General features: G+C 39.1%; 2 protein-coding genes across 3 annotated transcripts in view; both read left to right on the top strand.

Moving 5' to 3' along the window:
- The window catches only part of ELOC (elongin C), a 20,981-nt gene extending 5,751 nt beyond the window's left edge, over positions 1-15,230 (top strand). For both annotated transcript variants that reach the window (XM_068983605.1, XM_068983603.1), the window contains exons 2-4: positions 4,664-4,717; positions 6,767-6,910; positions 13,181-15,230. In XM_068983605.1, the coding sequence (XP_068839706.1) occupies positions 4,714-4,717; positions 6,767-6,910; positions 13,181-13,371 (339 nt within the window). In that variant the 5' untranslated portion in view covers positions 4,664-4,713 and the 3' untranslated portion in view covers positions 13,372-15,230. The remainder of the gene's footprint in view (positions 1-4,663; positions 4,718-6,766; positions 6,911-13,180) is intronic.
- A 30,987-nt stretch (positions 15,231-46,217) lies between these two features.
- Positions 46,218-112,746, top strand: UBE2W (ubiquitin conjugating enzyme E2 W). Its single transcript, XM_068983288.1, has 6 exons — positions 46,218-46,319; positions 78,098-78,189; positions 85,838-85,940; positions 97,091-97,246; positions 100,511-100,586; positions 108,663-112,746. Exons 1-6 carry the CDS (start codon positions 46,218-46,220, stop codon positions 108,674-108,676), a joined length of 543 nt encoding a protein of 180 aa, XP_068839389.1. The 3' UTR covers positions 108,677-112,746.
- The last annotated feature ends 31,433 nt before the right edge of the window (positions 112,747-144,179 follow it).

The raw sequence follows: 144,179 nt of genomic DNA, 5'->3' as shown, positions 1-144,179 counted from the left end.
TGCTAAGTCGCTTCAGTCGTGTCCAACTCTGTGCGACCCCATAGACGGCAGCCCACCAGGCTCCGCCATCCCTGGGATTCTCCAGGCAAGAACACTGGAGTGGGTTGCCATTTCCTTCTCCATGCATGAAGGTGAAAAGTGAAAGTGAAATCACTGAGTGGTGTCCAACTCTCAGCGACCCCATAGACTACAGCACACCAGGCTCCTCCGTCCATGGGATTTTCCAGGCAAGAGTACTGGAGTGGGGTGCCATTGCCTTCTGAGAGCCATTCTGACAGGTCTCAAATGGTATCTTCTTATGGTTTCAATTTGCATTTCCCTGGTGATTTTTGATGTTGAGCATCTTTTCATGTATTTTTTGGCTATCTGTGTGTCTTCATTGGGAAAATGTCTATTCTGGTTCTCTTCCATTTTTCAGTTTGGTTGGTTGGGGGTTTTTGATTTTGAGTTGTATGAATTCTTTAAGTATTGGGTTGACCAAAAAGTTCATTCTGGTTTTTCCATACGATGTTAACAAACTTTTTTGTTGTTGTTCAGTCCTACTCTTTTCGACCTCAAGGACTACAGCACATCAGGCTTCCCTGTCCTTCACTATCTCCCAGAATTTGCTCAAACTCATGTCCATTGAGTTGATGATGCCATCCAATCGTCTCATCCTCTGTCACCCTCTTCTCCTGCTCCAGCCTTTCCCAGCATCTGGGTCTTTTCCAGGGAGTTGACTCTTCGCGTCAGGTGGCCCAAGTATTGGAGCTTCAGCTTTGGCCAACCCCATAGTTGGGGTATTAACCCCTTATCAGACATACTGTTTGCAAACTTTTAATTATGTTGACAGTTTCATTTGTTTTGCACAAGCTTTTTCTTTAATGAGATATAGTCCCATTTGTTTACTTTTGCTTTGTTTTCCTTGCCTGAGGAGACATATCCCCCAAAATACTGCTACGACCAGTGTCAAGGAATGTACTGCCTATGTTTTTTTCTAGGAGTTTTATGATTCAGATCTTACGTTTAAGTATTTAATACACTTTAGAGTTTATTTTTGTATATGGTGTGAGAAAGTTCAGTTTTGTTTCTTTTGCATATAAGCTGCCCAGTTTTCCCAGCATCATTTATTGAAGAGGCTGTCTTTTTCTCATTGAATATTTTTGCTTCTTTTAACTTAGATGAATTGATCATGTGACTATGGTCTCATTTCTGGGCTTTCTGTTCTGCCATTAGTCTATGAGACTGTTTTTATATACTGTTGGGATTACTGTAGTTTGTAGTATGGAGAAGGAAATGGCAGCCCACTTCAGTATTCTTGCCTGAGGAAGCCCATGGACAGAAGAGCCTGACGGGCTCCAGTCCATGGGGTCACAAAGAGTCAGACACAAGTGAGCAACTAGGCATAGCGTAGCATGCCTTCTGCATCATACAGGTAGGACTCCATTTATCACTGAGTGACTGAACAGCAGCACAGCAGCTTGTAGTGTAGTTTAAAATTAGGGAACATGTTACCTCTGACTCTGTTCTTCTTTCTCAGAATTGTTCTGGCTATTCAGGGCCATTTTTATATATTTTCCTGCAGAAAACATGAGTTTAATAGGTGAGAAATCATTTATTTTGCATAAATGACATAAAACTCTACCTATCATTCTTATCTGCTTTTAAAAAAATTAAGTTTTATCTTAGTGGTATTTCCATGTTATTACATACATGTATTTAACTTAATCCTTTTCACCGCCCCAGAATATTTCATAAGTTTATACTGTTTTTGTTTATATTACCCATTTCCCCTCCCATTCAAATCATGGTTCTTAGCAAGTTTTAATGTTTTAGTTTTCATGTTGCCTTTGGAACCAAACATTTTTATAGGGGTCTGTGAGCTATTTGTATTTTTTCCTTCTGATATGTTTCTAGAGTTCAGTGGGTGTTTAACATTTGGTTCTTTAATCGCTATTGTATTCTTGTGAGTAATGACTTAGACATCTACGGAGCTGTAGATTTGCAGCTGTTGCTCTCATCTAGTTAGCTGATCCAAGCAAGTCAGCTGAAAAACTGTTAGAACTAGTAAGAGTTCGGTGAAGATGATGGAATACAAGATCAACTTACCAAATTTAAAAGGTTTTCTTTAAAACACCAGCAATAGCCTTTCAGAAGTATAGTATAAAACAGATCTCATTCATAATGGGAAAGTACTAAAAGGAGACCTAGCAAGAAGGTAGACAAAAGTAGACCTAACACATTCTGAGTGTGTAATCACAAATGGGGACCTGCCCAGCTCTTTAGCAAAAGCATGTTTATCACACTATTGTAATTAAAACAGTGGGGATATTTGTCAGGTATAAACAAGATTGATGGAACAGAATACAATCTAGAAATCTGTGTAATATAGTGTATGATAGTAATATAGTAGTAATACAGTGTATGTAGTAATACAGTGTATGATAAAGGTAACGTTTCAAATAAGGGATGGGCTGTTAAAAGATCTTTTTGGTGTTCAGTGACACTAGGCTGAAAACTGACTTCAGTATAGGCATTAGGCTCACCAGAATTTCTGTTTTTTACCAAAACATTAAAAAAAAATGCAAAGAGTAATTTTATATATGACACTCTAAAAGCACAATGGCATCAAGCCTTTGTTCCTGTCTTCTGCCTAGAACTGTTCTCAACCTGCTGTTCAACCACTTCCTTTTACCTACCTAATTCCTGTTTTGAAAACTTGCTCAGTTACAGAGCAAATGTTCACACTGAGCTTTTGTAACCCCAAACTTACATTTATATTGATTATCTGTGGGTTAAGTCCAAATTGAATCATTTCAATTATTTTAACTTCTTAGGTATCAGAGTCTACTCTTGTTGATGTTGATTTACTCTTTGTTAGTCATGGGGAGCTCCCTTTCCCACTCAACCTTTAACCCTTGTATAAATTATGTAATTTATTTACTATATTAAGAAGTCCATAGAAAAACTGTTGCTACCCAGAAGGCTTCTAAGGTGTGACTTTTCATGGTTGCTTAGCTACTGCTAGTTAAATAAACATCCTGAAGGTTTTACCCTGGAGATTTTTTAAAGAAAAGTTAGCACTTGAAATTCTACCTTTTCTAGCATTTTTTCCTATTTTGTGTGTGTGTGTGTGTGTGTGTGTGTTTTAGGACGAGTACAAACCAGTATGAACAGAAGAAACTAATAGTGACTGAAAAATTCTTTAAATTGCTTACCGTTATTACCATAAAATGACATAGTACTGGTTTTAAATTTTTAATAACTATCTAAGGATTTATATCAGCACCTCTCAGCAGTAGTCGAAAAGAAGTTTTAACAGAAGCCAGAATTTATTACCATGGCTTTATGGAGTAATGGAAGGGAATGTGGGCTCTAAAGCAAACCTATCTAGCTTCAAATTCTCATGTTGCCACTTAAGCTGTGGAAGCCTTTTAGTGTTTCCTAGTCTCTACAATGGCAATGACAGTTTTCCTGTGGAAGTATTATTTTAAAATAAGATAATGTATGCAAGGCATTTAATGCAGTATTTATACTCATTAAACCCTCAACTTGGTAATGATGTTATATTGCCTGCTTTAGACATGGCCCTTTAAATATCTCCCTCCATTCTTGGAGAGGGTTCTAGACTAACATTTAATTTTTACTCCTACTCTGTCACTACCTGGAACGAATCATTAAGCCTCGCTATACATCAATGGTATCATTTTTTAAGGTGAGGGATTACATAGGTTTAGGGCTTCCCTGGTGGCTCAGATGATAAAGAATCTGCTTGCAATGCAGGAGCCCCAGGTTTGATCCCTGGATTGGGAAGATACCCTGGAGAAGGGAATGGCTATCCACTCAAGTATTCTTGCCAGGAGAATTCCATGGACAGAGTAGCCTGGAAGGCTACAGTCCATGGGGTTGCTAAGAGTCAGACACAACTGAACAACTAACACTTTAACTTGACATAGGTTTATTGGTCAGGAATTTCTTAGAGAACAGGGTAATTAGGATATGCTGTTTTCCTCGCAATGACATGAAAATAATGTTGGGACGAATAAAATCCTCCTTTGAAGAAATGCTGTTAAAATACAAATTGCTGAAAATATGAGCTCTTTTCCTTTAGCAGTCATTTCTTTTGTAAAATTTAAGATTCTCAAAAATTAATTTTTTCCTTCATTGTTAAATCTCAGAACTTTAGTATCCTCTGTGCAGAATGGATGGAACATGTATTATAGCTGTGCACACTTACCTAAGAAGAGGGCATGCCTTATCTTTTTTATTCTCATGAAAGTCACATCCTTGGGTTGATCATGTTGTCATTCATTTAGCAAATACTTGCTTTAGTGTCTACCAGTGTCTAGCAGATATAATATACAAAGATGATTAAAGCCAAGAGTCTCTTTGAAGTTCAGTTCAGCTCCTAATGAACAACATCTGTATTTTTAAACTGTTGTCAGAGTAGTTACCTTAAAAGGGTAGGAGACAAATCTGTATTTAGAATTCCCTGTCCTGCAGGTGATCTTCTCTCAGATGTTCAGAAACTTGATTCTCTTCCCTCTTGTGGTGACTGGGAAACTTACCTAGCTGAGAGAAACTGAGTCCTTGCGCTTGTAACACTAAAGGATGTATTAAATAATAATGGGCGAAAACATGTTATTCTGGCATTGATCTCAATATAGCATTGTTATATTTTCAGGAAACTACTAAAGTTCCTGTGGACGCAAAGTAGAATTTCATAAGAGCATAATGGGTAAGTTATATAAAAGTAATTTTGTCATTCAATTAGTTGAAGCTTTCTTCTCAAAGATAGACCTTCAGAGTTGGTGAATGCAAATAAGAAAATAGAGTGGATTGAAAATTAGTTGTTTATATCAACAGCTATGTTTACTACATATTTCTGAAAGGCAGATCAGTAACATTATTGTGCCAGATTTAATTTGTGATTGCTAGTGAGTAATTGTTACTTAAGAAATTAGAAACTCTCCTAACAGACATTGAAAATGGTTTGTTTCATTTCCCAAAAAAAAAAACCCAAAACCACTAAATATATAAATTTAAATACTTGATAATTATTTTATTTTTGTCCTCAGAGGTTGGCAAAAACTGCTAAAAATCTGTATGCTTGAGGAGTCGAAGATTTAGAAGTTACTTGCATTTTTGAGTCCCCCAGCTTTTTACTATGAAAAATTGTAGAATAATACACTGTGGCCTTTACCAAGTAATGTTTTCCCATATTTGCTTTTCCTGTGTGTGTGTTTATATGCCCATATATACATGCAAAAAAACACATAAGCCTTTTTGCCTGTATTATTTATTTAGTTGTACATGTAATACTCAAGGAGCCTCCCAGGTGGTTTAGTGGTAAAGAATCTGCCTGCCAGTGCAGGAGCTACAGGAGACTCTGGTTCAATTCCTGGGTTGGGAAGATCCTCTGAAGTAGGAAATGACAACCCTCTGTAGTATCCTTGCCTGGAGAATTTCACGGACAGAGGAGCCTAGTGGGCTGCAGTCGATGGGGTCACAGAGTTGGCCACAACTGAGCATGCAGCACGTAAAACTCTATATTAAATACTTAAGCATGCATCTCCTAATTCAGTCCATACTCAAAATTTCAGTTTCTTCAGTAGTGTTCTTCACAGTGGGTTTATTGTTTTTAAATCGAGGGTCCAGTCAAGGATTACTTCCTGTATTTATTTTTATCTCTTTGTCTCCTTTAAATAACTTCCCTACTTTAGAGATGGGGTGAGGAGTGAAGTCTTTCCTGGCACATTAAAATTTAGATTTGTCTGAATGGTTCCTCCCAATTAGATTCAGATTAAACAATTTTGGCAATGGTAAAACATAATTTTGATATTTATTAATCTCAGTTTTAGGAATTTGTATTAACAGATGAATGAGTGAATGTATGTTTGTAATTAAACAGTGCTTCAGCTTCTGTACTTCTCACTAAGGCTTCCTAAGTTTTTAGAATAAGCCTTAAGATGTTTTCTTTCAAATATTGGTAATCATAAAAATTAAAATTCTGTGAATACAAACTTGTAAAGTTATGTATGTGAGAAAAAATTATAAATAGAAGTATAAAAGTACATACTCCCTCAAAAAGTTACATTGCACAAACTCCTCTGGCTAAAGACAGCATGGCAGCAGTGGAGGTAGCTGCTAACTACCTCACCTGTGCTTTGAAGTTTTAAAGATGATACTTGTCTATATTCATTACTTAAGTATTCATGCAATAATTTAAACTGAGCAGTAAAACGTCTTGATCATTTTTTATGCATCAAGAGTAAAATGCTAAGTAAAGAAAGCCCTAATTTTGAGAATACGGGCTTGTCAGAAGTTGTACTCACACTGCATACAAACATCTATTCCAAAACACAGTTTGCATTTTATTTTTAAAATGAGTATTTCAAGTGACAGGTTTAAAGTTTTACTATTTGAATGTTTTCTTTTAGTCTTAAATTTGAATGTGCTGCTATGTTCACAAATTGTTACTATTCCCTTGAAAATACAGGTACATTTTCATCTAAAGTAAACATTCTTAGGAGTTCCTTGGTGGTCCAGTGGTTAGGACTCAACACTTTTTGCTGCCATGGCCCAGGTTCAATCCCTGGTTGGGGGACTGAGATCCCACAAACTGTGCAGCCAGAATATTTAGAGACTAGTTATACAAGAAGTTAAAAACTTTAAAATCTTGGGAAATGGTCAAGGTCTGAGTTATTCAAATACTAACTTTGGTAAACCTGTTTGTTTTTAATCCATTTTGTGAGTCAGAAATCATTTTACTACTTACTTACTTTAGATGGAGAAGAGAAAACCTATGGTGGCTGTGAGGGCCCTGATGCCATGTATGTCAAATTGATATCTTCAGATGGTCATGAGTTTATTGTAAAGAGAGAACACGCGCTAACATCAGGAACAATAAAAGCCATGTTGAGTGGCCCAGGTAGGTACATTTCTTTATTTCCTCTTAATATATTGTATTCATTTTCAGTGTTTGATGAATGTGATTTAAGTAGAATTAAATAGCCCATAACATTAAAAGAGAGAACAGTTCTAACATTAAAAGTTAGAACAGTAACTGTTCTAACATTAATTATTGCATGGTTATATTGCATCCCCTGGTGGCTCAGATGGTAAAGCATCTGCCTGCATTGCAGAAGTCCCGGGTTGGATCCTTGGGTGGGGAGGATCCCCTGGAGAAGGGAATGGCAACCCACTCCAGTATTCTTGCCTAGAGAATTCCATGGACAGAGGAGTCTGGCAGGCTATAGTCCATGGGGTTGCAAAGAGTCGAGCATGATTGAGCAGCTAACACTTCCATTGTGTTGCATTGCGGAAAAAATGGCATCTGCTGTTTCCTGTTTTCAGTTATTTACTGCAGTTTTAGTAAGTCCAAATTGATTATTTTGTAACAGGAAGGATCATTTCCCTATGTTAGTTTTCTGTGGTGAGTTCACCACAGAAAGACTATGGTGATTTGTGCTCCTGGTTCCATGTGAAGTTTATATAAGTTACTGCCTCCCAAATACCTATTCTTAACATTTTACCTCAAGAAAGTTTTTCTTGAGGATTGGAATTTCTGGAGCATACAGTAATTCTGTGCTTAACTCTTAGAGGAAATGCTGAACTGTTTGCACTGTGGCTAAACCATTTTACATTCCTACCAGCAGTGTATGAGGGTTCTACTTTCTCCACATCCTCTCTGACATTGATTATTTTCTATTTTTCTGATTCTAGCCATCTTAGTGAGTGTGAAGTGGTATCTCTTTAGATTGTCATTTGGATTAGCAATTCCTTAATGACTAATGATGTCAAACATACAGTTATGTGCTTTTTGGTCATTTGTATATCTTCTTTTGAGAAACATCTGTTCAATTCTGTTGCCCATTTTTTAATTGACTTGTATTTGTGAGTTGTTAAGGGTTCTCTATAAATTCTGGGGGCTTCCCTGGTAGCTTAGCTAATGAAGGATCAGCCTGCAATGCAGGAGACCTCAGTTCGATTCCTGAGTCAGGAAGATCCCCTCGAGAAGGGATAGGCTACCCACTCCAGTATTCTTGGGCTTCCCTGGTGGCTTAGCTGGTAAAGAGTCGGGCTGCAATGCGGGAGACCTGGGTTCAATCCCTGGGTTGGGAAGATCCCCTGGAGGAGGGCATGGCAACCTACTCCAGTATTCTTGCCTGGAGAAGCCCCATGGACAGAGGAGCCTGGTGGGCTACAGTCCGTGGGATCCCAAAGAGTTGGACACGACTGAGCAACTAAATGGAGAAGGCAATGGCACCCCACTCCAGTACTCTTGCCTGGAAAATCCTATGGATGGAGGAGCCTGGTAGGCTGCAGTCCATGGGGTTGCGAAGAGTGGGACACGACTGAGCGACTTCACTTTCACTTTTTACTTTCATGCATTGGAGAAGGAAATGGCAACCCACTCCAGCGTTCTTTCCTGGAGAATCCCAGGGACGGGGGAGCCTTGTGGGCTGCCATCTATGGGGTCACACAGAGTCGGACATGACTGAAGCGACTTAGCAGCAGCAGCAGCAGCAGAGCAACTAAACACAGCACATAAATTCTGGACACTAGACCCTTACCAGATACATAATTTGCAAATATTTTCTGTATTCTGTAGGCTGTGTTTTTTCTTGATAGTATCTTTTTTTGAGAGGATTGCTGCATTGGATCTTTTTGCAGCACATGGAATCTTCATTGCGTCATGTGAGATCTTTTGTTGTAGCACAGACTCTCTAGTTGTGGCATGTGGACTTAGTAGACTCGGTCTTTGTAGCGCTTGGGCTGTGAGATCTTAGTTCCCCAATCAGGAAATGAACCCTCATCCCCTGCATTGCAAGGCAGACTCTTTTTTTTTTTCTCTCTCTCTCTTTCTTTTAAACTTACAATTTGTATTGGTGTATACCCAGTTAACAATGTTGTGATCATTTCAGGTGAACAGCAAAGGAACTCAGTCATACATTTGCATGTATACATTCTCCCCTAAACTTCCTTCTCATCCAAGTTGGCAAGGCAGAGTCTTACCCACTGGACCACCAGGACAGTCCTTTGATAGTGTCTTTTGATGTACTAAACCTTCTTTATTTTGATGAAGTCCAATTTATTTTCTCTCTTGTTGTTTGTGATTTATGAGTCCTGTCTAAAAATCCATTGCCAAATTCAGTGTCATGAAGATTTACCCTTATGTTTTCTTATGAGTTCTATAGTTTAAGCTCTAACATTTAGGTCCTTGATATTGTTAATATTTTATATAGTGTGAATCAGCTTCATTCTTTTGCTTGTGGACATCCCAATACTATTTGTTGAAGAGACCATACTTTACTCCGCTGAATGGTCTTGGTGTCCTTGTTGATATCAGTTGACTGCAAGCGTGTAGGTTTATTTCTGGACTCTCAATTCTTTCCTGTTGGTATATGTATCTGTCCTTATACTGGTGTAGCACTGTTTTTATTTCTGCAGCTTCGTAGTAAGTTTTGAAATTAGGAAGTGTTAGGCCCCTAACTTTTTCTTTTTCAAAATTGTTTTGGCTATTTGGGATCCTTTGCGATCCCTTTTTTATATTTTTTACTACGGAAATTTTAAAACATAACCCAGATGTAGAGAAAATAGCATAACATACCTTTCTGTACCCATCAACCAGCTTTGGTAGTTATCAGTATTTTGCCAATCTCGTTTCATCTATTCTTTTTTTTAAGAGTATTTCAAGCAAACTCCTGACAATGCCATTTCACTTGCAGAAATCTGATTGTTCTCCTGCAAACTTTTTTTTTTCTTTCCTTGTCTTACTAGAGACAAGGTTATTTGTATAATGTCAACATCCAGATTAGACTTAAGTCATGTTTCATCTTGAAAACTCAAAATTAGAACTCTGGAGGCTTGATTAAAATCCAGTTGATCTCTCTAACAAGAGTACTTTATAGGTAGAACTCTTGTATTCCTGTTGTAGTGTGTCTTTTAGCAATGCCAAGACTGGTTAGTGGGTTCCAGAGTTATCAAGCTGATTGGTCCATGAGCAGTTCCCCAGTCAGTCTTTCATATAATAGTTTCAGCATTCACTGGGGCTATTGCTGAAATTTACTTCATTCAGAATTATAACAGGGATTTTCTAATTCTGTCATTTCTTCTGCATTTATTACTTAGAATTCTCCAATAAAGAACTCTTTGGTTACCCTGAAATACAATCTGTCCAGGAGGTGGGGGGTGGGGGCGGAGGATAAACACTTGATTTTTTTTTCCCTTGTAATTTTTCAGAGTAGCGAATTGGTTCTCCAGCATCTTCCAATAGTAAAGAATGTTTGTTTCGTTTGCATGTATACATATATATTGGATATTTTTCAGTCCTGTGGAGTCATTTTCGCTGATGTTCAGATTGCTCCATTTGCTCCATTTTTACGCCAGAGGGGGCACATCAAGTTGGTTTCTGCATCCTTATGGCGTGGCTTTATTAGTCTTGGATATCTACTGCTTTCTGTAATAACAAAAGTTCTCAGGTTCATTTTGTATGTTATTTCTCAATCCTGAAAACAACTTTTTCTAAAGAGCCTGGATTTTTTTGTTTTTGGTTGGTTCGGGTTTTTTTTTTTTTTCCAGTGAAAAATGGTACTTAGAGACCCCTCTCTGGGTGCTAGCAGCACTCGTTGCTCCTGAGTTGAATTGCTTTAGACTTTTCTACTAGACAGAACTAGGATGTACTTGAGGGGGGAAATTCATGAATGCCAACAAAATCTTAGTTAAAACTTAAGATTAGAGAATTTTGGCTTCTTTTATAGGCCTGTCTCCTTTAACTCAAAACCAACTTTCGTGTAAACATTAGTTTATGTGAAAAGGAATGTAATACTGATACATGCACCTAAAAAACACTATACTAAGTGAAAGAAGCCAGACATGAAAGATCAAAAGTTGTATAATTCCACTTGTATGAAATAGCCAGGATAGATGATTTCATAGAGACATAAAGTGAACCGGTGTTTTCCAGAGACTGGGGGTCGGGGGGTGGGAAATAATTGCTTACAGGGTGTGTGCATGTGTGCTCACTTGCTCAGTCGTGTCCTACTCTTTGTACCCCATAGATCATAGCCCAGCAGGCTTCTCTGTCCATGGGGTTTTTCAGGCAAGAATACTGTAATGGGTTGCCATTCCTACACCAGGGGATCTTCCCAACCCAGGGATTGAACCTGGGACTCACACACTGGCTGGAGAATTTACTGCCACCTGGGAACCCCTGCTTAAAGGGATGGTACAAGGTTTTCTCTGGGGCGACAAAAATGGTTTGGAACCAGATAGGAGTGGATGGCTGCTCAGCACTGTGAATGTACACTGAATTACACATCTTAGATGGGGACTTTTATGTTATGTGCATTTCACCTCAAAAAAAAGCACTAATGTTGATCTAGTGTCAAAGGCTTAACAACTGCCTGTTGGTAATATTTCATGCATATGTTCAAGCAGGAGAGTTGTAGTTATTGGGAAACAAAAGCTAACTTCATTGCTATGAATTATTTGTTGACTCCTCTCCTTTTTCCTCATCCCAGCCTACCGCTAACCAATAGACATTAATAGAAAACTTTAAAATACTCTTTTCTCAGAAAGTACATTTTTCTCTCTTTTTTTATTCAGTGCACAGTGCTAATGCTAGACGGTCAAGAAAATATTTTATCTCAGTAGTAAAAGCTAAATTATCTTAAGTTTGTATAGCTAAAGAAATTTCTAGAGATCACTAAAAAGAGTTTATGAGCTGTTATTAAAGAGAAATATAATGGCTTATGAGATCTCATTAACATGATCATGTTTTTAAAAACTAAAGAGGAAAACAGTGGATTTACTTCCTTGAAAAGATTTTTCTTAATTAGTGTTTCACTTATTGTTTATATTTACATGGCAACATAGCACAGAGCTCCTGATTATCCATAAATACTCGATTCCCTAGACTAGTGGTCCCCAACCTTTTTGTCACCAGGGACCAGTTTTGTGAAAGACAATTTTTCCACAAACTTGGGGTCTGGGGTGGGGGAGTGGTTTGGGTATGATTTGTGCATTACATTTAATATGCTCTTTATTTCTATTATTATTGCATCAGTTCCCCCTCAGGTCATCAGGCATCAGCTCCTGGAGGTTGGGGACTCTTGACCTAGACTAAATCCTCTTAATATTTAAGTTTTTTTTATGTTTCTGCTGAGAAATCAGAGCTAGCTACTTCATTTGATGCAAGTTGGGTTTATTCTTTTCTGCATTGTATTAGTCTGCCATAGCAAAATATCAGTGACTGGACGATTTAAACAGAAATTTAGTTTCCCCCAGTTCCAAAGGATGGGAATAAAGATTTGGCAGGGTTGGTTTCTTCTGGGGCCTCCCTCCTTGCCTTATAGACAGCTGTCTTCTCCCTGTCTTGACGTTGTTGTCTAACCTCTGTGTGTCTGCAACCTAACCTCCTGTTCTGATAAGTGAAAGTTGCTCAGTCTTGTCTGACTCTTTGGGACCCCATGGACTGTAGCTTGCCAGGCTCCTCTGTCCATGGAATTCTCCAGGCAAGAATACTGGAGTGGGTAGCCATTCCCTTCTCCAGGGGATCTTCCCAACCCAGGGGTTGAACCCAGGTCTCCCGCATTGCAGGTGGATTCTTTGGGCTATAAGTATATATTTTACTTTATAAGATAGTGTCGTACTGGTTTCCGAAGAGGTTGTACTGTTTTACATTCTATCTGGCAATGTCTGTAGAGTTTAAGTTTCTTGCCATATTTTATTTTGGGGAATTTTAATTTACTTTATCTCTTTCTCCGTATGTGTACGTGTGCATGCTCAGTCATCTCTGACTCTTTGCAACCCTATGGACTGTAGCCTGCCAGGCTGCCCTGTCCATAGTGTTTTCCAGGCAAGAATATTAGAGTGGGTTGCTATTTCTTACTCCATTCTCCAAATGACTGGAGGTTTCTTGGTTTGTTTTATTGGATTAGCACTTTGATGATAAAGTTATGAATTTTCAAAGAGGCAAAATTCTCTTTGCAGATGAACAAGGTGGAAGTCTCAAGTCAAAACATGACATGAAAAGTTCTGATAAGGATACCAGTGAAGTTGGTCCAGGGCCTTAAATACTTATCTCCAGATATAGTCCCATTTGGAAGTATTGGGAGTTAGGAATTTTGGAGGAACATAGGAATTTGGAGGAAAACACAGTTCACCTCATATATCATAAATTCCTTTTTTTTTCCAGGTCAGTTTGCTGAGAATGAAACTAATGAAGTCAATTTTAGAGAGATCCCTTCACATGTGCTATCGAAAGTATGCATGTATTTTACCTACAAGGTTCGCTACACTAACAGCTCCACGGAGATTCCCGAATTCCCAATTGCACCTGAAATTGCACTGGAACTGCTGATGGCTGCAAACTTCCTAGATTGTTAAATAAAATAAATTATAATAAACTGTTAACTCTTTTCAGTATTTAATACCTGTAGTTCAGTTAGTAATTTTTTCATATATAGCATGTTGCCTGTGTGCAGTTGAACTTTAAAGTTCATTGCAAAGCAGATTATCTTCTGTTCTTTTGCATAGCGATCGGAGTTGAAGTTTGTTTGCTATATCAACAAATTAAGGACATTTTCACAAATTGAGAAATAAAGAAATATACCAATTCGTAGGTGGTTTTGCCTTATCCTTTGGATGTGATTTTTTTAAATTAGAGAAGTGATGATACAGTAAATGCTGAAATTTAGGCATAAATTGAACACGTTCTACAGGTAAATAATGGGGCTTCGTATTTTTATGTTTTTAGTGTTTTTTTAAAAAAATCCTGTTCTGATCTTATAGCTGTCATTAGCATTACTAGAGTTATGCAATTGCATATAATTGCATTATAAACATGTTTATAACTTAGCCAAAATATTGATTTTTATAACTATCAAAGACATGAGAGTTGAAATTTCTTATGTGTCTTTTGATAAACTGCAGTATTGTTTTAAGTGTATCTTGTCTTTTTGTTTATTGCTACAATTTAAGAACTTTATTTAAAATCAGTTTTGAAAGAATACTAGGTACAGCTTTTGGAGCAGGGACGTTTTGAACTGTAGCCACATGGTCAACAAGTAAATTACACGTGCATTTGGTTTCATGTACATTGTGCATTTCGGCCAATCCAAAGTACTGTACTTCCATTGACTATAAAGTTTCCTTTGCAATAGTCGTTCTTACATAGTCCCTTGTAGGTACACTTCTCATTATTTAAATAAGAACAAGACTTCTCTGAACTATTTTAGTCTTCCTCGACTCAGCTGAAATGCTTTAAAATACTAAAACCTGAAGAGATGCAGTGCAGATCTTATAATGCACTTTGATATAGTTTATCATCTTCTGTTAACGCATTTCCCAGTAGACAGGATGTCATAGTCTGGGTCTCCTGCTGAAGTCAAACTTTAAAAAGAAGCCTTTCAGCTTCTATACTAAGACAACAAAAATTTTTTTTAAGAACTATAAGAGTGTCTCTGCTTAGTCATGGGGAAAGAAGCACTAGAGTTGGATTTACTATACTCTTTATCTTAGTAGCAAAACAAAGCTGTTACTACAGGGTCTATAAATTAAAATCTCAGCTTCTTTGAGACTGGTTTAATATGGACCAGTTTTTCTAGAACCTGCAAAGACCATAAACAACCAAGATCTAGAAAAGTAATTTTTCCACTTAGAAGACCTAACGTACTTTCCAGCTTATTGAAAGCAATTAAATATAAATGTTAATTGCATATATTTTAGTAACTTGTGAAGACATACTGGTACATATTTTAGTATAGAAGATTATCAAGTACAAGAATTATATTCTGCTTGGTGACGAATAATGCCAATTATAAACCTAAGTGATGATCTTAAAGGTCAAGGTAATAGCTAGAATAAAGTTTAACTTTGACCCACTTTAGTCGTTACTTTGTATGTTAGATCCAGAAGTAACCTCAAGTTTAAAATATTGAAAAAGAACTGAAAGATTAGGAAAACTGTATCTTGTGGCAAATGATACTTGCATGTTAATAAAGATTATTGACTGAAAGGTTTAATGAACACTTGGTGTTTGATCTTTTTAGCCTTAATTTTCTGTTTTTCTGAGGATGTATGAAACTGCTTCAGTACATCTGTCACATGACTGAATAGTAGGAATTTTTATTTGGTTAAATTTAACATGATTTTTTATAGTATTGAAACCTTAATGGTTTTCTGACCTTGGTAATTAGTTTACTCTTCGAATTATGTGCAAATCTCCCCGATATTTTTTTCTGCACAGAGAATAGCACCACAAAATCCTTTTGTTTTATTCAGTTAGTATTTCATTTTGTATTGTCTAGATTATTTATGCTTTTTAGATTGCTTATCTTTCTTACAATTATTATTGGCAGATAACAGTCTCCTCTTGAAGACCTGTTAATATTGAGAGATACAGTTTAAGCAGTAAATTTAGCTCATGTTAAAATAGAAATACATTTAGAGATATCTTGCTATGCATGGAGCTGTCATCTTAGCTCTGAATCATTTTGCTAAATTTATTAATTCTTTCAAAATAGTACAGATATTCTGAGAAATACTGTAAAATTGCTGTTAAAGATTGAAGAGTGTTTAACCCTCATAATTCCTACCTATGTAGAGGAAAATTCGTACAAATTAACAAAGCTGGGATATATTTAGACTTAGCAGTGCTAAGTTGGGCCTCTATTTAGTTTTATTGAATTTTGGTAAAACAAGACTGGAAATCAATAGATACCATCAATTTTATATATGGTGTTTTATTTGCAATTTTTAATCTGGTTTAATTCCAGGCTAGTCATTTGTGCTAAGATTTTGTATTCCTATTAGATTAAACTCTTTAAGTATTATACCCAGTGGTTTGTTGATTTAAACAAATTATTGGTCTAAACGATTCTGGTAGATCATAGCACCAAACTAAGTTAAAAAGTCTAACGCCTTGTGCTAATAAGCCATGTGATCTTGAGCAAGTGACTGAGTCTTAATTTCACATCTAGGAAATTAGGAGACCGCACATTGATAGAGTGACATTGGCCACATTTTTTAATGAACAGACAAGATTGTGTGTGTTGATGTTGCTTAAATCTAAAATTGCAACGTTGCAGATGATCAGAAGAATTGTAAATGAGAAAAAAACTTTCTTGCTGTATTTTCTAAGTAGCAGTCTATAAATTTCCATTTTTGCTGCTTTTGATTAGGCATTAAATATTACACATCAGTACTAAATAAGTTAACTAGATTAATTGAGAATCCTTGTTTTCTATTGCCTGCTATATAAGGAAAATTCCATTTTAGGTATGGTCATCATTAACTTTGTGATACAAAGGGAAATTTATATGCTATTTCCCTACCAGTAATATGCAATGCCAGGTCAATCCAAAATGCAATTTTCATTTATGCTCGTTTATTAATTTATCCTGAATTAGATACATACATAATTTTTTTTACTTGCAACATGTTTCTTTAGCTAAAACAAGACTGTTTCAAAATGCCTTGTAGAATACTCCATTTCCTTTCTCCACATTTCCTCCCCCTGCACACACACATTTTTTTTAATTTGGAAAAATTTTAAATTGCTTTGAGGTAGAACTGGTCTTAATCTAGGACACAACTGTATCAGTATTTGGAGTTTTCCCCTCTAGATGCTTACGTTTTTAATAAAAAAGTTACATTTATCTAGATATATATATGCTAAGACCTTTATTTGTGACAGCATCTGTTGTTTATTTATAGAAGTATGCATAAGATGATAGCTTGTGATAAGAAAAATTCAAATTTCATGACTTTTTAACTCAACCAGAATTGTCTATAATTTTTCCATTTGAACCCTTTATATCATGAAGTAAAGCTTATGATTAAATCTACCTATGCATACCAACTGGCCCAGGTCCAGTGTTATGATTGTTTTTTTAATACATCAGAATTTTAGGCATATGAAATCTTGATGCAAATTTACAAATGTATTTTTCTTTTGAATTAGTGTATACTGTATCATTTCTGCCCTTGAAAACTTCAAGAGTCTGTGCATCCATCTCAAGTATAATTTTGAATTGTAAAATACATTTTCTTCAGACCATTAAAGACCTTTTTTTTTTTTTCATAATTTCATCAGCTGTTTTTGAAAATGCATGTTTCTTTCTTTTCCAATAGCCACTATTTGGATCAGCCAATATATTCCTTTTTGATTTTTGTTTTAATGAGGATTAGTTAGGTTAGTCCAAGGTTACAGGCTAATTTACAGTGATTCTAGACCCAGATTATAGTTCAAATTAGAACAAACATGGTGCTTAGATTCCAGAAACGTCCTATGAATGCTACGTTCAGAAAAAGAAGTCATGTTGAGTATTGAAATAATATACAGAATATTGAAATGGTGGAATTAGGGTAGGGAGTTAATGTATGAGATGTGCTTATAAAATAATAAATGCTTTTTAAAGTTTATGACATTTCTATCCAAATGAACATCATCCTTCACTTAGTAGGGCTATTGTTGCTCAAAACTGTTTCTGGAACTGACTTCAGAACTTATAATAAATGTTCTTTTGAATAGCCTCAGTGGTGGGAGATGCTTTTCTTTCCTTTTTAGATTCTTTTCTTAAATGTTTTGCAACAGTCAGTGTTTTTTGATCTAAACCTACTGAATAAAGATGAGTGGCCAGGCAGAAGATACATAATTAAAGGAATTAGAGTAGCTTTCTCATGCAACCAGTTACCATGCCAGCAGCATGGCATGTCACAAAGCCAAGTTTAAGAAAGTGGCTGCGTCAAAGTTGTGATTAAAATGTGTTTTTATAATTGTTATCTCACAGTGTAAGACATCATCTATGTTATTTTGTTCAATGCAGCAGTTTCCTACAACATCATACTAACAGTTTCTCTCTTATGGGCAAGAGTATGATCTATCTGATAAGTACTATTTCATCCTTAAATACTGAATGAAAACCTGCATACCTAAAGAGTGGAGTCCATGAAGTTCCATTGACTGGTGGAGTGACAATACAAGAGTCATAAAAAGCCAAGAGCTCCTTAAAACTGATGAAATCACAATTTATGTGATTATCCTTATGTGTAACTATGTTTTTGTGCTTTTCCTAGTGGCAATTTTTGCTTTATGTGTATCAGCTAAAAACTAGGATATAAAGCAACAAGGAGGGCATTTTGTATTTTGTGGGGATGTTATCACTTCCAGTGCTTAGCAGGCTGATTTAAACATGGTAGATGTTCAATGTGTGAGTGCTAAGTCACTTCAGCCATTTCCTTCTCCAGGGGATCTTCCTAACCCAGGGATCAAACCCGAAGCTTAAGTCTTCTGCATTGGCATGCAGGTTCTTTACCACTAGTGCCATATGTGGTTATTTATACCAAATTTTAAAGTTGTGATGGCATGATTTTGTAAGGAATATATAAATTGTGAAAATTAAACCAAGACAAAATCTGAATAACCATGAAAGGAAAATGAAGTAGTTGTCAAGATATTTCTCCCAAAGAACATAACATTCTATTATCTTACAGTTAAGTATTTTTAAAAAATCTTCAAGGAGCCTGATTCACACAGTCAACTGTTCTAACATACAATAAAAAACAGCAAATATACAAGCCTCTGTTAAAAAGCTAGTATAATCCTGATAGCAAATTCTGAGATAACATAGACCCCCACCTTAAAAAAATCCTATAGCCTATAACACAGGTATATAGAGACAACAATCCTGAATAAAATACTAGCAAATCAAATCCGGACTGTCATCAGAGAATACCCCACTGTAATTGTGTAAGAAAGCAAAGATGGTTTAAGATCATTTATACACATTTACTGAAGGAAAGATGGAGGAGCATTTCAAAAGAGGTTTAAAAGTAATTTAGCAAAGCATCATGTCCACGCCTGATTTAAAACTAATTAGGAATAGACTATTACATTTTTTATTTTATTTTTCAGCTGCATTGCATAGCAAGCAGGATCTTGGTTCCCCTACCAGGGATCGAACCCATGCCCCCTGCTTTGGGAGCACAGGGCCTTAACCACTGGACCACTGGGTGAGTCCCTCATTTATTATTTTAAAACAACCTCAAGCTAAAGTTATCACAAAAAACATTCATCAGAGACACTCATTAGAAATGAGGACCAATGAACAAGTGTGGCTGAGGATGTGGAGAAAAGAGACTCCTCATGCACTCTTGGTGGGAATGTAAAATTGAATAGTCACTAAGGAAGATGTGGAGGTTCATCAAAAAAACTAAAAATACAACTAGTGTATGATCTGGCATTTCCACTCCTGAGTATCCAAAAAACAGTAACTCAAAAAGATACATGCATTTATAATAGCCAAGATAGGAAAACCTGTGTCCACTAAAGGAATGGATAAAGAAACTGTGGTATATAAATACAACAGAATATTATTCAGCTTTTAAAAAAAGAAAATCTTGCCATTTGCAACATTATGGATAGATCTAGCGCATTATGCTAAATGACATAAGGCAAAGACAAATAAATGATCTCACTTATATGTAAAAACAAAACCCAAGCTTACAGAGAGAAGACTGGTAGTTGGTAGAGGTAAGGAGTGGGGAGTGAGCAAAATGGGTGAAGGGAGTCAAGAGATAAAAACTTCCCATTATAAAATGTCATGGGAATGTAATGTACAGCATGTATGTAGTTGGTAATATTATATTGTTAAGAGAGTTCATCTTAAAAATCCTCAAATGAAAAAAGATTTTCTGTGTATGGTGAGAGATAGTAACTAGATTTAATGTAGATATGATATTGCAACATATACAAAGTAACTAGATTTAATGTAGATATGATATTGCAACATATACAAATACTGAATCATTGTGTTTTACACCTGAAAGTAATGTTACATGTCAATTGTACATCAAAATAAAACAGGAATACTTGCTATCAGTACACTCTAGCATTTCTTGGAAATATCCAGACAATGTTGTATTTTTTTTTTTAAGTTAGGCATAAATCAGTTCAGTTCAATCACTCGGTCATGTCCGACTCTTGTGACCCCATGGACTGCAGCCTACCAGGCTTCCCTGTCCAACACTAACTCCTAGAGCTTACTCAAACTCATGTCCATTGAGTTGGTGATGCCATCCAACCATCTCATCCTCTGTCGTCCCCTTCTCCTCCTACCTTCAATCTTTCCTAGCATCAGGGTCTTTTCCAGTGAGTCAGTTCTTCGCATCAGGCGGCCAAAGTATTGCAACTTCAGCTTCAGCATCAATCCTTCCAATGAACACCCAGGACTGATTTCCTTTAAGATTGACTGGTTTGATCTACTTGCAGTCCAAGGGATTCTCAAGAGTCTTCTCCAACACCACAATTCAAAAGCATCAATTCTTCAGTGCTCACCTTTCTTTATGGTCCAACTCTCACATCCATACATGACTACTGGAAAAACCATATCTTTGACTACGTGGACCTTTGTTGGCAAAGTAATGTCTCTGCTTTTTAATATGCTGTCTAAGTTGGTTATAGCTTTTCTTCCAAGGAGCAAGCGTCTTTTAATTTCAAGGCCGCAGTCACCACCATCTGCAGTGATTTTGGAGCCCCCAGAAATAAAGTCTCTTACTGTTTCCATTGTTTCCCCATCTATTTGCCATGAAGTGATGGGACTGGATGCCATGATCTTCATTTTCTGAATGTTGAGCTTTAGACAACTTTTTCACTCTCCTCTTTCACTTTCATCAAGTGGTTCTTTAGTTCCTCTTCGCTTTCTGCCATAAGGGTAGTGTCATCTGCATATCTGAGGTTATTGATATTTCTCCCAGCAATCTTGATTCCAGCTTGTGCTTCTTCCAGCCCAGCATTTCTCATGATGTACTCTGCATGTAAGTTAAATAAGCAGGGTGACAATATATAGCCTTGACATACTCCTTTCCCAATTTGAAACCAGTCTGTTGTTCCATGTCCAGTTCTAACTTGCTTCTTTATCTACATATAGATTTCTGAAGAGGCAGGTCAGTTGGTCTGGTATTCCCATCTCTTGAAGAATTTTCCACAGTTTGCTGTGATCCACACAGTCAAAGGCTTTGGCGTAGTCAAGAAAGCAGAAGTAAATGTTTTTCTGGAACTCTTACTTTTTCTATGATCCAGCAGATGTTGGCAATTTGATCTCTGGTTCATCTGCCTTTTTTAAATCCAGTTTGAATATTTGGAAGTTCATGGGTCCTTTTCATTATAGGGGACTGGAATGCAAAAGTAGGAAGTCAAGAGATACCTGGAGTAACAGGCAAATTTGTCCTTGGAGTAAAGAATGAAGCAGGGCAAAGGCTAATAGAGTTTTGCCAAGAGAATGACTGGTCATAGCAAACACCCTTTTCCAACAACACAAGAGAAGACTCTACACATGGATGTCACCAGATGGTCAATACCAAAATCAGATTGATTATATTGTTTGCAGCCAAAGATGGAGAAGTTCTGTACAGTCAGCAAAAACAAGACTGGGCGCTGACTATGGCCCAGATCCTGAACTTATTGCCAAATTCAGACTTAAATTGAAGAAAATAGGCATAAATACTGGAAAAGAGTAGGAAAAAATATCTGCAGGCAATATAGAATCTCATAGAAAAATTCCAGAAATGTGAACTGAAAAATTCTGAAATCTAAAAGAGAGAAGTAGAAAATGTAGTGGGCATTGTGGAATGTTTTGTTTTGTTTTGGCTGTACAGCATAGAAATCCCCACCCTGGGTTTAGGAAACACCCATTATCTACATCCAGGTGAAAATGGCGCCCCCACATACTGCTACAGAAATCGAAAAAGTGACTTCTTCCCTGCCTCCTGCCTGCCAGGGCATAGGAACATGACCAAGGAACCCTCCACATCCTTCCAATAATTGCCTTTTCTACTTAGGCTTTCAGCTAAGAACTACAACTCTTACAGAAATTGATACTGACGGTAGATTGCAGGCAACAAATCCTCCAGAAAATGGGGGATCTAATTTTGATTATCTTGCTCAGGTAGAGCCAAAGGTGGGAACAATTCCACGGTATTCACAAATGAGAATCTGAAAGCCAAGAGCTCGGACGGGTTAAATAGCTATTTGAGTTACTTCTTTTCTATTGAGAAGAGGGATTTGCGAGCATTCAATGCACCTATCAAAGAATAGAATAGAAGACAACAGGTTTTTATTTTTATTTCTTGGCCAAGTGGCATGCGGCATCTCAGTTCCCTGACCAGAGATCAAACCCATGCTCCGTGCAGTGGAAACTCAAAGCCCTAACTGCTGGACCCCCAGGGAATTACCCCAACATCGAAAATCAATGGTGTGAATTTATATAGCCTGAGAAGTGGAATGGCTGCTTTTAATGATACCGGATATCTTAAAGAAAGAGTATAACCTCAAATGCCTCAGATTTCATTTCAGGGCACAGCAGGATCCTAGGAAATATCTAGTATTCTGTTCTTTAACCCCAGAGAGCTTTTCGATCATTGTAAAACCAAATTTAAGATTGGCCCAATAAATTGCTAAGTTAAATGTAGTTTAGTTAGTACTTTGGCCACCTGATACAAAGAGCCAACTCACTGGAAAGTATCCTGATGCTGGGAAAGATTGAAGGCAAAAGGAGAAGAAGGTGGCAGAGAATGAGATGGTTAGAGAGCATCGCTGACTCAATGAACATGAGTTTGATCAATCTTTGTGAGATAGTGAAGGACAGGGAAGCCTGGTATGCTACACTCCATGGGGTCAGAAAGAGTCAGACATGACTTAGTTGAACTGAACTGAACTCAGTACCATGTAAAATTTAGGATACTGATTGAGATAAGGTGCTACCCTAAGAAACTGAGCAGGGGGTCATTTTGAAACCCTCATGATCCTCCTGGACAGTTAAATCAATATGCCACCATCTTTTGGAAAGAAGCAGGGTCTCCGTTATACCAGAAGATACCCTCTGGGGACAGGTAGTTCTCATCTCACCTGTCATTGTTTCAGACTAAGACTACAAATGGATCCCTGGGGACTCCTAGAATTCAGCATCGAAGTTATCAGAAGATTACTGCCAGCTCCTTGAAAACAAGACCACTTGGAGCTCAGATCCCTCAGAAATAAAAGTTCAAGTCATCCCTCTGGGTAAAACTCCACCCAGAAGGTTTGCTGCCTGAAGGCAAAGGGAACATGGTAATGGAAGAGGGAGATCACGAAGCTCTGCTTCAGCCTTACTGTGAAAGTTGTTCAGTCGTGTCCAGCTCTTTGCAACCCCATCTGCTATACAGTGCATGGATCTCCAGGCCAGAATACTGGCGTGGGTAGCTGTTCTCTTCTCCAGATCTTCCCAACCCAGGGATCGAACCCAGGTCTCCTGCATCGCAGGCAGATTCTTTACCAGTTGAGCCACGAGGGAAGCCCTCAGCCTTACTACTCATTCTACTACTCATTTACTCTCCTCATGTAGAAATGACGATTACAAACTCTCCTTTATATTCTTCTCTGCTATGTCCTGTGTATGTTTATATGTGAAACCATTTGGGTCTCGTTAAGGGGTTTCCAAAGGTCTCCAGCACCAGAGTCCTTTGTATCTCAGAGCAAAAAAGAATTCAGCCAAAGGCAAAGTGAGAGATAAGAAGTGATTAATTAGAATAGGACACGTGTGAGGTTTACAAGCAGGCAGGCAAGGGGGTTGCGGCACTCTAGGAACCACAGTTCTGGGCTACAGTTTTATAATCAAAGGAAAAGTGAGGAAGGAGAGAAGAACTTCTCTGTCTTTCTCGAGCAGGTTGGGCAAGAAAGTTTTCTTGTCCCTACATCATTAAGCTAGGTCCACAAATTATAATTTTTTTAATGTGTGCAGAGAGTGTGTCCTAGGGACCATTAGCTTACTGAGCTCACTGGGCAGGACGTGGGGCTCATGCCATCATTGTTTTATTGTTTGGGAGCATGTCTCCTGCTTCCGTTGCATGGTTTTGTTAACTTAAGCAAACCTGCTTTCTTGAGTAATCATTAGCTTACAGGGGTCTCCCATCTTTTTTTCTACTCACAGTCTCCTAGTGGGATTCACTATTTAATCACCTACTTTGTCCCTTTACTCTGTCTCTATCATATGTGTTAACTAATTCCCTTCTTTTCTTCCCCCGGCTGCTGCTGCTAAGTCGTTTCAGTCGTGTCTGACTCTGTGCGACCCCGTAGACGGCAGCCCACCAGGCTCCCCTGTCCCTGGGATTCTCTAGGCAAGAACACTGGAGTGGGTTGCCATTTCCTTCTCCAATGCATGAAAGTGAAAAGTGAAAGTGAAGTCATGTCTGTCTCTTAGCGACCCCAAGGACTGCAGCCTACCAGCGTCCTCTGTCCATGGGAGTTTCCAAGCAAGAGTACTGGAGTGGGTTGCCATTTCCTTCTCCAGGGAATCTTCCCAACCAGAAAGATCAAACCTACATCTCCTGCATTCTTTACTGTCTGACTCACCAGGGAAGCCCACAATTAAGGCCTTACAGAAGTCCTTGATGGGATCACAAGAGTACTAGACAAGAAACTGAGATCATTTAGAGATCTCAGATTTTTTTTAACTCAATACTTGGCAAGGTAGTTGCTCCTCTTCAGGAAAGGAAGGGTTATTGCTTATTTTTCCCAGTTTTGTTGAGATATAATTGACATACAGCACAGTATAAGTTTATTTATTCATTCCACTGTTGATGGACATTTAAGTTGTCTCCAATTTGGGGCTGTTACAAACAATACTGCTGTGAAATTTTTTGTACATGGCTTTTAGGGCTCATATATACACATTTTGTATAAAACCCAGAAGTAAAGTTGCAGATTCATAGAGAATGCAGATGTTTGACTTTGCATGCTTTTGGCTAACGGTTTCCTAAGTTGTCCCAATTTATGCTTTCACCCAGCAGTGTATGAAAATTCTGGGTACTCTACATTCTTACCAACCAACACTCAGTATTGACATTTTTATTTTAGCCACCCTCCTGGAGGTGTAGTTGTATTGCATTTATTTGGTTATTCTCACCCATGCACCTGTTAAGTTGTTTCAGTCGTGTCTGACTCTTTTGCAGTCCCATGGATGGTAGCCCACCAGGCTTCTCTGCCTATGAGATTCTCCAGGCAAGAACACTGGAGTGGGTTGCCATGCCCTCCTCCAGGGGATCTTCCCAACCCAGGGATCAAACCTGAGTCTCTTTAAGTCTCCTGCATTGGCAGGTGGGTTCTTTACCACTAGCGCCACCTAGGATGCCACACCCGTGCATCTGTGGTCAATTAATTAATGACAAAGGAGGCAAGACTAAGCAATGGAGAAAAGACAGTCTCTTCAATAAATGGTACTGGGGAAACGGGACAGCTGCAGACCAAAACAAAAAAAGAACATAGAACATTTTTTAACACCATACACAAAAATAAACTCAAAATGGATTAAAGAGCTAAATGTAAGACCGGATATTATAAAACTCTTAGAGGAAAAGGTCGGCACAACACTGACATAAATCACAGCAATATCTCTTTTGATATGTCTCCTAGAGTAATGGAAACAAAAACAAAAATTATTATTTTTTGCCACACTGCTGGCATGTGAGATCTTACTTCCCTGACCATGGACCAAACCTGGGAACCCTAGAACAGGAGCACACAGTCCTAACCACTGGCAGCCAGAGCATTCCCTGACTGGAGGTCAAACTGCTCACCACAGAGATACACAGAAAAAGGGCCTCAACCTCAGCTGAGTCTCCGTTCTCAGGATTTCCTAGTGATTTCGATTGAGGTAGATTTTACAACTTTCATTTTTTAAAGGCATGACAGATGACCTGTGGGAAACTAAATCCTCAACTATATGCAAAATGGAACGATTCTTTCTTTCCCTTCTATTTTCATTTCTTCTGTCTCTACCAACTCCCCTGTTTTCAAATCAGAAACCTGGGATTCAACTCCTTCCTTGTCCCACACCTGCCACAAATCTCAGTCCTGTCTGTTCCCCTTCCTAAATATATTAAGGAATTAATATCCTTTCCCTACATGCCCTAGTCCAAGCTCTCATCTTCCACCTGTCAGGCCCTTACAAATAGCCTTCTTTTCTGATCTTACCTGACCAAATCTGTTCAGCCACCAGAGCAACCATTTCAAAATACAAATCTGGCCTCACCATATCCACTTGAAGATAACTCGTATTTGCCAAATGGTTTCTCAGATAAAGCCCAGGCTCGCCAGCCAACAAAGCCTTCCATAACCAGATCTTGCCTGCCTCTTGTCTCCCACCTCCTTCCATCAGTTTCTACTGGGTGACACCAAAGTGTTTGTCATCCACTGTAGACACCATTTACATGGTTCATGTTCCCTCTGCCCGGCACACCTCTCTTCTTTTCAGCTCTGGTCAGGCCTTAACTCTTGCAGGCAGTCATCTTCAGCTCCTAGGCAAGCTCAGGTGCCCCTCAGTTATAGTCCCAACATAGCCAGGAAGTAGCCTTTTCCATATTCTTTCAAAATCCCCCCTTTCATCTGTTTCCCTGTTTGCAAGTGATGTAAATAAGGTGACTATCTTTATCATCTTGCATCCCCAATGCCTGGTATTCAATATATGCTTTGGGGACAAAATTGCCACATTTTTAAAAATTTTGTTAAATGTCTGAAAATTCACCAATTAGATCTATTTAGGGGCATCAGATAGTCTTAGCACAACGTAAAGTCTACCCTCCCTATTAGGTTTCATAGTTTAAAATGAATCAATTTGATTAGAGTTATTTTCATTTTAAAACCTCCCTGGTATGGGTCATTAAGAGAATGGATTTGGAAGGACAATAGGTGTACTAGTTAAAGAACTCAATCTGTAATGTAATAGAGTTAGTTTTCAAGGTAAAGTTCTGACTCTTCTTTTCAGAAGCTGGGTGACTCTGGCAAATTACCTAGCCTCACTAAGCCTGTTTCCTCTCCTATAAAATGGGAATTGTTTTATGTCCCCCACAGTGTTGTGTTAAAGATTAACTCACACGGGAAATATAAGTGCCTCTCATGTGCCTGTGTGGCACATATAAATATTCAACCCCAGGCAGCTGTCCTTGTTATTCTCATTAATAAGGGCAGGTCTGGGAGGATGCCATGTGGAGAAGCACACTGAGTAAGGCAGAGAGAGACAAGATTTCAACCTGAATGTTTCTCTATGGCAAGTTCAGTTCAGAGCACTTTGTCTAGCCTCTTCCATGTTCACAAAGTGGTATGAAATTTGGGAGTCTTGGTATGGGTATTTCTCAGTCACTGTCATATACCCCATTTTTCATCTCTACCCAAATCTCATCTGTTCACTGCACAAAGAACAGAGTAATTCAGAAGAAAAGCTAGGCATTGGACTTCCCTGCTGGTGCAATGGATAGGAATCTGCCTGTCAAGGCAGGGTTTGCTCCCTGGTCAGGGAAGATTTCACATGCCATGGAGCAATGAAGTCCACGCGGCAAACTTCTGAGTCCACGCTCTAGAGCCTTTGAGCCGCAACTACTGAGCCTGTGTGCTGCAACTACTGAAGCACTCGTGCCTAGTGCCTGTGCTGTGCAACAAGAGAAGACACCACAATGAGAAGCTCATGCACCACGACAAAGAGTAACCTTCATTCGCTGCAACTAGAGAAAGCCTGTGCACAGCAAGGAAGACCCAGTTCAACTTTCCCACCACTGAGAAAAAAAAAACAGGCTGATGCTGAAGCTGAAGCTCCAATACTTGGCCACCTGATGCAAAGAGCTGACTCACTGGAAAAGACCCTGATATTGGGAAAGATTGAGGGCAGGCAGAGAAGGGGATGACAGAGGATGTGATGGTTGGAAGGCACCATTGACTCAACAGACATGAGTTTGAGCAAACTCTGGGAGATATTGAAGGATGGGGAAGCCTAGCATGCTACAGTCCATGGGGTCACAAAGAGTCGGACACGGCTTAGCAACTGAACAATGAACAACAGGCTTCGCCTCTTATCAGTGGGTACTGTATAGTTCACCAAGCTCCATCACATCCATGATCATGTCTGGACTTCAACACATGTTGGCATTTTTATCCCCATTTTGCAGATGATGAAACTAAGGTTCAGAGAAATTTAAGTGACCACCTGCAAGTCACAGAACTAAGAGGGAGTTGAGTTAGGATTCACAATCTAGCTCTTCGGAGGTCAAGTCTAGTGCCTTTTTGAATAGGTGTTAAATGGTGATCAGGCAAAAAGGGGCAGAGAAAAAGGGGGGTGAAATCATGAGGAAAGGAGGCAGGAGGCAAAGTCATAAGATAAGAAAGAACTGCCAGGCAGGGACAGAATCACCAAGACTGCTGTCCCTCCTAAGCAGCCACATGTGTCTGTGCTAAGTCACTGAGTTGCGTTCGATTCTTTGTGACCCCATGGACTATAGCCCACCAGGCTTCTCTGTCCATGGGATTCTCCAGGCAAGAATACTGGAGTGGGTTGCATGCCCTCCTCCTGGGGATCTTCCTGATCCGGGAATTGAACTCGAGCCCCTTACCTCTCCTGCATTGGCAAGTGAATTCTTTACCACCAGTACCACCTGGGAAGCCCCCTAAAGCAGTAGAGGAAGGATATATATGTGTTTGGGCCATGACAGCTTAATAAGCAAGTGAAAAAGGACAATATGAAATATGATGAGTCTTGAGAACAAGATGGCAGAGGAGTAGGTGGACATGGAGTACATCTCTCTCCACGGATACATCAGGAATACACCTTCAGACACAGAAGTACATGCAGAACACCAGCTGAGAGCGGACAGGAGTACCTGACCAGCAGAAAAGAATATACAGAACCATGCAAAACTTGGTAGGACAAAGGAACTAGGGGGAAAACTAAGAATGTTAGTAGGACTGGACCTACCCTCAGCGGGTGGGGGAACTGAAGCAGGGGTCCGATCCCCACATCAGGGCAACTGTCTGAGTCAGAGGAGAAACATTTAAAGCTGAGAGTGAAACAGCTGTGGCAGCCTAAATGGAATGAGAATCAGACAGTCCTTGTTGCAGGCATGCATACCATGAACAGGGAGGCTGGTCCCCTGGAAAGCACAGCGGCTGGGAGCTGGAATTTAGGGACTGTGGAGCCATCCCAAGGTGAGGGCTGATGTTGACTGTGGAGAGATGGATCAAGGGGATGTGAGGGAGGAGATCGTGGTGGGAAATGTCTGTGGAGGAAAGCTGGGCAGCCATGGAAGCAAGGCGATACTACTGAGTCATGCATGGAGGGCGGAGCCATCACCATAGCCTCTGTCCCCACATGCCAGCATCTGGCATCTGAACAATAGTGAGGCTGGCTCATCAAACGTGCCTGATGCACTGAACTACAGAGTAGGACCCCAGCCAGTGGGGCCCCTCTATGTGCCCAACATGCCAAACAACAGAGAAGGACCCCAGGCAAGGGAGCCCTCTAAGTGCCTGAACAGGCGCAGCTGCAGAGAAAGACTGGCCGAAGAAGCCTTTTGATCGCCAGCTACAAGAGGCTCGAAAAAAGACTAAGATAGGGCTGTAACTCCTGGGGCAGAGGCAGTCCATGTCCCTGCACACTTTGTGCCACCAGGGTACCCACAAGGCAAGCAGCCATGCCACTTTCATGCTCAGCTCTCACGGGGGCAGAGCTGCCCCAGGCAAAAAGAAATCTTGTGTCTACGTGCACAAGGTCACTTCAGTCGTGTCCAACTCTTTGCGACCGTGTAGACTGTGGCCGGCCAGGCTTCTGTTAGGGGTTTCTCCAGGCAAGAATACTGGAGCATATTGGCCAATACTGGTTGCCATACCCTTCTAGAGCACTGTCTTTTCTGCTTCCCTAGCTGCCAACTCCCCTGAGTACCGCTGACTCCCCAGGTGCTACCAGAACCCCTGCGACCCAGGCAGCTGCACCACCTCCACACCTGGCCCTCACAGGGGCAAACCCAAGCCCTCCAGGGCACCCTCAGGAGCAATCCCCAGTGGAAGGCCCACATCCAGAGGTGGAAATAAAACCACAATTGAAACCCAGGGGCAGTGTGTGGCTAAGGAAGATGACTCAAAACCTTCCCACCAGCTGTACAAACTGCAGATTAAATCCACACGATCAACTAAGCAGACTCTGTGTCTATGGAATGTATAAAAGGACATTGAGAGCTCCCACAAAAGAAAGTGCACAAATTCTGATAGCTGTGGACATTGGAGGCAAGAACACACAGGAGTAGGACCAGATTAGAATCTGAGCTACCCCCACAACAGGTCCAAAGATCAGCACAGTATTGGAGGGCATCCTAGGGAGGTGAGGTGGACTGTGATACCCAGTGAGGGAAAGAACTCTGACAACAGAGACTCAAGAAAAACATTTACTTTTCTTATGTTTTGACTTGCTCTGTAGATTCTTTTGGGTATTTTTTTCTTTTTTCCTTTTTTTCTCCCCCAGCTGTTGTAGTTGTTGGTTTTATTGGCACTACGAAATCTAATTAAGCTTTTGAGACTTTTTCTTTCTTTCTTTCTTTTTTTCTGTCACATTTTTTATTGTTATAAACCTCAGTCTCTACCTTGGGCTTTTGCAGTTCTGTGGAGTTTTCCTTTTTTTATTTTTTCTTTTCTCTCTTTTTAATCTTAGTTTAAATTTTTTAAACCTATTATTATTTTTCTACATTTATTCCTTTGTTTGCTTTTCCTACTGTTCTTTTCCCCTTGCAGTTAGTCTCTAATGTATATAAATATTCTTTATCTAACTTTATTTAACTTTGCATATCTTTCTTTCTTTTCTTTCCTCTTAACATATTTGTTAGTTTTATTTTCATTGCTTTATTCCCCAATTGGCACCTTGATTTAGTTTTATCTTCCAGTTTCTGCTTTAGTTAGTTAGTTTTGTTCTCAACTGGTATATATAATTTTTGGTTTCCTTTGTTCTCTGGGTCAATGTATTGTACTTAATTTTTGTTGGACTCTTTTTTGATTTTGTTATGGGTGTATATGTATATGTGTATATTCAGTTAAACTTTTTATTATTGTTATAAACCTCTGCCTCTGGGTTGGGTTTTTGCAGTTCTGTGGAGTTTTCTTTTTTTTTCCTCTCTCTTCTTTACTCTTTCTTTAATTTTAATTTTAAACCTATTATTATTTTTTCTACATTTATTCCTTCATTTGCCTTTCCTACTGTTCTTTCCCCTTGCAGTAACCTTTAATGTATATAAATCTTTATCTTCCTTTATTTAACTTTGCATACCTATTCTTTCTTTCTTTCTTTCCTCTCAGCATATTTGTTAGTTTTATTTTCGTTGCTTTATTCCCCAATTGGCACCTTGTTTTAGTTTTGTTTTCTAGTTTGTGCTCTAGTTAGTTTTGTTCTTAACTGCTAGATATAATTTTTGGTTTCCTTTGTTTGCTGGGTCAGTCTATTGTACTTTATTTTTGTTGGACTGTTTTGATTTTCCTAATGGCTCTATATGTGTATATGCATATATTCAGTTTTTATTGTTGTTGTAAACCTCTGCCTTGATGTTGAGCTTTTACACTTCTGTGGAGTTTACCTTCTTTCTTTTTTTCTTTCTTCCTTTTTTCTTCTTTTCTCTTTTTTATAATTTTAATTTTTTAAACATATTTTTTCTACATCTATTCCTTTGTTTGCCTTTCCTACTGTTTTTTCCCCCTTGCAGTTAATCTTTAATGCATATAAATCTTCTTCATCTACCTCTATTTAACGTTGCATATCTATTCTTTCTTTCTTTTCTTTCTTTCCTTTCCTTTCAACATATTTGTTAGTTTTGTTTTTGTTGCTTTATCCTCCACTTGGAACCTTGCTTTAGTTGTTTTACAGTTTGTGCTTTAGTTAGTTTTGTTCTTAGCTGGTAAATATAATATTTGATTTCTTTTATTTGCCAGTTCAATCTACTGTACTTTATTTTAGTTGGACTGTTTTGACTTTGCTTATGGGTGTATATGTATATGTGTATATTCCATTATTTTAATTATTATTTGCCTGATTTTGTAACTGCTATTTGTCTGGGGTTCATCTTTGGTTTCTTGTTACTTAATGCCATAACAAACAACTTGTGAAATCTTTGTTCCTGACCAGAGATCAAGCCCTGAGCCTTTGGAGTGGAAGCACTGACTCCAAGACCCTAGACGACCAGAGAACTATCCCTCAGTTCAGTTCAGTCACTCAGTTGTGTCTAACTCTTTGCGACCCCATGAACCGCAGCACACCAGGCCTCCCTGTCCATCACCAAGTCCTGGAGTTCACCCAAACCCATGTCTGTTGAGTCGGTCATGCCATCCAACCATCTCATCCTCTGTTGTCCCCTTCTCCTCCTGCCATCAATCTTTCCCAGCATCAGGGTCTTTTCAAATGAGTTAGCTCTTCACATCGAGTGGCCAAAGTATTGGAGTTTCAGCTTCAACATCAGTCCTTCCAATGAACACCCAGGACTAATTTCCTTTAGGATGGACTGGTTGGATCTCCTTGCAGTCCAAGGGACTCTCAAGAGTCTTCTCCAACACCACGGTTCAAAAGTATCAATTCTTCGGCACTCAGCTTTCTTTATAGAAAGAAAGCTCACATCCATACATGACCACTGGAAAAACCATAGCCTTGACTAGATAGGGAGTATCAAATAGAACTCACATTAAGAAAACAACTTGAATACAAGACCCAGCATAACCTGACCACCAGTAGCACCCTGTACAGGATGCCTCATCTAAACAACAACAAAACCAAAATACAAACCCAACCATCAGCAGACAGAATTATCACCTCACTCAGTCTTGCCCATCAGAGGAAAAACAAGCAAACAAACAAAAACTCAGCACAAATCTCACCCTATAAGAAGCTTACACAAACTACTGGACCAATCTTAGTGGGGCAGAAACCAAAAGAATAAAGAATTTAACCTTGAAACTTGGGAAAAGGAGATTTCAAACATAATAATTTTTTTTAAAGGTATAATGAAAAGGCAGAGAAATACTACACAAATGAAGGAACAAATTAGAAACATCGAAGTCCAAATAAATGAAGAGGAAATAGGCAAATTGAAAATTTCCCCAACATGGAAAAGGAAATAGCCAATCAAGTCCAAGAGGCACAAAGAGTCCCATACGAAATAAACCCAAGGAGAAACATGCCAAGACACATACTAATCAAACTAACAAAGACTAAACACAAAGAAAATATTGAAAGCAGCAAGGGAGAAGCAACAAGTAACATACACGGGAAACCCCATATGCTTAACATCTGATCTTTCAGCAGAAACTCTGCAGGCCAGAAGGGAATGGCAGGATATATTTAAAGTACAGAACAGGAAAAATCTACAACAAAGACTACTGTAACCAGCAAGGATCTTATTCAAAACTGATGGAGGAATAAAGAGCTTTCCAGACAAGCAAAAGTTAAGAGAATTCAGTACCACCAAACCAGCTTTACAATAAATGTTAAAGGGACTTATATAGTCAAGAAATACAAGAGAAGGAAAAAGATCTACAAAATCAATCCCAAACAATTAAGAAAATGGCAATAGGAATATATATATCAATAATTACTTTAAATATAAATGGATTAAATGCTCCAACCAAAAGACACAGACTGGCTGAATGGATACAAAAACAAGACCCATATATAAGCTGTCTACAAGAAACCCACTTCAGACCTAAAGACACATATAGACTGAAAGTGAGAGGGTGGAGAAATATATTCCATCTAAATGGGAAGCAAAAGAAAGCTGGAGTAGCAATCCTCATATCAGAAAAAATAGACCTTAAAATAAAGATCATTACAAGAGATAAGGAAGGACACTACATAATGATCAAGGGGTCAATCCAAGAGGAAGATGTAACACTTGTAAATATCTATGCACCCAACGTAGAAGCACCTCTATACATAAGACACTAACAGACATAAAAGGAGAAATTGACAGTAACACAATAGTAGGAGACTTTAACAACCCACTCACACCAATGGACAGATCATCAAAACAGAAAATTATTAAGGAAGCACAAGTGTTAAATGATACATTAGATGAGATGGATCTCATTGATATCTTCAGGACATTTAATCCAAATGCAGAATACACCTTCTTCTTAAGTGCACATGGAACATTCTCCAGGATAGACCACATCTTGGGTCACAAATCAAATCGCTGTAAATTTAAGAAAATTGAAATCATATATAGCTTCTTCTTCGACCACAATGCTATAAGACTAGATATCTATACAAGAAAAAAGAAAAAAAAAATGTAAGAAACACAAACACGTGAAGATAAAACAATATGTTTCTAAATAGCCAACAGGTTACTGAAGAGATCAAAAAATTTCTAGAAACAAATGACAATGGAAACACCACAGCTCAAAACCTATGGGATGCAGCAAAAGCAGTTCTAAGAGGGATGTTTATAGCAATACAATCCTACCTCAAGAAAGAAGAAAAACATCGAACAGACAACCTAACTTTACACTGAAAACAACTGGAAAAAGAAAACAAACAAACAAAAAACCCACCAAAATTAGTAGAAGGAAAGAAATCATAAAGATCTGAGCAGAAATAAATGAAAAAGAAATGAAAGAAACAATAGTAAAGGTTAATAAAACTAAAAGCTTGTTCTTTGAGAAGATAAATAAAATTGACAAAGCTTTAGCCAGACTCATCAAGGAAAAAGAGAGAAGAATCAAATCAACAAAATTAGAAATTAAAAAGGAGAGGTTACAACAGACAATGCAGAAATACAAAGGATTATAAGAGACTATTATGAACAACTATGTGGCAATAAAATGGATAACCTGGAAGAAATGGACAGATTCTTAGAAAAGTTCAATCTTCCAAGACTGAACCAGGAAGAAATTAGAAATTATGAACAGCCCAATTATAAGCACTGAAGTTGAAGCTGTGATCAAAAATCTCCCAAAAAACAAAAGCCCAGGACCAGATGGCTTCACAGGAGAATTCTATCAAACATTTAGAGATAAGCTAATGCCTATCCTTCCAAAACTCTTTCAAAAAATTGCAGAGGAAGGAACACTTCCAAACTCTTTCTACAAGCCCACCATCACCCTGATACCAAAACCAGACAAAGACAACACAAAAAAATAAAACTACAGGCCAATATCACTGATGAACATAGATGCAAAAATCCTCAACAAAATTTTAGCAAACAGAATTCAGCAACACATCAAAAAGCTCATACACCATGATCAAGTTGGGTTTATTCCAGGGATGCACAGATTCATCAATATATGCAAATCAGTGTGTAATACACTATATTAACAAATTGAAATATAGAAACCATATGATAATCTCAATAGATGCAAAAAAGCCTTTGACAAAATTCAGCACCCATTTATGATTAAAACTCTTCAAAAAATGGGGATAGAAGGAACCTACCTCAACATAGCAAAGGCCATATATAATAAGCCTACAACAAACATTATTCTCAATGGTGAAAAACTGAAAACATTCCCTAAGATCAGGAACAAGACAAGGGTGCCCACTTTCCCTGCTCCTATTCAACATAGTTCTGGAAGTCCTAGCAACAGCAATCAGAGAAGAAAAAGAAATAAAAGGAATCCAGATCAGAAAAGAAGAAGTAAAGAACAATAAATGTCACTGTTTGCAGATGACATGATACTGTACGTAGAAAACCTGAAAGACAGTATCAGAAAATTACTAGAGCTAATCAGTGAATTTAGCAAAGTTTCAGGATACAAAATCAATACACAGAAATCACTTGCATTTCTATATACTAACAATGAAAAATCAGAAAGAGAAATTAAGGAATCAATCCCATTCAGCATTGCAACAAAAAGAGTTGAATACCTAGGAAAAAACTTAGCTAAGGAGACAAAGGTAATGGGCTTCCCTCATAGTTCAGTTGGTAAATCATCTGCCTGCAATGCAGGAGACCCAAGTTCAATTTCGGGGTCAGGAAGATCCCCTGGAGAAGAAAATGGCAGCCCACTCCAGTATTCTTGCCTGGAGAATCCCATGGACAAAGGAGCCTGGCAGGCTGCAGTCCACAGGATTGCAAGAGACGGACACAACTTAGGGACTAAACCAACACCACTACCAGAGAGACGAACTGTACACAGAAAATTATAAAACACTAATGAGAGAAATCAAAGATGATATAAACAAATGGAGAGATATTCCATTTTCCTGGGTAAGAAAAATCAATATTGTGAAAATGACTATACTACCAAAAGCAATCTACAGATTCAATGTGCTCCCTATCAAAGTATCAATGGCATTTTCCACAGAACTAGAACAAAAACTTTCACAATTCATATGAAAACACAAAAGACCCTGAGTAGCCAAAGCAGTCTTAAGAAAGAAGAATGGAGCTAAAGGAATCAACCTTCCTGACTTCAGATTATACTACAAAGCTACAGTCATCAAGACAGTATGGTTTTGTAACAGAAACAGAAATACAGACCAACGGAACAAGATAGAAAGCCCAGAAATAAACCCATGCACTGATGAATACCTTATATTTGACAAAGGAGGCAAGAATACACAATGGGGCAAAAACAGCATCTTCAATAAATGATGTTTGGAAAACTGGATAGCTCTATGTAAAAGAATGAAATTAGAACACTTCCTAACACCATACACAAAGATAAATTCAAAGTGGATTAAAGACCTAAATGTAAGGCCAGAAAGTATAAAACTCTTAGAGGAAAACTTCAGCAGAACGCTCAATGACATAAATCAAAGCAAGAGCCTCTATGACCCACCTCCTAGAGTAATGGAAATAAAAACAAAAGTAAACAAGTGGGACCTGACTAAACTTAAAAGCTTCTGCACAGCAAAGGAAACTATTAGCAAGATGAAAAGACAGCTCTCAATGGGAGAAAATAATAGCAAATGAAATGACTGACAAAGGATTAATTTCCAAAGTATACAAGCAGCTCATACAACTCAACACCAGAAAAACAAACAATCCAATCAAAAAGTGGGAAAAAGACCTAAACAGACATTTCTCTAAAGAAGACATACAGATGGCTAACAAGCATGTGAAAAGATGCTCAATATTGCTCATTATTAGAGAAGTGCAAATCAAAACTACAGTGAGACATCACCTCAAACCGGTCAGAATGACCGTCATCAAAAAGTCTACAAACAATAAATGCTGGACAGAAGGTGTGGAGGAAAGGGAACGCTCTTGCACTGTTGGTGGGAATGTAAATTGATACAGTCACTATGGAAGACGTTATGGAGATTCCTTTAAAAACTAGGAATAAAAGCACCATGTGATCCAGAAATCCCACTCCTAGGTATATACCCTGAGGAAACCAAAATAAAAAAGACACATGCATCCCATTGTTCATTGCAGCACTATTTACAATAGCTAGAACAAGGAAGCAACCTAGATGTCCATCGACACATGAATGGATAAAGACGTTATGGTACATACACACAATGGAATAATCCTCAGTCATAAAAAGGAATGCATATGAGTCAGTTCTAACGAGGTGGATGAACCTAGAACCTATTATACAAGTAAAGTAAGTCAGAAAGAGAAAGATAAATATCATATTCTAACACCTATATAGGGAATCTAGAGAAATGGTACTGAAGAATTTACTTACAGAGCAGCAATGGAGAAACAGACATAGAGAACAGACTTATGGACATGGGGAGAGGGTGAGATGTATGGAAAGAGTAAAATGGAAACTGATATTACCATATATAAAATAGATAGCCAACAGGAATTTGCTGTATGGCTAAGAAACTCAAACAGGGGCTCTGTATCAACATAGAGGGGTGAGATGGGAGGGAAGTTCAAGGGGGAGGGGATATATGTATACCTATGGCTTTCACTTTTCACTTTCAGGCATTGGAGAAGGAAATGGCAACCCACTCCAGTGTTCTTGCCTGGAGAATCCCAGGGATGAGGGAGTCTGGTGGGCTGCCGTCTATCGCGTCGCACAGAGTTGGATACGAGTGAAGCGACTTAGCAGCAGTAGCAGCAGCATGGCTGATTCAGGTTGAGCTTTGACAGAAAACAACAAAACTCTGTAAAGCAATTATCCTTCAATAAAAAAATACGTTTTAAAAAAAGAAAAGCAAGGAAGCAAATTAAAAAATATGACACAATAATGGGTTTGTTTGTTTGTTTGTTTTGGCAAGGAAAACGATTATCTGGAGATCTTTGCAGAAACCATTTTTAGATGAAAAAATGTAGACCCAGGGAGACACCTGACCAGTCTTTGGTCTCATACCATTAATGGGAGAGCCAGTCTGAAGGCCAGCCAGGACTTACTGTTATGGCTGTGTTAAAATATCAAAATGTTCCTTTGTGTTTTTAAGCAGTTTTTATTAGGGTATAATTCACATATCATAAAGGTCACCCTACAAGACCTTTTAGAACTCACACCCAAAAAAGATGTCCTTTTCATTATAGGGGACTGGAATGCAAAAGTAGGAAGTCAAGAAACACCTGGAGTAACAGGCAAATTTGGCCTTGGAATGCGGAATGAAGCAGGGCAAAGACTAATAGAGTTTTGCCAAGAAAATGCACTGGTCATAGCAAACACCCTCTTCCAACAACACAAGAGAAGACTCTATACATGGACATCACCAGGTGGTCAAGACAGAAATCAGATTGATTATATTCTTTGCAGCCAAAGATGGAGAAGCTCTATACAGTCAACAAAAACGAGACCAGGAGCTGACTGTGGCTCAGATCATGAACTCCTTATTACCAGATTCAGACTCAAATTGAAGAAAATAGGGAAAACCGCTAGACCATTCAGGTATGACCTCAATCAAATCCCTTATGATTATACAGTGGAAGTGAGAAATAGATTTAAGGGACTAGATCTGATAGATAGAGTGCCTGATGAACTATGGAATGAGGTTCATGACATTGTACAGGAGACAGGGATCAAGACCATCCCCATGGAAAAGAAATGCAAAAAAGGAAACTGGCTGTCTGGGGAGGCCTTACAAATAGCTGTGAAAAGAAGAGAGGCGAAAAGCAAAGGAGAAAAGGAAAGATATAAGCATCTGAATGCAGAGTTCCAGAGAATAGCAAGAAGAGATAAGAAAGCCTTCTTCAGCGATCAATGCAAAGAAATAGAGGAAAAGAACAGAATGGGAAAGACTAGAGATCTCTTCAAGAAAATTAGAGATACCAAGGGAACATTTCATGCAAAGATGGGCTCGATAAAGGACAGAAATGGTATGGACCTAAGAGAAGCAGAAGATATTAAGAAGAGGTGGTAAGAATACACAGAAAAACTGTACAAAAAAGATCTTCATGACCCAGATAATCATGATGATGTGATCACTAATCTAGAGCCAGACATCTTGGAATGTGAAGTCAAGTGGGCCTTAGAAAGCATCACTACGAACAAAGCTAGTGAGGTGATGGAATTCCAGTGGAGCTGTTTTAAATCCTGAAAGATGATGCTGTGAAAGTGCTGCACTCAATATGCCAGCAAATGTGGAAAACTCAGCAGTGGCCACAGGACTGGAAAAGGTCAGTTTTCATTCCAATTCCAAAGAAAGGCAATGCCAAAGAATGCTCAAACTACCACACAATTGCACTCATCTCACATGCTAGTAAAGTAATGCTCAAAATTCTCCAAGCCAGGCTTCAGCAATACATGAACCATGAACTCCCTGATGTTCAAGCTGGTTTTAGAAAAGGCAGAGGAACCAGAGATCAAATTGCCAACATCCGCTGGGTCATGGAAAAAGCAAGAGAGTTCCAGAAAAACATCTATTTCTGCTTTATTGACTATGCCAAAGCCTTTGACTGTGCAGATCACAATCAACTGTGGAAATTCTGAAAGAGATGGGAATACCAGACCACCTGACCTGCCTCTTGAGACACCTATATGCAGATCAGGAAGCAACAGTTAGAACTGGACATGGAACAACAGACTGGTTCCAAATAGGAAAAGGAGTACATCAAGGCTGTATATTGTCACCCTGCTTATTTAACTTCTATGCAGAGTACATCATGAGAAATGCTGGACTGGAAGAAACACAAGCTGGAATCAAGATTGCCGGGAGAAATATCAATAACCTCAGATATGCAGATGACACCACCCTTATGGCAGAAAGTGAAGAGGAGCTAAAAAGCCTCTTGATAAAAGTGAAAGGGGAGAGCAAAAAGGTTGGCTTAAAGCTCAACATTCAGAAAACGAAGATCATGGCATCCGGTCCCATCACTTCATGGGAAATAGATGGGGAAACAGTGGAAACAGTGTCAGACTTTATTTTGGGGGGCTCCAAAATCACTGCAGATGGTGACTGCAGCCATGAAATTAAAAGATGCTTACTTCTTGGAAGAAAAGTTATGACCAACCTAGATAGTATATTCAAAAGCAGAGACATTATTTTGCCGACTAAGGTCCGTCTAGTCAAGGCTATGGTTTTTCCAGTGGTCATGTATGGATGTGAGAGTTGGACTGTGAAGAAGGCTGAGCGCCGAAGAATTGATGGTTTTGAACTGTGGTGTTGGAGAAGACTCTTGAGTCCCTTGGACTGCAAGGAGATCCAACCAGTCCATTCTAAAGGAGATCAACCCTGGGATTTCTTTGGAAGGAATGATGCTAAAGCTGAAGCTCCAGTACTTTGGCCACCTCATGCGAAGAGTTGACTCATTGGAAAAGACTCTGATGCTGGGAGGGATTGGAGGCAGGAGGAGAAGGGGACGACCGAGGATGAGATGACTGGATGGTATCACGGACTTGATGGATGTGAGTCTGAGTGAACTCCAGGAGATGGTGATGGACAGGGAGGCCTGGTGTGCTGCGATTCACGGGGTCGCAAAGAGTCAGACACGACTGAGCGACTGAACTGAACTGAAAGGTCACCCAGAATAATTAATTATTTCCTGTAAATAATTCATAATTTCCAGTAAATTTATACAATTGAGCAACTATCACCATAATGCAGTTTTAGAACATTTCTGTCACTGCCAAAAGAAAACACTGAAATACTTTCATGTTGTTATTTAATCACCAAGTCGTGTCTGACTCTTTGTAACCCCATGGACTGTAACCCTCCAGGCTCCTTTCTTCATGGATGTCTTCAGGCAAGAATACTGGAATGGTTGTCATGTCTTTCTTCAGGGCATCTTCCCACTCAGGGGTTGAATCCGAGTCTCCTGTGGTACCTGCATTGGCAGGTGGATTCTTTCCCACTAAGCCATCAGGGAAGCCCATGAAATACTTCTATAGCAGTTAGTTAATAGCCACTGCCCTCAGACCCCCGAAAGAATCTCCTTCTGTGGTCTTGGAATCCCCCACACCTCACTATGATCCAATTACAGACACCTGGCCCCCAGGGCAGGGAGCATGCACACCCTCGCTTCAGCACTGAGCAGTTTCTGTTGTGCGTGGTTGGTACCCGTGCCGCATCTGTTGTTAAATAAGTTGAGTTATCCCCTCTGAGAAGGATCAGGGCAAGTGGTCATCTTTTCTGGTTCCTGATCCAGAGCTCTGCACACAGCAATCTGCTTTTGAGAAAGACTAGAAAATACACAAGCGAACGAAAAGCAAACAAGTGCTATATGACATTATATGTACATGAAAGGCAGACAAGTTTCGAAAGGGGCAAAGGGTATCCATCATTGCCTCTTCAGTAAAGGTGTTCTTACCTTGAGATTGACAAACCTCTGCCCATGGATGTATTTCTGGGGGGGGGGGTCAGGTAACCCCTAAACTACAAATTTTATGAGCATGAATATTTTCCTGCCAAGTGGGTCCATAGTGTTTTTCATTCAGTTATTTATTTATTTTTAGCTGTGCTCAGTCCTCGTTGCTAAGCGGGCTTTTCCCTAGTTGCAGCAAGCGGGGGCTACCCTCAAGTTGTAGTATGCAGGCTTCTCATTGCAGTGGCTTCTCTTGTTGTGGAGCATGGGCTCTACGGTGTGTGGGCTTCAGGAGTTGTGGCTCGAGGGCTCAGTAGCTGAGGTTCTTGGACTCAAGATCACAGGCTCAGTAGTTTCAGTGCATGGGCTTAGTTGCTCTGAAGCAAGAGGATCTTCCTGGACCAGGGATGGAACCCAAGTCTCCTGCATTAACAGGTGGATTCTTTATCACTGAGCTGCCAGGGAAGCCCTTCACTTGGTTTTTAAAGGGCCCCCTGTCCCCCTCAAAAGGATAACTTTCTAAGACGTCTAGGGGAGACGCAAGGAGGAAAGGTACTCGAGGTCTACACATCTGGGATAAAGAATTCTTGACAGAAAGGCTTGGGGGAAGGGGAGAAAGTGAAAACAAAGTTTTCCTGAGAGTGTGTCTTATTTACAAACCAGGCATTATATAAATCATTTCTGACATGTAGAATAGGTCACACTTAAAAACCATCTGTTATTTTGTTAATTTTCTTTGTCTCTTCTTAGGAGATTCACATGAAATGACTAGTTTCGAATTATTTAAGAAATACACTGTTTTAGATATGCTTTTCTTTTTTGGCTGCACTGTGCAGGATGTGGGATTTTAGTTCCCCAACCAGGGATTGAACCTGAGTTCCCTACATTGGGAGCCCAGAGTCTTAACCACTGGACAGGGAAGCCCCCAAATATGCTTTTAACAGTATCACTCTAAATTGTGGATTTGGAGTTTTTGATACTTTTTGAAATCCCTTTTATAGCTCAATTGCATTATATTAGCATTTTAAAATCTAGAGTTCAATTCTTCCCTGGTGGCTCAGACGGTAAGGAATCTGCCTGCAATGCAGGAGACCAGGGTTCGATCCCTGGGTCAGGAAGATCCCCTGCAGAAGGGAATGGCAACCCACTCCTGTATTCTTGCCTGGAGAATTCCGTGGACAGAGTTGCCTGGTGGGCTACAGTCCACAGGGTTGCAAAAAGTTGGACACGACTGAGGGACTTTCACTACTAACATTTTAAAATTGTTAACTAAAGCACCCCAGTATTTCTACATAAATTACAATAAAGCCAAGTTCCTTCCTCATTTTACAACTTATAAAAGTCATTTTTTAAAACTCAACATAGTATGTCATTTCCATTGCATTTTATCTTAGACTTTAAACATAGTATCTTAGACAAATCATTGAAAATTTAGATTTTCTCTCATAGGTGCATGGAATTTGAAATCTGGAAAGAAATCATGAAGATTATACAGTCTGACTTGCTCATTTTATTGATAAGGAAATAAACTCAGGGGGGTTAAAAGCCTTGACCAAGCTTGCCCATGACAAAGCTTGGACAAGAATACAAGCCTTGGATTCCTGGCTTGGTGCCTTTCCCAACAACCAATAAACAAGCTGCTGGTTGTTAAACTGCCTCTGTTTCTCTGGTGAGATCACCCAGTGGGAGACTAAGAATAAACTACTCTGGAGAGACACAGACTCAAGTAAGGACAAGTCGACTCTGCCTCTTTACGCCCCAACAAGCATATTCTCATAGGACTGCTCCTAACTCACCAATCCACTGAATCTCTAGAATTCAAACATTCATAAATCATTTGACATTATGAATATTGCAGGAGTTGCCCACTGATCCCTCTCTGGATCCTTCAACTAATTCATCAATTTGTTTTCCCATATTTCTTTCCTTTCCTGCCAGAAAGTCCAGTTGCTTTAGTCTTCTGTGTTATAGACTGTTTCTTTTCCTTGGCAGGGAAGACCTCAGGCACATATACAGCTTGTGTCCCTTCTGGTTTTTTTCTTCCAGGAAAGTGGAAGTGGGGGTAGTTTGTAAGATGAAAGAGAATGAACTCCTTGAACCTGATGATCATTTCTTTCTTTCTTTTTTTAATGTACAGTTCTTCAATACAGTTTGATGAGTTAAAAAAATTTTTTATTTATTATTTATTTGGCTGTGACCAGTCTTAGTTGCTATGTGCTGGCTTCTCTCTGTGGTGCTTGGGCTCAATAGTTACCCCTCGACACATGGGATCTTAGTTCCCTAGCCAGGGATCAAACCGCATCACCTGCATTGGAAGGCAGATTCTTAACCACTAGACAACCAGAGAACTTCCCTGATGGTCATTTCTAATTGCTGTGGAAATTTAAAAATGAACATCATTATCAAATCTAATACAGTAATTATTCCTTACTATTATATAATACCTATTTTATGTTTAAATTTCTCCAGTTGTCTCCCAAATACCTTTTATACAGTGGTTTGTTTGAATCAGGATCCAAACAAGATTAGCATACCGCATTTGTTTAATATGTCTCATGTCTCTTTTATTGCAAATGATGCTATTAAAAAGATACTTTAAGGGTGAGGGAAGCTTTATTGTTGCTGAACTGTTTTCTGAAGAGACTGTACCAATCTTACTTGTTTAGAGTTTATAAGAGCTCCATGTCCTTTCCTACTTTTGGAATTGTCAGGCATTTTATCTTTTGCCTATCTGATAGCAAGCCCCACTCTGTAAAGAAATGAGATGTGTGAAAAAAATAAACAAAACAGAACAAAAACTGAGGAAATGAGATGTGAGTCTGGTCCTCAAATGTATAATCATTTTAGATATAAACATTTCATGTTTCCTGGAGATAATGATATGTTCCCACTCCATCTGATAGTCACTGTTTTAGCTCCTGAGTACATCAGGATCTTTTATGTACCAATGAAAGAATAAAGAAGATAGTGAGGTAATTATGTCCTATTTAATATTTCCTGGAAAGATATGACTGGTACTGACTTTTCCCTCCTGTGACGATCTTAACACATATAAACCCCAAGGGGCCAGATGTTGATTTTACTGTGAGGAGTGTTAAGACTCCTGTAATCCCTTTTGTTCCTTATTAGTATTTGTCATGGCAAGGTGTTGATTCTGATGATGTCATAATGCTTTGTTTGTGGGGTTATTTAAAGTCACTTACACCTTAGGAAGAATCAGCTTTTAAAGTGAACTGTAAATGGTTACGTTTGATCTTCTGAGATCATAGGGATAAAGATCTCCAGAAGAAAATATATCTGGAAAAGCTCTCTTTCATGATATGAGATTTACTCAGCTGAAATGTAGGCAACACAACTGGGCTGACATCTAATATGTTCCTGGGTCATCCTTGGTTGCCAAGAGCCTCCAAACATTCCTCAAGGACATAGTCATTTTGTACAACAAAGGGGAAACCAGTCCATTTCTAGGAATCGAGTGGAAGTTTGAGAGGAAAAAAAGTATATCAATATAAATTCCTCTTCAGTGATGAAGAATAGGGTGTTTAACATTATACCATAGAATAATTAGTGTATTTTAAGGATCTTTCCCTCTTTTTGAACACATTTTACGTTAGAGAATTTCACAGAGAACATTGTGATCTAAGGAGTGGGAAGGATGGTATCCTATGTTGCTCTTATATTTAAATCTTATATACATTTCTAAAAAGAACTTCAAGTTAACGACAGATTTTAAGGTTTCATTCTGGTAAAGTAAAAGCTTTCTACTTAATGTATCAGCCACCTACATGAAAAAAAAAAAAAGAACAGGAAGTGCAAACCTTTGGCTTTCATTTCATCTTCAGTTCTGGAACAGCGTTTAAATGCGTGGCTTCTTATAAACGTTGGGAGAATTAGTGCATTTCCAGAACAAATTCTGTGTATTCAGCTCTCCCTACTCAAATACATCCCTGTGTCAAATGACCACAAAACTGCCCACCATGAAACAGGCTTCAGAGGAGTCTAGATGTGATACAAGTGTATACAAGTGTATATTGTAACATGACACTGATACATTAAAAACAATTTCACGTCTAGGGTCAAATCGCTATAACCAAATGTTAATACCATTATAACTTAACTATTACTGACACACGGGAAGTTTCAACTGAGGGTCTAGGGTTAAGGGGAGAAATTGTACATGAAAGAAAAACTTCAAAATGTTCCCTTTCCCCTCAGGCAAGTTTCGGCTCTACAAATCTACCCTTTCATTTAAAATATCCAAGTGCTGTTCTGCCCTCAATTCTTATTGTAGAAGGAAATCTGTGTCTCTCTCTTCCCCAAATTAGGGATATGAGAAGACTTCCGGGTCCGTAAAGAACAGAAAACAGCCCAGCAGGAAGTTTCATCTTGCCCAAAGCTGTGAAAGTGGGCATGGTGGTGTGGAAAGAGAATACGAAAGGTAAAATCTGTAAATCTTAACACCTGTGGTTGGGAAAACAAACAAAAACCTCACGGGCCTGGATATCATCAGGATCTCGGGGTATAGACAGAAAAAACCAACAACCGTTGTTCGGGTCAGAACCCGAGCAGCGTTTCCTAAGTGATCAAGGTAGCCAGTGGGTTCTGGTGGAGGCTGGAGAGCTCTATGCGACCGAAGGTAGGGACAGCGCCATTCACCGAGCCCTCGCTTGCCCCTCCCCCGCCCGGGCGCATAGCCTGCCAGCCAATCCCCTAGCGCCATCCCCTTCCCATCGGAGGCCCCGCCCCCCGCGCCCGGGATGCTGGGCCCCCGCGGCGTGACGCGAGCACGGCAGCTCCGCCCCCTGCGTCTCTGGCCTCGCCGGCCTTGGGGGGATGGTTCCATCATGGCGTCAATGCAGGTAAGAGGAGTTTGCAGCATCTGGGCGGGCTCCGTTGCCGCGGGGAGGATGAGAGCCTTTCCTCCGGGGGTGTGTCTGGGACTCTGGGGCACCCGGGCGGGCTCCGGAGCGGCCCCGGAGACCGGTCCTTCCCACCTTCAAGGCGTTGGGGAGGGGTGAGAGGCGGCGAGAAGAATGGGGGGTCTCGGTCGGTCGAAGCGGACACCAGCCGGCCGGGAAGTTGGGGGATAAAGAATGCTAAAGGGGAGGAAGGGGCGAAGTTTGATGTTGGCTCCGCGGCGTTGGTCTCGAATCACCTCCGGCTCACACGGACGACTGTCGCCTGCCTGCCTCCGGGCCCAGGGATGCCTTTTCCACCGCGGTCCCTGGCTGGGCGGAAACAGCTGCTCTCGCCGTTGTCGCCGGGGCAGGGGCGGCCCCGAGAGGGGCTGAGTGTGGGGAGCCGAAAAGGTGTTCTGGGAGAAGGCGGCTGTTCGCAAAGGCGTTTCGCGGCCTCGACTCAGGCCTCCCACGCCTGGGCTCCCTGGCTGAGAAGTCCCTCGACTCGCCTTTTGACTCTTAGTCCTTTGCCCCAGGGGTACCTTCCTCTATCAGCCTTCGCACTCGCAACCAACAGAGGTCCCGCAGCTCGTTTTCTCACTCGCCGAAGCTGCCCTGAGCCCCTCAGAATCATTTTCCGCCCAACAGGCTATCTCCCCGAAGGACGGATCACCAGCCCCCTATACCTCCCGGGATAGCTCACCCTCCAATCTTTTTATTTCCTACAGTGCCCCACCCTTGCGGTCGCGGTTAGGCTACAGCCCTTTGCCCTTCTTCCCCAGACCTTAGCGGCACCTTAGTTTGGTAAGAGGCGTTTGTTAACCCATGTTATAGCTACCTGACTTGGCAACGCGTGGTTTTCTGGTTTTCCAACTTAATAGACTCATTTTTCTTTTTCCAAATCCAAAGAGTTGTGTTTTTTTTTTTTTAACAGACAAAGATGGCATCCACAATTGCAGTTTTGTAGAGATTAACTCTGCGTTATCAATAGCTTGCATTTAATTTATAGATGAAGACTAGCTCTGTCAAAACAGAAAGAGAAGGCAGAACTCCCCTTTGAAGTGTCAGCTGAGCGCTTTTTAGTTTTAACAGCATCTTAAAGAGACCACGTTTTTCTTAGAAGGATTTATATGCTTTTGTTTCTAGAAGAATAAGCAAGTTTCCTTATCTCCCTGCCGATTTTTTCTCTTTTTAGGCGAGAACAGTGCTTTTCTTTTAGCTCTTTTCTGCATCTTCTTCCTTTTTTGTGCACGTATTTGCTTCGCATTTACTTCTGTGCTTTTGTGTTATCTGTCCCCTTTCAGCCTGTTCTCCGTACAAGATCCTTTTTACCTTTGCTTCTCGCTCTGGACTTTACTGCAGAATCGAAAAAAAAATGTATATAACATTCCTAGTTGAAGAGATGTCATGAAACAGTCCAGAGAAAAAACAAAAACAATTTCAGGAAACATTATACTTTACCGTAATCTCCCCAGAGACTTTAGAGAGGTTTCGTCATTTGAGGCCAAAAAAGGAACTGTAGAACAGGAGTTGAACAGTAGATCGGCTATGTGACCAATTTAAGATTATTTGTGTTAAGATTAAAACCATTCTTTTTAAGAACAAAAAGATTAAAATCCGCAGTACTAGTGATGATATTGGCAGAGGAGTATAGGGATAACTGATTTGCTGATTAAAATTAGACCTTTAGTGTCTGGAAAAAGCAGATTTCAAAACTGAGTCAGTACAAAACTTAATGTTGATAGTCTGGAATTTTACATGGTGACTTAAGCAATAGACACAATACTTGGCAGTGTAATACTGCATTTTTCTGTGTCCCAAGTACCTCTGTCTTTTCACCCTTTATTCCTTTATGTCTTCTGATTAGAGGAATGGAAAACTAATGTTTTCCATTTTAATTAAAACTAAATTCTTCTGTTTATTTGTATTTTAGAAGTACTGGATACAGATTCTCTGGTAGTATCTTTTTATTTTTTAAGTATTTTATTGAAGCATAATTGATTTACAACATTTTGTTTCAGGTGTTCAACATAATGATTCACAACTTTTAAAGATTATACTCCATTTATAGTATTAGTAAATATTTGCTATATTCCCTGTTCTGTATAATATCTTTGTAGCTTATTTGTTTTATATGTAGTAGTTTGTACTTTAGCTTGTACCTGTTAACCTTGTCTCCCTGTGTCGCTCCTCTCACTTTCCCTCTCCAATGATAACCACTAATCATACCTGTGAATCTGTTTCTTTTTTGTTACACTTACTAGTTTTACTTTTTAGATTTGATATGTAAATGATATTCTACAGTGTTTCTTTCTCTGATTTATTTCACTGAACATTATACCCTCCACGTGCATCCATGTTGTTGCAGATGGCAAAGTTTCACTCTTGTTTTATGACTGAGTAATACTGCATCATGTGTGTGTGTGTGTGTGTGTGCACGCATGCACATGCAGGCATCAGCATCTTATTTATCTGTTCATTGGTTGATGGACACTTACGTAGCTTCCCTATCCTGACAACTATAAATAGTGCTGCTGTGAACATTTGGCTGCATGTATCTTTTCAAATTAGTGTTTTTGTTTTCTTATACATACCCAGTAGTGGATCATATAGTACTTCTAATTTCCATGTTTTTGGGGACCCTTCCTACTGTTTATCATAATGGCTGTACCAATTTACATTCCCACCAACAGTGTGCAAGGGTTCCCTCTTCTTTTATGTCCTCTCCTGATAGTATTTGAAAAATATTTTAATATAGATTAACCAAGCTTTTTGAAACACAGCACTTCTCTGTGTGGTTATTCTGTGTCTTTGCACAAATTTTTTTCCTGACTATCTTAATAACAAAAGTTTAACTCTTCAAGACAAATAAATTATACCTAAAACAGCAACTAGGTTATATTTGTTCATTTACGCATCAGTTATTTTTTGAGGGCCCTCAATGTCAGGTATTCATCTAGCTGCTGAGGATACAGCAATGAACAAAAGCAGACAAGGTTTCTGCCTTTGTGGGAGTAATAGTCTGGTTAGGGGTGATGGGTAAGAACAAAATGTTTAAGTTAATTGCTATTATGTTAGATGGCTATAGTGCTATAGAGAAAACTTGTGGAAGGAGGTTACTAAATGTTTTTTGAATTTTAATTAGAGTTCTTAGGAAAAAGTAAGCTATACATGAATGCTGCTTTAACCATGTCCTTACCTAAAACATTTTCAGTAGATTTCTTCATCTTACCCACACCAGGGTATTACTGCTGATGAAGAGGTTACTTAACCTGTAAGGGGAACTGTGTTTTAAAAGTATGCATATTATGAAAGTATATATAAGACTTACTACCTGTATTGATAAAGATGAAATAATTTAGCCGTAAGGATCATCAGGATAGCGAGTAAGGGTGGACTTTCAATTTCTTTTTTGGAGAGTATGTTGTTTTGTCTTTTTTGAAAAAAATTTATTGAAGTATAGTTGATTTACAGTGTCGTGTTAATTTCAGGTGTGTAGCACAGTGATTCAGTTTTACATATCTATATGTAGATAGATATAAAGGGCTTCCCATGTGGCTCAGTGGTAAAGAATCCATCTGCCAGTGCAGGAGACACAGATTTGATCCCTGGGTCGAGACGGTACCCTGGAGAAGGAAATGGCAATCCACTTCAGTATTCTTGCCTGGAGAATCCCGTGAACAGAGGAGCCTGGCAGACTACAGTCCATGGGGTCACAAAGAGTTGGACACGACTGTATTCTTGCCTGGAGAATCCCGTGAACAGAGGAGCCTGGCAGACTACAGTCCATGGGGTCACAAAGAGTTGGACACGACTGAGCACACCTGCACATAGTGACTAAACAACAACAACAGCATAAGATATACAGTTATATCTGTTGTTTTTCAGATTCTTTTTGGAGAGTATGTATCTTAAAGCTGACATTGTAACTACTGTAGTATACTCTATCCATGCCTTGCAACCTTTTTTTACATTGTAGCACACATAGAAAATAATTTTGGAATTGCACACCAGGGTGGATGAGATTGTTAGAGGGTGGATAAGATTGTTGGAGGCTGGAAGCACCTGGCTGGGCAGCTCACAGCAAAACATTGGGAATGAGGATCAGTGTTCTGGTACACCCATAACGCTGGGGAAACTTCTGCTCCATAGTTTTGCTAGAGTTGTTCTTCAACATACGATTCAAGACTGTGGTTTTCAGATTTCTGTGAGCCCTTTGAGATGTTTTTTTTTCCCTATTTTTGCTTTTTTTTCTTTCGTTTTTTTCCCTGCTGTTTCTTCCTAGAACAGACACAATCACCAAGTAAGATATGGTTAGATTTTGTTTTAACAAACCATTCTTAGAGAATGGTGGGCTCATGATGGTACTTAAACTTTACAGGAATTGAATAAATAGATTTACATTAATTCTGATGATTCTAGAAATCTTAAACTATTAAGTGGAAAGTTGGTCATACCAATTGTTTAGATTTAGCATTTTAGGGACTTAGATTATTTGGTACAGACTTTCTTAGAGCATTATTAGAGTGAATTTTTTATGTGATTCAAAACATTTCTTAAAAGTGGAGCAATATTAGGGCATTCTGTTTTCAGCTAAACCATAAAGTTGGATTTTTTGTGTATGTTTCTTTTTTCATTTTGTTCTTAATCTTTTTTTTCTTCCCCATGGGCTCATTTCATATTATGAAATGATTGATTAATTTTGCCTCCTGGATATATTTTCTGATATTAGATTTTAACTGTTTCATTCAGACTTCTTTATGTTGGAAGTTTTTTAGTATACCTGGTATACTTTTCTAATTTGACCACTAGATTTATTAATTTTAGATAATAAACTACCTTTGCTTTATGTCTTAAGATCTTAGATCATCAGTGTATAGTAGTTGATACTTTAGCAGTGATATAATTGAGAGAAATGATCAGTTGAATTACTCTTGTGGATTTTCTTCATTTTCTTCCTCTTTCTTAATTGGGTCTTATACTGACTCTTGATTTGGCTAGATGGAGGGAGATTAATTTTGAATATGTGCTTATTTTTAGATGACTTAGAAACAATACATTATTTTGGGTTATTCACAACTCTGCATTGTTGTTTACTCAGATAGTTGGTTCTAGCGATTGAGAGAGAGTGTGGGTTCTTGAAAATGAAAGTGTTAGTCACTCAGTCATGTCCAGCTCTTTACGACCCCATGGACTGTAGCTTACCAGGCTCCTCTCTGTCCATGGAGTTCTCCAGGGAAGACTGGAGTGTGTTGCCATTTCCTTCTCCAGGGGAACTTCCTGACCCAGGGATCAAACCTGGCTCCTCCGGCATTACAATCAGAGTCTTTACCATCTGAGCCACCAGGAAAGCCCTAGGGAAGTGATTGAGAGATAAGAGTATGAGTTCTTTCTGACATTATTATAGTCATATTACTTGACAATTAGATTCCATATGACTATTTGTTGATACCATCATGAAGGGCTACAGCTTAATCAAAAGTGAGAAAACTGACTGTCATCACGGATCCTGAGGCTTACTAAGCAGTGGAGGCTTGCGGAGTATACCTACAATTATAGTACCTGAGAAAGTTGACTAGATACTGGCAGGGAATGGGGCCAGCACAGAGCTGTTGGAGCAAGTGCTGAAGGAAAAGGGAAACAGCAAAGAGTAGAATTGAAGATGTTCTGTGTCAGTGATAGACTTAAGTAGATAATAGACTTCACCAAACAAAAGCATAAAGCTGGGGTCATTATCTTTTCTTAATTCTCACAGCAGTCATTGTGGTATTTTTCTTTTTGCTATCAATCAATTGTTGCTTTACAAGATGCCTTCTATTTTTTGTCCTAAAAGTGTTGGTTTCGATCTCTTATTTTAATTTTTTAGGTCTCTTCCACTTCTTTGGCCATAGATTCGATAAGAACCAAAAAAAAAAAAAAAAAAAAATCCTCTCTCATTGTCCCTTAAATGTGCACATAGTGATTACAGTGAGTGCTTGTCCTTCACTTGACACAGCAAATTCTGCGTTAATTCTATTTTAGAGAAATCTAATAAACAGTTCTCTTAGTAGAAAGGTCGGGTACCTATAAAGAAATAATTTAAAATTCATTTTTATATTACATGTATATTCCCTTCAAAGCTGGCTTATTTTCTTGATTTATGCGTGCCATAACTTTAGTGTTTTTCAAAGTATTTACATTCTCTCTGGATTCTTACTCCAGCCTTGTAAAATGGGACATCAAATCCCATTTCAGTCTAATAAAAAGAGTGCTTTTTGATAAATAATCACTTATTTGAGAAGTGACTTACCCAAAATTTTATAGCAACTGAGTAGTGAAGCTGATGCTGTTAAGATGTAGGTAATAAACATACTAACAGGTTTGATCTTGTGGAGAAATCATGGAGATATTTAACTCTTCAGTCAATAATTTACCATTCACTAAAATATTTTATCGCTTCTATAGCTAAGAAAAATGAGAGGAAAATGTCTCTTATATTTTAAAATATAAAGTTACTCTATGTATCAAAATTTTTACAAAGGTTCTTTATGCATATACTTGATCGTTGAATAAAACTATAATGGCAAACCGTTAGTGTTCAAAGATAATCTTTATTCTTAAGAAGAGTTTTTAGAAGGATGATGTGGCATTTTTCTTTTTTAGAAATATTATTTCTTATGCTGAGAACTCGTTTTACTTTTGGCTATGCTGGGTCTCCCTTGCCATGTGGGCTTTTCTCTAGTTTCAGAGAATGGGGGCCACTCTAGTTGAAGAGCGCAGGCTTCTCCTGCAGGGGCTTCTCTTACTGCTGAGCAGGGGCTCTAAGGACTGTGGGCTTCAGTAGTTGCAGTTTCCCAGCTCTAGGTCACAGGCTCACGAGTTGTGGCAGAAGGGCTTGGTTGCTCCGCAGCGTGTGTGGCATGTGGGATCTTCCTAGAGAAAGGATCAAACCTGTGTCTCCTGCATGGGCAGGTAGATTCTTTACCACTGAGCCACTAGGGAAGCCCTGACATTTTTTTCTGAAAATACACTAATACATAGTATTTATCTAGGTTGAGCCTTTGTTTAGATGAATTTTATTGCGTCTTTATATCATTGTCTGCTTCATTGTTTTATCTGTGAAATACTTCTTCATGTTTGTCAGGTATTTTTAAAATGTCTGTTTGATAGCCTTTATTTGTGAATGCTGTTTTTGGAGAACCAGTAAATGGTGCATGCCTTTGAGTTATTTTTTTCCTGAGAAAAATTGTATTCTCATTCAGTTGCTTTTATAAAAACTTCATTAGAAAAAAGCGCCCAAGATCTAGAATCAAAAGACCTGGATTCAGGCTCTGTTTCACTGCTTAACAGCTGTGTTGTACAAAAACCAGTGTGTAGTGTAGCGGTTAAGACAAAAGTAGGTGAGCAGAGAGGTAAGCATTTGTAAAACTCCTTTGTTTACCTTCCCAAACCTTTCTGTAATATTCCCCATGTGGTGCTTGGCAAAACTTGATTCTTCCAGTTGTTCAAGTAGAAACCTTGGTTTCATCCCACTTCTTAGTCAAACCATCAGCAGATTCTGTTGACCTCTACCTGCAAAATAAATTAAGAATCCAACCATCTAGTCTTCTGGATCATTGTGTGTGTGCGTGCGTGCTAAGTCGCTTCTGTTGTGTCCAACTCTTTGAGGCCCTATGGACTGTAGCCTGCCAGGCTTCTCTGTCCATGGGATCTCTAAGCATGAACACTGGAGTGGGTTGCCATGCCCTCCTCCAGGGGATCTTCCCAGCCCAGGGATTGAACTCATGTTTCTTACGTCTCCTGCATCAGCAGGCAGGTTCTGTACTACTGGAGCCACCTGCATCATTATCTGACATAAATCATCATCATATGTCATCTGCTAAGTTGCTTCAGTCATGTCCGACTCTGTGCGGCCCCATGGACGGCAGCCCACCAGGCTCCCCGTCCCTGGGATTCTCCAGGCAAGAACACTGGAGTGGGTTGCCATTTCCTTCTCCATCTGTCATCTACATTGTATCAGTAGCTTCCTAACTGGTTTCCCTGCTTCTGCACCTTTCTCAATTCATCGTTTAGATTCTTTCAGAACAAAAGTCAAATGTTACTTCACTCACATCCATACTGTGGCTTCCCTATTTTATTGGAAATATAAGCTAAAATCCCTGTTAGTGACCTAGAAAGGCCTTACATTATCTATCTCTTTCAGCACCCTCCACACTTCTCTGCAGCTACATGGACCTCCCTTTTGTCTTGGCCCCTGTTATTTCCTCTACTTGGAGTGCTCTTCTCCACTTATCTGATGGCTCACTTCCTTTTTTTTGTCTCAGATCTTTGTTCATGTGCAGTTTTCCAAGAGAAGCCTTCCTTGACGTCCCAGTACAAGATAGTCCTCGCATCCCTGGCATTTGCAGTGCCCCTTAACCTGCTAAATGTGATCTTTATATGCCTGGCATATAGTTAATTAATACAGTGTTTCTGCTGGACATACCCCAGTGCCTGGCATGTAGACCTTCAGTAACTGTCAGTGGAATAAGCACAGGTTTGAATTCAGATAAACTTTGTTTGAATTCTAGCTTTGCCACTTAAAATCTGTGTAACCTTTTTTTTTTTTAAAAAAAAAAACCCATCATATGAGGTAAAGTTACAAATCACTTCATGTCATAGATCTTTGGAACTGTTTGTGAGTTATAACTCTGTAGGCCTCTTATTTATGTAAACTATCTCTGTCAGATATTCCCTTAAAATTTTTTGATTCCTGGTTCTTTGTTGCCTACCAAAAAAGCAGATTTCCTTTATATGAAGTCTCTCCTTGTGTTTACACACCACAGGAAGCAGAGAGGAAGTATGATTTCTAATTTGTGTGTATTCTTTGCCAGTCCTCTTCAAAGTTTTGAGAGTTAGCCAAGTAAAATCTTGAGCCTTCTACATCAATTTTAAATGGCAAGTTCAGTTTTTTCCTTTTTTAAATTGAAATACATTAATGTATCATAAAACTTAACCTTTTTTTTAAGTATAAAAGTCAGTGGCATTTAAAATATATTCACACCCATGGTCACGAAAAGAATATATTCATAAACTCACCCCTAAAAGAAACCCCTTAGCCATTATCAGTCGCTTTGTTCCCAGTGTATCATGTTACCTGGTCCCCTTCTTCCTCTACTCCCACCCTTGGAAATCACTAATTTGTTTTCTATCCTTATAGATCTGCCTGTTTAGGGCATTTCATATAAATGGAGTCAGGCAACATGTGGCCTTTGGGACTGGCCTCTTCCACTCAGCATAATGTTTTCGAGGTTCATCCATATTGTAGCTTGTATATCAGTACTTTGTTCATTGTTAGGCTAATAGTCCATTTTATGGTTATACCACAGCTTGTTTATCCACCAGTTAATTGACATTTGGTTTGTTTCCTGTTCCTGTCAGGTAATTGAGTATTTGTATTATTTCTACTTTTTGAATAATGCTGCTGTGGGTATTTATAAACATGTTTATGTGTGGACATGTTTTATTTGTCTTAGGTGTATACCTAGGAGTGGAATTGCTGAGTCATTTGGTAACTCTTACGTTTAATGTTCTAAGAAACTGCCAGGCCTTTCCATGTCAGCTGTATTGTTTTACATTCCCATGAGCAGTGTGCAGAGTTTCCAGTTTGTACATATTCTGGCTAATATTTGTTGTCCATTTTTTTAAGTGTAGCTGTCCTAGTGGGTGTGAAGTGATATCTCATTGTGGTTTCTCTTTGCATTTCCTTAATGACTAATATTGGACATCTTTTCTTGTTTTTATTGGTACATTTCTTGGAGAAATGTCTATTCAAATCCTTTACCATTAAAAAAATTATCTTTTTATTGTTGACTTGAGAGTTCTTTCTTTGTATATTCTGAACTTATTAGACATTTGATTTGCAAATATTCTTTTATTCTATGTTTGCACATTCTTCCTGGTATCCTTTGAAGCATAAATATTTTTAATTATGATGAAGTCCAGTTTTTTTCTATTTTCATTTGTATTTTTGTTTTGTGTCATTACTTAATTCAAGGTCATGAAGACTTGCAGTTTATTATACTTCTCTTCTGAGAGTGTTATGATTTTAGCTCTTACATTTACATCTTGATTTATTTTGAGTTAACATTTGTATATGGTTTGAAGCATATTTAGCCTTATAGCATTAATATGGCAAGTTGTTTTGTTTTGGAGTTGTATAGATCCACGATGAGGATCCATCAGGTTTGATAATATTCAACTGGATTCAAGTTATTTCTTTTGGTGAGTGCAGCTATTTATTTTCTGTTTTCAGATAAGAATTTATATTGTAGCCCTACTACTAAAAAATGTGATTGTAATCCTAATAAACTATTACCGAGAATATAGTCATATGTTGACTTTCATTATAATTAAAATAGACATATCAACTTTGGTTTTTAAACTTGGAAAAGCATTGAGCCACTGGACATTTTAGAGGTCTTCTAGTCCAACCATCATACCTTTAAATCATTGCTGAATTTTCTGATTAGTGATCGTTGGTAAAATGTTTACTTTTGTACTTCATGGAAGGCATATGTTGAGCAAATTGAGTATATAGTTCTTTTTTAGTATATAGATTTTATATGAGAAAAAATTTCACAGAAAAAATGTCCCTTAGATAGGAAAACGAATTTAAAGATTGTAGTGGAGAAAATTAAGTAGCTGGGCATATTGGTGCCATCTTTGCTCTTTATATTGCTTAGTGGAAACCTCATAAATTCCTGTCTTTTGAGCTACCTTGATTTGATATTTCTACAGTCTATCCACATGATTCATAGATTCTGTACTTGTGAATCCACCTACTTGATAACATTTATTTGTAACCCTGAAATCAATTCTCAGGGTGCTTTTGTGGTGATTTGCACACATGTGCAGAGTGGGAAGGTTTGAGTTGCTGGGTATGCATGTGCCCTGCTCAGGTGCACAGAGCAACACTGTTATACAATAAACAAATACCCTTCCTTGGGTCTGTTGCCACTTTTTTCACATTTTTGTGCTTGTGGCGATTTCACTGTTTAAAGTGGCCCTCAAGAATACTGGAGTGTTGTTCAGTCTTTCTACTTCCAAGAAGACTGATGTGTCTTATTCAGAAAAACCTGTGTGTTAGATAACCTTCATTTAGGCATGTACTGTTGCCCTTGGGTTCAGTGTTGAGTCAGCAATATATATTAAGAACTCTTTAAATAGGAGCACAGAAAAACTAAGGTTATTATTAATTGGTTGAATGTGAGCAGAGGATTACAGGAACCTAACCCTGTTTTCCCCTGGGAACAGTGGTTCACTATTTGCTAATTAAGTATTTGCTGTGACTTTATAGAATGTTACTACTGTGAATAATGAAAATTGACTATATTTTTATTTAAATTTCAGTTCCCCTTTGATCTGAAATGTGTTGAAGCCATGTTAAGACTGGTAAAATGTAATGTCACTCTGGTCAGGTTCCTTGTTCACCTTTTTCCATTTTCTGCTTTAGATACTGTCCCTCAGTTGTTTTTTGTTTTTTGTTTTTTTTTTTTTACTTACGCACATAGTGCAAGTCAGTGATTTTCAATGTTGGCATTATGTTGAAGACACCTAGGGAGCTTTAACAACAGCTATCCCCAAAGACTAATTGGTCTGGCATTCATCCTGGATATTGAAATTTTTCTCAACACCTTGTTAAGCCTGATCTGCTACCTAAGTTGAAAACTTACCTAGCTTCAGTGGGAAATTTTAGCTGTGCAAATTATGTAAATTGTATAAGATATAATACTTATCCTTGGACCATATTTAGCGTTCGGGAGATGGTAGACCTTTCAAAGTTGATGCCTCTGGAGAGATCTTTTTAAGAACCAAAGTTGAGGCTATGAAACTGTTTTATGTTCCTGGCTGATGAGGGTTTTCTGTAGTATCAGCGCAAATGTTGACCACCTTGCAAAAATCTCTTGTTCTGATGGCTACTTTATACAAAGAAACAAAGTATCTGCTGTAAGAGTTTTTCTGGAGGAGGATTAGTAAAGGAAATACATTTGAGATGTGGCTGCTGGGAACTTGCCTGGTGGATGCCACAGGCCAGAACTGAGTTCACAGGCCTCCAGTGAACACCCTGCATGCTGCAACCGAGATCCGGTACAGCCAAATACACACATACATGTTTTTTAAAAAAGATGTGGCTGCTGGGTGACCCTCCAGGCTTAGTTGTGAGCTGAGTGATTCTTCTGTGCCAGTTGTGTACCTGGACAAACACATTTTGTATCAGGAAACTTTGGAGTTGAATGTGAATAGTTACCAATCTAAGGTTGTTGGGTTTTGGTGTTTTTGTTGTTGTTGTTTTAAATAATTTTAGGGGTCCTATATTAAAATGTAAATAGCCCTTGGAACATTAGTCTTGTTTTTAGTCTTTTGGCCATTATTGTTATGCAATAATGCATAACATTATGCAGCTCCCATGTTAGGCCTATGCCAAGAGCTTTTTGTCTGTTAAAATCACAGAGAATCAGGCTCTTTATGATTCTGGGCCCTGAGTCTATTTTTCCTGTCTTTAGGTTGAACTGGATATTACTGTAAACATGTAGATTCTGTCAGTAGCTTTTACTTGCTATGAATACTTAGCAGCTCTTTTTAGTCTCTTTTTATAGTGAGCTTCCATTTTGCATATACTTCCCTGGTGGCTCAGACGGTAAAGCATCTGTCTACAATGTGGGAGACCCGGGTTCGAGCCCTGGGTTGGGAAGATCCCCTGGAGAAGGAAATGGCAATCCACTCCAGTACTATTGCCTGGAAAATCCCATGGACAGAGGAGCCTGGTAGGCTACAGTCCATGGGGTTGAAAAGAGTCAGACATGACTGAGCGACTTCACTTTCACTTTCCGCTTTGCATTCTGGGTAACTTTCACAGTTCCCAATTTTGTTCTCATTGTTCCTGAGTTTTGTTGTGTGTTTTTTTTTTTGACTTATCTAGCTAAGTTACATACTCTTTCTACTGTTTATACTGTTTTTTTGAATTCACATTTTACTCAAAATCTCCATTAGTTCTTTAAAACTTTATACCTGGCATCATGAATCCACCAAACTGAGTCTCAGTCTCACAGCTGTACACACTTTTTTACCTCGTATGTCCTCATAGCACTCTTTACCTCTTCCGTAGGATTTTTCACTTCCGCCTTGTACTTTTATAAAGGTACTTCATTAATTTTTAAGTCACTGAGGGCAGTGTGCTACTGGTAGTAAACACTCAAGTAAAAGTAAAGCTTCCCCTTAAGCTTCCAATCTACAACACTTATTTTGACAACAAATAATCTTAGGTCTTGCTTCATGGAGATTAAAATTCTGTGATTGCTCTCTCCCTAAGCCCAACTATGTTGTATCTCAGGATACTTCTTCTCATTCTTGGAATTGTATTCCTTTTCCAGTTTTATTCCTAGAGTGTGTCTAGGTGTGGATCTGTCTGTCTCTGCCTGATGGAGGAGAAAGTATGAGGTGGTATGGGTGGAGGAGTTTTGGTGTAAGGAGTCTGGTTCTCTAAGAAGTAGCAAAGGACAGAACATCTGTTGATGTCTGAAGTTCAGGCTGGGCTTCTGATCAGCCTTATTACCCTTAAACACAGTGTTGACTTAAAGAAAGACACAAAACCTGAGAGTTGTGAGTTTAAATATTATTCAGGGTCTCACTGAGTATGGTAGCCCCGGAGATAGCCACTCAGCTCTGAGGAAACTGCTCCAAAGCAGTTGGAGAGAAGCCGAGTTATATATGATTTTTGGCTAGGAAATATTAATGCATGCATTCAGGCATACATCTTGGTAAAAGATGACTGCTAATCACAAAGAAGAGATATACCAAGTGACGACTTTTAGTGCTTGTCTGTTTATGGAAAGATGCAAGAATCTGGCATCATTGCATTTCTTCCTGAGGGCGTGTTTTATCCAGAGAACAGAGTTCCTTATCCTATTTCTCAGTCTGAATTCCCTTCAGATTATACTGTTGCTGGGCACACCTTAACACTTGTAGACCTGGGTGGTGAACATCAAGCCCTTTGTTCTATGTATGGTAGTGATAGTGTTTTTCTAGTGACAGAGCTTTACTTCAAATTTTTAAAATTTAAAATATAATGGAAGAATTGGTCAGTTTGGACTACTTCTACCAAAAACAAAACAGAAATTAGCACAAAAAACAAACATATAATGGAAGAATTGGTCAGTTTGGACTAATTCTACCAAAAACAAAACAAAAATTACCTCAAAGAACAACCCCTACGAGGATATAGAAGCCCAGTTCAATCTTGGCAAGCCTCTAGTTTTCATATTAATGACAGTGATGGAAGTACTAGAAAAAGCCAAGACAGTTAGTGGCATTGGCTTGGAAAGGATTATCTGTGATCCTAAATAGCAAAAGTAGTATTATCAGGTACTACTTCCTCCTTTTTTGTATCACCTATTCTAAAATAGACTGTTGTATTGGGTTCTGACTGAAACCAAATTTTCCTATATAGATACATTGATTTTTTTTTTTTAACCCTTTTTTGGCCATGGGATCTCAGTTCCCTTACTAGAGGTTGAACTCAGGCCATGGTGATGAAAGCCTGGAATCTTAACCACTAGGCCATCAAGGAAACCATGCCCCCACATTAAATAATTTTTATTAACTTAACTTTAGATCCTTATAAACTGGCAAAAATTAAGACTAAATTTTAAAAAATTCAGCAGCTCTTCTTTTTGTAATTGGAAAAACAGTTGAAAGGTACATAATTTCTTAAACTGATACCATAGAATGCCAAAATTGATTTTATAAATTATAGTCATTTATACTTTCGTACTGTTGGAAGAAAAGTTGACCAACCTAGATAGCATATTGAAAAGCAGAGACATTACTTTGCCAACAAAGGTCCATCTAGTCAAGGCTGTGGTTTTTCCAGTGGTCATGTATGGATGTGAGAGTTGGACTGTGAAGAAGGATGAGTGGCAAAGAATTGATGCTTTTGAATTGTGGTGTTGGAGAAAACTCTTGAGAGTCCCTTGGACTGCAAGGAGATCCAACCAGTCCATTCTGAAGGAGATCAGCCCTGGGATTTCTTTGGAGGGAATGATGCTAAAGCTGAAACTCCAGTACTTTGGCCACCTCATGAGAAGAGTTGACTCATTGGAAAAGACTCTGATGCTGGGAGGGATTGGGGGCAGGAGGAGAAGGGGACAACAAAGGATGAGATGGCTGGATGGCATCACTGACTCGATGGACGTGAGTCTGAGTGAACTCCGGGAGTTGGTGATGGACAGGGAGGCCTGACGTGCTGCGATTCATGGGGTTGCAAAAAGTCGGACACGACTGAGCGAATGAACTGAATTGATGCTTTCATATTTCTGCATTCCTTATTAGAGTGAATCTTGGTATAAACACATTTTATGTTCTCTTTAAGTTTATTTTTTCAAGAAATTAGAGTTTTGTGTTATTCTGAAAAAAAACCTGGTTGTTGGTTTTATAAAAAAATAAATTGTAATGGCCTTGTATTGTAAGTTGTTGACTTCTGAGTTTGTTTGGAGTAAAAGGATATATGTAGGGATATGAATGTATATAAACAACACTGCTCACATTAGATGAGGATATTATGTATCACACAGGATTTATAGTACTGAGAAGTGCTTAAAACCATAATGAGAATATTTACATCACTTGTAAAACTACAGAAAAATAATTATAGATATATATGATTGAATTGGACTGAATGGAGGAAGCTTTAACTTGTGAAAATTGAAATAGAGTAACCTGTGTTCTGGAATTTTTGATTTAAAAGAACTCAGAGATAATCCTTTTTTAAAATGAAGAAATGGACCCAGAACTTAGGTAACTTCCCTAGATATGATACTTAGGGTATACTTGTAATTTGAGAAATGGTCTCCCTAACTTAAATTTATTATTTGTACTTTCAGATAACTCTGCTTGACAGAATAAAAAATGTTCTCAAATTATCTGTAGTATCTTTTATTTATCTAAGATGGATTCCATTGCAAAACCAGATTTTATGTTCATTGAAAAATGTTAGACCTAGAACAGTAAATTTGTAGGAGGAATACAGTACATCTTTAAAAATGTGTATTTGTTAGAAGAGTGTTGTAACATTAGTCAGTATTATAACTGAGTCATACTCAGTAAATTGTAAATAACCAGATGTGTGCTCCTTTGAGACTAAATCTGCAAGAAGGATATATCCATGTAACTAAGATCCATCTTGTTTTACAGCTTACAAAGAATCTTATAAAATCTATTTGAAGTCATAAACCTTAAAAGATAAAAGCTGTGGAAGCTGTCCTTTGGTATAGAGAGTTGAGCATCAGTGTTTGTTCTAACTGTATGTCACACTCTAAGTAGCCATATTCCTGTGTCCACACTTTCACCATTACAAGCTGCACGTGTGCTGCTTCCTCTCCCTTGCACCCCCAGCTTTGTGTTATTCTTTAGGGTAAAGTTTCAAGAATGGTGTTCCTAAGTCATAGAATCTGTGTTTTCTAGCTTTCAAAATACCTGATGATAGTGAGTTGAAAGTTGTGGCACCAAAAGTACCAGAAATTTTTGCTCTGTGAGTACCTACAAAAAGAAGGCCCAGCAAGTAAAACATAAGAACCATAGCAGAAATAGGAAGAGAACCAAGTTTGGCATAATAGAATCAAAGAGAGAAAGCTCTTCACATGAAAGATTGTGAGTGATAAATCTGTGAAAGAAGACCTCCAGTAGATATAATCAGCAAGTGGCTTGAACTCTCAGAAGCTTGCAGGGATTGAAGCTTTAAGGGTATGTATTAGAGGGGAAGTAGAGGCAGTGGATGTTGGCTCACCCACTTCTTTCATGGAGTTTTGCAATGAAAGAAAAGGAAGAAATTGACAGAAAATAAATCATGGCTGTTTTAAAGCGAGGAGAGACCCAGTTGATGACTGAAGGAAGGGGTTATGGACTGGGAAAGAGTGAAGTTACTAGAAACCACCTTATTGACTCAGAACAATATTCTGGATGAGTTGGTAAGGCATGAGGTCCAGAGAGAGGTGGAAGGATTCGAGAAGGGGAGAGAATCTTCTTTTTCAGTTGAAAGAAGAGCTGAAGTTCGTTATTTAAAATATCACTCTAGGGAATTCCCTGGCAGTCCAGTGCTTAAGACTCAGAGCTTTCACTGCCAAGGAACTGGGTTAAAAGAAAAAAAAAATTCCCCCAAATAAACGAAGTTGATACACATTTTCATGTGCTTTCTAATAAAGTTCTTTCTAATATCCTAATTTTAGGATATTTTTATTTCATATCTTTGCTTTAGTTGCTATCTGTAAATTTTAATACTGCCTTAGTGTGTTTATTTAAACTTTTCAAAATATTGGTATATTTGCTGACCCATCTCATTCTGTTAGTCACAATCCAGCTTCTCAGGTGGCTCAGTGCTAAAGAATCCACCTGCGTTTGATCCCTGGGTTGGGAAGATCCCTTGGAGAAGGAAATGGCAACCCTCTCCGGTATTCTTGCCTGGGAAATTCCATGAACAGAGAAGCCTGGTGGGCTACAGTCCATGGGTTGCAGAGTTGGATGCTACTGAGCATGAGGTAGATATTTAATTATGTAGAAATTAAGACAGAATATTACTTATCCAAAGTCACACGTACTATACTCTCCTGGAAAGAAGATGTTAAGTGTTCCAGTTGAACATACTCCTTTTAGCACTTAAACGTTTTCTTCCCCCTCCTGGGATGCACCTTGTGGCTTCTAGGATCTTAGTTCCTTGACCAGGGATTGAACCCTGGTACCCAAGCATTGAAAGTATGGAGTCCTAACTACTGGACCATGCACTTTTACTCTTGAGGCTTGACTTTTGCTTACATTTTTAACAAATAAGTAACCAGTACTATTACCCTAAATCCTAATTCTTGCCTCTTGTGATAGATCTACAGTTTGGTTTGTAGGTCAAACCAGACTTTCCACTCAGCATATTTATTTAAGACTTGAGGGCTTCTCTCGTGGCTCAGTGGTAAAGAATCTGCCTGCCAATGCAGGAGACACAGGTTTGATCCCTGGTCTTGAAAGATCACACATGTTGTGGAACAACTGAGCCCGTGGGCACAATTACTTAGCCTGTGCTCTAGAGCCCAGGTACCCCAACTACTGAAGCCCGTGTGCCCTAGAGCCCATGTTATGCAACAAGAGAAGCCACCCAGTGAGAAGTCTGCACACTGAAACAAAGAGTAGCCCCTGCTCCCTACAACTAGAGAAGAACCCACCAAAAATAAATAAATAAATTTAAAGGGGGAAAAAAAGAGTTGGTGTGTACCAAATCTTGTATAATCTACATTTCCCACTACATAGTTGTCTTATGCTTTATGATGTTTTATTTGCCTCAGCAGCTTTATTAATAGTTATCAGAATCTCTAAATGCAGCCCAGCATAGCCAAATCTGAAAGGTAAAAAATTTTGAATTATACATTTACGGGGGGGAGGGATTTAAATATTCCTCTCCTGTCAAAAAAGGTTACCTAAAATGAGACCTTTACTCTATCAGACTTAATGCTAATTACTGTTTTTCACCTAGAGCTTGAAATGTAGTGATCACAAGGGCAGGACAGTAGACTCTCAACTGTATTTTATTTCATCCAGAGTCAAGGTTTCTGGGTAGCTTAAATATTTTATTTAGAGTGTTAATTTCCGGAACACCAGACAGATAACTTCTGAACTAGCTTGAGAAATTTGGATATGATTTTATCATTGTAAACTCATTGCCTCCTGGAGCCAAACTGTTTTAAAGTATGTATCATGGATCCATTGGGCTCATGGTAGAGAGGATACCTAGCCTAAAGAGTTCATTTAAAAGGAGCAGCCAGACTTCAGCTCTGTTTGATTCAGTTATTTTTGTCTATCATTCTGAATGTTCTCAAGAAGCTTGAATCTACACTTCCAAAACTGATTTTAATCTCATCTGCTTCCATCCCCACGTAGACTAGCTTCCTCTGCCTGTTCCTCCTGCTGTGTATGTTTCAAATTAATATTTCCACCATCATTCAAGCTAACCTGGAGTCTTTTTTTTTTTTCTCTTTCTCACTTCTCTTTATCATTTACCACTCAGTCCTGTCTGTTCTGTATCTTGGTTGTTCACTAGTAATGTCTCAACCTCTTATTCTTCGATCAGTTTTCAGTTTGGCCTCCTGGCCTTCATTCTGTCTTAAACTTCTCCAGTACATCTGCCACACTGTTTTCAGTTATAAGGGTTTGAGAGGGAGAGGGAGATTTTTGTCTAAAAAGCTAGGAATTGTTACTACCTATGGGTGGAACTAAAGAGCCTGTACTTGTGCTAAGCTGCTGGAGATACTGGTATGAGTTCCTGCTACTTCATAGAGCCATGCATACTCCAGGTTCTACAGCTGCCTGGTCTTGGCTTCAGTAGGAGGAGACTCATTCACTTGGGTGTATCAGAAACAGGAGAGAATGGGAGGGGAAATGGCATTTATCTTCTACTTTTGCCTTGTGTTTCTTTTTCCCCCTCAGTAACTTCTGTTGGCAGAGTGGAAGACAGGGGAGTCTGGCAAAAATAGTTTACAGGCTTTTTTGTCTCTATTACTTGGAGAGATGTTAATAAAATCTCTTGCTATGAAGGTAGATTTGTTAATTTTCCTTGGTCTGTCTTTGAAGCTAAGTTGGATATATTTATACTTTTGATGAACTGAACCTTTTATCATTATGTAGTTTGTTTGTTTAAAATCTCTGTTAGTATTTTTGGTCTAACAGAGTCTAAAAAAGTTAATTGGTCTAAAAAGTCAATTTTACTTGATACTTGTGCAGCTATATCAACTTTTCTTTTGACCTGGTGTCTTTTTCTGTCCTTTGATTTTAAACCTTTCTTTGTCCTTACGTTTCAGTTATGTCTTTTAAAAATCACAGAAACTATATATTTTCACCATCCATTTAACTTTTATCTTTTAACTAAATAACTTACTCATTTTTTAATGTTGTTCTTGTTTGTTGTTCTTTTGCTAAGTCGTGTCCAGCTTTGTGACCCGTGAACTACAGTACTCCAAGCTTCTCTGTTCTTCAGTATCTCCTGGAGTTGGCTTAAACTCGTGTCCATTGAGTTAGTGATAACATCCAACCATCTCATCCTCTGCTGCCCCCCTTCTTCTTTTGCCTTCAGTCTTTCCCAGCATCAAGGTCTTTTCCAGTGAGTTGGCATATCACATCAGGTGGCCACAGTATTGGAGTTTCAGCATCCATCGTTCAGTGAATATTCAGGGTTGATTTCCTTTAGGATTGACTGGTTTGATCTTCGTGCTGTCCAAGGGATTCTCAAGAGTCTTCTCTAACGATTTGAAAACATCAGTGCTTCTATTCTCAGCCTTCTTTGTGGTCCAGCTGTCACATCTGTGTGTGACTACTGGAAAAACCATAGCTTTGACTATACGGACCTTTGTTGGCAAAGTGATGTCTTTGCTTTTTAATATGCTCTCTAGGTTTGTCATGGCTTTTCTTCCAAGGAGCAAGTGTCTTTTTAAATTTCGTGGCTGCAGTCACCATCTGCAGTGATTTTGGAGCCCGTGAAAATAAAATCTGTCACCGTTTATGTTTTTCCCCTATCTATTTGCCATGAAGTGATGGCATATATAAGTATATATGTATATAAATATATATATAAAAGTATATAGTGCAAACATGAGTATCCACTTCTCTATTTATACTGCTAGGAGGGAGCTACTATAAAATGGTTGGATGTGCTTGCTTCTAGTCTTTTCCATATGCATTTATATGATTGTATAACTCTTGCTTTTGTTTTAATATAAAGAAATTACAAGTATTTTTGAGGCTTGCTTTTTTCCATTTCGGTATGTTTTGGGATTCTTCTGTTGGTGTTAGTACACAGAAATCCACATCATTCTTTTTCTTTTAAAGGCATAGCTTTTTAAAGAATGCTTTGTTCATCTAATTTTTGGCTATGCTGGATCTTCTTTGCCCTATGCAGGCTTTCTCTGTTTGCAGAGCTTGGGGATTACTCTTCGCTGCAGTGCTCAGGCTTCCCATTGTGTTGGCTTCTCTTATCGCAGAGCACAGGCTCTGGAGTGGGGGCTCAGTGGTTGGAGCTTAGTTGACCCATGGCTTGTGGGATCTTCCCAGATCAGGGATCAAACCTGTATCCCCTACACTGGCAGGTGGATTCTTAACCACTGGACCACTAGGCAAGTCCCACATCATTCTTAATGATTGTGTGTGTGCTTATGTGTGCTGAGTTGTGTCTAACTCTTTACAGCCCCATGAATTGTAGCCTGTCAGGCTCCTCTGTCCATTGAATTTTCCAGGCAACAATACTGGAGCCGGTTGACGTTTCCTACTCCAGGGGATCTTCCAGACTCAAGGGTCAAACCCACATCTCTTAAGTCTGCTGCATTGGCAGATGGATTCCTTACCACTGAGCCACCTGGGAAGCTTAATGTTTGTGTAGTCTTACTTCTGTGTGCCACAATTTGTATAATTATTGATAGGCAACTGTATTGTTTCTGGATTTTGCATACAAGTGAAGCAGTCAGCATCCTTATTAATTAAAAAAAAACAAAAGCATTTACTGAGGGAAAGCATTATGTGTCAGGCACAGTTCTGTGGCACAGTGGTAAAGAGTCCACCTGCCAATGCAGGAGATGCAGGTTCAGTTCCTGTGTTCAGAAGATCCCCTGGAGGAGGAAATGGCAACCCATTCCAATATTCTTGCATGAAAAATTCCATGGATAGAGGAGCCACGCGGACTGTAGTCCGTGGGGTTGCAAAGAATCGAATATGAGTGACTGAATACAGTTTTGAGTGCTAGGATTACAAAGTTCAATAGTAATCTCTGCCTTAGAGTTGTTTACAGTTATACAAATGCTACAAGAACATAAAGTAAGTTAATTGGGGATCTAGTGCTTTTCCAGCTAGAAAAATCTTTATTGCATCAGGTATTTTATGCTATTCCTCCTGAATAACTTCTCATTTGGATCTTATTACTTTTTTAAGTTTCTAGATTCTGAAAAAAGAATTGTTGCCTCAGTGGATAGAATTTATATTCCCCAGGATATTTTGTTTGTTTCTGCCTATTGCCTGGGGCGTTACTTCCTTGACCACTTGATTAAATTCTTGCCTTAGGTTCTCTGTGGGAATTCAGACAGAGCCATGTAGGTAACTGCTTGAGATTCAGACATTTCATGGGAGACATTTTTTTCTTCCTCTAGCCATTGCTAAGTTCTGAACAGGCCGATTTCATTCTTCTCTCTTTCTGTGCCCTTTATCTTACTCACCATTGGTTTGAGGGATCATAGTTTTATGCAGGTCTTCTGAGAGATTCCATACTTCTTGGTCTTGAACCCCTGGGTTTGGTAGAGAACTCCAAAATGAAATCCAGCCCTGATCGTTTGAATATTTCAAAGTTCCTGCGTTCATTTGATTTTTGTTTTCTGTGGAGGTATTTAGAGTATCTGCATTGTGCTAGAAATAAAATTCTGTTTAGTCTTTTTATTTATTTATCTGGCTGCATCAGGTCTCGGTAGCTGCACAAGGGATCTTTCATTGTGTCATGCAGAATCTTTCACTGCGATGTGCAGACTCTCTAGTTGTGGCCCTCGTGCTCTTTAGTTGCAGTGTGAGCTTAGTTGTTTGGTGACATGTGGGATCCCAGTTCCCCAACCAGGGGTCAAACTCAGGCCCTTGGCAGCCCTAACCACTGGACTGACAGAGAATTCCCGAAAAGATTAACTTTAAAATAAGAGTGAACACCTTGATTTGTTGAAGGCTACCCATTTCCTAAAAGGGGGGAAGTTTCAATAAATAAATGTTAGAATTAAGAGCTGTAGAAGTATACTAAGGAAAGGAAGTATTTTCTTAATTTGCCTGAATCAAATTCTACCTAATTTTTAAATAAGGTAAAATCATTTCAGTGCTGTGTCATCTCACCCTTTTTCATTTGATAAAAGAAAAATGTTGTAATTGTTTAATATTGTTGGGGGAAGTAGTAATTTATTAGTGTTCAGTTCAGTCGCTCAGTCGTGTCTGACTCTTTGCGACCCCATGAATCGCAGCACGCCAGGCCTCCCTGTCCATCACCAACTCCTGGAGTTCTCTCAGACTTGTGTCCATCAAGTCAGTGATACCATCCAGCCATCTCATCCTCGGTCATCCCCTTCTCCTCCTGCCCCCAATCCCTCCCAGCATCAGAGTCTTTTCCAATGAGTCAACTCTTCGCATGAGGTGGCCAAAGTACTGGAGTTTCAGCTTTAGCATCATTCCTTCCAAAGAAATCTCAGGGCTGATCTCCTTTAGAATGGACTGGTTGGATCTCCTTGCAGTCCAAGGGACTCAAGAGTCTTCTCCAACACCACAGTTCAAAACCATCAATTCTTCGGCGCTCAGCCTTCTTCACAGTCCAACTCTCCATCTATACATGACCACTGGAAAAACCATAGCCTTGACTAGACGGACCTTAGTCGGCAAAGTAATGTCTCTGCTTTTGAATATGCTATCTAGGTTGCTCATAACTTTTCTTCCAAGGAGTAAGCATCTTTTAATTTCATGGCTGCAATCACCATCTGCAGTGATTTTGGAGCCCCCAAAAATAAAGCCTGCCACTGTTTCCACTGTTTCCGCATCTATTTCCCATGAAGTGATGGGACCGGATGCCATGATCTTCGTTTTCTGAATGTTGAGCTTTAAGCCAACTTTTTCCCTTTCCTCTTTTACTTTCATCAAGAGGCTTTTTAGCTCCTCTTCACTTTCTGCCATAAGGGTGGTGTCATCTGCATATCTGAGGTTATTGATATTCCTCCCGGCAATCTTGATTCCAGCTTGTGTTTCTTCCAGTCCAGCGTTTCTCATGATGTACTCTGAATATAAGTTAAATAAGCAGGGTGCCAATATACAGCCTTGATGTACTCCTTTTCCTGTTTGGAACCAGTCTGTTGTTCCATGTCCAGTTCTAACTGTTGCTTCCTGACCTGCATGCAGATTTCTCAAGAGGCAGGTCAGGTGGTCTGGTATTCCCATCTCTTTCAGAATTTTCCACAGTTTATTGTGATCCGCACAGTCAAAGTCTTTGGCATAGTCAATAAAGCAGAAATATATGTTTTTCTGGAACTCTCTTGTTTTTTCCATGATCCAGCAGATGTTGGCAATTTGGTCTCTGGTTCCTCTGCCTTTTCTAAAACCAGCTTGAACATCAGGGAGTTCACGGTTCACGTATTGCTGAAGCCTGGCTTGGAGAATTTTGAGCATTACTTTACTAGCGTGTGAGATGAGTGCAATTGTGCAGTAGTTTGAGCATTCTTTGGCATTGCCTTTCTTTGAGATTGGAATGAAAACTGACGTTTTCCAGTCCTGTGGCCACTGCTGAGTTTTCCAAATTTGCTGGCATATTGAGTGCAGTACTTTCACAGCATCATCTTCCAGGATTTGAAATAGCTCCACTGGAATTCCATCACCTCCACTAGCTTTGTTTGTAGTGATAGTGTAATGACATTAATTGTGATAACAATGATGTTGTTTAGTCACTAAGTTGTTTCCGACTCTTCTGCAACCCCATGGACTGTAGCCCACCAGGCTTCTCTGTCCATGGGATTTCCCAAGCAAGAATACCTGAGTGGGTTGCCATTTCCTCCTCCAGGAGATCTTCCCAACCCAGGAATCAAACCCTCCTCTCCTGCATTGCAAGTGTATGCTTTACTGCTGTGCCATGTTAATGTGTATGATGTTCTAATATTTTTCCATCATACCCTCCTATTGTTTATTTTCCACCTTTAGTTAATTGTTAGATTAAATTAGAGAAAACCTGTTGAGCATTTTAAGTACAGTTGCATTAGCAATCATTGTCATGTATCTCCACATTTTTAATGTTTCCCCCCTTTAGTTTGTATTTCTTCCTACCCTAAATAAGGATTTCTACCATTTAGTTTCTCAAAATGTCACTTTTAAATAAAATTTAACAAGATGCGAGGTCTAACTCTCCAACGCCTTAACTTGCTCCATTTTTCGTCACATTTTAATATACCACACATGTACTTGTTTTTTAACTATTTATTGACTGTCTCTTCCTTCACTAGAGTTTAAGCTTTACATAGCCAGGGATCTTGTCAGTTTGTCCATTGATATATTGTCATTTTTAGTATCTAAGAGGGATATATTCTTTTCTTTTTTGGTTGATAATGTCAGAGTATCATTTAAATATTTTATACCTTTGTTTCAACATGTATTAGTGTTGGATAATACTTAACACAAATCCATTAGTTTAGAAGCTGAGCTGTTTTATATATGAATGAACTTTTTAGGATGCTGTTTAAAATAGTCCTTTGTTTGTTTGCTCAGAGTATTTCATTGAGTGTGGTATTCATCAACTTGAACAGTGTTGTTCACTATCAAACAACTATAAGTGGTGCTTTTTTTTAAATACAGTAATACCCATCATCTTCAGCTTTCTGAAAAAGCAAAAAATTTGAACAAATATATAAAGCACTAGCATTGATGAAAATGATCAGGAGCCGAAGAGGCAAAGATGGCCTCATTGGGATGAAACTTCATGGCTTAGGACCATGCTTCACAGTGTGGTGTGTGGACCTGTTAATTACTGGGCTGTGCTTTTCATTTTTATGAGGACTTGGTAAACTTGTTCCTAATTTCTCCAGTTAGTTTCAACAAGGGAGTATAGTCTGGTTTAAGAGCAAACGAAGCAACAAATGTTAGTCAGTGCTAGTGCCGTCACTGAAGATTAGTTGGCATTTGTTATACCAAAAAAAAAAAAAAAAATGTGATGTAGTCGCCAAAATAAATAAACCCTTTTGCTTGATAAGGGAGGTTCTGACTCCAAAGTGGAAAACAGCAAGTAAAAGAGAGAGAACGTCTGTGCTTAGAGGTTAAGTATTATGACAAGTTATTGATAATCAAAGAGCAGATGACAGTTTAAAATGTGAGAACTAGGGCTTCCAGGCTACTTTGACTATACGCTGAAGGGTCAGGTGGGCTTGTAGAACTTACTGTTGTCTGAGGCTGTCACAATGATCATTATTAACAGGTTAAATTATTTTCAGTACATATAATGTCAGGGATCTGTGTTAAAATTTAGAGTTTTACTACTTTCATTTAAAATTTTTTGATATTTAAAAGTATTCATTTTTATCCATTATATCTCATTCCCTGGTCATTCCAGGGAAGCACATGGCATATTCAAATTTGGTTTAACATTATGGGTCTATACTGGGATGGGTATTGATAATATCAGTTGGGGAAAATGGAACAGGGCTGATCAAAATATAGAGATTACAGTTTTGGTGTGTGTGTGTGTGTGTGTGTGTGTGTGTGTGTGTGTGTGTGTGTGTGTGTGTTGCCATGCCACACTGCATGCAGGATCTTAGTTCCCTGATGAGAGAGTCAACCTGTGCCCCCTGCAGTAGAAGCATGGAGTGCTAACCACTGGACTACCAGGAAGTTCTCACAGCAATTGCGGTGGGTTTTTTTTTCCATTTAAAAGAGAATATTTATTTTTGATTGTACTGGATCTTCATTCCTGTGCACGGACTTTCTCTAGTTGTGGCAAGTGGGCTCTTTGTTGCTGTGTGTGAGCTTCTTGTGGCTGTAGCTTCTCTTGTTGCCGAGCACAGGCTCAGTAGTTGTGGCCTGAGGGCTTAGTTGCTCTGGCAGCATGTAGAATCTTCCCGGACCAGGGGTCAAACCCATGTCCCCTACATTGTCAGGTGGATTCCTACCTACTATACCAACAGGGAAGTCCTGATTACAGTTTTTAAAGTGATCTTTAAGTTGCTTTTACTCTATTGTATAAAAACTGTGGCTTGAGCTTTTCAAGGGCTTTAAGTCTCATAAGGCCAAAAGTAATAATGTATGTATCTGTTTTATTCTTTTGGGCTTTTTCTGTCCCACACTTGACCTTTGGTGTGAAACAGCTGCTGTAGTGATTCTTGGAGTGGTGGTAGTGGAGAAGAGGGGGTGTTAAGCTCCTGGGCTGCCTTTTCATGTTACACAGATACTTTCCTGGACCCCGGTAGTAAGCCCCAGTTCTAGGGGAGAGGAAATCTCAAGAATAATTCCTCACAGCACTGAAGTGGGAGAAAGTTTAACTTCTGTCACTCTATCTTCAGTGCAGGGTGACGCATCCTAGCTGTTGCAGTTTCTCAACCATAGTATTATGACATACGGGAATGTCACTCCATTGTGTGGTGCTTCCCAGTGTCTTGTTGTTGACAATAGTTGACTCCGAAATTGGTCAGTGGTCTTCTTACCCCCCAAAGTAGTAAATTACGATGGATTCATATCACTTTGATTCATTTGTATTCATAAGGAAAGAGAGAAAGGAAGGTGCTGTCTAGACTGTAGAGCCACTGGACAGCTATGCCAGTTCTGAAAGTGTTAAATCATGTTTTTTTAATCACCATATTTAGATATATCAGGATCTTTCACACTGGGTGTATAAACCATTTGGATCTCTTAGAAGAGCTCAAATTTCTCTGAGTTTTCTAGACTTAAGCTAACACACGTGAGGGCTAGATAGAATTTTCAGGTTATTCTAGATTTGGGATGCTCTCAAACATTTAGATTGTGGGCCTGCCTGGTCGTTCTGCCTTGGAGCACAGATGTGCTTCTGTTTTATGCAGTCTGGGAATAAAGTGCATATTTACAGATCAACTGAGATCATGCGTCATGGGGTAGGTGTTAAATATTGAGAGAAGAATCATTTTAGGCATATTAAATTTACTCAGAAAATTAATTTTTACTCTTCAAGTAGTTCTGATACTTAACCGTTAGGGAGATCAGACCTTTATTAACAATTTTGAATGCCCATATTCCTCCCTACTTTAGCATATCTGAAATCAAGATATGTCAGTGGAGTGTTGTTGTTTAACTGGTAGCTATTTTCCTTTCTTAGTGTTACATAAAATAATACAATTTATGGTGTGTCTTAGATTCAGAGAACCATGATACACTTGTAATATGTGTAATTACTTTTCTCGTACCTCTCCAATTCAGGAACAGACAGGGTGATATTTGGCTGTGAACCTTTGGAACTGTTAGTTTTTCAGCCCCCTCAGCTCCCAGTGGTTTGTGGGTAGTTCTGCTTCTTTAGTTACCTTCTGCAGATATTTTCCAGTTATCTCCCATTACCTCAGTTTGAGGCTATTATTTTACCGCTGTCTGGAGAAGGCAATGGCACCCCACTCCAGTACTCTTGCCTGGAAAATCCCATGGACGGGGGAGCCTGGTAGGCTGCAGTCCATGGGGTCGTGAACAGTCGGACACAACTGAGCGACTTCACTTTTACTTTTCACTTTCATGCATTGGAGAAGGAAAGGGCAGTGTTCTTGGCTGGAGAATCCCAGGGACGGGGGAGCCTGGTGGGCTGCCGTCTACGGGGTCACACAGAGTCACACACGACTGAGGTGACGCAGCAGCAGCAGCAGGGAAGTAGCCAGTGTTGCCCTGATGGTCTAATGAGCTGGTGGTATCTTTGCTTTTGCTAGAGTTCAGTCCTAATGCAGGTATTTCACATCTACTTTTAACACTTAGTCTTCAAAGTTAGGAAGTGAATGCTTCCTCATGTGATAATAGCTTTCTGTTGATAGATGTTGCTTGGTATGATTTCTAAACAGTTACACTGGTTCTTCACATCCCGGAGTATGAATTTTCCTGTATTTTTACATTGAACTCTTTAAGTCCTCCTTTTTTAGCTTCTTTGCTCATAGTCAGGGTTCTTAGAACCAGTTTTTTAGAAGAGCCAGAGCACCACTGGGGAAATTGCTTACTCAGAAACATTTCCTGCTCTCTCTAATGAATTATTGTTCTGTGAAGGATACACCTAAGAGTGAATTCCCTGTTTTTATGAGCCTACCGAATACACCGTTTGACCTTCTACCTTCTTTTTTTAGTACACGGGTGAATCACTGGTTTTTATTGTGTGCTTAGTAAGTACTCATTAACACCTCTCCCCCTTGTTAGTCCTGTCTTGTCTTTCTACTGCAGAGATAAGGATGTGCAAGGTAGTTTATTGCCTGGTAGCAGACAGTAAGGGACTGGCATGGCTTGTCTTTTAATGTATTGACTCCACCCCCTCTGTTAAAAAACATGCTCCAGCGAATGTCTTGAAATGTTTGAAAAAATATGCAGTGTTTGAAAGAACAAACACAAAATCCCTTGTAATTCCAAAGAGTTGGATGGTTCTCATTTGAGTTTGTGGGCAAAATATTGGCCCCGGCGGCAGCTGGCTGAAATCTTGGCTGGAATTGGAGATTCCAGATTGGAGATTCTTCCACATGACATGTGGTTATTGGCAGGAGGCCCTAACCTTACCCTGCTGACCTCTGAATTGGGTTGTTCACAGTATGGAAAGTGATTCTAAAGAGAACAACCAAGACATAACTCACAATCTTTTATAACCTAATCTTGGGAGTGACATACCTTCCTTTTCTGCTGTATTGGTTACACTGACCAATGTAACCAATGGTACTGTGTGGGAGGATGTGACTACCAGGAAGCAGTTACTTGGAGATTCTCTTGGAGTTTGTCTACCGCAGGCCCCTTTCTTTGTGGACATACAAGTAGTAGTATTGGGGTGGGAAAAACTTTTCCTTTTCTTCAGCACTGGTCCCATTGTCTTTTAGGGATGATTACACCAATGCAATTCTTAGATTGCCTTTGTATTCTGTTTCTTTTGGTAGCTGGTTATGCAAACTGACCTTCTTTTGTATCCTGATTCAGTGACAAGGGCTGTCTTCCCTGTCTTATGTGAAGTTCTCAAGGTCTGGAGGATTTCCACAGCATTGTTTCCCAAACTGTGGTCATTGAAACAAGACTTTCCCAAGATGCCCTACACTGAGAGGATTCCATTACTTTGGAAACCTGTATGTTATCTTCTTCCCCTTAGAGAATCGTCATGCAAGTTAGTATATCAGACATCTCTGAGAATTCCTGCTTTAAAAAAAAAAAAATTATTTTTTTTTAGTCTTTTTTTGAAAAAAAGTGTTTTTGAAAATTGACTTAATCACAGAACCTACAGGATTTGTTGACTTTAATTGAAAGTGAAAAGCGTTAATCACACAGTCCTGTTTGATTCTTTGCAACCCCATGAACTATATATAGCCTACCAGGCCCCCTCTGTTCCTGGGATTTCCCAGGCAAGAATACTGGAGTGGGTTGCCATTTCCTTCTCCAGGGGATCTTCCTGACCCAGGGATCGAACCCAGGTCTCCTGCACTGCAGGCAGATTCTTTACAGTCTTGAGCCACCAGGGTAGCCCCTGTTGACTTAAGTAAAGTTAAAACCCTCTTCTGCATAGACACTTTTCACAAATATATTCCTTCTTTATTCAAAACATTGTTTAGGCAGCTTTATTTCTATGTTTTCAATAATTAAAAATTTTCTAAACTAATTTTTAGTTTGTAATTCTGCATTTTGGAAGGCAACAGGTCAGAAATTGCAGTTAATATCTTATTTTCCTTGTTGCTAGCAATTTTGATATTGTACCATTTGAGGAAAAGTTTTCACTTTTGCCAATTAAAAGTGCCATTGAGTCTCAACAAAAAAGGGAGGAGTTTTCTAATCTGTAGAGGTGTTAGATGTTTGTAGGGTTATTGAAAGATGTTATGAATTGTAAAGATCTAGAAAACTACAAACATTGCTGTATTGATAGTGATATTCCACTGTTTAGAAAAATCAAAAACTAGCTTTTAAGTAGAGTTGTTTGAAGTTCTGAATAGGAATCCATGCTCGTGTGCTTGCTTTTTTTTCTTTCCTGAACACTTACTATGTACAATTTTATTTATTTTTAAACAAACTTGTAATTAATTGGTGGCTGTGCTGGGTCTTCATTGCTGTGCTCAGGCTTTCTCTCGTGGTGCACAGGCTTCTGACTTTGGTGGATTGTCTTGTGGGCATGGGCTCTTGTGGGATCTCCCTGGGGCAGGGATCAAACCCATGTTCCTTGCATTGGCAGGCTGATTCTTAACCACTGGACCACCAAGGAAGTCCTGTTTGTGTACTTTAACCCCCAAAAAAAAATATTCATTAGGAATCTTTATAATGTTGCATGCACTTCTAATAACATTGGTTATTTTGCTTTAAACCCATAAATTATGGACTGTTGTGGTTTTTATTTTGCTTTGTTGTGTCATGAAAAAGAATGTCGAGTGATGATAATAAGGGAAGAATTGAACAATAAAAGCTATACAAAAAAGAATGCAAATACATAGCCATTTCAGGGCATCTAGTGTGTGAAAAAAATAACTTTATGTAATCTCAGGCTGTGATATGTTATATTCTGGTGTTGAAAGATTAAATTATATGTGGATGATACTGTCTTAAGAAAACAAATAGCTGTAAATTTAAATTATTTTAAACTTTTTCAAAAGATGTTTTCTATAGTTCTTCTGGAAAATATTTGTCTGAAATGATGCATTCTTTAAGAGTTATGGAAAACTATGACTGTTATCATTGAAAAGCAGTAAAGGAAGCCCTGCTTAAACTTTTAAGCATTTATAACCTTATAACTTGGTAGCTATCTTATAGCATCAATGGTTACAAATATATTTAAAAATAATTTAATAATTGTGAATTACAGGAAAGCAGTAAAAAATTTGAGAATCAGGCATGTAAAATATATAGCTATAAGGGGTTTATAAAGGAAAAGGCACAAGCATTTGGGGAAAATTTAATCAGGATTCAGACTGTATGACTACAAGGATATTATATTGTAAGAAAAAAAAGTACAAAGTTACTAATGATACTCTTTTTTTTTTTTTTTTTAGAAACGACTACAGAAAGAACTGTTGGCTTTGCAAAATGACCCACCTCCTGGAATGACTTTAAATGAAAAAAGTGTTCAAAATTCAATTACACAGTAAGTATTTTAAGTTTTAAAGTACTTGTTTTTCTTTTGTTATCAATGTAAGTATGAATATATACTCATTTTAAAAATACAGAATTATTTTCTGTATGTCAGAATTATTTTCATATTTTATCTGATTCTCTCCCACTGAGAAGTAAATACAGTAAACATATCTTATTCTGTGCATTTAAATACACAGTTTTATTTTATAAAAGTTTCCTGCTGATGAAGTAGCATGTTAAAAACTTTGGCCTGAGTTTGCTAGGGAGTGTTCTTCACCTGTGATAGAGTAGTTTGGTATGAGGTTATTTATCAGATTTTTCAAAAACATTTGAGGCTCTGAAGTGAACTTTGGCCACCTGATGCGAAGAGCTGACTCATTTGAAAAGACCCTGGTGCTGGGAAAGATTGAGGGCAGGAGGAGAAGGGGATGACAGAGAATGAAATGGTTGGATGGCATCACCAACTCGATGGACATAGGGTTTGGGTGGACTCCGGGAGTTGGTGATGGACAGGGAGGCCTGGCGTGCTGTGGTTCATGGGGTCGCGAGGAGTCGGACAGGACTGAGCAACTGAACTGAACTGAAGTGAATAAACCATCAAGAGGTGCACCTCTCTGCTTGTCCCCTGAACATACAGCGTGGTTGCTTTCTTTATAGGAGCATTAGCTAAGTGAATGTCACACCCTCAGTATTCTCAGATGATAGATTAGAGACTTGCATGAGGATGAAAATGTGAAGGGTAGAAGGAGGACACAGAAGTATCCTCTGATTCAGCTCCTTCCTTGAGAGTGGAGCAGAAGTTTCTTCCCAGATATGTGCCAAGAATAGTAGAGAGATATGGGTTCCTTTAAAATGAGCATTTTTTAAAAAGAGAGCATTCCCCCTCTTAAAAATGAGCATTTGAATTAGTTTGAAATGTTTTTGAGAGTATCATCCTAAGATTTCACAACTGACTGGTCTGTCCACTCCTTTGATTTAACAGTTCCACTGGAAAAAGGTAAATGTAGTAAAATGGGAGATTTTTAAGTAATTGACTTTGTCCTTAAAAAAGAAAGGAAAAAATCCTAAAATGAAAAGGGATATAAGCCAACAAGATAAAAATTTCCTGTAGACCAACTTGTAGAACAAATTGAACAATTCGAATATTTAGTGATACAGAGACCAGAGAGCAGGAGTGACCAAAACTTACACAACAGGGACATACTTATTTTCAGAAGAAACAATTTTTGGTTACCTTTGACCATGGCATTTTGTCAGTAATTAAAACAGGAGTCAAGCTTTAAGAACAGGAATATTAAGAAAGGATCTTTTGAATGAAATGAATTGCAAACCAAATATTAACCTGGTTAAAAGAGATGCATGTAATTAACAGGAAATAAACACTAATTTTAAAATAATATACTTTTTTCTGTTGAGTTCTTTAGTTTCTTTGATCAGGGCAGGGCAGAAGCTGAAACAAAAGAGGAATCAGAGATATGCGAAAGAGCAATGTTTTGATATAACTTCTAACCTAGTTTGAAAAAACTATGCAGGGAATTCCTTGGCAGTCTGGTGGTTAAGACTTGACAACTATCAACTCCTAGGGCCCAGTTTCAGTCCCTGGACTGGGAACTTAAGATCCCATAAGCTGCACAACGTGGCCAAAAAGAAAAAAAAAATATTTAAGTGGGATCATATGAAATGGGTGATATGAGTAAGGAAGATGAAGTAAGCCCATTATGTTTTATGGAAGACAATTTGGTAGCATGTATTAAGACCTTAAAAAATATGAGAATCATGTTCTTTGACCTAATATGCTATCCTTTGACCTCTCTGCTCTCCTAAGGAAGGAACAGAGATACTGAAAGATCGGCTTAGAACTATTGTGGTCTCTCAATGTAGCTCAGTGAAGTGGCACCCCTTGAGTTAACTCCGTAGTCATCATGTAAGGCGAAAATTTTATATAGTCATAATTGCCTTTGAAAACCCTTGAGAGAGGCTGTATTGGTATATATCCTGTCTTAATATATCCATCAAAGCTAATTTCCCCTTCATATATTTGTCTTTTTCTGACTTCACTTAGTATGATAATCTTTAGGTCTTTGGGTCCATCCATATTGCTACAAATCGCAATATTTCATTCTTTTTTGTGGCTGAATAATATTCCATTGTATACATGTACCACATCTTTATTTTTTCATTTTTTTTGATTGAAGTATAGTTGATCTACAATATTGTGCCAATCTCTGCTGTACAGCATAGTGAATCAGTTACACACACACATATATGTATATTCTTTTTTTATATTATTTTCCATATGATTTATCACAGATATTGAGTATAGTTCCTTGTACTGTACTTTAGGACCCTGTTGCTTATCCATTCTGAATGTAGTAGTCTGCATCTGCCAACCCCAGATTCCCAGTCCATCTCTCCCTCCCCCACCATGTCTGTTCTCTTTATCTATGAGTCTGTTTCTGTTTCATAGATAAGTTCATTTGTGCCATATTTTAGATGCCACATATCAGTGATACCATATGGTATCTGTCTTTCTTTTTCTGACTTCACTTAGTATCAAAGTAAAAGTGTTAGTCACTCAGTCACTCATCTGACTCTGCGATTCCATGAACTGTAGTCTGTCAGGCTCCTCTGTCCATGGAGTTCTCCAGGCAAGAATACTGGAGTGGGTTTCCATTCCCTTCTCCAGGGGATTGTCCCAACCCAGGTATCGAACCTGGGTCTCCTGCACTGGGGCCTGATTCTTTACCATCTGAGTCACCAGGGAAGCCTGTGATAATCTCTAGTTGTATCCATACTACTGCAGATGGCACTATCTTGTTTTTATTTATGCCTGAGTAGTATTCCGTTGCATATGTGGACCACATCTATATCCATTCAGCTGACGATGGACATTCAGGTTGTTTCCATGTTTTAGCTGTTGTGAACAGTGCTGCTGTGAACATAGTGGTCCATGTATTGTTTTGAATAAAGGTTTTGTCCAGGTATATTCCCCAGAGTGGGATTGCTGGATCCTATAGTATCCTCTTTTTAGTTTCTGCAGAACCTCCATACTGTTTTCCAAAGTGGCTTTACCAAATTACATTCCCACCAGCAGTGTAGGAGGTGTGTATAGATGATGTACCACATCATCTTTATTCCTTGGTCTGTTGATGGGCTTCAAGGTTACTTCCATGTTTTGAATGTTGTAAATAGTGCTGCTGTGAACATTGGGGTGCATTTATCTTTTCTGAGTTAGAGTTTTAATCTTTTCCAGCTACTTGCCCAGGAGCGAGCTTGCTGAATCATATGGTAGTTCTTTTTTTTCATTTTTTTAAGGAAACTAAACTTCATACTATTTCCTTAGTGGCTGTACCGATTTACAGTCCCACAAATAGTTTAAGAGAATTCCCTTTTCTCCACACCCAGCATTTCTTATTTGTAAACTTTTTGATGATGGCCCTTCTGACTTGTATGAGGTGACATCTCATTATAATTTTGATTTCCTTTTTTCTAATAATTGGTGATTTGGAGCATCTTTTCATGTTCCTTTTCATCTGTGTGTGTTCTTTGGAGAAATGTTTATTTAGGTCTTTGCCTATCATTTGATTGCTTTTTTAGCAGGAGGAGGTTAAACCCCTGTCAGTCTCATTGCTTTCTTGTGAGGGGAAGTTAAGCCCCTGACAATCTCATTGTTTGCAAATATTTTCTCCCAGCCCATAGATTGTCTTCTCATTTTGTTGATGGTTTCCTTTGCTGTGCAAAAGCTTGTAAGTTTGATTAGGAGGAATGACCTGGTTTTTATTAAAAAGAGTAGGTTTTTTGTTTTTGTCTTTTTAATGCAGTTTTTGCATTGCATTTTATTTACTGTGTACTGGTTTGGGTGTTAGGAATATGCTGTTTTTTGCATATGCAGTATCATTTATCTTTCTAGCAAAACTTTAAGGTGACTTTATTAACTTTACTAATTTTTTAAAATAACTATTTTACAATTTAAGTACTTAAAACAGAAGAGCGTACTGAGGGCCACACAGCTAACTAAGGGATTGTCTAATTTTCCTGTAAAATACTGCCTCTTGAGTCTATGGTCATATCTTTTCTTTACATATCATGTAAAGTATTCAGCATGCCTCCTGAGAATGAATAGTCATGTTTTTAAGTGTCTCTATGTGTTCCAACCTGGTTACTTTCAGAGAGTAGCCACACTTACACTATTTTATATATTCCTAAGTCCATAGTGTTCCTAAGTACCTAAGCCAAAGATGGAGAAGCTCTATACAGTCAGCAAAAACAAGACCAGGAGCTGACTGTGGCTCAGATCATGAGCTCCTTATTGCCAAATTCAGACTTAAATTGAAGAAAGTAGGGAAAACCACTCGACCATTCAGGTATGACCTAAATCAAGTCCCTTATGATTATACAGTGGAAGTGAGAAATAGATTTAAGGGACTAGATCTGATAGATAGAGTGCCTGATGAACTATGGACGGAGGTTCGTGACATTGTGCAGGAGACAGGGATCAAGACCATCCCCATGGAAAAGAAATGCAAAAAGGCAAAATGACTGTCTGGGGAGGCCTTACAAATAGCTGTGAAAAGAAGAGAAGCGAAAAGCAAAGGAGAAAAGGAGATATAAGCATCTGAATGCAGAGTTCCAAAGAATAGCAAGGAGAGATAAGAAAGCCTTCCTCAGCGATCAATGCAAAGAAATAGAGGAAAAGAACAGAATGGGAAAGACTAGAGATCTCTTCAAGAAAATTAGAGATACCAAGGGAACATTTCATGCAAAGATGGGCTCGATAAAGGACAGAAATGGTCTGGACGTAACAGAAGCAGAAGATATTAAGAAGAGGTGGCAAGCATACACAGAAGAACTGTACAAAAAGACCTTCAGGACCAAGATAATCACGATGGTGTGATCACTCACCTAGAGCCAGACATCCTGGAATGCAAAGTCAAGTGGGCCTTAGAAAGCATCACTACGAACAAAGCTAGTGGAGGTGATGGAATTCCAGTTGAGCTGTTTTAAATCCTGAAAGATGATGCTGTCAAAGTGCTGCATTCAATATGCCAGCAAATCTGGAAAACTTAGCAGTGGCCACAGGACTGGAAAAGGTCCGTTTTCATTACAATCCCAAAGAAAGGCAATGCCAAAGAATGCTCAAACTACTGAACAATTGCACTCATCTCACATGCTAGTATGGAGAAGGCGATGGCAACCCACTCCAGTTCTCTTGCCTGGAAAATGCTGCAGTCCATGGGGTTGCTAAGAGTCGGACACGACTGAGCGACTTCACTTTCACTCTTCATTTTCATGCATTGGAGAAGGAAATGGCAGCCCACTCCAGTGTTCTTGCCTGGAGAATCCCAGGGACGGGGTACCCTTTTGGGCTGCGGTCTCTGGAGTCGCACAGAGTCGGACACGACTGAAGCAACTTAGCAGCAGCAACAGCAGCACATGCTAGTATAGTAATGCTCAAAATTCTCCAAGCCAGGCTTCAGCAATATGTGAACCGTGAACTTCCAGATGTTCAAGCTGGTTTTAGAAAAGGCAGAGGAATCAGAGATCAAACTGCCAACATCTGCTGGATCATCAAAAAAGCAAGAGAGTTCCAGAAAAACATCTATTTCTGCTTTATTGACTATGCCAAAGCCTTTGACTGTGTGGATCACAATCAACTGTGGAAAATTCTGAAAGAGATGGGAATACCAGACCACCTGACCTGCCTCTTGAGAAACCTATATGCAGGTCAGAAAGCAACAGTTAGAACTGGAACTTGGAACAACAGACTGGTTCCAAATAGGAAAAGGAGTATGTCAAGGCTGTATATTGTCACCCTGCTTGTTTAACTTCTGTGTAGAGTACATCATGAGAAACGCTGGGCTGGAAGAAGCACAAGCTGGAATCCGGATTCCCGGGAGAAATATCAATAACCTCAGATATGCAGATGACACCACCCTTACAGCAGAAAGTGAAGAGGAACTAAAAAGTCTCTTGATGAAAGTGAAAGAGGAGAGTGAAAAAGTTGGCTTAAAGCTCAACATTCAGAAAACGAAAATCATGGCATCCGGTCCCGTCACTTCATGGGAAATAGATGGGAAACAGTGGAAACAGTGTCAGACTTTATTTTTGGGGGCTCCAAAATCACTGCAGATGGTGACTGCAGCCATGAAATTAAAAGACGCTTACTCCTTGGAAGAAAAGTTATGACCAACCTAGAGAGCATATTGAAAAACAGAGACATTACTTTGCCAACAAAGGTCCGTCTAGTCAAGGCTATGGTTTTTCCTGTGGTCATGTATGGATGTGAGAGTTGGACTGTGAAGAAGGCTGAGCGCCAAAGAATTGATGGTTTTGAACTGTGGTGTTGGAGAAGACTCTTGAGAGTCCCTTGGACTGCAAGCAGATCCAACCAGTCCATTCTAGAGGAGATCAGTCCTGGGTGTTCATTGGAAGGAATGATGCTAAAGCTGAAACTCCAATACTTTGGCCACCTCATGAGAAGAGTTGACTCATTGGAAAAGACTCTGATGCTGGGAGGGATTGGGGGCAGGAGGAGAAGGGGATGACCAAGGATGAGATGGCTGGATGGCATCACCGACTCGATGGACGTGAGTCTGAGTGAACTCCCTGAGTTGATGATGGACAGGGAGGCCTGGCGTGCTGCGATTTTTTGGATTGCAAAGAGTCAGACACGACTGAGCGACTGAACTGAACTGAACTGAAGTCCATAATATGTGAGGTGCTCAATAGTAGGCCAGCACTGTATCCTCAACCTTCCTTTTGTTTCCCTGTATTTAATATATAATTTTTATACCTGAAAAGTATAGGATTTAAGGAATTAACCAGGTATACAGTAATTACAAGAGGCATGGTTGTAATTAGGAACTCAAATTTTTACTTCTAAAATCTGCCCTGTCATCTATATTGTAATAAACTGTGTTCCTCTTTTTTTTAAAAAAAAATTGGAAATAGTGTGCAGTATATTGTTATAAACAGATTTATATTCATGATTATTATATATGAAAACAAAGTAAGCTTATATAGATGCCATAGAAATCTATTCTGGGTTTTATTAAACAATTGAAACAATGAGAGACAAAGGAAAGGCCTTTTAGAGCCTTGAGTAACCATCAGAGTAAGAGGACTGATGTCAGCTTAGCTTCCTTTTTCCTGGTTAGCTGTCTCTGGAATACTCATGAGAAAAGTGATCTGACAGCTGCTGTAGTCATTGCTGACGTCAACTTCTCTCATATTAATAGCTTCTAAAATAATTGATATCAAGAAAGCAGTTGATTAGCTTGATTTTATCTATAAAGTCTTTTCCATAATTGTAGAGATGGTTTGAAAAAATAAGGTACCGTAAATTGAGTAAGAAGAGCGTAGACTTTGGTGTCAGTACACCGAAGTTGAGTTTTATTTATTTATTTCTGGACCTGAGTTAAAACTTGGCTCTGTCCTTTTTAGCTGTCTGACGTTGGTCTGCTTATTTAACCCAGGAGTGTCAGAGAAGGGAATAGGACCAGGAGTGTTACTACCTACTTCTGTTGGGAGGATGAAGTGTGTTGTTACATGTGGGTGACTCCTGTCCCATTGCCTGGCATAGATGCATATCTGGTGTTCTTTTTCCTCCTCGCCCCAGTCCTTTATAACTGAAATTAAAATTTTGTTTTCTATTCTAGGTGGATTGTAGACATGGAAGGTGCACCAGGTACCTTATATGAAGGGGAAAAATTTCAACTTCTATTTAAGTTTAGTAGTCGATATCCTTTTGACTCTCCTCAGGTAACTGTTTTGCATTTTAAAATTTTATTGTATTTTTAGATTGTAGACAAATGCCAAATTCGTGATTTTTGACCAAGTAAAAACTTATAATCTTTACAATTATATTAAGTAGATTTGTTTCTTTATCTTATTTGTAATATAATCAAGGTCATATGAACAATTTACTGTATTGAGATTTACTTTGAGTTTAGGCTTTGTTGTTTTTGTACTTCTAAAAACTTAAGACTATTTCTGATCCATTCATGTTAAGTAGACCAAAGGGCATGGAAATCTAACCCCTAGGCCCACAGGTTTTGGGAGAATTTCACATTTTGGAGTAGCTGGAGCCATGTCTTTCTAGATAAGATGATGGTATTGACAGAATGACATCATTAAGAGGCAAGTGCTGTTTTGAAAGGAGCACTTCTTTGATTTCTCATGCCATGCTGTCTCTTGTAGCCTTTCAATACTGCAGGGGCAAAATATAAGATATTAAATATCTAGACATCAGCCCCAAATCTGATGGTTTCAGTGTGAAGCACTATCAGTTTAGTTAATGTCTGAAAACTTGGACAAAGGGTAGTGATGGTAGATAAAAATTTTTGAGAACTGTTTAACTGTGGTAAATGATTAATCCTTGGAGGTTAGAGAAAAGGAGAATTTAGGATGAATTCCAGCTTTCTGGGTTGGTAAGATGGGTAATGAGTTACTAGTAGCTAAATGATAAGACAGTGACTAACTCTGTGTAGCACTGCTAGGTGATGAGGTGTTGTAGGTCATGAAATTTCCCAAATAACCTAAAATTCAGTGTGTTAGGTGCTAAAATATGCTATTTTTGAGGAAATTCATATTTCATTGCTACTTTTAAGTTGTTGTTCAGTTGCTAGGTCTTGTCCTACTTTTTGCAGTCCCATGAACTGCAGCAGTCCAGGCTTCCCTGTCCTTCCCTATCTCTTGGAGTTTGCTCAAGCTCATGTCCATAGAGTCAGTGATGCCATCAAACTGTATTCTCTCTCCTCACCCCCTTCTCCTCCTGCCCTCAATCTTTCGCAGCATCAGGGTCTTTTCTAGTGAGTTGGCTTTTCGCATCAGGTGGCCAAAGTACTGGAGCTTCAACTTCACCATCAGTCCTTCCAATGAATATTCAGGGTTGATTTCCTTGAGGATTGACTGATTTGATGTCCTTGCTGTCCAAGGACTCTCAAGAGTCTTCTCTGGCACCACAGTTTGAAAGCATCAGTTCTTCGGCACTCAGCCTTCTTTATGATCCAACTCTCACATCTGTACATGACTACTGGAAAGACCATAGCTTTGTCTAAATGGACTTTTGATGGCAAAGTGATGTCTCTGCTTTTTAACATGCTAAACTTTTCTTCCAAGGAGCAAGCATCTTTTAATTTTGTGGCTGCTATCACCGTCTACAGTGATTTTGGAGCCCAAGAAAAGAAAATGTCACTACTTTAAGTAGTGACACAAACAGCTTAATCTTCTCTTAGCCATGTAGGAATATAGATGGAAGTCAACTTTTGTATTGTGCTATAGTTAAAAAGATAAATGTTTCAAGGCATAGTATTAAATGGAAACTGATTCCTTGAGTTCTGAAGTTTCTATGTGAGCAGAAAAGTAAGATGTTGGGGGCTCATTTTTATGTTTTTCTAAAAAAAGGTGAAGAAGTGTGTCTTGTTGTGACCTCTGGGTTTCTATAATAACCACACATCAACTGTAATTAGAAACCAAATGTATTCCTTCTCTTCAGAAAGTGATCTTCACTCTTTTGTTGCCTTTGGCTTATCAGCATCATCTTAACTGTTTTTGCTTGAAGGCAGTGAGGCATCCACTTGTTCTCACCCTGTTCCTCTACCTCACTTCAGCTAAGACCTTTGAAGGCCTCTGAAGGAAGAATACGAATCATGGAATCAGAAACTTTGCCTTAGGGAATACTGGAGAAGGTTATCTTTGGAAACTCACAAATCTTAAAAAAAAATAATTCTCTAACCATGAAACTAGGTCTAAGGTATTCTCTAAAACTCTGTTTTTAATTCTAAATCAAATGTCAAACTTAAGCATCATTTGAATTTCATCTTTAATATTTTTGTAAGTGAGAGCCTTTGTCATAAATCCTATCATCTTAGCTTATATTCCTGTTATCCTCTTCCCTGGTTTCACTTCTGCTTACTGGTCTGATTTTGGTGTCCTCTAGCTTCTTTATTCTGCTCACTCATGGAAAATACCTGCTTATTCATTAAGTGGCTCAGTGGTAAAGAATCTACCTGCTAAATGTAGGAGACGCAGGTTCGATCCCTGGGTTGGGAAGGTTCCTTGGGAAGGGAAACGGCAACCCACTCCAGTATTCTTGCCTGGGAAATCCTATGGACAGAGGAGCCTGGTGGGCTACAGTCCATGGGGCAGCAGAACAGTTGGACACGACTTAGCAGCTAATCAGCAACAACAAATTCATTAAGTAATATTATTTCTGAAAATTAAAGACTACATGTAGAATGATGTGGAAACCCTCAGGCAGTTGTTCCAGTCTTTTGAAATACGAAGATCCCCTTTTAACATCGGTTAATTTTATGGTCCCTCGCATGTCATAGAAGTTATATGTTCTGATACCCATGACTGAGAAAATGACAGAGCACTGGAAGTCCAGTAATACTTTTAAACTATTTTAAAGTTATTTTAATCATATTATCTACATGGTTATAAAATAATTACAAAGGGTCCAGTACTCAAAGCTTAATGTACATATAGATTTGAAAATTTTTCCAGTAGCAAAACTTTGCTGAGGTCCACTGCTCTGAATAAGTGGTTGCGAAATTCCCCATTCACTGACAATTTTATTTGATGAGATGTGGAAGCACACAGGTTTAGGGAGGCGAGATAAGTGATGGCAGTGACCCAGGTGAGAGGTGATGGTGATTTGGACCAGAAGGGTAACCATGGAGGTTGTGAAAGTGGCCATATTTTGGACCTATTTTAAAGGTGCTAAAAAATATGCTTGCCTTGATTATAAAGCTTTAGAAACATTGTAGCAAATATGTCTTCATCTTTTTGTTTGTGGTCTGATTCTCACTGCTTTGTGAAAATTATTAATATTCATTCCACTGATACATATTAGATGACTAAAAAGGGGAGAATTGAATTGAAAACTATTCTAAAAATCTTGTCCCCAACCACTTTTGTCAAATATTTATCATGTATGCTAGACTATCTATGTCATGTATATTATTCATAATTAGATTATTTTAGTTTATGAAACTGTCTACTTGTATGTTCAGTTTTTGTAGTTGCCCTTTAAGTATTCTCATCTACTTGCAATTTTAATCAGAGAAAACATTCCCTCTTATTGTCCCTATAGAAACCTTGGTGTCCGTATTGTAGATTGGCTTTTATAATTATAGCCTGTTTTGTATTGCTCATCCTATGTATATTGTATTTTGACCTATCTTGATATATCATATTTAGTGTCTGACTTTCTAATCACTTGCAGAGCATTAGTCTGAGCACATTAGTATGCCTGCATTGTGTAAGATCTCAGTATTGTGAGGTCAGTGAGTATTGAGCTTGATGTTTCAAGTCCTCAAGTATGACAAGTAACATGAATTTCATATTAGAAACAGTTAGCTAATATCCACTCTTTATATTATCACTGTTGGTAGCATTCAGTTTCGATCCTAGTAGTTTTATGAACAAATAATACATTTAGTACCCAAAGGTTACCCAGAGGTTGACTTGCTTAAAATTTTAGGTTGTATGTGGGAAATGCATTCTTACCTCCAAAAGCATAGTTCTTTCTCAGCTCTCATCTGCTTTCGAATTTGAGCCACACTGATAGTGGGGTATTTGGAAATTTAGAGATATTTGAGGGCTGCTTCTTTTGCAGACTCTGAATTTCAGATGTGGTTCACATACATTAGATCTAAGATCCTTTTCTAAATTTTTTTTCCATTAAATAGCTTGTTCTTGAAAGTCTGTAATTGCATTTTATTCAGTTTGATTTACGTAATGGGGAATATGTGCACTCTTGTTGTTGTTTAATCTGAATGACTACTTTGAATCTGAATAAATTGTTTAAAAAAACAAATTAGCAAAACTCTTTATTCCCTTTGATTTCAAATTCATTGTATTCAGTTTTCTTGTCACATCTGTGTTAGATAGTTTATCAGCTATTTGCGACTCCCTCGGCCCCAAAAAACAGGTTTTCAACTCTGAAAAGTTTAAAGACTCTTTTAAGTTTTCAGAACCTATTTAGCTGCATTGAAAAAGTTTGAAATGTCCATTTCCTCCTCAGGCTTGTACTGCATATTAAATAAACGAGGACAGTTAACAGTGTGACCTTGAAGAAATTCAGCAGTGGTTATGCTTGTGTCCTGTGCAGAGAACCAGAATAGCAAAGTTTACATCAAAACTGTCTGTGCAGACAGCTTACTAGACTTCTACGTGAATAAACTGTTGAAAAACATTTTTTCTTATATCTCAGGAATTCTCCTCTGGCATGGAAACTCAGCCTTTCTCTGTTTAGACAAACTCCTAGGGGTTACCTGTACCATGTGTACCACATGCGACAAATCACTTCGCGTGTTTTGGGTTGTTGCAAGTTTTAGATTGGCTGCATTTGTCCTGAATGCAGCAGGTTTAAAATCCCGTTTTTGTTTTTTTTTTTTTTTTAAGCATTCAGTTCAGTTCAGTTGCTCAGTCTTGTCCGACTCTTTGTGACCCCATGAACCGCAGCACACCAGGCCTCCCTGGCCATCACCAACTCCCAGAATTAACCCAAACCCATGTCCATCGAGCCAGTGATGTCATCCAACCATCTCATCCTCTGTCATCCCTTTCTCCTCCTGCACTCAATCTTTCCCAGCATCAGGGTCTTTTCAAATGAGTCAGCTCTTTGCATCAGGTGGCCACCAAGTATTGGAGTTTCAGCTTCAACATCAGTCCTTCCAATGAACACCCAGGACTGATCTCCTTTAGGATGGACTGGTTGTATCTCCTTGCAGTCCAAGGGACTCAAGAGTCTTCTCCAACACCACAGTTCAAAACCATCAATTCTTCGGCGCTCAGCTTTGTTTAGAGTCCAGCTGTCACATCCATACATGACCACTGGGAAAACCATAGCCTTGACTAGACGGACCTTTGTTGGCAAGGCAATGTCTCTGCTTTTTAATATGCTGTCTAGGTTGGTCATAACTTTCCTTCCAAGGAGTAAGCATCTTTTAATTTCATGGCTGCAGTCACCATCTGCAGTGATTTTGGAGCCCCCAAAATAAAGTCTGACACTGTTTCCACTGTTTTCCCCATCTATCTGCCATGAAGTGATGGGGACCAGAGGCCATGATCTTCGTTTTCTGAATGTTGAGCTTTAAGCCAACTTTTTCACTCTCCTCTTTCACTTTCATCAAGAGGCTTTTGAGTTCCTCTTCACTTTCTGCCATGTGTAATCTGCATATCTGAGGTTATTGATATTTCTCCTGGCAGTCTTGATTCCAGCTTGGGCTTTCTCCAGCCCAGCATTTCTCATGATGTACTCTGCATAGAAGTTAAATAAGCAGGGTGACGATATACAGCCTTGACGTACTCCTTTTCCTATTTAGAACCAGTCTGGTGTTCCATGTCCAGTTCTAACTGTTGCTTCCTGATCTGCATACAGATTTCTCAAGAGGCACATCAGGTGGTCTGGTATTCCCATCTCTTTCAGAATTTTCCACAGTTGATTGTGATCCATACAGTCAAAGGCTTTAGCATAGTCAATAAAGCAGAAATAGATGTTTTTCTGGAACTCTCTTGCTTTTTTGATGATCCAGCAGATGTTGGCAATTTGATCTCTGGTTCCTCTGCCTTTTCTAAAACCAGCTTGAACATCTGAAGTTCACGATTCACGTATTGCTGAAGCCTGGCTTGGAGAATTTTAAGCATCATTTTACTAGCATGAGATGAGTGCAGCTGTGCGGTAGTTTGAGCATTCTTTGGCATTGCCTTTCTTTGGGATTGGAATGAAAACTGACGTTTTCCAGTCCTGTGGCCACTGCTGAGTTTTCCAGATTTGCTGGCATATTGAGTGCAGCGCTTTCATAGCATCATCTTTATTGAGATCTAATTTATTTCAGTCTGCTCAGCAGACTTGGGTTTGATCCCTGGGCCAGGAAGATCCCCTGGAGGAGAAAATGGCAACCCACTCCAGTATTTTCCAGGACAGTCCCATGGACAGAGGAGCCTGGTGGGGTACAGTCCATAGGGTTATAAAGAGTCAGACATGACTGAGCCACTGAGCACATTGTTACTGATAGATATAATTGAGGTAAACGGTCATTCAAACACAGCTGTGCCAGTCTCTCAGGGGGTCTTCTGCAATTGGACAGGACAATCTCTTGTTTTAAGACTTTTCCTTTTAATTATCAGGTTTATTTTAGCTCTCTTCATGGAAATCGGAGAAGGAAATGGCACCCCACTGCAGTACTCTTGCCTGGAAACTCCCATGAACAGAGGAGCCTGGTAGGCTGCAGTCCATGGGGTCGCTACGAGACGGACACGACTGAGCGACTTCACTTTCACATTTCCCTTTCATGCATTGGAGGAGGAAATGGCAACCCACTCCAGTATTCTTGCCTGGAGAATCCCAGAGACAGAGGAGCCTGTTAGATTGCCATCTATGGGGTCGCACAGAGTTGGACACAACTGAAGCATCTTAGCAGCAACAACTTCATGGAAATGGAGGGTGAATGTCCAGAATTTAAAGGACAAAAAAATGCAGTGTTATAAAGTCATTCCTTTGAGAAAAAATTCCTCTTCCTTATATTCAGTTCAGTTTAGTCACTCAATTGTGTCTGACTCTTTGCCACCCCATGGACTGCAGCACGCCAGGCCTCGCTGTCCATCACCAACCCCCAGAGCCTACGCAAATTCATGTCCATCATGTCCGTGATCCAGCCATCTTGTCCTCTCTCATCCCTTTCTCACGCCTTTGATCTTTCCCAGCATCAGGATCTTTTCAAATGAGTCAGTTCTTTGCATCACGTGGCCAAAGTATTGGCGTTTCAGCTTCAACATCAGTCCTTCCAATGAACACCCAGGACTGATCTTTAGGATGGACTGGTTGGAGCTCCTTATAGTCCAACGGACTCTCAAGAGTCTTCTCCAACACCACAGCTCAAAACCATCAGTTCTTCAGCACTCAGCTTTGTTTAGAGTCCAACTCTCATATCCATCCATGACTACTGGAAAAACCATAGCTTTGACTAGACGAACCTTTTTGGCAAAGTAATGTCTCTGATTTTTAATATGCCGTCTAAGTTGGTCATAACTTTCCTTCCAAGGAGCAAGCGTCTTTTAATTTCATGGCTGCCCTCACCATCTGCAGTGATTTTGGAGCCCCAAAAATGAAGTCTGTCACTGTTTCCATTGTTTCCCCGTCTGTTTGCCGTGAAGTGATGGGAACCGGATGCCATGATCTTTTCTTGTTTTCTGAATGTTGAGCTTTAAGCCAACAATTTCACTCTCCTCTTTCACTTTCATCAAGAGGCTTTTTAGTTCCTCTTCACTTTCTGCCATAAGGGTGGTGTCATCTGCATATCTGAGGTTATTGATATTTCTCCCGGCAATCTTGATTCCAGCTTGTGCTTCTTCCATCCCGGCATTTTGCTTGATATACTCTGCATATAAGTTAAATAAGCAGGGTGACAATATACAGCCTTGATGTACTCCTTTCCCAGTTTGGAACCGGTCTGTTGTTCAATGTCCAGTTCTAACTGTTGCTTCTTGACCTGCATACAGATTTCTCAAGAGGCAGCTCAGGTGGTCTGGTATTCATCTCTTTCAGAATTTTCCACAGTTTTTTGAGATCCACACAGTCAAAGGCTTTGGCATAGTTAATAAAGCAGAAATAGATGTTTTTCTGGAACTCTCTTGCTTTTTCCATGATCCAGCGGATGTTGGCAATTTGACCTCTGGTTCCTCTACCTTTTCTAAATCCAGACTGCACATTTGGAAGTTCATGGTTCACGTACTGTTGAAGCCTGGCTTGGAGAATTTTGAGCATTACTTTACTAGCGTGTGATTAGAGTGCAATTGTGTGGTAGTTTGAGCAATCTTTGGCATTGCCTTTCTTTGAGGTTGGAATGAAAACTGGCTTTTCCGGTCCTGTGGCCACTGCTGAGTTTTCCAAATTTGCTAGCATATTGAGTGCAGCACTTTCACAGCATCATGTTTTTTTTTTTATCTTTTATTATTTTTTTTTCTTTCTTTCTTTTTTTTTTTTTTTACTTTATTTTACTTTACAATACTGTATTGATTTTGCCATACATTGACATGAATCCACCACGGGTGTACATGTGTTCCCAAACATGAACCCCCCTCCCACCTCCCTCCCCATAACATCTCTCTGGGTTATCACCGTGCAGCAGCCCCAAGCAACAGCATCGTGTTTTAAGATTTGAAATAGCTCAGCTGGAATTCCATCACCTCCACTAGCTTTGTTCATAGTGATGCTTCCTAAGGCCCACTTGACTTTGCATTCCAGGATGTCTGGCTCTAGGTGACTGATCACACCATCATGGTTATCTGGGTCATGAGGATCTTTTTTGTATAGTTCTTCTGTGTATTCTTGCCACCTCTTCTTAATATCTTCTGCTTCTGTTAGGTCCATACCATTGCTGTCCTTTATTGTGCTCAGCTTTGCATGAAATGCTCCCTTGGTATCTCTAATTTTCTTGAAGAGAGCTCTAGTCTTTTCCACTCTGTTGTTTTCCTCTATTTCTTTGCATTGGTCACTGAGGAAGGCTTTCTTATCTCTCCTTGCTAGTCTTTGGAACTCTGCATTCACATGGTATATCTTTCCTTTTCTCCTTTGCCTTTCGCTTCTCTTTTCTCAGCTATTTGTAAGCCCTCCTCAGACAACCATTTTGCCTTTTTGCATTTCTTTTTCTTGGGGATGGTCTTGATCACTCCCTTCTGTACAAATGTCACAACCCTCATCCATAGTTCTTCAGGCACTCTGTCTATAAGATCTAATCCCTTGAATCTATTTGTTACTTCCACTGTATAATCATAAGGGATTTGATTTAGGTCATACCTGAATGGTCTAGTGGTTTTCCCTACTATCTTCAATTTAAGTCTGAATTTGGCAATAAGGAAGTCATGATCTGAGCCACAGTCAGCTTCTGGTCTTATTTTTGTTGACTGTATAGAGCGTCTCTTTCTTTGGCTTCGAAGAATATAATCAGTCTGATTTTGGTATTGACCGTCTAATGATGTCCATGTGTAGAGTCTTGTCTTGTGTTGTTGGAATCTTATATTATCTTCAGCCAAGGAAATGGGTCCCATGTGTTAGCAGTAGAAATAGTAGAAGACACCTACTCATATGAAAGTGTGCTTTGTTAAATGTAAGTATTTGTAAAATTGTAATAAAATCAGATTCGTAGGTAGATATTTAAAAGCAAAACGTAAGTTATGGTAGTTAACTGTAATATATCCTGTATTAAAATATAGCATACTTTATTGTGGATACAGTTTTTTCACTGGCTCTCTTCTGCTCTATAAAGGAAAAAAAGGGGGGATATACCTAGAGCAGTATATATCATCAATTTTTCATCACTTAAGATAGGGTTTTTTCCTTATGAAGATTTTACTGTATTCAAGTATGAGGCAATTTGTGGGGCTGAGATATACTTACTGTTAAGTCTGGTTTGGGAACTACTAGTTTATATGTGATGTGCTAAAACACTGCAGTCGTGTCCAGCTCTTTGCGATCCCATGGACTGTAGCCTGCCAGGCTCCTGTGTCCATGGGATTCTCCAGGCAGCAATACTGGAGTGGGTAGCCATTCCCTTCTCCAGGGGATCTTCCCAACCCAGGGATCAAGCCCGTGTCTCAGGTTTTCTGCATTGGCAGGCAGGTTCTTTACCACTTGAGTTTTATAAAAATACCATCATACATAGTGAATCAGAATCTGTGAAAGTGGGGCTCTTGAATTTGTATTTTTAGCCAGATCTCCAGATGATTTTTTCCCCTGCTAAAAGCCAAATGGGGGACTTTCCTGGCAGTTCAGTGGTTAGGACTCAATGTTTGCACTGCAGGGGGCTTGGGTTCCATCTTTGGTCAGAAAACCAAGATCCTGAATGACACAAGGCACAGCCAGAAACTTTTAAAAGGGGTGAGGGGGCAGATCAAGAAATAAGAGTGACTGCTAAGACTTGATGCAGCAGTAAAAATGGTGCATGATACTGCAGTATAAAATTCACTTAGAGAATTGATGGTTAATTTTATATCAAAGTGATTTATTATGAACTAACATATATCCAAGCTTTGTTAAATATGAGACTTCTACTTTGATCTAGCTTGGCCTGTGCTTACAGATTCCTTGGAATATATGAATTTACTCTCCTGCCTATTCAGATGCTTAGATAGATATGTTTCAGAAGCAGCACTATTGATATTCTGAATGCATTAGGGCTAAGGAAGGAAATAATAGATGTATTATCTTTCAAAACAGTGCTAAGGCAAGATGAATAAAGGAGAAAACTGGTAGAAGAATTGAGTAAAAGAAAAAGCAGAGAAAAAGAGCAAATAATTGGGAGACTCATTCAACCTTTGCTTTTTGATCCAAGCACATGAGTCTTTACTCCTTAATAAGTGGTAATTTGAAATTGTTCATCATACTGAAGTTTGAGTTTAGATGAGGTAGAATATATAGCAGTCATTTCCTTTTATGTATATGACACCTTATATAATAGCATTGTTGTCAGTAGAAGGAGTGTTCCTATCAGATGTAATTTATATTGTCCTAAAATTGAACACTAGATTTGGAATTTTAATGTATTTGATTTCTGTATGTGGAGAACAATGAGTAGAATTTGAAAAACCGTTCTTGTACATATAGTTGTCTTTCACTAGTCTAAAAATGCTTGATAATTTAGAAAATTTTAAAGTAATTTGTGAAAACTAGCTGAAATATAAAATAGATAATCTGAAGGTTTTTTTCCTACTACATGGTTATTCATATTAGTAAAATCATTACTTATTCAGTTGATAAGAATAAACTACAAGCACTTGTTTATCTTGTTCATGGCATTGATTTTGTTTTGTTTTCATTTTGGTTTTTAAAATATTAACTTATATGGAGAATATTTTATTTTTTGGTAATACAGATAAAATTAATGGTTTTTGTTTTTTCTTAGGTCATGTTTACTGGTGAAAATATTCCTGTTCATCCTCATGTTTATAGCAATGGTCATATCTGTTTATCCATTCTAACAGAAGACTGGTCCCCAGCGCTCTCAGTCCAGTCAGTTTGTCTTAGCATTATTAGCATGCTTTCCAGCTGCAAAGAAAAGGTAGGACTTTCCAGAAGTATTCAGGTAATAGCTCTTCTTTTAGTTCAGGTAGAGAAACTATTTTAATATAAAATTTATTTGAAGAAAGTGCTTAATGCTTTTTACTATGAAGTTATAGAGGATGTTTAGTAGATTGGAAAATAATTTGATAATAGACATCAGACTTTATATTTCCTAAATAGGAAATTCCTTCAGATGTTCTTAAATAACAAGTTTTATTTCTGTAGGCATGCACAGGGCAAAAGTGTATAAGAAATTATGGTTTCTAGATTTCACCGTGGGAAGCCCCAGAAACAAACCTTCTAGCTCCCTTTGCCTCTCTGCTGGTTTCCACCTGGTTTAAGCCTGCTTTAGAGAATTTTCCAGGAACCAGAGCTCTCCTGTCATAAAGACTAGACTGAAGGTGGCGGACTAAATTACTAATAGAATCTTCAGGACTTTTCCTCTTATTCTCCTCTACTAATCTACAGATTCTGTCTGATGGAGAAAGGGGGAAAAGACCAGAAAGAAAAATCATGTGAGTTAAATTTAGAATACCCTGTTAAAGTATCTAAATCCTCTCTGTTTCCAGCCCTCTTTGTCTTTCCTGCTTGATGGTTAGTGTCTCAATATTCTTATATTTCTATATTTTAAAGCTTCTCTTCTCCATGGTGAGGGGGAGGGGAGGATTTTGTTTTGTATTCTGTTTAAGGAAAAATGAATTTATCTTAGAGATCAGGGAGCCGTAGGGTTTAGCGGAGTTTTTTTCTATTTAAACTGTCACTTTTACCAAATTACTATTTAGAGAACATTGAAGAGAGTACTTCATTTTTAAATGGTAGCTTATCTAGATTTTGAAACACTCTCAGCCACTTGTTTGCAAAGTGAGTGTCTTAGAATGTGAGTTCCATAGGAGGTTTCATGGTGTTCAATTTATAAGAAAAAATTTTGTTCAAATAAGAATGGAAAATAATGGGTTAAATTGCATATATATTTATTAATTCTAATGTGAGAGCCTTTAATATGCAATTTTATGTACCACAAGAGAAAGAAAGAAACTTCTTGCAGTTAAACTATCACATACCCTTAGTCGAAAGACAATCCCCATATGGGTAAAATATTAAGAAAAAAATGTACATCTTAGAATAGATGAAAGAGGGGACTTACTATCTAATGTTAATATCACGTTTTAACTTGAGTTTCCTCTTGGTTGTTGGCTTTTCTTGGCTGCATTTTAGGCTACACTTGAGCTTTTGTTAACCCCAAGGGCTTGGAAATAAGTTTTATTCATTTATTGCTTCCATATTTTCTCCTCTCCCCGCCTCCAACCCCAACACACATACACACCTTAAATTTAGGTGTGGGGCAGAGTAGTTTACAATTACAAAGGTTTCTCTTAATTTTAATGCCTTTAGAAAGATGAGGCAGTAACTATAGGATTTTAATAAGATTAATGCCAGTGGTGTTTGTGCATAGTTCTTACATGTGCCTTATGCTTATTAGATCTGTTTACATTTAAATGCATTGATTTACTATTAAAAACTAGAAAATGATTTTGTTCTCTAATTCCTTCATCCTTTTCTAACCCTCATCTTTCCCCTTTCTAGTTGTCTCTTAGTGTTTCTTGAATAGTTAGTATAAGACTAATCATTCCATTTAAATTATTGATAAACATATTATATAATATAAACTACAAATTATAATTTATTCAGCCTAAATGATAATCTGGAAGTTAAAAAGTCTTTTAAAATTCACTGAAAATTGTTCTGTTAAAACAGGTGAGTTTTATTCTGTAGTGCACATGGATATATGAATTTCACTTTAATTGTCAACTCTTAGAATACAAATTTTAATTTTACCAGAGACATTTTTTTAGTCATAATTCTTCTGTTCCAATTTCCTTTTTCATAGTCAAGAATGGTTCCCTAGACTGAAGGCTTTTAAATCCATTATGTCCGCAGATTGAAGATCATTTCTGATACTGAGATCAGGGGCCTTTCAGTAACCTACACTTTAGTCTCAGTGATCTTGTGATATAGATAGCCCAAACTTTCCAGCTTGTATTCCATTCTTAAAACAATTTAGCTAATCCAATTTTTTGTATACTTTATTTTTTTAAGAAACATATCTCTTAGTCAGTTACTAATTTGCTTATATTCTTGATAAAAGCAAACAGAATGAATTTTCCCCCTTTCTTTTGATTTTTGAAGATTGGGTTGTGGTAAATGAGTTTATAAAATTGTTTCAGCAGTGGCAGTTTCTACAGGAGCACAGGTTATGACTTTACAGGACAAACAATAGCAGACCATCTATTCTTTGAAGTAGGCATCTAATTTCACGATAATTTTTCAGGAATTTTCTCTAAACTGTATAAACAAGATCTTGGAATAGTTGTTCACTGACTTATGTGCTACTCGTTCTGTTAAGTTACTGTTACTGCTATCTCATAAGAGTTAGATCATAGTTTTGTATATGGATTTTGGAACCATCAAGTGAGACTGTCAGTTTTGCTTTCTGCTGCATCTGTAGTCCTGCTCACCACTGCTATCATATATCTACTAACCTGCCTTCAGTGGCTCTAATACACGTTTCACATGTTTCCAAATCTTTGTAGAGAGGCACATATATCTTGTGTTTGATCATCATCTAATAGTTTTCAAGAAAATTCTTTTACAACCTGTCTTCACTGTTGTTGGCATCACTATTTCTGATGTAGCTCCCCCGTAGAGCTGCCATATGCTTCTAATAGTGTGCTGGCCTGGACATATGTGTAGCAGAAATGCTAATGTATCTCCCCCCTCTTTTCCTCTTGCATACATTTTGGAAACAGAATCCTTTGGTTTCTCCTTAACTATACTTTTTTTCCAGGAGAGCAATAATCCTTTGCTTATAAATTGCTAGAATTTCTCAGACAAAGCTAGTTAGGTAGACTTTTGTTTTGATTAGCTCATAAAAATAATTATTAAATTATTTCTAGAGAGACAAGATAAATAAAACTAGAATTCTTTAGAACCTAATGCTGCCACTATGGTTGATTGTCATTCTCTAGTAATCCCACTGGAAGCTAACCCAAATCACATATGCATATCTATTTTAAAAAAAAAAAACAATTTCAGTGTTTTAGAGGCTACATTTCCTGGAATATATTTTTTTTCAGTTGTGACATCAGCACTTATATCGTTTCTTATACATTCTATAATAATTTTGCCTAGAGGTGTTTACTAAAAACTATCTCCTTATGTTTTCCTGTTTTGTAACTTATCTATTTAAACTTTTTTGTTTCAGAGACGACCACCAGATAATTCTTTTTATGTTCGAACATGTAACAAGAATCCAAAGAAAACAAAATGGTGGTATCATGGTAAGCAGTTTTATTTAGAATGATACTTTTTCAGTATTTATGTTTGAAAGATTATAACTCTGCTTGGGAAAAAGAAGGAATTATATATATAATGGATGTTGTGGATAAGTTAGACCAAATTTTTAATGGAGCACATAAAATCATGGCCATCATACAAGTAGAATCTAAAATTGCTTGAATATTCTGCCCTACTATTTTATTACAGAAAAGAAGTACTTAATAATATTAAATCAAATTAGAACTAGCCTATTTGGAAACCTGTTCCTGGAGATAGAAGTTATGATGCCAGTGTACTCAGTTGTGGTACTGTTGTTAGCGGGTAGAATGTCACATTATTAGAGATGGCCTATTAACTTAAAGAAAGCTCTTCCTAATCTAATAGTTATTCCTAAAAAAATCTGAGGTTGTACTGACTATATCTTTATGAATACATTATTTTTAATATTTTAATTTCTGTTTTTGTTTGGTGATGGTAGCTTAATAATTAAAGGCTGCTAGCACGTTTTCTAAACTGCTTCCTCAAAGAGGTGTTTGAAATTAAAAACAGAAAAGAAGAAACCATAAAATTATTATTTTGAAATTTTATAAAAATTTATATTCTTTACAAATTATTGGTTTAATGTGTAATTCAATAGAAATTCAGTAGAACAATAGAATGGGTGCTTTTAAGGTTTGGAAAAAAGATGAGAAAGCAGGTTTGTTTTTGTTTTTGTTTTTGTTTTAATTAAGATATTGAAGGAGGATAAGTCTACCAAACACCAAAAGATAATAGTATAAGAACAGACATCAAAATAGAATTATTCTTTTCTAGGCCTTTTTGTATATAAGTTTTGAATATGTGAAAAATAAGTGTATCACAAACCAATGAGAAGGGGAAAATTTAGTAAGTAATCCTGTTAGAAAATTGGTATTTTGGGAAAAGAAGATTTTATCTTTTCATATAGAAAATATTTCCTTGGATTGAATTAATAAGCACTTTAAAAACTACATACAATAGACAGTTTTTGTTTTAAGTTGGGTATCAATTCTGGAGGAAGGAAGAACTTCTGAACTTACAAGGAGTCACAGATTAAACATTTAGATATATGAAAATGTAAATCTTATATAAAAGCTTGGGGAAAAACCTCAAATTACAGTCAATGTAAAGTTAAAAAATAAAATTGTGGAAAACAGCTCTGTAAAAATAAAGAGCATTTATAATTGCTACTAAAGAATAAATTAATTACAAGCATGGGCGAAAAAGTTCAACATGGTAAAATAATTAAATTTTAATATTTTGAAACTTATTGGCAGTTTTATAAAATGAGTGTGGTATTGAAGGAGGAGGATAAAGAGCTTAATAAAACTTTTCTTACTTGCTGGTGGTATAGCAATGATAGTCACTCAGTTGAGTCTGACTCTTGCAACTCCATAGACTGTAGCCTATCAGGCTCCTCTATACATGGAGTTCTCCAGGCAAGAACACTGGAGTGGGTTGTCATTTCCTTCTCCAGGGGATCTTTCTGACCCAGGGATCAAACCTGGCTTTCCTGCATTGCAGGCAGATTCTTTACCATCTGAGCCACCAGGGAAGCCTGGTGGTATAGCAAGTTCAGTTTAGCTCAGTCATGTCCGACTCTTTGTGACCCCATAGACTGCAGCATGCCAGGCCTCCCTGTCTATCACCAACTCCCAGAGTTTACTCAAACTCATGTCCATTGAGTCAGTGATGCCATCCAACCATCTCATCCTCTCTTGTCCCCTTCTCCTGCCTTCAATCTTTCCCAGCATCAGGGTCTTTTCAAATGAGTCAGTTCTTCACATCGCATGGCCAAATTATTGGAGTTTCAGCATCAGTCCTTCCAATGAATATTCAGGACTGATTTCCTTTAGGATGGACTGGTTGGATCTCCTTGCAGTCCAAGGGACTCTCAAGAGTCTTCTCCAACACCACAGCTCAAAACCATCAATTCTTTGGCCCTCAGCTTTCTTTATAGTCCAACTCTAACATCCATACATGACTACTGGAAAAACCATAGCCTTGAGTAGACAGACCTTTGCTGGTGAAATAATGTCTCTGCTTTTTAATATGCTGTCTAGATTGGTCATAACTTTTTCTCCAAGGAGCAAGTGTCTTAATTTCATGACTGCCTTCACCATCTGCAGTGATTTTGGAGCCCCCAAAAATGAAGTCTGTCACTGTTTCCATTGTTTCCCCTCTGTTTGTCATGAAGTGATGGAACCAGATGCCATGATCTTAGCTTTCTGAATGTTGAGTTTTAAGCCAACTTTTTCACTCTCCTCTTTGACTTTCATCAAGAGGCTCCTCTTCGCTTTCTGCCATAAGGGTGGTGTCATTTGCATATCTGAGGTAGCAAGTTAATCTTAAGAAAGCAACAGCTTCTCTTTCTTTCACATCCTCTTGCCTTTTAGGACTAAGCACTGAGTTGTCTCTTCCCTCAATGCCTTTACAAAAAACCTTTTCCAAAAAAAACAAAAAAACATTCCTTGAGTGTCACAGTCCCCTTTACCTTTCATAAGTTCTTTAAATTATCAGAGACTAAGAGAAGTCAATCAAGAATGTTGAGAAACCCAACTACATCAAACATTTTTTAAAATGTCAAAGTTGGCAAGATAGTTGTCATTCTATTTCCGACCCAACCTCACTAATAATAGAAAAATTCCCCTATTATCTTTTTCACAGTGTTTTTTTTTTTTTCCTTTTTTCCCCCCCACAGTGTTTTAAAACCACTTTTAAGTTTTTGTTTTTGTTGTTAAGCTTGGGAAGAAATTGTTTTAGAGTGATGGAATTTAGAAAATACATACATTTTGAAAGTATAGTCCTCTTTGCCACTCTGTGCCACCCCATTGTTAGACAATATATTTCCATTTTCTTTTCTATTCCACAGGGAAATTTCAAAAAGATAATCATCTTTGAAGGTCTCTAATGCTGTCTTGTTATGTTGAAAGGACTTACAAGAAGGCCTTTACTTAAGAATACTTCTAGAATTTCTTACTGCCTGCTTTTGAATAAGAAAACTTGCATAAGTCAGGAAATATAATAACTCTTTAAAATATACTTCATAGATGTTGTTTTTCATAGTTAGTAGTTTTTATGTGTTACTTGAGAAATCTGTGTTTTTATAACTGAAGTAGAAAAGTCTTAATTGTTTAAAGATGGACATCTCCAATAACGCAAAGAATTTTTTTCTTTTAAAGGCTTTTAAAACTAAATTAACCTCTTACTTAATGTAAAATAGTACAGAGTTTGTGTACGAATTCATCTTCCCAATAAACTGATTGAAAGTATCCCTGACCCCATATGAATTAGCCATTTTAAAAAGGCACCTGATTCTAATTCAACTAAACCGTGACTTTCTTGGTCTTGTTTCCTGTTGCAGATACAGATGCTTTTTTTCATTTACAGATAATCTTGTTTAAAACATCCTCAGTTTATTCTTCGGGCTTCCCAGTGGTAAAAAGTCCATCTGCCAGTGCAGGAAACGCATGAGACGTGGGTTCAATACTCGGGTTGGGAAGATTCCCTGGAGGAGGAAATGGCATCCCACTCCAGTATTCTTGCCTGCCAGTCCATGAGGTCACAAAGAGTCGGACACTGGAAAACACTCACCCCCACCCACCCTCCTCTCCCCCCCCGCCCCCCCATTTTCTTACTTTGATAGTTTTCTGCTCTTGGCTTGAACCTTGTATGCCTGGATCATTCCTCTCCTGCATTTTCCATTAAATGGATGGTTTTCTTCCATGAATGACTGTCATACAAAATCAATGAAGGGTAGTGTTCATTACACTTTGAGGTGATAGAGCCCCCACCCTGTCATTCAGGTGGTTGAGTACAGGGACTCTTCCTTGAACTCTTCCTTTATCTTTCCATAGCTAAAGCATTTCAGCCGTTTAGTTTCTATTGTCTTCTCTTTTCTACAGTCCACGATAACAGTTACAAACAATATGAAAAATAGTTCACCTTTGTATTATAGTTGAATTTGGAAAAATCTTATCAAAAAAGGTAATCATACTCATTCATTAAGCAGAACCACATCAGCTTTGTTTTGAAACTTTGGAAATTTCAGCTTACATTTTTCTGCTTAGCCGCTTTAGTTCCAAAAGATCTGTAATGGTTGTGTTCCCCTTAGAATGTGAGTTACCAAGAAATATGGGCTCTAGTTATTTTCTTATCATCACCTTTGAAAGGATTGCAAGGTCAGAGCAATGTCAAGATATTACTTACCTGCAACGGTAAACAAAAGATCAGAGACTAAACAAAGGCTTGCTTGGTGTTGGAAGAACTCACTGAAACACTTATCATTCGGTTTCTAGAAACCACGCAGAATTGTAAGCCTCAGGTGTCAAACTCCACAGCCATTCTGTGTGGTGCTGACCAACATACTTGGGTCAGCATGGGCCAGGATGTTTGTCAGGTGTAATCAAAGAGGCAAGAGAGATTTGGGTTCAGATTAGTGACATCTGTGTGCCTTAGAAGGGGCTTCCAGGATATACAGTGGAGTCATTATTAATGAAAAACAACAAATCTAAAATTGAGTTGATCTCCTTTTGTTTAGAGGAGAAGGACTCAGCTAACATACCACAATTGAGCTGCCCAATACCAGTGTTGAAAAGAGGCCCAGTTTGTGATCTTCCACATTATTAGGACACCCTGAAAATTAGGCCAGTCATCCTAGCCCAGTTACTGTCTTTGTACACATCACACCTTACATTACACTTCTTTTGAGATTTTTCTCCAGCATGCAATAAGTTATTAAAGGGTAAAAAGTCATTGGGGTGTGAATATATATTGTTTTGTTAATTACTTGAAGTTGACTATCGAGTTGCCCAGAACTCTTTTACTTTCTATTCACTAAGAAATGAAGGTCATACCTGCATTGGAATGCAAATATTCTGTGTTGCCAGTTAAGGTAGGGGTCCATATACTTTGCAAAATCAATTGAGCTGAGAATAGGGTTAAAAAAATAAAGGAGACCTAACCAAAATAGGTAATAAGACAACTCTTCTCAGCATACAAAAGGACTAAAGAATTAATCTACAATTCAGATCTAGAATTTTCCTTAGAAAATAGATCTGTACCCAGTCCAGTGCACAGATTAATGATTGAACCTGAGTTCTGTATCATAAATGTAATTGTTCGTGAAAAAGATAAAAAAAAAACCTCTGTTTATGACATAATAAAAATATTTCAGTGAGATAGCCAAGTAGAATCCATTGATAATACCTGTCTATTTCCTGGGATCAATATTAAATATAAATGACTTAGTTTCATAAATGATTGCTTTTCACAGATGGGAGTGTAGATCTATGGTTCCTAAAACATTTTCCTTAAGGTGATAGATAACTGAACAGTATAGTTTAGATGACTATTGAGTATTGGCTCCAGAAAACTAGACTTATAAGAACTAAATTGACATAATGATTAGATATTATGTCCAGTAGACTGATGAGATGGTAATTTGGGGAGGAGTAGAGGAATGTCTTTTTGTATAAAACTGTAAAGTACATTCTGGTTCCATTCAACTGGAACATTTCCTATAGGACAATAAGGATTATAAGGGGATAGGAACACAAAATTATCTCAGACTAGTATAACAATTCCTTTTCTCCTTGCTTAATGTATATCTGAAGGTTTACCTCTGTTAGTTGTGAACCTTTTTATTTGTACTACCTTTTAGTGTTATACAACCACTTTGTAAATTCCTGAGTCCAAACTTTCACTCAGTTTAATTCTTTGCCCTTTATTTTCTATGGGATAGCAGTTCTGTGATCTACTGTGCAATCTTTCTTGAATCAGTTCATCAGAGGAAAACTTTTAATTCCCTGAACTGTTGAGACACAAACTTAACTGTAAAGATTTATTTCTGTTTTTCTTGGAGGTGGAATCCCACTTCATAGCTACCGACCTCTTACTCTGTTCCTTTACTTCTAGTCTTCTGTCCCTGGGATATTCAGGGAGGTGATTTCCAATAAAATGTGGTAGTTTTTATACTTTGGGGAAAATTAAGTGATCTTCTAATGTAATTCTCTCATTCATAATTTCCAGAGGCCCAGTGAAGTTAGCCATGGTAGGTGTCACCTCTTTGGAACTGCTAATTTGTATATTATATTTGAGGGTATAATTTTAGTAGGGTCTTCTCTAGTTCCAGAAAAAATTTAAGTGGTTTATGATAAGATTTTTTTTTTTAGGCCATAATTTTGCCACAAATATTGTAGCCAAGAGGTTAAACATAATTGTAATTTTACAATTATGTAAAATTGGCGCATGTTGATCCCCATAATTTCTTCCACCACCTTTCGTAGACCTATACTTGTCTTGACCCAAGATAGGTTAACTCTAACAACTTTTTTTTTTTTGGAACCCAAAACTAGGAAACTATTCCCTCTGTTAACAAATGAATTTTTTCCTTCTTAGTGATTTCTCTTATTTAGGGAAAAGGTGGACACGGGTTTGGGTCATTACCTGTCTCCATATTGAACTTTTACTCATAGATTCCTTATTACAAATATAAATATATTATATATAATAGAATATATAATACATATATATATGTATATAATATTATCTATTATATATAATGTTTCAGTCTATGGGTCCAGCTTGACATCCTAGGTAGATTTTAGTGGCATCTCTTAGCTTAGTGATTTAAATGTGATTAGTTTTAGTACTAATTTCAAGAACCCTAGTGTTATAAAATACTCTACTGGAGAAGTGAGGTTTTAAGGAACCTCCTCATATTCTGAAGCTTGTTCTGGTCCATGACAAACATATCTTCTTTATTCCAAGATCCACAGTCATTTAAGGAACAGATATATATCTATATATAGGCTATTCTGTGCGGCATGCCGGATTTTAGTTCACTGACCAGGGATCAAACCTGCACCCCCTGCATTGGGAACACAGAATCTGAAACACTGGACCACCAAGGAAGCTCCATAAGACACACACTTTAATGTGACAGAGGCTGTAAACTATCTACTTGATCTCTTCTTAAAGATGTTATTTATTTAAAGGATTCTAATGACTTAGATGCAGCTTATTTTAAAAATTTAGTCTGTTTCACCATTTATATTACCCTTGGTATAGGATTGTGAAATGTTTCACTCATTTGCCCAGCATAGAAGTCAGATTTACTGCTTTTTAATTCTCATTGAGTCTTTATGAGTGAGAATTTTATTAGCAATATATCAATCCTAATATGGGATGGTTTGTGTAAAACATTTTGATCAGTTTTTCAGAATTTTCTCGAGAGCTTTCACAACTTTGAGTTAGTTGCCACTGGTCTTAAATCTTTCTAAAGGTTCTTCATAAATAAGAACTAATCCTCACAATCCTTCAAATATATTTTGTGAGAGAAATGTTGTGAAATAAGTGATGAACCCCCCAGAATTTATGTTACATAAATGTGTTGAAACTATCAGGTGTCACTAAATCTTTGGGATTTTTTTAAAATGACCTCCTTTGCGCATATATATATATATATATATATATATATATATATATATACACACACACACATACATATATATATATATATACACACACACACATATACATACACTTCCTGAAAATTTATTTTCTGAAGAGAAGTTAATAACATTTACTGTTGATTGATTTAGAGATTATTCCTCATTTGTGAAGTTACTTCCTTCAGAGACACGACTTGTATTAGTCTTTGTTAAGTAGTGTGACAGTGTTGGTTGTGAGTTTACTTGCCGTCTCATTATAGTTTTAAATTGTTACCTGTAAAAGAATTCTCTGATGACTGGTAATCATTAATATGTGCTAATACATATCAATTTATTATTTGGAATAGAATTTAACATACTGATAATAATATCATTTTAAAGTTTGTGCAAACTACCACTTCTCTGAAAACCTAGAGTTTGATTTGTTTGTAAATATATACTTGAACACAAAATGAACTCACTTGCAGGGGATCCAGGGAGATGAGTCAGAAACATAAACCATGTTCTTCTTGCTACTTGGAATTTTTTGCTGTATTAGACTGACTTGTAACTTTTACTTATGCATGCTTGACTGTTTTAATTATCTTTTTTCTCCTTTTCTTAAAGATGATACTTGTTGATGCCACTGTTCTCATCCTCCTAGCAGAAGATAGTCCTACTGAGAAAATGAGCACTTTGATCATTCAGTCTTTGAACTTTAACCTTTGACTGGAAGTGACCTATAGGCAATGAAGACTGCTTCCTTTGACTGCATTTTTACTTGTGTGCATTCGGGGCGCATGTTGATCGCTGGTTGAGTCCAGGCAACTGACATGCTTTGATTAGTCATACAGTATTAATGCAGGTGTCAGGAAATGTCAAATATAATTCCATTTTTTATTTTTATTTTTTTAAGCTTTTGAAAAGTTCCAGGTCCTCATGTATTGTGCAATAACAATGACTTCCTTGGCGGTTTTGCGACGTTCATTGCCGGCAATGGACGTTGTAACAGGAAAAAATTTCATTAATTTCTGCCACTCAATGATTAATGCGTGATAGGGCCTATGACATGAACTTAACGGTTAGAGTGGGATTATAAATAAAGTGAGGGATCCAACATTACTCTGAAAGTCACCCCAACTGCTCATATTTGGATTCTATGCACTGTGAACCTAAGGTTAACAGCATGAATTAACATGCGTCTTTAAAGGACTGTAATGAAAGATCATTGCGTATTTATTGAATTGTTTATATCTGCTGTCAAATTGTTTTGACATGGACAGTTTTCAAGTAACATTGGCAGAGAGGTACAATAAGTTATCCCTATGGTGAAAATAAATTCGTTTGTTGTACATAGTTCCTCAATCTCTGAAGTAAAGGTATGAGTAATATAGGGTATAAATGGTTTAATCAAGGCTTTATTTTGGAAGTAAGAAAAATGGCAGTGATGATTAAACTGCTACAGTCCATAATTTGGGCTTGTTGTTTGTACATTATCAATTTTTTCCAAATAGATGACACTCTGTTACTTCCTGCTAGCCATCAGCATGAGCCCTACTGCCTAAACACTATTTCATTTATTTATGTTTGGAAAATCCATAAACATTTTTGTTTGCAATTTTGTTTCTTTTGTTATGTTTGAAGTCAAGTTTGAATGTTATGATATTTTTAATTGAAAAACTTTTGTCAAGTTTTTTCTTGTAAATTTTCTTTACTTGTAAGTATCATCTTGTCCTTCTATTCTGTACCCTAAAATAAGAAATACATTTTTGACAGAGGCTTAATGTTTTAACAAAAGAGTGTGGACATTTTTATTTTAAAATTTAGGCACAAGTACATTATAGAACGGTATGTTTGCTTATTTGTCTCACACAACCATACAGGTCTTTTTTCTTAGAGGGATTTGTTTGTTTTGTTCTGTTTTGTTGTTATTTAAGACTTCACTTACAGGTAGACAACATTTTTCTATAGAAAAAAAATTGTTTGAAAGGTCCAACTCTCAGTACCGTGTAAGTTGATACTGCAACTAGGTTCTCTTTTTAAAAAGCAATTAATGTATTTTATAAATTACCTTTTCGCATATGCAAAATCTGTTTCTACTACAATGTTATTTTTACTAATAATGCCTGTTGTTGCACTCTGTGACATATCCTACAGTGAATATATGAATCAATTTGGGCTTAAAAATGAAAGCCAGTTGGCTGAAAGGTTTGAAATATGTACCCCAGCAAAACCATCCAATCAATAATTGGCAGAGAATATTTTAAAAATTGTTTTTAATCTCTGTATAGATGACATTTTGTAGCTTTGTACATGTTGTTAATTAAGGGCATATAATTTTACACTCTAAAAGTATAATTGTTGAACTCAGGGGTGGGTAGACTTCAAAAATACGTCTGCTGTAGAAATTAACTTGAAAAATTTTTAAACTATGGCCAGCCACCAAATTGTGGACACTGTTTATACTGCTAGTTATTAATAGCAACTACCACTGTTCAAAATTAAAAACATTTTTGTTCTGTCTTGCCTAGATGTACGTAAGTTCTCTCAGCAGTCTCTTATCAGTCATATTAGTTGGCCAGTTTAGCTAAGACAAAAAAAATGTTTTTTGGAATGCTTTGAATTGCTCTTAGTTTTTAACTGCTTTTTAATATGAAAATTGCAGCTGTAAATGATGTATTTTTCATATTTTACATAACTGCTCTAAACTACTGATTCACTTGGTCATTTTCCCGGGTGGGGGTGGGGGAAATCTCTCTCCATACTGCTGGTCCTCTTACTAAGATCCTTTTATAAGGAAATGACCTGTGACATTTATTCACCAAAGGAATTAATATACCAGGTCAAAGGATAACATTGCTATCATATAGATTAATGGGTCATATATAGTCTCAATTGAATTTTTTAATATAATAATATTTTAACATACCTCTCTCTCTACATAGAGATACCATAAAATAAATTAAGATGACAAAAAGGAAAGTAGAGGAGAACCAAATAACTCTGGTACATTTTATGGTTTAAGGGAAAGAAGACGGGACGAAATATTCTAAAACACAGATGCACCAACCATTCAGAATTTGCAGTCTGATAACACCCTTGTTACTTCCTTGAACTTTAGGAATCACTGAAAACTCATGTGCACTTAGATTTAGTTAATTTTAAATATGTTACCTTATTAAAAGACGTAAAGATGTTTACCTAAGTCAATTACCAACTTTGTAATAATAAAAAGAATATTTCTCTGTAATATGTTGTTGAATAACAACCAGAATACCAAGCAAGTGTGTACATAGGAACATGCTACTTCCCTCTTGCCCGCATTCCCTCCATGAGGCTCTGTCTGCAGAATTAGACCTTCAGATTTAGACAGCATGAACTCTCTTCCTTTTTATTTATTTATTTATTTATTTTAAGGCCATTCTTCTGGTTTGCCAAATTCTGTTAGGGCAGTAATACATTCAGTTCCTTATTTTGCATGCTTAGATCACAAACTTGGTGCCCTTTCAAAAAAAAAAAAAAGTCAAGTAGGTAATTAATGCCATAGATTTTAAAGAGAGAAATGGTTTTCAGTTTTTTAAGATAAATTTTTAAAAACAAATTTTATGGCAGTTCTCTTAAGGAGTTTAATATTCATCTCTAAAGAACTTACTTGTACAAATTCCTCCTTTTTAGCCAGCAGGGAAATAAGACTTTTTTTTTTAAAATCCCTGGAAGAAAATGCTAAATATACAGTTCATCTGGAGAAAGATCTTGATCTTTATTGTTTTGACTAGGTATATAAATATTTGGTACAAAGTAATGAGAATAGTTAGCCACTTTTTTCCCTTTTGAAATTTTAACTATATGCAAAAACATATATCATTAGATTCCTGTGGTGGATAATAATTTCTTCAGATTCTAAAACAGGTATCTAGTGACTGCTTAATTGTTCCCAGGTTGCATCAAAGATAAATTGAAATGAGTAATGATATGAAAATGGTATGTAACCACATATTACTTGTTTCTGATAATCAAGTCTTATTTTTTTAAAAGCCTATTGTTTTTGAGAATTGAAACATTTAACACTTGTTAAAGCTTCTTCCTAAAAATAGAAGAGAAGAGGATACTGTGTGTTTAAAAAAAGAATTTTTTTTAAATAAAGAATTCGGTGTCACTAGTTCTCAGCCTTTATGGTTACTGCTGCTTATATTTCTCCATCTCACTTTTATTTAGTTTTTTGTACATATTTTAGCTGAATGCATAAGGTTTGTAACTTGTGTATGCACGTTTATTTTCCGAAAGAGCTGAGGCTTGACTGAATGTCCCTTTGAGGATTCATTGCTACCAAAAGCCAGCTACTGCACTATTCTTTTATGCTGATACCTTTGCTTAGTTAAGGTCTGTGAAGGTGTCTTTAATGCGCACCTCCTGGCCCTAGTCCTCTTTGCAGTCTTTGTTTTTATTCCTCCTTTATTTTTCTACCTTCTCATCTCACAGGTATCAGTGGATCAGTCTTCAGTGCCCCTCTGACCACTCAGCTTTTCTCCCCTCTTCCCTCCCTTCTTTCCTCCCTTCCCCTTTACTCCCCCTTTCCCATTCTTGAGGATAGGCAATCCAGAGGAGGGTTATTAAAATTCTATCCAAAAAAAGTTTTAATAAGAATACTCTATCCTACAAAAATTTCTAATAATTTTAGTCCATCAGTAGATGGCTAAACTTGTTGAACAATTGTTGATAAATACGGTACCAGTTAGCTCTAATTTAGTTCTTAAATACTGAGGGAATTTTGTTTACTTTCTGGATATGACTCTCTCAAAGCCTTTTTTTTAAAGATTTTGTTTTCGATATGAACCATTTTTAAAGTCTGTTTTGAATTGGTCACAATACTGCTTCTGTTTTCTGTTTTTTTATTTTTTTGGCCCTGAGACATGTGAGATCTTAGTTCCCCAACCAGGGATCGAACTCACACCCCCTACATTGGAAGATAAAGTCTTAAGCACTGAAACAGCAGGGAAGTCCCTCAAAGACTAATTATTGCCCTAATGAATTAAATTACTTATTTTGATGAGCATGTTTTTCCTTTTAAGTTTTTAACAATTAATGATTAAATGTTAATCATTTTTGAGATTTGGATGGAACTGTTTTTTAAAAATAATTTGTGGGAGATTTTTATCTTCTCAGCAGAAATTAAAGACAGACTTATATACACCCTTATCACTAGAGGTCCATGGAATCTAAATTTGTACTTCAGACTTAGATCTCTGTCCTTCAAGTTGAAGTTCTAGTTCTGACTATGCTCCTGATAATTTAGATTTTTAAAAAAAATTTCATTCTCTAATTTTAGTATTGCAACTTTTATTTGGGGATGAATCTCAAAAATTATTACATGAATGTCTTTTTTATAAAAAAATTTCTGTTAATAAAACAGTGTGATATCTGAAGCTATTTTGACTATGGGGCAGGAATGTCTGAATAGACGTCAGTACATCCTCACGTACCAGAACTCGAGTTTGGCAATTTCAGTGCAGTTGATTGAGGAAAGGAGAAGCAGTTCTTGTTCTATTGGTATACACATCATCAGGGGTTTTGAGAAAACTGCTCGTACAATAATTCTCAGAGCTGTTTTCTCAAAGGCAAAAGTGTGGTTTCAAAACTCACAGGGCTTTGGCTTGTCAGGTGTGACTTGTCAGATTTCATGACACATCATATATCGAAGAATCCTGCCTCTGTGATTAAAAACCTGGAACAGGGCAAATAAAGAATTTGGTAGATTGTTTCAGATACCTAGAAATGCAGGTCTCTTATTCATAGTTAACCACAGATTGTTTACATAATGCAAATTGATTGTCAAGCTCAAGGTAACACAGTTATTTGAATAGATTATTAGGTCAGTTATCTAGTAGCCAAGAGTTAGATGCATGTTCAAGTTATAATGAATTTTTTATTTTTAGTTGGTACCATTCTTCTCTTAATATTCAGAAATACAAATTGTGCATTTTATTAATAGGAATGAAAGCTCATGCTGGAAGATTTGCATAGGGTGGATGTATATATTTTATAAAATCAAATTGTAAAATATGTAAAGCTACTGCTTTTTAAATAGAATATAAATGTTGACAGATAAATCTATATATTATATATTTTTAAATACATGTATGAAACTTTTGTTAGTTGAATATAAACTACATTGTGTGCTTTATGGAACTCAGTAACTTTTAATAATAAAGCAGTTGTCATTGATTTCTTTTTTTGTAGACTTCAATGCTAAATTGGATAGATATTAAAACTTTTTGTAGTTTATAATAATGTGAAAATTTACATAGTAGTTCCCCTTTGCAAAAGACTGTGATCTTTAAAAGATTATGGAGATAGTAATGTGTCCATTTCCAAAATGAATACAACAGAATGAAGATAGTCACTAAAACACTTTGTTTATTTAAAGATCATCTTTGCTTGTTAGTGTAGCCTAGTATATTTTAGTGATTCTTTATGCTTCAATTAATTAAGTCCTGGTTAAAGACTGGGCATTTTCAAAAAAGATGGAAATTGAGACCAGAGCACTTCCTTCGAGTTAATCATGAGTCTGGTGCTCCTGAACTTCAGGCTGGACATGCTGTAATGAACTTGCATATACTTTCCTAAGTGTACAGATCAACTAACTTACATAACTGAGGGGCTCCTGAAGCTCTGAGAAGAGAGAAAGAAAGAAGCAGAAGGGAATATCTCCACATCTCAGATATTCCTGGCAGGAAGAAATTCAGTGTGCCCTGCTGCTAGTCTTAAGTTTTCTTTTCACAGGAGATCTGCTTGCCCAGGAACACCATACTCCTCCACTGGGGCAGCCATGCCAGCATAAAGCTCTTTTATCTCTGCAAGCTGTTTCTACAGCCCTAAACAACTAGATGAGTAGCTGATTAGATAAATGCAAGATTTGTCTTTCTTTGTACTTTGATGGCCCTTTGTTATAATCCTTAAGATAATTTCTACCTCTTACAGAAGGGATGACTTTTCTCCACTAGTTTAAGCTACATGGGTAAGTGGTCTTAACTGAAATCCTCCCTATATTCCATAGTACTTTTCACACTAAGGTAACACATGGCAAAATTAAACATAACTGAATAAAAGTGTCAAATAAGGAAAGCTGAAATAAGTAAGGCAGAAAATAACCTTTCATACATGTACTTGACCTTCAAGTACTTAATGTAGGTAAATACATGTAATCATACAAGACGCTAATGTGGATGATTGTCCTACAGAAGAGGTATCCAGCGTAACATTAAAAATCTCTTATCTCTACTTTCAACCTCCCAAATGTCTGTTTCTCTTTTCTGTTATAGTTAATTGTATTCCTATCCAACCTAATTATACAAATGAAGAATCTAACACTATTTAGCAGTCCTCTCCGACATTTTTCATCATCAAGTCCTGTTGAGCCTGTCTTTTTAAGCCATCTCTGGTATTTCCTCCTTTTCTACAGTCCCTTTGTTAGGACTTTTAATTTCCTGGCCTTGTTCTCAGGTTGCTCTTCAGCCCCCTACACACCTTGTTCCATAGATAATAGCACAAAAAGACTACTGTGTTCTTTAATGTTCTTCCCTGTTGCTGGAATGTTCATTATCTGCTTTTCTACTTGCAAGGTCCACTACAAATGTAGTTGTAAGGTTATCATCTTTGTCCTTCCCTCTTAGAATGCTGTCCTACCAGCCTTCTATCCTGAATGCTTTCCACTTGGACGATGTCTCACTTGTGTTCGTGTAACCCAGGACTGTGACACACAGTACCTATCACAAAAGCTTTTAATAAATGTTAGTTGAATTAACCTGATTGTACTTGTATTTTTATCCCAGCTTTTTCAAGGAAACATAGGCACTAGCAATTTTTGAACAAATCTAAAGCAAACCACAATCTGTGTGAAATGTTAGAATACCCTACCCTTCCTGTCCCAGAGAGTTTGAAAAAAATTTGTTTTAAAGTATATCATGAGTCATTCTTTTTTTTTTATAAAATGCCTTATCTCTGAGGTAAATTGCTTGAATGTGTTCACAAATTAAGAATATGATTATTTTAAACAATATATCTGTGGAACTCTGAGATCATAAAAGTAAGCGTAACAGTCGTTAAGAATGGGCATTAAGCAAATACTTAGTGATGACCTATCCTATATCAAGAAGGATGGCAGATAAGAAAAAGTATGTATCTTCCAAGGGCCTATAATAAGGAAGATGGATAGTACAGAAGTGCTGAGTGTGAAGGGGTACAGATAAGTGGCATGCGTGCGTGCGTGTGTGTGCTAAGTCTTCTCTGACTCTGCAGCCCTGTGGACTGTAGCCCACCAGGCTCCTCTGTCCACGGGATTTCCCAGGCAGGAATACTGGAGTGAGTTGCCATCTCCTTCTCCAGGGAATCTTCCTGACCCAGGGGTCAAACCTGCATCTCCTGCATTGGCAGGCTGATTCTTTACCACCGAGCCACCTAGGCCCACAGATAAACAGTAGTTTCTGACAATCAGAGGAACAAGTTATGTCACGGCTTAAAAATACAAACTTTATGGATGGATTCTAGGCAAGTAAAAAGGTTTCAAGTACAGAAGCTCTAGGACAGGACTTGTCTGGAAGCCAACCCAAAGGCTGGTGTGGCTGGTTCAGAGACGGGAGCAGAAGCCAAAAGCCAAATGATGTAGGACTAATGAATCAGGGTAAGACTGAAATTGATTTTTTCATGGCTTCCACTAGACAGATGGGCCTAGCAGGCAAAGTTGCCATTGTTCTCAGGGCATTTGCCAGTTGGGAGGAAATTAGGAAACTGGGCCCCTGTTTGGGCAACATCACAGGGATGTTTGCCTAGCAAAGTCCAGAACATCTCCAAATGGGTCTAAGCTACTCTGCCAACATCCCACCCATCAAAACTAACTTAAAGCCAGAGCCCAGTAGAACTCCATTCTCAGAGAAAGGATCACTTGGGAAAACAGCCCTGATTTTTAACTTGTACCCTGGAGTGGTTTGGGAAGTGTCAGACTGGATCTATATTAAGATGAAGTCCCAGACTGGCTGTGTCCTCCTGAGGAGATCAAAAGCAATTGGAAGTTTCTCTCTGGAGAAAGCCTCAAGTTACTCCTGCAAGTGATTCATTTCAATTCAGTGATCTGTACACAAAGATTACCTGGGAAACAAGACGCCAGGGTAAAAAAGCAGAAAAAATAGACCTAGAAAGCATTGAAAGTGTGGGATGGGGAGTGACACCATCTGATATGGTTTACTGCTCTGCACGCCACTCCATGTCGCTAGCTTCTGAAGAACAAGAACCTGTCTTGTGCAACTTTATACACATTCAAATATTGAGTCTGTGCTGGGTCCCCAGGAGGTTATGATCTGGCAGGGAGGGAAGGACAGGGGTGTCATAGGGTAGTAACAGGATGCAGAGTGAGCATCTAAGCAGGCCCAATCATAAAATAGATAACTAATAAGAACTTACTCAACCAGTCCCTCCTAAAGGAAGTCAACCCTGAATATTCATTGGAAGAACTGTTGCTGAATCTCCAATACTTTGGTCACTTGATGCAAAGAACTGACTCTTTGGAAAAGACCCTAATGCCAGGAAAGATTGAAGGCAGGAGAAGGGGGTGACAGAGGATGAGATGGTTGGATGGCATCACTAACTTAATGGACATGAGTTTGAGCAAGCTCCAGGAGTTGGTGATGGACACGGAAGCCTGGCGTGCTGCAGTCCATGGGATCGCAGAGTGGGACACGACTTATCAACTGAACAAGACCCTACTCTGTAACACAGGGAACTCTACTCAATACTCTATAATGACTTACACAGGAAAGAATCTGAAAGAGTAGATATATGTGTATAATTGATTCATTTTGCTGTGAAATGTCAGAAACTAACATGACACTGTAAGTCAACTATACTCCCAATAAAAATTAATTTTTTAAAAAAGGAATAAAGCTAACTAAGGGAGTCTGGAAAGAATTCCAGGGGAGCTGAAGAGTATTTGCTGGGCATCTGAGATAAAGCATACAGCAAATAGAAAAACCAAGGGTGAGAGGGAACTGTGTAGCATGAAATTTGAATGAGGGAAAATACGAGATAAAACTAAAGCTGGAACATGAAAGACCAGGTTATAGAGTTATGATTTTATCTTATGGGCAGTAGTGACTGACAATCAGATTTGCACTTCAGAGAAGTTACCTTGGCCATGGGCTGGAAGAGTTAGAACAGGAGGCTTAATTGTAACACAGACAGCAGATGACCCTGACGTGAATTGATTATAAAGCATTGGCATAAATATATACATCAATGGAACACAACAGAGAGTCCAGAGGTAATTTTCAAAAGAAATGCCAAAGCACTTCTAGGGGGAAAGGTTAATCTATTTAACACATGGTACTAGTGCATTTGAAGAATCCTACCTCACACCATATACAAACAACCCCAAGTGAATCATACACCTAAATTAAGAGTAAAAACTGAAATTTCTTTAAGAAAATGAGAAAATCTGAGATCTTGAATTTGGCAAAGACTTCTTAACTATAGCACAAATTATCAAAAGCAATTGATTAAAAAAAGATGCTCAACGTTGCTTATCAGAGAGATGCAAATCAAAACTCAAGATGATCACCCCACTGTAGTCAGAATGGCCATCAGAAAGTACAAGTAAAGGCTGGAGAGGGCGTGGAGAAAATGGAACCCTTCTACACTGTTGATAGGAATGTAAATTGATGCAGCCACTTTGGAGATCTGTGTGGAGGATCCTTAGAAATTTAGAAATACAACTGCCATATGATCCAGGGCATGTATCCAGAGAAAACTCTAATTCGATGGGATAATATGCATCCCAGTGTTAATAGCAGCACTGTTTGCAGTGGCCAAGACATGGAAGCAACGTAGGTGTTCATGGACTGATAGAGATGATGTGATATGTGTGTATATATATATATATATATATATATATATATATATATATGTATGTATGTATGTATATATGTATGTATGTATATATATACACATACATACATACATACATACACATGCATACATATATATACGTGCTGCTGCTGCTAAGTCGCTTCAGTTGTGTCCGACTCTGTGCGACCCCAGAGATGGCAGCCCACCAGGCTCCCCTGTCCCTGGGATTCTCCAGGCAAGAACACTGGAGTGGGTTGCCATTTCCTTCTCCAACGCATGAAAGGGAAAAGTCAAAGTGAAGTCGCTCAGTCGTGTCCAACTCTGCGACCCCATGGACTGCAGCCTACCAGGCTCCTCCGTCCATGGGATTTGCCAGGCAAGAGTACTGGAGTGGGGTGCCATCGCTTTCTCTGATATATATACATACATATATGTATGTATGCTAATGCTAAGTTACTTCAGTTGTGTCCGACTCTGTGTGATCCCACAGACGGCAGCCCACCAGGCTCCCCCGTCCCTGGGATTCTCTAGGCAAAAACACTGGAGTGGGTTGCCATTTCCTTCTCCAATGCATGAAAGTGAAGTCGCTCAGTCGTGTCCGACTCAGCAACCCCATGGACTGCAGCCTACCAGGCTCCTCCGCCCATGGGATTTTCCAGGCAAGAGTACTGGAATGGGGTGCCATTGTCTTCTCCAAAATGTATGTATACACACACACAACAGGGTGTTAACCATAAAAAAGTATGTAATCCATTAGCAGCAACATGGATGGACCTAGAGATTATCAGAGTCAGATTATCAAGTCAGAGACAAATATATGATGGCACTTGTATTTAAAATATGGTACAAATGGACTTATTTACAAAATAGAAACAGATTCACTCACAGACACAGAGAAGGCAATGACAACCCACTCCAATACTCTTGCCTGGAGAATCCCAGGGACAGGAACCTGGTGGGCTGTCTGTGGGGTCGCACAGAGTCGGACACGACTGAAACGACTTAGCAGCAGCAGCACAGACAGACCTAGAAAACTAACTTATGATTACCAAAGGGGAAAAGAGTTGGGGGTGGGATGGGTGGATAAAGAAGATGTGGTGTATGTATATATAGTCATGTATAGGTACACATGTATTACACACAATGAAATACCACTCTGCCATAAAAAGATGGAAATTTGCCATTTACAACATGGATTGACTTGAAGGGTGTATGTGTAGTGAAATGGGTCAAAGGAAGATGGGTGCTCTGTGTTGTCATATGTAGAATCTGAAGAATGACATAAAGTAGTGAGTATAACAGAAGGGAGTGGACTCGCAGATACAGAGAACAAACTCGGTTACCAGTGGGGAGAGGGAAGAGGAAGGGGGACAAGACGTGGATAGGGGATTGAGAGATGCAAACTACTGTGTGTAAAATAAGCTATGAATTGTCCAGCACAGGGAATTGAGCCAATATTTGTAATAACTACAAATGGAGCATGATCTTTAAAGACAATGATTGCTTTGTATGCCTGAAACTTACATGCTGTTGGAAAATCAGCGAAACTTCAATTAAGAAAAATAAACCGGGGATTTCTGTGGCAGTTCAGTGGTGAGGACTCTGCTACCACTTCAGGGAGCATGGGTTCAAGCCCTAGTTGGGGAACAAAAATCCTGCATGACATGTGGCCAAAAAAGAAATCAGATACATGTTTGCTGGAGATATAGAGTGGTGAGAACAGGTGTGAATAAACTTATCAAGGTGATGGATATGTTCTTTTTCTTATCTTGATTTCACAGATGTGCATATATGTGTATGTATATATATATATGTATATACGCCTATATATAAACTCATTGTACATTTTAAATATTTGTAGTTTATTGAACACCTTACCTTGATTAAACAGAATTAGTAAGCTTTCAATAATAAAAGACTAAGAATGATAATGGCCTGAAATAGGTATGAGAACATGGACAAATTTAACTGTCATCAACTTGTTCAAAATCACAGCTTAAAAGTGATGGAGCTGGAATTTAAATCTGAATCTGACACCACTCCCCGCCACCGGAAGAGGAAATGGCAACCCACTCCATTATTCTAGCCTGGAGAATGCCATGGACAGAGGAGTCTGGTGGGCTACAGTCCATGGGGTTGTGAAAGAGTCAGACACAACTCAGCGACTAAACAACAATAGCAACCAGAATTGATCTCACTACTTCAAATACTCTAATAGACAAAAGAGAATGGAATTTATTCTCCAGTTTAGGTCAAAGATTTTTCAAGCTGTTTCTCACAGCTCTAGGAATTCCTTGGTACCTCAGGGACATATTTGAATATGTTTCACATTGATGGGCTGCGTATGTTTGCATTAGGAGAAAGGGTTTGTTGTTTAGAACAAGTTTGAGAAGCACTGGTTTAGACACTCCTTTTAATAATACCTGTGGTTGAATTCACTTTCTCTGGCAGCCACATCACACTTGATTTTGATTGGTAAAGCTGTATTTTTCATTTTGCTTATATCTGTGTAGGGCTTTTTTTTTCTTTATTGTTTTGTCCCAAGTAAAGTACATTACTTATTTGAGTAAGCTTTTTTGAGCTTCCCTGGTAGCAGAGCGGTTAAGAATCCACCTGCCAATGCAGGAGATGCAGTTTGGATCTCTGGGTTGGAAAGATCCCCTGGAGAAGGAAATGGCAACCCACTCCAGTTTCCTTGCCTGCAAAATCCCATGGACAGAGGAACCCAGTGGTCTTCAGCCCATGAGGTAAAAAAGAGTCAGACACGACTTAGCAGCTAAACAACAACAACAAAGTGTGTTACTTATTCATGTAAAGTTCCACCTTGTTTAGTCCTGCTCTGTGTTTTTTTTTTGATGTTTGAGCTTTGTGTTTTTTTGTTTGCTTTTTTCCCGTCTTGTACCATATTCTCTCTCCTTCCTTTTCAATATCACCTCACAGCATCTGTTCTACATCTTCCCCATGTTTAAAACAAGCAAAGGACAGCAGGCTACAGTATCTGTAGCCCAGTGCGTTAGTTAAACTACTAATACTTTTCTGTCACACATTAAACTATCGCCTCTCAGGCCATATTTCTATATAGTTTTATCAAAGAAAGGAGATGCTGATTTTCTGGTGCACCTTGTTTTTGGTGAGCTTCTGCTGGTTCCAAACGGTCATTCCTTTGGTTTCTATTTGAATAAGTAAATTCTGTGTATTGTTATGTAATTTCTAATCTGCTGAAATGTACACTTTCCACTCTAAAAATATCTCAGTGACCAAACAGTGATGGTGTCAGTGAGGGCGCACTGCTCCTGTCTCCCTTCCTGAAGTAACTTGCTGGTCAGCTGCAGACAGTGCACTTAGCTGGTACCTACCCCTAACTGAAGCCCTTCAGGGATAATCTGCCTTGGTTTTAGAACCAAAGTCACCCTTTTTTCAAGCGTGCACGCATGCTAAATCACTTCGGTCATGTCTGACTCTCTGCAACCCAATGGATTCCAGGCATGAATACTGGAGTGGGTTGCCATGCTCTCCTCCAGGGGATCTTCCCCACCCAGGGATTGAACCCTTGTCTCTTACATCTCCTGCATTGGCAAACGGGTTCTTTACCACTAGTGTCAACTGGGAAGCTTCTTTCCCAACTATCTCCCAGCCAGTAACTAAGCTTGTGGAGGCCTGGCCCGTTCAGCCCAATGTGGGACCTTCTCCAAACAGGTAATACTTGCTCCAGATCTTCCCTTTAGGGGAGATCTGCATGTGCATCTCTCCATACCCAGATTTGCTTCCTCCCCTTCTTCCCTTCACAGGTTTCACATCTGCATCATAGTTTGGTTTTCCCAGCCGCATCTGACTTTTGTCTTCCACAAACCACACAACAAACCTCTCAGTCTCCTAAATCAGTGTCTGCTTCCTCAACAACCCGAATCAACACACTTGGCACTGGGTGTTGTCAAAAAGATGATAAGATGGAGTTTTGAGACCTCATCACTCACTGTCACTCTGACAATGATTTGATGACGTGGAATAATGTTCCATTGGAGACCGTCTTGGACAATACAATGGTTCATGCCTTTGGAAACTATGAGAGAACGATGGAATTGGCTGGTTTGTAAATTTTGTTGACCACTGTTGGTCTATTTGGGCCCCCATTGATGAGCGGCCGAAACAACAGGAAATGATTTCTCACAGTGTTGGAGGCCGGGAACTCCAAGATCAAGGTGTTGGCAAAGTATCTGAAGCCTCTTCTGATAGGCAGCTGCCATCTCTCTGCTCCCGTGACCTCTTCCTGCACTCACAGAGAGACACAAGAAGTGACACACTGTTCCTCTTTGTTGTTGCGACCCCATGGATGATAGCCCACCAGGATCCTCTGTCCATTCCACGGCTAGGCAAGAACACTGGTGTGGGTAGCCATTCCCTTCTCCAGGGGATCTTCCCAACCCAGGGATCAAATCTGCCTTTCTGCATCAGGCATATTCTTTACCCCTGAGCCTCCTCAGAAGCCTGCAAAACCTAATTATTTCTGTACCCAATACTAGCACATTGGGATTTGGGACTTTAACGTAAGAATTGGGGATTGGGTAAGAAGGGGAACACAGTTCAGTCCATAGCACCCCCAATAGAAAGATAATGCAAAATTGAGGGCAGTTAACACACAATGGAGAAATGTGTCTGAACACCAGGGGGCCTCTTTATTAACTGCCTAGGAAGATCTTATTTCCTGCAGTGGGAGAGAAGGAAAAGCTGGAGACAAATGTAAAATAGCCTTCAGTTTCAAGGATATTTGAATGCTCAGCTGAGAGAGGTTTCTTATACCAGGGTCAAAGCCCCAGCTGGGATAATTTGTGACTCTGACACTTGGGATGGAGATATCTGAGTGGATAACTCCAAATATTTTGGCTCCCTTGACCCCCTGTGAAATTTAGAGCCTGTGGAGATGGCCTGACCCTCCCAATAAAGAGCTAAAATGCTGGGAATTCCCTGGCAGCCCAGTGGTTAAGACTGGGCACTTTCACCTCGGGGTCTGGCCAAAATAAAACAAGAGCTACATGCTTTCCCATGTGTAAATCTAAGGTACAGCAGAAGCTTCCTGAAATATGCTGCAGAAATGGAGAGAACTATATTTTTTAATTTTTTCCAGCACTTGTGATGTAATTGATATAAAGCTGTATGGATTTCAAGTGTACAGTGTGGCCTTCCCTGGTGGCCCAGTGCTTAAGACTCCTCACTTCCACTGCAGGGGGTTTGGCTCTGATCTCTGGTCAAGGAACTGAGACCCTGCCTGACACACGGTGTGGCCCAATAAATAAGTATACAATATGGTGATTTTATATATTTACATATTGTGAAATTATTACCTCAGTGTGGTCAGTTAATACTTCTATCACCTCACATAGCTACCATTTCTTTTTTGTAATGAAAACATTTAAGATGTACTTTTTTAGCAACTTTTAAGTTTATAATATGTTTGGGGGCTTTTGGTTTTGGTTTTCTTTTAGCCTTGACACCCATCTTATGGAATCTTAGTTCCCCAACCAAGGACTGAACCTAGGCCACAGCAGTGAAAGCCTGGAATTCTGAACACTAGGCCACCCAGGAATTCCCTGTTATATGGTATTATTACAGTGTTGGAGAAGGCAATGGCAACCCACTCCAGTACTCTTGCCTGGAAAATCCCATGGATGGAGGAGCCTGGTAGGCTGCAGTCCATGGGGTTGCTTAGAGTCGGACACAACTGAGCAACTTCACTTTCACATATTGGAGAAGGAAATGGCAACCCACTCCAGTGTTCTTGCCTGGAGAATCCCAGGGACGGGGAGCCTGTCTATGGGGTCACATAGAGTCGGCCATGACTGAAGTGACTTAGCAGTAGCAGCATTACAATGTTGATCAGTCACTCAGTCGTGTCCGACTCCTTGAGACCCCATGAACTGCAGCACTCCTGGCTTCCCTGTCCTTCACCATCTCCCAGAGTTTGCTCAAACTCATGTCCATTGAGTCAGTGATGCGATTCAACCATCTCATCCTCTGTTATCCCCTTCTCCTCCTACCTCACTGTATATTAAGCCCTCAGAACTTTTTCTGTGGCGCTGGAAAAGACTCTTGAGAGTCCCTTGGACAGCAAGGAGATCAAACCAGTAAATCCTAAAGGAAGTCAACACTGAATATTCACTGGGAAGGTCTGGTGCTGAAGCTGAAGCTCCAATAGTTTGGCCACCTGATGAGAAGAGCCGACTCACTGGAAAAGACCCTGATGCTGGGAAAGATTGAAGGGGGTGGCAGAGGATGAGGTTGCTGGATGGCATCACTGACTCAATGGACATGAGTTTGAGGAAACTCTGGGAGATGGTGATGGACAGGGAAGCCTGGTGTGCAGCAGTTCATGGGGTCACAAAGAGTTGAACACGACTGAGCGACTGAACAAGAGCAACAACAGAATTTATTCATCTTACTGGAAGTTTGCACTCTTCGACCAATCTCCCCATTTCCCCCACCTCCGGCCCCTGGTAACCACTCATTTTCTACTCTCTGTTTCTATCAGAAAGTAAGCAGGGCCAATTTAAAGAAGTTAAAGAACAGAAAAGAATGGAGAGAACTAAATGCCTGTGTGCTAAGTCTCTTCAGTCTGGTCTGACTCTTTTGTGATCCCATGGACTGTAGCTTGCCAGGATCCTCTGTCCATGGGATTCTCCAGACAATACTGGAGCGGTCTGACACAGGGATTGAACCCACGTCTCATGTCTCCTGTATTGGCAGGCAGGTTCTTTACCACTGAGCCACCGTGGATTTGGAATGTATGAAGTAACAGTTTCCCAAACGTGGGCTATCAGGCAAGGACGGTCAGTGCTCCTGAGAGAAAGGAAGCAGCTGTGGTGAACCCTACATTGTAGCACAGCTTCCTGTCTGGAGAGGGTCTTCCAGGCTGCCTTGTGGGCAGGGGAACTGGGTGGAGCCCGGCCGCCTCCTCTGTGAGGAGACGAAGCTGGAAGGCAAGGGAGGCCCAGCGTGACTAGCGTTGTCAGGTCCAAGCGCTGAGAAACAGAAGCAATGTGCAGAGAGTTCCAGTTTGGAACAGCAAGTTCCAGGTTGCAGGTGGCAGCCAACAAGTCCTCAGCCTGTGAGAAAACCACATCTGAATCTGAGAAAAGAAACGTGCCGAAAAAGGGCAACCCTAAGAGATGACAAAAGGCTGAGAAGAGTTTGTATTCTCCCCAGCCAGAGAGGGAAACCCTGTAATTTCTGGGGCATAGCATGGAATATTCAGGAGAACATTGCCTAAATAGTGAGGAAAAATGAATTCCCAACTCTGCTCCCACCACAAAAAACTCAAGAGGACTAAACTCTTTCCGGGCAACTCAATTCTAGAATATTTCTAGAACTATATCTGTGTTTTCTCATTTCAGTGTTCCTGGAATTAACATCTGTGTTGCTCAGTCTTCCAAGGTGAAAGTTTTTCCTCTAGTCACAAAGCGGAACAGATTCTCATGAGCTCATGGATGCCGGCCAGTGACAGAAGAGGTCATGTTTTATATCTTCGTTTCTTTAAGAAAGAATTACAACTTCGTTCACTAGAGCAATGTGTGTGCTTATTCGCTCATTTGTGTCCGACTCTGTGACCACATGGACGGTAGCCCGTCAGGCTCCTCTGTCCATGGAATTCTCCAGGCAAGAGCACTGGAGTTCCTTGCCATTTCCTTCTCCAAAGGGTCCTCCCAACCCAGGGATCGAACCTGGATCTCCTGCATTGCAGGCGGTTTCTTTACTGTCTGAGCCGCCAGGGAAGCCCATATGGCATTGCTGAGTGTTAAATCAATTCAACTCAATCTTCTTCCAGTGAGATTTGGAATGGAGCCAAAATTCATACTTCAGGGGAATGAAGCTCTCCTAGATGAATCTGAGGCACAGCCAGGTTTGAGGATGACTGGTTTAACTCACTTCCAAGTTTCTTAGGTTACGAGCAATGTTATTTCTCTTTCTTTTCCAGGAGGACGGAAGACAAATTTTCAGCTGTAATTTAGTATCAAGAGTGTAAATACTTGTCTGGGAGAATAACATAGCAAGGGAACAACAGCAAAATGTACAAACTGTAATTCTATTGCAGAAACAGAGGAAGATCTATAAACTGCTAACCAAATATTCAGAGGAAAACACTTCCTGTTTGGGCTTCCCAGGTGGCGAGGTGGTAAAGAATCACCTGCTGAGGCAGGAGATGCAGGTTTGATCCCTGAGTTGGAAAGATACCCGAGAGTAGGAAATGGCAACCCACTCCAGTATTCTCGCCTGGAAAATTTCATGGACAGCCTGGCGGGCCACAGTCCATGGGATCGTAAAGCATCGGACAGGCATACTTCCTACTTAAAATAAATATGGGATTTTAGTGGAGAGAATTGTTTTAAGATCAATGACAAACTCTCCAGTCATCCGAAAGAAATTTCAGATTATGTTTACACTTAATCTTAGCCAAAAAGCCAAGAAGTGTTCAGGTTATTTTTAGTGCTCATAAACATCCTTCCCATTTCTCCGCATTTCAAGCTGAACCTGGGCTTTGTATTAGGGCTATTTTTGTTTTCAAGCAAAACTAGCTTTAGCTTAAAGAGATTAGTGGATTGATAAAACCAGAGAGTCAAAAGTGGCACTAGCTTCAGGAAAGCTGGAAACAGGACTCACAGGAGGTAGTCAGGGCTCTGTCTCCCTCTCCCAGCTCTACTTAGCTTTATTCTACAATTTCTCCCCAAATGGTGAGGAAGAGGATCACTGACAGCTATACTTTCCAGCCTCGCACCTCCAAGAAAACTAGTGTCTCTTCCCAGTATTGGTAAAGCCATCTTAGAGTGGACTCTCCTTGATCTTTTTGTATCCTATGTCTGCAACACCCCTCAGTCATCACTGAGCCTGGGGGTACCAGGAACTTTGGCAGGTATGGGTCTCATGGTTTTTCCCTGTGGGACTGAGTTTACAGTTACATCAGGACCACATGCAATTGGGGAGGAGTTTCCCAACACAACAAGAATGAGGTTGGGGAATTCTAATGGACAGAGAATCTGCCTACCAACACAGGAGATGCAGGAGACATGGTTCTGTTCCTGGGTTGGGAAGATCCCAAGGAGGAAGAAATGGCAACCCATCCTAGTATTCTTGGAGAGTCCCATGGATACAGGAGCCTGGGGGCTACATTCCATGGAGTTGCAAAGAGTCAGACACAACTTAGTGACTGAACAACAACAGCAACAACAATTTATTGGCCCTTTCATGGCTGGGTGACATCAGCCAAGTTACTTAAACCTCTGTACCTGGATTTTTTTGTTTCCAACTACTAAGAAGGGATAGTAATTACTTCAGAGCATTGTTGTAAGACTTAAATGAGCTAATACATTAAAGTGCTTATAGTAAATTGTCTATAAATGCCCGTCAATATGAATTTAACCTGCTCCTTCCTCAATTAAGATGCATTAAAGAATTCTCATTCAATTTTATAGTATTCTAAGTTTTGGTATTTTAACTACTGTAATCATGGTGTATTAATTTCCTGTGGCTATTGTAACAAATTATCACACACTTGGTGACTTAAAACAACAGAAATTTATTATCTCACAGTTCTGAAGTCAGAAGTCCAAAACCAAGATGACAGCAGGACCGTCCTACTCTGGAGGCCCTAGGCAAGAATGCTTCCTTGTCTCTTTCACCTCCTGGTGGGTGGGGGCAGGCATTCCTTTGCTTCTGTATACCAGGCTTCCCCAGTGGCTCAGATGGTAAAGAATCCCCCTACAGTACAGGAGACCCGGGTTCTATCCCTGAGTCAGGAAGATCCCTTGGAGAAGGGATTGGTTACCCACTCCAGTATTCTGGCCTGGAGAATCCCGTGGACAGAGGAGCCTGGCCGGCTACGGGTTCACAGAGTCAGAGTCAGACACAACTGAAGCCATTTAGCACCCACCATCTAATAGGACAAAATACTCCGCTATCAGCTGTTTTGGAATTTGCTTTCATTCCCCCTCCCTACACCTTCCCTCTCTCTCTTCTCCCTGCCAGTTTCCTATTTTCCTTCCTTTCTTTTCAAGTTCTTTGTCTACTTGCTTATTATCTGTCAGTGTTTTCTTCCTACCTGGAACATAATTGGTCCTTGGTACATGATTTTCAAATAAACTGTGAGTGAATGTATGAATGAACTAAGGGAAAAGTTTCCCCCTTTATGTCCCTTTTCTCTTAGCCCTAAAGGTTAATGAATATAAAGTCTGGCCCCTATCTTTTTTTTTTTTTTTGGTTGCACTATGCAAATTATGGAAGCTTAGCTCCCTGACCAGGACTGGAACCCGTGTTCCCTGCAGTAGAAGTGTGGCATTCTAACCGCTGGACCACCAGGGAATTCCCTAGATATTTTCTACCCTTTGCTATGTAAGTATACACATATAGCCTGGGCCCACTCTTTAATGTATATAGGCATGTGAGTGTGTGTGTATGTGTATGTGTGTGTGTGTGTGTGCACGTGCAAAATCACCTCAGTTGTGTCCGATGCTTGCCAACGCTATGGACTCTAGCCCACCAGGCTCCTCTGTCCATGGGCTTCTCCAGGCAGGAATACTGGAGTGGGTTGCCATGCCCTCCAGGGGATCTTCCTGACCCAGGGATGGAACTCTCGTCTCCTGTGTCTTCTGCATTGCAGGTGGATTCTTTACCACTGAGCCACTGAGGAAGCCCAATGTCTGTTAAATCTAATAATGAAAATTTGGCTTTGTAGCTTGTATGTATTCATTCCTTAATTTCATTTCTCTAGTTATTCATTTTTATTGTATTTTACACAAGCCAATAGTTTGAGGCACACTGATCTAGAGTGCTTGGTAAGTACTTTATTTCTGATAGCTCTATTCTTGTCTTCATTTGGAAATTGAAGGTATTTTATAACTTAATGGCTCCCTTTAAAAAACTTATTTATTTGTTTGGTTTTGGTTCCACTGCTTCTTTGCTGCTTCGCTCGGCCTTTCTCTAGTTGTGGTGAGTAGGGGTTACTCTTTGTTGCAGTAGCTTCTTTTATTTCAGACTGCGGGCTCAGTAGTTGTGGCTAACGAGTTTTATTACCCCATGGCATGTGAAATCCTCCCAGAGAAGATATCCAACCCATTCTCCTGGCATTGGAAGGTGGATTCTTAATTCCTGGACCACCAGGAAAGTCCAGTGGCTCCCTTTTTCCAACCTCATTTTCAAGCATAACCATTTAAATCAATTTTATAAATAAGAAGCTCTTGACTCATTTAAATTTCCCATTGATTTTAGATTTTCATTGACTTAAAGTTAACTAATGCCACCTCTATTTCTGTGCTTCCTTTCCCCAAAGCTTTCCTGTGTCTTAATTCAAGAAAATAGATTTCAGGCAAGATTCCACTCCCTTCCTATCCAAAAGTAAAAAGTCATGTTTTTTGAAGAGTACATAATTCACTAATGATGTATTTTCATTCCATTCTCAGACTCCTCTGAGACCTTGAATGGGCTTGAGATGCAGTGATTTTTTTTTTTTAAGATGCAGTGGTTTTTAAAATAAGTTTTTAAAAATCAAAGTAATAAATATTTATAGCATTGAATGCTAAACATACTAAGAGATGCAAGAAAAAGCAGTAGTTATCAGCTCACTGTCTTTGTAGAGCCAGTGGAGCTCTCTAGAAGTTACCACTGTCGTCTCTGTTAGCTGTGTCTACTGATATTTTCTCTCAATGTTTACAAAAATTGAGGTATAATTCACACATTGTAACACTCACCTTTTTAAACGTGTGCAAGTCAGTGGTTTTCAGTATATGGTGCCACCATCACCACCATCTAACACAGAACTTTTTCATCACCTCAAAAAGAAACCCCGTGTTAACAGTCTCTCCATTGCCCTATGTTTTGGTTATTTATCGTTTTGATGTTGAGTTGTGAGAACTCTTTATATATTCTGGATATTGCTGCTGCTGCTGCTGCTAAGTCGCTTCAGTCGTGTCCGACTCTGTGCGACCCCTTAGACGGCAACCCACCAGGCTCCCCCGTCCCTGGGATTCTCCAGGCAAGAACACTGGAGTGGGTTGCCATTTCATTCTCCAATGCATGAAAGTGAAAAGTGAAAGTGAAGTCGTTCAGTCATGTCCGACTTTTAGCGACCCCATGGACTGCAGCCTACCAGGCTCCTCCGTCCATGGGATTTGCCAGGCAAGAGTACTGGAGTGGGGTGCCATTGCCTTCTCCCATTCTGGATACTACCCCATTAGATATATGACTTGCAAATATTTTCTCTCACTTTGTATGTTGTCTTTTTACTTTCTTGCATGCACGGAAGTTTCTAATTTTGAGGAAGTCCTATTATTTTCTCTTTTTTGCTTCTGGTTTTGGCATCATATTTATACATCAGTTGTCTAATACAAGGATACAAAGATTTACATCTATGCTTTCTTCCATAAATTTTTTGGCCATACCAATATTAATTTTGTATGTGTGAGATAGACATTCAAGTTCATTCTTTTACTTGTACATATTTATGTGGCCCCAACACCAGTTGTTGAAGTGACAGTTCTTTCCCCATTAAATGATTTTGACACCCTTGATGAAAATTAATTGATCATACATGTGTGGATTTATTTCTGGCCTCTCAAGTCTATTCCATTGAGTTACATCTCTACGTATCATTATGCCAGTAACACTGTTTTGACTCTATAGCTTTGTAGTCAGTTTTCAAATCAAGAAATGTGTGTCCTCCTGCTTTGTTCTTTTTCAAGACCATTTGGTTCTTTGGGGATCCCTTGAATTTCTACATGAATTTTAAGATCAGTTTGTCATTTCCTGTAAAGAAGCCAGCTTGGATTGTGATAGGGATTATATCGAGTCTGTAAATTAATTTGGGTGGTATTGCCATCTTTACAACAAATATGTAAACAACATCTTTACAATTGTTGTTCTTCAGTCACTAAGTCATGTCCCACTTTTTGTGACCCCATGGATTGCAGCATGCCAGGCTTCCCTGTCCTTCACTATCTCCCAGAATTTGCTCAAACTCATCGGAGAAGGCAATGGCACCCCACTTCAGTACTCTTGCCTGGCAAATCCCATGGATGGAGGAGGCTGGTAGGCTGCAGTCCATGGCGTCGCGAAGAGTCGGACACGACTGAGCGACTTTACTTTAACTTTTCACTTTCATGCATTGGAGAAGGAAATGGCAACCCACTCCAGTGTTCTTGCCTGGAGAATCCCAGGGACGGGGGAGCCTGGTGGGCTGTCATCTATGGGTCACACAGAGTTGGACACAAGTGACGTGACTTAGTAGCATGTCCATTGAGTCGGTGACGCCATGCAATCATCTTATTCTCTGTCACCCCTTTCTGCTCTTGCCCTTAATTTTCCCCAGCATCAGGGTCTTTTTAATGAGTCAGCTCTTCACATCAGGTAACCAAACCATTGGAGCTTTGGCACCAGTCCTTCCAGTGAATATTTAAGGCTGATTTCCTTTAGGATTGACTGGCTTGGTCTCTAAGTCTTCCAATTCTAAACATAGGATATATGTCTTTACTTCCTTTATCAAATTTAATCCTAAATATTTTATTCTTTTTGATGCTGTTTCATATGAAATTATTTTATTAATACTTTCAATTTCACATTACTTATTGGTGTATATACAAATACAATTGAGTTTTATGTATTGATGTTGTATTCTGCAACCTTCCTGAACTTATTAGCTTAAATAGTTTGTGTATTCCATATATTTTTCATAATATGTTTATAACTAATTTTTTGATTTATCAATTTTAGATATTATCCTATTATGGTGTATTAGGATTTAGATAACTACTTCCGTACTTCACTGCTTACCCTCCCTTTATTCTCATCAATTCTTACATGGTAACTGTGAACATTATTCTCTGATGAGGCAAGCAGTATGTTATGATTTTTTTTCTCTTTCCTATAAGCATTTTTTGACATTAATAATTGCTAATAATCCCCTCCTTGGGCTTCCCTTGTGGCCCAACTGGTAAAGAATCTTCCCGTGATGTGCGAGACCTGGGTTCGATCCCTGGGTTGGGAAGATCCCCTGTAGAAGGGAAAGGCTACCCACTCCAGTATTCTGGCCTGGAGAATTCTATGGACTGTATAGTCCATGGGGTCACAGAGTCAGACATGACTGAGCGACTTTCACTTGGGAATTCCCTGGCTGCCCAGTGGTTAGGACTCTGCGCTTTCACTGCTGAGCATATGCTATGTGACGTGGCCAAAAAAATTTTGTCTCTTAACCTTCTTGTTTTTCATAATTCTTAGTGCCTTAGGAAAAAATTCCTGACACATGCTAGGAGCTAATAAATAGTTTTTAAATAAATGAATGTAATCGCTTAATTTTCCAGGTACCTCTCACTAAGTCTTCCCACATTATTACAATACAGTTTTCCACGTGGTCAAATGTATCAGATGATGTATCAGTCAGAACATAGGTCACGCTGTGGTAACAAATTACCCACAAATTCCAGTGATTTCCAAGAGAGAAGTTGTTTTGTTTGATTTTTCTCATGATAGAAGTCTGTCTGAGTTTGGCTACATGCTGTCTCTGCTCTGGGACTGAGTAACCTCTTTTTGGAACAGAGCCGATTGGTGGGAGAGCACACATTGGCTCTTAAAGTTTCCACTCACATAACTCATCACGTTTACTCACAATATGTTGGGTCAAGTAGGTTCTTTGGCCAAGCTCGCCATCCCAGGGGGCAGGGGTCTGTAATCTCAGGAGTGGGCACTGAAAGGAGGGGTATCATGGAAAAAGCCAAAATATTTGGCAGAAGGGGGATGTAAGTTGCTCAGTTGTGTCCAACTCTTTGCAATCCTGTGGACTGTAGCCTGCCAGGGTTCTCTGTCCTTAGGATTCTTCAGGCAAGAATACTGGAGTAGTGGGTAGCCATTCCCTTCTCCAGCGGATCTTCCCCACCCAGGGGTCGGACCTGGGACTCCCGCATTGCAGGCAGATTCTTTACCATCTGAGCCACCAGGGAAGCCCAGAAGGGGAATAGTCTTCCGCAGATGATTTATCAGGTCCGTTTTCTCTAGGAGTCATGCCCCCACGGCCCGTGGCTCCTGTTTGCTCTGGGTTGTTTGTGCTCAGGCTGCCCCACAGCCCTGGTGGGTCATGCAGGCATTTCCCTTTTACATCATCCTGGGAACTCCCTTTGTGTGTCATGTAGACTGGACCCCTACTTACTGGATCTTGTGTTTTTCTTCTCTGTTTACTTTCTCATTTGGTTTCACTCTCCCTGTAGAAAGAGAAGGCAGGCACAGGAGGTAAATTTTGAAACCCTCCAGGTTTGAAGATGTCTTTACCAGAATTCCCTGGTTAGGACTGTGCACTTCCCCTGCAGGGGCCATGGGTTTGATCCTTGGTTCCTTGGTCAAAGAATAAGATCCCGTGTGCCACCAAACAATTGTCTTCATTCATGATTAACAGTTTCACTGAGTATAGAATTCTAAGTTGGAGATCGTTTTTCCTCAGAAGTTTTTGAAGGCATGTCTTTACTAATTCTGGATTTCATTTGGGGTGTGTGTGTGTGTGTGAAGCCAATGCCGTTTTTTCTCATTCTTTTGTATATGATATGTTTCCTCTTTGGAAACAAAAGTTCCAGAAGATTTTTTTGAAGTACTAATTTCATGACAATATGCCTTTAAATGGGTCTCTTTTAAAACTTCTTTAATTTATTTTTAAAATGTATTTATTTTTAATTGAAAGATAATTGCTTTACAGTATTGTGTTGGTTTCTGCCAAACATCAGCTTGAATCAGCCATAGGCATACATATGTCTCCTCCCTCTTAAATAGGTCTGCGCCTCTTTCAATCTAGAAATTCCTATACTTCAGCTTGGGGAAATTCTCTTTTACTGTTTCTTTGGTAATTTCCACCCCTCATCTTCTGTTTTTGGAGCTCTCAGTAGAGGGATGTTTCATTTCCTTACCTGATTCTCTAAAATTCTTTTTTTCCTGTTTCAAAATTATTGTTTACCTTTTGCTTATTTTTCATGTTTTACATTTGTTTTTCATTCTTTTGCTTTAACCTTTATTTCAGTTATTTTAAATTTCTAAGAACACATTCTTTCAGGTTATAAAATTTTTTTTAAGCATTTAATTCTTTTTTTTTCCCCCCTTCACCTGTTTTCTAGTTCTGAAATACCAAAGCAGAGAGGAGGGGCTTGGCTTTCTCTGGCTCTGCTTTAAAACATCATGGCTTTCTGTTCCATACAGGGGCAGGGGTAGCTCAGAGGGCCCAGTCAGTGGGGAGACTTTGGTTAGGTCCTTAGTTTCTTCGGCGTAGACAAAACTGGGGTGTGAAGACACGGTCGCACTCTGTGAAGTCCCTGGCTGGCTGGACCCGAGCCCGGTATGGTGTGTTACCTCACTCAACCACCAGGAGGCGACTGTTCCCTCTGGCTTTTTTTCCTGTAGGGACGCATCCGATTCTTTTTCTATATAATTTTATGTATCTATTTTTGGCTGTGCTGGGTCTTCCTTCCTGCAGAGGATTTTCTCTAGTTATGGTGAGCGGGGGCTACTCTAGTCACCGCTCACGGGCTTCTCATCGTAGTGGCTTTTCTAGTTGCTGAGCAGGGGCTCTGGGGCTCAGGCTTCAGTAGTTGCAACACCTGGACTCAGTAGTTTCGGTTTCCTGGCTCAGCAGTAGCCAGGAGCACACTAGTAGCACACTAGGCTTAGTTACTCCGTGGCACGCGAGATCTTCTTCGATCAGGAATTGAACCCATGTCTCTTGTATTGGCGGAGAAGGCAATGGCACCCCACTCCAGTACTCTTGCCTGGAAAATCCCATGGGTGGAGGGGCCTGGCAGGTTGCAGTCCATGAGGTCGCTAAGAGTTGGACACGACTGAGCGACTTCACTTTGACTTTTCACTTGCAAGCATTGGAGAAAGAAATGGCAACCCACTCCAGTGTTCTTGCCTGGAGAATCCCAGGGACGGGGGAGCCTGGTGGGCTGCCGTCTATGGGGTCGCAGGAAGTCGGACACGACTGAAGCGACTTAGCAGCAGCAGGAGCAGCAGCAGCAGCAGCAGCAGCTCTTGTATTGGCAGGCTGATTCTTTTCCGCTGAGCCACCAGGGCGGCCAAAACATCTAATTCTTTTTAAAGGATACAGTATTGACTCTAAACTCTGATTAATGGTAATTAAAAAAAAAAAAAACTTCTGTTCCTTGCATTGTCTCTCGTCTTGGTCCTATTTTTCCCCCTGTTTTCATTTTGAGTCATTTTCTTTCATGTTAGATACTTTCCTCCTGTGTCTGGTGGGCACAGGAAGCTGGCTAGGCCCCTGTGCATGTTGTTGCTGTTGTTCAGTCACTAAGTCTTGTCCAACTCTTGTGACCCCAGGGACTGCAGCACGCCAGGCTTCCCTGTCCTTCTTCATCTCTCAGAGTTTGCTCAAACTCATGTCCATTGAGTCAGTTGCTGTCATCCAACCATCTCATCCTCTGTCGTCCCCTTCTCCTCCTGCCCTCAATCTTTCCCAGCATCAGGGTCTTTTCCAGTGAGTCACCTCTTTGCATCAGGTGGCCAAAGTATTGGAGCTTCAGCTTTAGCATCAGTCCTTCCAGTGAATATTCAGGATTGATTTTCTTTAGGATGGACTGGTTTTATCTCCTTCCAATCAAGGGACTCTCAAGAGTCTTCTCCAGCACCAGAGTTTGAAAGCATCAATTGTTTGGTCCTCAGCCTTCTTTTGGGTCCACCTCTCACATCTGTACATGACTACTGGAAAAACCGTAACTTTGACTATGTGGACGTTTGTCACCTAAGTGATGTCTCTGCTTTTTAATACTCTGTCTAGGTTTGTCGTAGCTTTTCTTCCAAGGAGCAAGTGTCTTTTAATTTCATGTCCTGTGCATGGGCAAGGCAAGGCTTATTGACATGTAGGATTTACTGCATTTGATAAGGCGATAAGCTTGAGTGTTATTGCTTTTGTTTGTTGTTGGGTAACTCCAGCAGTATCTGTAAATTGTTTCTCTGCAGCCAACCAGATTCTATAAGGAAATCTCTAGTCTCTTGCTTAGGTGTCAGCTTGCCTGCTGCACTTTCAGGAACGAGCTGTGGCTGTTAATAAGGATAGAATGCCAGATAGGGATCCAAAGTTCAGTAGCTTGAAGAACAAAGTTCTCTTTTGAATAACTGTCAAGCTTGGGTAAATAGACTGTTCTTCCATCTGATTGTTCAGGGATCCAGTTTCCTTCTGCTTAGGTACATTTCCAGAGTAATGGTTCATTGAAAGTGAAAGTGAAGTTGTGAAGTCGTGTCCGACTCTTTGCGACCTGTGGACTGTAGCCCACCAAGCTCCTCCATCCATGGGATTCTCCAGGCAAGAATACTGGAGTGGGTTGCCATTTCCTTCATTAGCATCACCTAGAATATTGTTAGAAAAGCAAATTTTCTGGCCTGCGGTAGACTTACCGTATCAGAACCCTTGAAGGTTCTGGGTGGGGCTCAGTGTTTTCATAAACCCTCAGATGATTTTGATCCTTGTCAAGTCTTCCCAGGTGGTGCTTCCAGGTGAAGAACCTGCCTGCCAATGTGGGAGACTTAAGAGATGTGGGTTAGATCCCTGGGTCAGGAAGATGCCCTGGACGACTGCAGGGCAACCCACTCCAGTATTGTTGCCTGGAGAATCTCATGGATAGAGAAGCCCGGCGGGCTACAGTCCATAGGGTCTCAAAGAGTCCGACACGACTGAAGTGACTAAGAACAGACCATCACAGGAGGTTTAAGAACTGCCCTAAGGCATTGTCCTCTGTGATTGAAACAGGATCTCAGACTAAGCAGATTCCAGCCTAAGGAAAGGGAAAAAACTAGGAGCAGTTCAGGTACAGAAAGTGTCTGCTGACTATACTCTGGTGACAGCTTAGTTGTCTGGTCACTCTTAGCTGCTATGGATCAATTTCCCTGCAGAATAAGCCTCCCATCTCCTTGGGGGACTAAACAAGAGTTGTTCAGCTGTTTGTTGCAGGAGTACAAACTCATTTAATGGCTCCTGTTTTTCAGTCAGTTCTTACGCTGTGAGCTCAATGCCTTATCCCCTCTACGCACTACCTGATGCCTCAGTTTCTGGGCTGTTCCTGGATTCTTTTTGTTAAATAAGTTCATTTTCCACTAGGTACTTAGGTTCTGCTTTCTTGACTAACAGGTGATGACACTTGTCCGCACTTCTTCATCCACTGTACATATTCTCAACTTTCTTAACTATTTTTTGTTCACTGGTGTTTTTTTAAATTTTTCTTCATGAGCTTAGAATTTTCAGATTCTTTGACTTCATTATAAGAGGAAGTTGGGGAGATGAGAGATAAATGGATGTGTTCAACCTGCCATTTGTAACCAGAAGTATTAATTTGAAAAAAAAAAAAAAGGTTTCTATGTACCTTTCATATTTAGGAGGGAGGTGTGTTATGGGAATATGGAAAGAGAATGTTGCCTGCCATTCCAATAAACAAAGAATACTGCCATCAACCCACCAGCCACTGCAGCCACCAGTCCCCACTCCCCACATCAGTGTGTCCTTAGGGAAATTCAGAATGGAGACAGATGAAACATTCTGTGTTCCGAATACTGGCCCCAGACCATTAAGATGCATAACCAAGGAAAATTTTCAATGAGCCCAGACTCCTGTATTTTCCCAGACATAAAAAACCACTAAAATCATTAATTTGAGATGTCTGTTTCTGTGATTAGCGGTAATCTTTTGATATTTGACCACATTTTTTTTTTTTTTTTCCCAGCAAAAGTCAAATATATCCTGGGTCCTCCCTGATTTCCTTGGAGCAATTCTTCAGAACTATGTGATAGGCTGTCTCGCGGGCTATCGTCCCCAGTAAAGTCTCCAAGTCAATCTTAACTTGCAACTTTTATGTTGTGCATTTGTTAACATTGGACTTAACCACTGGACCGCTGGGGAATTCCTAGGTTGTACTTTTTTTTTTTCCAGTTGACAGAAGAAGGGGAGAGTTCTTTGAGAAAAGAGGAAGGAGGAACTTCCCTGGTGGTCCAGTGGTTAAGACTCCACACTTCCATCACAGAGGATGCATGGGGTCTGGGTTCAATCCTTGGTCAGGAAACTAAGATCCTGCGTGCTGCAGTGTGGTCAAAGAATGGAAAAAAGAGAGAGAAAGGAAAACTTGCAGAATGCACAGAGATGGCTAATGCGAACAACATATAATTAATCACATCATTTCAAGTGTAAACTAGCAAAATTCATTGAAATGTGACTTTGAAAAAGACTGAATACAGAACTCCCTGACAAAGAGGTCCTATAGCCAAATAAGTTTGGGAAACAGAACATAACCTATCCCTTCTTGAAGACTTCATCTATATTGGCAGAAGAAAGTCTCTGAGATATTCTGCAGTAAAGAAGCTTCTCTAAGTTTGTTAAAGAATGTGTCTAACAGCTTCTTGAAAGTGAAAGAAAGTGAAAGTGCGACCCCATGGACTATAGCCTATCAGGCTCCTCAATTCATGGAATTTTCCAGGCAAGAGTACTGGAGTGGGTTGCCATTTCCTTCTCCACGGGATTTTCCCGACCCAGGGATCAAACCCAGGTCTCCCGCATTGCAGGAGACTTTACCGTCTGAGCCACCAGGGAAGTCCAACAGCTTCTTAGACACATTTAATCAAAGAACCCATTCCTCACATAACATCTATTAAAGTCTGTTGAAACGATTGCATGGAATTACAGTACATGGTATTCTGGATCAGTCCTATTTAAGGTCTGGAATTTGCTCAAAATATCCCATACTTGATATTGTTAAACCTGTTTTCGACTGGTTCTGGCTTTATAGTCTGAATTTAGGGGATCCAAGAATAATTCTGAAGGTATCCATTGAGTCTGCTGCTAAAAGAAGTGCTGGAAAAACTGACCTGATAGGATCCAGTGACGAGTGTTTTAATTCCTTTTGTTCTATAAGGGGAGACAGACAGTCACTCACTGAATAGAAGTGGAAAAATGGCACTAACTTGGGAGTGGAATGGGAAGGGTTAGATCATTTCGGACCTCAGGGTACTGTCAGCCACCAGCTGGCTTCAGGCAACTGACTGAGTCCACAGCATGGAAACAGAGCGGTTGCCATTTCAGGCTACCCATTCCCAAAGCCCTAGCTGAGGGCCTAGTGGGGCTGGAGATCCATTGCATCTTCTTATGCCCATTTTCTTGGCACAACAGTGATATTTACTCGATAACATTTGCGTCTGTGGAACTGTGACCACCCAGAGGAGTTATATTTTAAAAATTCTCATAAAAGGCATTTCTCACAGAATAAGAAATAGGTATTTGATCTTTGCCCCAAGTTTCTGACACAGTGCTCCTGAAACTCTTGTAATTTCCTAAGTGATGGGGGAATAGGAGTGTCTTTTGTTATAATATTTAGTCTTCCCTGACACCAGAAAGGGCTTCCCTTGTGGCTCAGTTGGTAAAGAATCCGCCTGCAATGCGGGACACCAGAAAGGAGATCAAGCCAGTCGATCCTAAAGGAAATCAACCCTGAATATTCACTGAAAGGACTGATGCTGAAGCTGAAGCTCCAATCCTTTGGCCACCTGATACAAAGAGCCCACTCTTTGGAAAAGTCCTTGATATTGGGAAAGATTGAAGGCATGAGGAGAAGGGGATGACAGGATGAGATGGTTGTATGGCATCACAGACTCCATGGACATGACTTTGAGCAAACTCTGAGAGATACGAAGGACAGGGAAGCCTGGTGTGCTGCAGTCCATGGGGTCTCAAAGAGTTGGATATGACTTAGCAAGTGAACAACAACGACACAAGAACTTCTAAGATTCTGGGAATGTCCTGAGTTCTGAGTGTGTCTTTTTTTTAATGTTAATGAGATGATGAGTAGCTGGGTTGGTCACCAGGAAAATCAAGTCTTAGCTAAAGTGTTAGAACTTTTAGCCTCACACTCCCACCCCCTGACTGCACACCTCCATATGGGAGAGAGCACAGCCAAGCATGGAGTACAGTGTGACAAAATTTCATTTTGTGGATTGGTATCAGCAGATTAAAAAAAAAAAACACTATTATTTACTTTTTGGCCGTGCTACACAGCATGCAGGATCTTAGTTCCCTGGTCAGGGATTGAACCCATGCCCCCTGCAGTGGAAGCATGGAGTCTTGACCATTGGACCCCCAGGAAAGTCTCTCTGCAGCTGTTGAAGAACATTTACTAAAACGTATTGTGAGAGTAATGTAGCAGGAGCATCTTTGGTTTTGAAGGCTGCAGATGCAAGAGCCTGTTTGGGTTTATCCATGACCCATGGCTCACTATGGGACAGCCCAGGTGGTGCTAGCGGTAGAGAACCTGCTTGCCAGTGCAGGGGTTGTAAGAGATGTGTGTTTGATCCCTGGTTCTGGAAGATCCCTTAGAGGAGGAAATGGTAACCCATTTTAGTATTTTTGCCTGGAGAATCCCATGGACACAGGAGCCTGGTGGGCTACAGTCCATAGGGTTGCAAAGAGTTGGACATGACTGAAGTGACTTAGCAGGCACACACGCCTCACTATTAAACTGTGGACAATGAATGTCACCCGCTGTATCAGTAAATAGCCATCAAGCCATCAGCCACTGCGGCCGTCCCCTCCTCCACCCCTAATGGATTCAGGATGGAGAAAATGAGGATTCTGTCCCTAGATAGTTAAGGTTGTTGGCTGGAAAAAAAAAAAAAAAAGCATAACCTAAAAGTTGAGAATCATGTTTTATTTGGTAGATAAAACTGAGGACTTAAGCCCAGGACACAGCATCTCAGCTCTGAGAGACTGTACTGAAGAGGTAAGGGAGGACCACAATATAAAGGACTTTTTGCAACAAAGACAATAAACCAGAACATTAAAAGATGACTATTGATTAAAGAAAACCAATCGTCTCAAGGAATTTAATGCCTTTCTCTATATGGGAAGATGCACAAGTCAGGACTCATTGAAATCATTCCTTTGATGTGCACGTCAGCTGTCTGCAGTCAGGATCTGTACTTTCTCACCCTGGAAGACTCAGGGTGCTCTGTGGTGGGGCTTGTCAGCTGCAAATGACTCGGCTTCCTGTTTCTACCCTGAGCTCCCCTAGGGCTCACCATCAGGCCAGCTGCAATGTGATGACTTGATGGCTGTAAGATCCTTCTTTTTTTTTTTTTTACTGATAAGGCAGGCAACTTTTTTTTTTTCCTTAATGATAAGGTTCAGTTCAATTCAGTCGCTCAGTCGTGTCCGACTCTTTGCGACCCCATGAATCGCAGCACGCCAGGCCTCCCTGTCCATCACCAACTCCCGGAATTCACTCAGACTCACATCCATCGAGTCAGTGATACCATCCAGCCATCTCATCCTCTGTCATCCCCTTCTCCTCCTGCCCCCAATCCCTCCCAGCATCAGAGTCTTTTCCAATAAGTCAACTCTTCTCATGAGGTGGCCAAAGTACTGGAGTTTCAACTTTATGATAAGGTATATATCTACATATCCAAGGAATGATTTCAAAGAACCCAGATTCTTGCATCTTCCCATACAAAAGCACTAACTTCATTGACTGGAGATGTCTATTTTTCTTTAATTAACAGTGACGTTTTGATGTTCCTACCACCTCGTTTCTTGCAAAAACTAAATATCCTGGCTCCCCTCTTACCTCTTCAGAAAGCCCCTCGGAGCTATCTCCTAGGCTTAAGTCCTCAGAGTTTGCTGAATAAAATGTAATTCTCAGCTTTTAGGGTGAGCATTTTTTTTAGTTGACAGATCACAGAAAACTATAGTTGATCAAGACACAAAGCAGGGTGTTCCTGAGGGAACAGCCAGGCTTGTGAACTGGATAAGAGCCACTTAAGATCTGTTTTGGAGAAGGCAATGGCACCCCACTCCAGTACTCTTGCCTGGAAAATCCCATGGACGGAAAAGCCTGGTAGGCTGCAGTCCATGGGGTCGCGAAGAGTCGGACACGACTGAGCGACCTCACTTTCACTTTTCATTTTCATGCATTGGAGAAGGAAATGGCAACCCACTCCAGTGTTCTTGCCTGGAGAATCCCAGGGATGGCGGAGCCTGGTGGGCTGCCATCTATGGGGTCACACAGAGTCGGACACGAATGAAGCGACTTAGCAGCAGCAGCAGCAAGATCTGTTGACCCTGAGAAGAAAGACTGCCCAACTCCCTCTATAAACACCAGTGGAGCACTCCAGGTGAAGCACCTGCTGTGGAAGTACCTTCATGACAGGATATTCACCCACTGACTATGCCCGCCACCTGAATCATGGTAAATGTTGTTGTTAAGGGGGCCACTTTTGCCTAGGTACCTCAGATAATCATGTTGTTCAGTTGACTATGCCAAAGCCTTTGACCCTGTGGATCACAATAACTCTGGAAAATTCTGAAAGAGATGGAAATGCCAGACCACCTGACCTGCCTCTTGAGAAACCTATATGCAGGTCAGGAAGCAACAGTTAGAACTGGACTTGGAACAACAGACTGGTTCCAAATAGGGAAAGGAATGTGTCAAGGCTGTATATTGTCACCCTGCTTATTTAATTTCTATGCAGAGTACATCATGAGAAACACTGGGCTGGAGGAAGCACAAGCTGGGATCAAGACTGCTGGGAGAAATATCAATAACCTCAGATATGCAGATGACACCACCCTTATGGCAGAAAGTGAAGAAGAACTAAAGAGCCTCTTGATGAAAGTGAAAGAGGAGAGTGAAAAAGTTGGCTTAAAGCTCAACATTCAGAAAACGAAGATCATGGCATCTGGTCCCATCACTTCACGGCAAATAGATGGGGAAACAGTGGAAACAGTGGCTGACTTTATTTATCTGGGCTCCAAAATCACTGCAGATGGTGATTGCAGCCATGAAATTAAAAGATGCTTACTCCTTGGAAGGAAAATTATGACCAACCTAGACAGCATATTAAAAAGCAGAGACATTACTTTGCCGACCAAGGTCCGTCTTGTCAAGGCTATGGTTTTTCCAGTGGTCACGTATGGATGTGAGAGTTGGACAATAAAGAAAGCTGAGCGCCAAAGAATTGATGGTTTTGAACTGTGGTGTTGGAGAAGACTCTTGAAAGTCCCTTGGACTGCAAGGAGATCCAACCAGTCCATCCTAAAGATCAGTCCTGGGTGTTCATTGGAAGGACTGATGTTGAAGCTAAAACTCCAATACTTTGGCCACCTGATGCGAAGAGCTGAATCATTTGAAAAGACCCTGATGCTGGGAAAGATTGAGGGCAGGAGGAGAAGGGGATGACAGAGGAGGAGATGGTTGGATGGCA

The sequence above is a fragment of the Capricornis sumatraensis genome, chromosome 11 (genome assembly GCF_032405125.1).
Source record: "Capricornis sumatraensis isolate serow.1 chromosome 11, serow.2, whole genome shotgun sequence".
NCBI lineage: Eukaryota > Metazoa > Chordata > Mammalia > Artiodactyla > Bovidae > Capricornis > Capricornis sumatraensis.
This window is presented reverse-complemented; position numbering and strand designations above follow the sequence as displayed.

Coding starts and splice junctions, on each gene's coding strand:
- UBE2W (XM_068983288.1), top strand. CDS start 46,218: ATGCTGGGCCCCCGCGGCGTGACGCGAGCACGGCAGCTCCGCCCCCTG. Junction 46,320..78,097: donor CCATCATGGCGTCAATGCAG/GTAAGAGGAGTT, acceptor TTTTTTTTTTAG/AAACGACTACAGAAAGAACT. Junction 85,941..97,090: donor ATCCTTTTGACTCTCCTCAG/GTAACTGTTTTG, acceptor GTTTTTTCTTAG/GTCATGTTTACTGGTGAAAA.